General features: G+C 34.6%; 8 protein-coding genes, 2 long non-coding RNA genes, 1 other non-coding gene and 1 pseudogene across 14 annotated transcripts in view; 7 read left to right on the forward strand and 5 right to left on the reverse strand.

Moving 5' to 3' along the window:
* Positions 1 to 1,247, reverse strand: part of LOC146906853 (putative receptor protein kinase ZmPK1) — a 2,618-nt gene extending 1,371 nt beyond the window's left edge. The window contains exon 1 of the mRNA XM_085727548.1: positions 1 to 1,247. This exon is cut by the window's left edge and continues 1,371 nt beyond it. Within this exon, the coding sequence (XP_085583674.1) occupies positions 1 to 531 (531 nt within the window). The 5' untranslated portion in view covers positions 532 to 1,247.
* A 19,716-nt stretch (positions 1,248 to 20,963) lies between these two features.
* On the forward strand, positions 20,964 to 24,843 carry LOC146906854 (Sodium Bile acid symporter family). The gene is made up of 5 exons (XM_085730893.1): positions 20,964 to 21,449; positions 22,379 to 22,474; positions 22,573 to 22,879; positions 23,130 to 23,377; positions 24,317 to 24,843. Exons 1-5 carry the CDS (start codon positions 21,091 to 21,093, stop codon positions 24,555 to 24,557), a joined length of 1,251 nt encoding a protein of 416 aa, XP_085587019.1. The 5' UTR covers positions 20,964 to 21,090; the 3' UTR covers positions 24,558 to 24,843.
* A 6,372-nt stretch (positions 24,844 to 31,215) lies between these two features.
* Positions 31,216 to 39,842, forward strand: LOC146906855 (cell division cycle 20.2, cofactor of APC complex-like). Of its 2 annotated transcripts, none has more exons than XM_085730894.1 (6): positions 31,216 to 31,736; positions 32,429 to 32,698; positions 32,821 to 34,218; positions 35,078 to 36,106; positions 37,544 to 37,638; positions 39,385 to 39,842. In XM_085730894.1, exons 1-3 carry the CDS (start codon positions 31,413 to 31,415, stop codon positions 33,535 to 33,537), a joined length of 1,311 nt encoding a protein of 436 aa, XP_085587020.1. In that variant the 5' UTR covers positions 31,216 to 31,412; the 3' UTR covers positions 33,538 to 34,218; positions 35,078 to 36,106; positions 37,544 to 37,638; positions 39,385 to 39,842. The 2 variants fall into 2 exon arrangements, with proteins under 2 accessions (XP_085587020.1, XP_085587021.1); XM_085730895.1 differs by having other exon boundaries at positions 35,078 to 36,094.
* A 3,022-nt stretch (positions 39,843 to 42,864) lies between these two features.
* LOC146906856 (uncharacterized protein At5g01610-like) lies at positions 42,865 to 45,060 on the reverse strand. Its single transcript, XM_085729580.1, has 2 exons — positions 44,395 to 45,060; positions 42,865 to 43,398 (listed from the first exon to the last, which is right to left on the reverse strand). The coding sequence occupies exons 1-2, from the start codon at positions 44,866 to 44,868 to the stop codon at positions 43,336 to 43,338; spliced, it is 537 nt and encodes a 178-aa protein (XP_085585706.1). The 5' UTR covers positions 44,869 to 45,060; the 3' UTR covers positions 42,865 to 43,335.
* A 1,911-nt stretch (positions 45,061 to 46,971) lies between these two features.
* On the reverse strand, positions 46,972 to 48,022 carry LOC146906857 (uncharacterized). Its single transcript, XR_015020288.1, has 2 exons — positions 47,646 to 48,022; positions 46,972 to 47,472 (listed from the first exon to the last, which is right to left on the reverse strand). It is a non-coding gene; the product is annotated as an uncharacterized LOC146906857 (long non-coding RNA).
* A 727-nt stretch (positions 48,023 to 48,749) lies between these two features.
* On the forward strand, positions 48,750 to 52,334 carry LOC146906858 (small ribosomal subunit protein eS6). The gene is made up of 6 exons (XM_085729581.1): positions 48,750 to 48,836; positions 48,964 to 49,028; positions 49,543 to 49,600; positions 49,693 to 49,801; positions 50,077 to 50,349; positions 51,705 to 52,334. The coding sequence occupies exons 1-6, from the start codon at positions 48,831 to 48,833 to the stop codon at positions 51,938 to 51,940; spliced, it is 747 nt and encodes a 248-aa protein (XP_085585707.1). The 5' UTR covers positions 48,750 to 48,830; the 3' UTR covers positions 51,941 to 52,334.
* A 1,837-nt stretch (positions 52,335 to 54,171) lies between these two features.
* LOC146906859 (beta-glucosidase 24-like) lies at positions 54,172 to 61,542 on the forward strand. Of its 3 annotated transcripts, XM_085729583.1 has the most exons (15): positions 54,181 to 54,352; positions 54,782 to 54,849; positions 55,104 to 55,173; positions 55,584 to 55,642; positions 57,011 to 57,114; positions 57,197 to 57,272; positions 58,816 to 58,893; positions 58,993 to 59,080; positions 59,187 to 59,424; positions 59,895 to 60,010; positions 60,336 to 60,553; positions 60,662 to 60,696; positions 60,792 to 60,894; positions 60,992 to 61,085; positions 61,243 to 61,542. In XM_085729583.1, exons 5-15 carry the CDS (start codon positions 57,109 to 57,111, stop codon positions 61,421 to 61,423), a joined length of 1,233 nt encoding a protein of 410 aa, XP_085585709.1. In that variant the 5' UTR covers positions 54,181 to 54,352; positions 54,782 to 54,849; positions 55,104 to 55,173; positions 55,584 to 55,642; positions 57,011 to 57,108; the 3' UTR covers positions 61,424 to 61,542. The 3 variants fall into 3 exon arrangements, with proteins under 3 accessions (XP_085585708.1, XP_085585709.1, XP_085585710.1); XM_085729582.1 differs by lacking the exon at positions 57,011 to 57,114 and having other exon boundaries at positions 54,172 to 54,352; positions 55,556 to 55,642; XM_085729584.1 differs by lacking the exon at positions 57,011 to 57,114.
* Positions 61,543 to 64,010: 2,468 nt separating this feature from the next.
* Positions 64,011 to 66,226, forward strand: LOC146906860 (large ribosomal subunit protein eL32z). Its single transcript, XM_085729788.1, has 4 exons — positions 64,011 to 64,056; positions 64,929 to 65,025; positions 65,631 to 65,812; positions 65,900 to 66,226. The coding sequence occupies exons 2-4, from the start codon at positions 64,936 to 64,938 to the stop codon at positions 66,027 to 66,029; spliced, it is 402 nt and encodes a 133-aa protein (XP_085585914.1). The 5' UTR covers positions 64,011 to 64,056; positions 64,929 to 64,935; the 3' UTR covers positions 66,030 to 66,226.
* Positions 66,227 to 70,294: 4,068 nt separating this feature from the next.
* LOC146906861 (serine/threonine-protein kinase OXI1-like) lies at positions 70,295 to 72,283 on the reverse strand. Its single transcript, XM_085724684.1, has 2 exons — positions 71,859 to 72,283; positions 70,295 to 71,271 (listed from the first exon to the last, which is right to left on the reverse strand). Exons 1-2 carry the CDS (start codon positions 72,224 to 72,226, stop codon positions 70,350 to 70,352), a joined length of 1,290 nt encoding a protein of 429 aa, XP_085580810.1. The 5' UTR covers positions 72,227 to 72,283; the 3' UTR covers positions 70,295 to 70,349.
* A 2,046-nt stretch (positions 72,284 to 74,329) lies between these two features.
* Positions 74,330 to 74,828, reverse strand: LOC146906862 (agamous-like MADS-box protein AGL80 pseudogene; annotated as a pseudogene).
* Positions 74,829 to 92,157: 17,329 nt separating this feature from the next.
* Positions 92,158 to 92,264, forward strand: LOC146906863 (small nucleolar RNA R71). The gene has a single exon (XR_015020983.1). It is a non-coding gene; the product is annotated as a small nucleolar RNA R71 (small nucleolar RNA).
* A 21,838-nt stretch (positions 92,265 to 114,102) lies between these two features.
* LOC146906864 (uncharacterized) lies at positions 114,103 to 116,305 on the forward strand. Its single transcript, XR_015020290.1, has 3 exons — positions 114,103 to 115,984; positions 116,076 to 116,159; positions 116,245 to 116,305. It is a non-coding gene; the product is annotated as an uncharacterized LOC146906864 (long non-coding RNA).
* The last annotated feature ends 27,874 nt before the right edge of the window (positions 116,306 to 144,179 follow it).

Consider the following 144,179-nt stretch of genomic DNA (forward strand, 5'->3'; position numbering starts at 1 on the left):
ATACTCTTCTTTAGAGAAGTTATTACCTTTTGGAAGTCTCAAGTATGTTGTTCCTACAAAACTTGGTGAGTGCCTCCCGTTTAACAATTGTAGCTTTGTATAACATTTGAAGATATTTTGGCCCTCTTCATATGAGTATTGGAATGCCGTACAGTTACAATCTTGTAAACATAAACTCTCACAATTGTTGTAGGTACTATTTTGAACAAAATTACTATCATAGCCGTAGAGCTCGAAACCATTCAATTTTAAAAAGGTAGACTCACTTCTATTACAAGTAAAATCAAACATAGGTTCACAACCAGAAGAGAAATCACTATGGTTCTTCACTTTATACCCTGGCAAACAAGAACATTTCTTACCCTTTTTTGGATCATAGCTGCAAGTGCTATTTTCACCACAAACTCCATGAATGATGCAAGTGTCAGATATGACTTGCCATGAAACATACCAATTTGTTGATGAGTTTTTTCGACTGTAAACTCGAACATTACCATCAGAATCCATGGTTAATTTTCTTTGCATAACCATACCATAATCATAAGTGGAAAAAATGTAATTATCAGATGATATGAACTTTCCAAGAGAATCCAACAATGCAATTCTACTACTATTGTAATTGGATCTTCCAGCTTGCCAGCTTAACAACAAAGAAGGTGGCCAATATGTACTTGAAACATCAGGGCCATCATAATTGAGACGAATAACATTGTTATCATCAAAGAAAAACTTATAGAAGCCAGAAGAATGATTACTTTGGCTTCTTGAAGAAACAAGTTTTATGTATCATAGCTTTGCCACAAGATGGTAGTTCCTTGAAGCTCATGTAACACAAGATTACCATCTTCTTTGAGATACAACTCTAATGAAGCATTTGATGCTGTGTTTGAAGACCAAGTGTTGTGTTGACCCGCATCAAGCAAGAGGATGTTACCTGTGTTTAAGAGGAAAAGCTTTGAGTGCTTACCTGTTGGAAAATAGACATAGAAGATCAGGAAATCACATAGCTAGAATGATAACATTTTTATTATTGATAGCCCGATATTAAGTTTTTATATTAGGCATAACTCATCCTTACAAAATCAGTTTATAAGATGAAGTGTGTCATTCTTTATAAACTCTAGTTAGAACACGCAGGGACGGACCTAAAACTTTTGTGCAGTGAGAGCAATATTTACTTATAACTTTAGAATATTAATCAAAAGATGACCAATCATTTTTTAATAGTAGAAATATAAGTAAAATATACTATATATATATATATATATATATAGTGACTGGGCAATCGTTTTGTTAAGCAAAAAGCGCATAAATGCTTGCTTATTGTACATTATATCTTACAATGCAGAGGCGAATTGTTGTGCACGGGTAAAGAGACGAAATCATTTAGAGAAGGGTTATTCCGTCTCTAACACTAAAATTTTGTCTCCAAAACCGTCTCTATTTGAGACAAAGTATTTTTCATCTTCAATTTTCTAGTAGAATGAGGGGACTTATCTACACAATTAAGAATATGGGTCCACCCTTGAGAGTACGTGTATATAAGTGGTGGACGATCAAAAACGTTAAACTCAAGATTTTATTTTGGGTTAATATATTTTACAAAACTGATTTAAAAATTAAGGAGTGTAACTCTTTATAAACACTAACCAATTTTATCTTTGATCTATGTGAAACTTGATTTTTCTGATTATAGAAAGAAGATTTTTGGTATTAGGTCGTTCGTACTTCGTACCATAGTCATGCAATTCTTAAGTAATGCTTCCCTGCCTACAAAGTATGGGGTAAGTTGGGGCTAAACTTTGTTGGTACGTTTGAGTTTATTATTCATATTTTACTAATCAATTTATATCATTTTCCATGAAGAAAAAAAAAAACTAATCAATTTCCATGAAGAAAAAAAAACTAATCAATTTATATCATATTAACTGTTATTTTTCTTGTAAAAAAACTATTTTGTTTAGGAATCATCATATTAGCTGTTTTTGTGTGTGGCTATTTTAGTAAAGGGATCATATTAGCCGTATATCATATTAACTGTTTTTTTTTTCCTCTTAAGGAATCATATTAGTTTTTTTTTTTTTTGGCTTTTTTAGAAAAGGTTACCGATATGGTTTTAACTTGCACACATCACACATTTATAATTTTTTTAATAATAATACATAATAAATACTCAATCACTCCAACCTAGTTTCTAAAAAAAATTACTAAATGAGTCCCACCAAAGATTTATATTATTACAATTTAATATTAAAATATTTTGGGACCCACTATGAGGTACTATATTTTGTAAAATGAAGAATCTCTCATTGGTGATGGTCTAACATGCCCTGATGACAGAAAAGTTTGATTGTTTTTTTCAAAGACACTAACTATTTTTAACATAAATGATTTTGAACACATAAAACTGGACAAAAATACGACATGAGAATATTTTTGAAATTTCAAACTCAAAAGTAAGGGGAGTTTTGTAAAAATTCTCACCATCAAGTTGTCCTCATCAATCTGTTCAGATCCGACCTCACATTTACCCTCATCAATTTTTCAAGCCAATTACTTATATTTTTTTAAAAAAAAATTGTCTTAAATTTGTTTTTAGTCCCTTTCAAATTTATGGTTTTATTTTTTATGACCATAATACATTTTTAAATTATTAATCTCCGCAATATTTTTCATGAATAACTTAATTTAATTGCAATAGGGACTAAAACTGTAGACATAAAATATTCTAAGAACCAAAAGTCGATTTTTTTTTTCAGGGACTAAATCATAGACGTACATGTTATTTAGTCACTTACATGACGATGGAAATTTTATACTGACTAGCGAAAAGACGAGCACTATTGCGCTAACGTTTGAACATTTTGAATGGTGTTTTTTTTTTTAATATTGATTAAAACTAAAAATATAAATGTTTGTTGCTTTTAACTTATAACAAACCATGATTATCTATTTCAATGACACCAACAATAAAACAAAAAAATACAATCTTTATTAAAGAAAAAATTGTTTAAGGGTATAATTGGGATATTGAAAAAGTAAGTATAAATATACTCATCTAGTTTGTTACACTTTTTAAATGATAAACGGAAAAAAAAACTCAGATATATATTCATATCGTATTTGTTACATTTGTTTTAATATTTAAACTAGCAACAAACCCGTGTTCTGCACGGGTTGATTCGAAGTGTGTGTGTGTGTGTGTGGGGGGGGGGGGGGGGGGGGGGGGGGGGGCTATGCATCAAAGCGCATTGCAATACTATATGAATTGAGAAAAATAAAAACTAATGACGTTTAAATTGTCTCACACATATGTAAGAAGTGTAAGAGTATAGATCTGAAAATAAAAATATGGGGGAGTTGAAGCAAAAAACACAAAAAAATATAATTTTGACGACGTGTCAAAGAATTAAGAGGGGGTAAGATTGTTTTTTTTTTTTGTAGACATTAATTTCATAATTAGAGAATAGAAGATTATAATTTTTTTTTTAACTCTTTTGATATTTAGAAGTTGAATTATAAGAAAATTAATTTTGTTTGAGATTAAGATTAAGTTTGTTTGTTGTTTAAAAAAAGATTAAGTTAGTGTGTTTTATCAGGTAAGTTTGTTTTAATTTGTTTTTAGGAGAGAAAATATAGGGGGAAGTTGATGCAAAAAACACAAAAGGATATAATTTTGATGACGTGTCAAAAAATTAAGAAGGGATAAGATTGTATTTTTGGTAGACATTAAGTTTCATATATAGAGAATAGATAGATTTATTCTTATATATTTATTACATGTGTTATTTGTATTGAAAATTGAGGGTATTTTTAAAAAGGAAAAATTCAACCCAAAAATACTGAAATGGGTTGTTTTCTTTATATATAGTATAGATATGTGTCAACTGCACCGTATACACCAATTGGTGGTTGGTTAGAGTGAACTCTCCGATACACAATGACCTCTCAAAAAAGAAAAATAAAATTCTACAATACACAATATGAATAACATTCCCTAAAAAAACATATACTACCTCTGGCTCCAGCAATATTTTTTTTTTGTTAAGTAGCATAGCATAGTGGCAAGTGTGTCTAGGTTCTGTCAAGTGTCTACTTAACAGAATTTCGTAAGTGATGTTTTTTTTTCTTTCAAAAAAATATGGTAGAACCTAGACCCACTTGACAGAACTTCGTAATCAAACATCATGTCCTACCAATTGAGTTATACTCACCAGAGTTTTCGTTACATTACTTTAGGCGACAAATTACGGTAGAATTTACCTTATATTAAATTGTAAATTTGCATGAATTTTAACATTACGTACCGTTTACAGGTTGTTCACGGTTTGCCATCCAAACAATATTGGCTGGGTCGGGACTTTGATTCTGCATCTCAGTGAACCATATGGCGAATGAAAATGCGTTGTCGCCAATTTGATAGAAGCCAGCAGAGAATGTACCCTTTGAAGAGACAATTACATCTTCTGTATGTTTCTCTACTGAGAGAGAGGATCCTTTGATCAAAGATGATACAGAGGAGGAACATTGGAAGGGAAATAGCAACAAGACTACCAAAATATGTGAAATTGTGTAAGCCATTTTATTAGTTAATTATTGTTGTTGCAATTGCTATGTAAGTATATATAGTGTGTATGAGTGTATGCTTTATTTGTTGAAGGTGATGTCTATGTGTAAACATAGGAACAATATTCCAAGTGAGGACCATAGGACATTGCTTCGTGTAATGTCGTGTTTGAAACTTTCAATGCTTGACGTGAGTCTTTGCGGTGGGATTTGGAGGTCTAGCACTAAGGACTAATAAGGAGTATGCGGTCTATATTATTATTTTTTATATTTTTTGGTAGACAGAAGTAGTGTATTATTAGGGTCTTGCTAACGAGTGCCTTTAGGGCACTTGTTAAGGATACAAAAATGAAAATAATTGATAAATTTTAAGTAGAAAAAGTTAGTTTTTAAAGTTTTAATACATTGAATGTATCATTTTTAAGATAAAATTTCTTCTTTAAACTTCTTAATAAGTATCCTGATGATCGGATTAAGCAAGTGTACCAAATCGTTTACCAAGTAATAAAGTGATAAGTAGAGTATCGTATTCACAAGGATTGTCGTTTCGTCCAAACAATTCGCGTTACTTATTTGGTGAACAAAATATAAATAAAAGATTTGAGGGTTAGAGATTGCAATTTTTATCTGTTTGCAACAGAGCAAGTTACCTATTTTGGTTGCAAAAATGTAAGCAGTGGTTAGGATTCTTCGAATCCCCCTTATTCATTTGTTGGAATTAAATAACATTTCTGTTGCGTTTAGTTATTCTAAGTAGACTATCTAAGTGATGAGTCTGTCGGGATGTTCTAACCTAATTAGTTTGTCAAGTTGCACTTGTTGATCGCACGGTGATCCTTACGTGTGGGGCCTTACTCTCTCGGTTGATTTCGGTCTATCCCTCCCACGTTGAGTTGCATTTGTTGGTCACACGGTGATACTTGTGTGTGGGGTCTTACTCCCTCAAGGGTAATTGCAACATAAACTTAAGTTGGTGTTCCTAAATTTCCAAAGATATGATGGCCAGTGTTCCTAAAGGTTTTTCCATCTACGAATCTTAGGAGTACATATCACACTCTCCCTTTCAGTAGTTCTACAAACTGGCAGCCACATCAGCGTCTACCTTACCAAAGTTTGAGGAGAATGGAGTTACTAGGTTGATTTAAGTCATGAAGTCACTTGTTTCATTAACTAATAACTAGTTACACAATAGGTTCAACATATTTTACTCAATATTAGCATTGTCACCTCCTGAGTACTTATTACTAGGGTCAACTCGCTTTCGGTATCTTCAGCTAGTTACTAACTAATTACTTCCTAGATAGGCAGATATAAATATCAGTATTATTAGGCCTTGTCACTACCCAGGTGCCTAGACTAGGGTTGGGCTCCAGAGGAGACAAATCTTACGCACTACGGTAAAACTAAATAGCGAAAAGAAAATAACTGAATAAATGATATTAAATTAAATAATTATCCAACAAAATAAATAGAGGTTCATCTTAGAACCCTAGCCTAAAAAAGTTACTCATGGTAACTAAATAACAAATTACAAAAGAAATAAAACTTACCCTAAAAACGTGAAGAGAGGAGAGAGAAATTCCCTCCTGAAAGCTCTTAGAACCCGCCTTCCTTTTGAACTGCTCTAGTTATGAACAAGAAATTATGAATGAGGAATGCAGTATTTATATGGAAAGTTTCCACCTGAACTTGGGCTAAAGACGCGAGCTTTCTACCACAAAAATTCACAAAATTGTGACTTTTCCCGCAAGCAACTGGGCTTTGGGGGCCTACATGCATGTGTCAGGCGCATGTGCCTGGTGTAACACCATAAACCCTTAAAGTGATAAATCACACAAATAATATGATCATACAAAGGATTTAGATGTTATTTCTTCAATAAATCCAAAACATGCATAATTAATTTTTTTTCTCTCTCTTTCACAATGTTTTTTTATTTTTTATACACTTGTAACATTGTGGTTGACCAATGTCACCAACCACTATATCACCCAAAAAATGTTATCCCTAATATACATATTAGAAAAAATTACTTCTTAAAAAGTATACTTCTGCAATAACGAGGTGAAAACGATCCCCCTCTCATTTACCATTAAAGATTTGATTAGGCTCACGCATATTGTTTGTTGATCATAAATGTGTGATGTAGTTCAAAAAATGACGGGCTTCTTAAAATTGAGGACAAACTAATTTTGCAGTTGCGTGCAGTAGGAAGTTTAACGCAATTAAATGAAATGTACCTAATTTCTTTTTCTTTTTATTACAATTGCAAAATTAATAGAGTCATCAACCCTAGACATATTTAGTAAGTAAAGAATTATTAGGAAGAGTTGCACGATATAGCTCAACTAACATTATCGATACTATTAATACGAACATCTTCATTCGGGATCTCACAATTATGTATGTATGTAAGTTTTAGTTTGTGTTTGTCATTTTATTAAAAAAAAAAACAAATATTATAAAAAATAAGTGAAACAATTTAAATTTGATATCGGTCACAGAGATGTAAAATGGTGATGGATTGATTTTTATTTAGAAGTAATTAATAATAATTCAACCAATTTTTTTTTGGCCCGAATGAAAGTTCACTTTACCTAAAAGCAGGGCTTCAAATACCTTGCTGCATTCTTATTATAATTTTTTTATTTCATGTCTAGCGAAAAAAACAACAACTGGATTGTAGTCCTTATAAAACAATTATCAACTTTTAGTCCCTAACTTTTATAAAAATGGTTTTTTTTAATCTTTATCTTTTATAAATATGGATGCTTTTAGTTCCTCTGTAAAGACTATAAATATTCATTTTATAAAAAGTGTGGACTAAAAATGATCAAAAGACTTTGAATGCTTAAACAATGTCCTACTCCATACGCTCTTTTTTACCGTGTCATATTTGTGTTGTTCTTCACTTTGTTTTTATTTATAATTTATTTTGAGCTTCAATCAATTGTGATTTTTTATTTTTCAAAAGATGAGCTAATGTAAATTATATCTATTTAATGATGATGCTTAGATCCACTTGTGATCACTAATATTATGATCAGTTTGTCATAAGCTTGAAAACATTATTTTGGTCCAAGTGAATAACAGTGTAGAGAGAGCCATTATCGCCCATGATATATTTTTTTCTTTCTTTTTTTAACAAACCCATGACAGGGTTTGGAAACCTAATTATGGTCCACGTGGAAAATAGTGTAAATCAAAATTCCGTGAAATACAATTCTTTGCTCTTGGTTTGCTCATTAAATTGAGATCCTCCTAGAGCATGTGACAAGCAAGACAAATAATACAAATCAAGATGTTTTCAATTATTACCATATTTGATTCAATTATAAGATTTATTGGATCTAATAATAAAAACAAATTTGTATATAGTGCAAGACTTATCTCATTGATGCACTATAGATTTTTGTATTGGATCTAATAATAAAAACAAATTCGTATATAGTGCAAGACTTATCTCATTGATGCACTATAGATTTTTGTTTCGGGTGGTGCATCATCAAATTGGCCATTCAATAAATGTAAGTGTTGACAAGAGTTCTATATGTCTACAAACAAGTAAATGCTCTATTGGTGTCTAAATTCACATAGTTGATCTATTTTATTTTACTTACATTTAGTATAGAGCCAAGATTAATAATTTAGGAAATGATAATACACAAATTTGTTGGAATAAACCGGTAATATATATATATATATATATATATATATATATATATATATATATATATAAAGAAAAAAGAAACACAATTACAACACAAAAACATGACATGGAAACTCCAAAACTAGAAAAAAGAACTAACGTCATTGTTAAATGACAACCCGATAATAACACCATATGTAAATTTTACAAAACATATGTTATTCTCAAATACCCACCGACCTAGTAGACCCACACCCTTCAAAGAAAATACATAACTACATCTCACAACATTCTAAAATTGGAGTATAAGAGAAAAGAAAAGGGTTTGATATAAACTTAAAGAATTTCTGACAGATGCATCTTGTAATGAAAAAAAATATATAGTCTATATATAGTCATTGCTCTGTTTGTCTTACACTATTAGAAACTTGTCAAACCAAAAAGTAAACAAGTGAAGGAACCACCATCTTAATCTTGTCTTACACTTCAAGAAACAACCTTGTTTGTCTTACACTATATTTATAATTCTAACTTCCAACTAATGTAAGACCTTTTCAACATATATATTTTCAACCAACATCAACATTATTCTTTGATCCATCAATTTTCCATATTAATTTGTTTCATTATTATTTTGTCTTGCTATAAAAGTCCTTATTACCAACTTGGTTCAGAGGGATTTGAATCTCATTTCTGGGCCTACGGGTTCAATCCATTTTCTAAATCTCGTTTTTGAGGGGAATATGGTTTTGCTTTTGAAATTCAATATCCATTTAAATTGTTGATAATTAGATATTTAAAAACCTTACCATTTTTGTATATGATTTGGTTTGTATTCTATTATTTTATTTTTGTGTATGATTTTAGGGCATTATCCGTACACAATTAGAAAGTGTAATTGTTTTTAAAAATCTATAGCACATTTCCCACAAGTTATAGATCAATTGATAAAAATGTTAAAATTATTAAACCAAATGTTGTGAGTGGGGTTCAAATTGATGTTTATCTAATTGTCTACGTAAGTTTGATAGTCGTTGTTATTTCATCTATCTAAAAAAATCATAGTACATTTAAGTGTTGTCCCATAAAAAATTTGAATTTTGATACGCAACAACTAGAGGTTATTTAACCCTAACTAAATGCTTAAACACATTTTCATTTTTGAATATTGAACAAAGAAGACCGGTAATCCATTTTGCTTGGTTGATGTCTTATGTGGTGACAAGACAAACTTATAAATTTGTTGAAGTATTTCCAATTTTGTTATATATATGACAAAAAAATTGAATTGATTGACGATCCTTCATATTATTAATTAATTAAAAAAGATGTTAAAGAGATTGTTAAAAGTTCAAAATTTATAATTTCTAATGTGTATTTTTCATATTTTACTTGTTTAACTAGTGCTATTAGAACATTTGTTATCTTAACCCATTAATTAATCTGTCATTTTATAAATTTAGAAGATTAAATTGTTCAACTTGAATAATTAAATGACTATTCTCATGGAGATTGGGTGGGTTGCTCCCGTCAGGACTCACGGTGGCTGTGTCTCAATACAGGTGGATCCAAGAAGAATAATGGGATGTTAGTTGGTTGTGATGGTCTTCATGGGATAACCAAGGAAGTTGAATGTGTGGCTTTGAAGAAAAAAATAGGGTGTACAATATGGCTGAGCAGGCCGTCCCAATGAAACTGGAGGCTCGGCTCTCGTAGTAAAAATAGGTCCCTAATAAAAAAAAACGCACAATTTTTTTAAAAGATTAATCTTCTATTATTTAAATAAAAAAACTACATTCGTATAATGATTTTTTGAAGACATAAAAATGGAATATATTAACAACGGCAGTGAAACACCTAAGTGCAAGATGTACTAAAAGTGCCACCCCTAATAACAGTCAGACGTGTTTATTTTTACTAAAGTGTTTATTCGTATAATGATTATTAGCCACCGAAATCAAAATTAGTAATTATTTTTACTAAAGACGTGTTTTTAACTTAGAAATAGAAACATAGAACATGATTTTTTTTTTAGAAATTGAAACATGAAACATGTTTATTTTTCTTTTTTGAGTGGGGGTTGAGATATTGAGCAATAATTTTTTTCTTGAGGCCAATCACTTTGGAAGGTCCAGCTCGGTTGAGCTCTTTACACTTCCCAAAGAACGGTCCTGTGGCTGAGCTATGGAGTCTTTATTATGGTCTTTTCATGCAAGAAGGATGAGCATCACAAAGTTGATGCTGCTGATTTGTGCACGGTCTTGAAGGAAGGTGACAAGATTGTATGTACAGTTAAAACTCTATAAATTAATAATTTCAGGACCGAAAAAATTTATTAATTTACAGAGTTATTAATTTATCGATAAATTAATAATTATTAATTTAAAGAGTTTTTAAGTAATTATACTGTACATACCAAGCAAAAAGGCATATTAGTCTATGCCTCTTAGAATTACGTTGCAGCGAACCTTAAGACTCAACGTAAATTAGTAACTACTATGTTCATATGCATTGGAAATCAATAATGACTTTTGAAGTATAGTAAATGTATACAAGAGGAACAAATGTGTTCAATGTATTCTTAATATATTTTTTTTTCAGTTTCTATGAATTATTAATTTATGATTTTCTTGGGACCGAAAATTATAAAGGGACCTCCCGAAAAATTATTATATTATTATTTTATCGAGTTTTTCAATTTTTTACATTGGCCCAAGTCGGGACCGGACAAATTTATTATTTTAGAGAGTTTATTAATTTACTGAGTATTAAATTAAAGAGTTTCTACTGTATATGAGTGTAACAAGGCCTCAACATTAATTAGGGAAAAAATGTTTATTTAGAGATAAAATTTGTCGCTAAATTTGGTTTGGCCGCAAGTAAAATTTGAAAGACAATAAATTTGTTGTCAATTATGCATTGTCCGTAGATAAAATGTGTATGTGTCAGTAAGTAAAAGTCATATTTAAGCCGTGTTTAATTTATTTAACTACGATTTTTTTTAGAGAGAGAAGCTACGACTTATTTGTTAGTTTAAAAATTCAAAACTATCCATCAGCAGCATCAACTTTGTGATGCTCATCCTTCTTGCATGAAAAGACCATAATAAGCTACGACTTTTTAAATTATAATAGTAGATATGACTCAATTTATCTTATTATTATTATTGTTGTTGTTGTTGTCGTTGTCGTTGTCGTTGTCGTTGTTATTATTATTATTATTATTATTATTATTATTATTATTATTATTATTATTATTATTATTATTATTATTTTTGCACAAACCAAAATGATATATATTAACACAACGATGAGATTCCCCGCACAAGGTGTGCTAAGGAGAAACACCGCTAAAAGTTTACAGCATCAAGGTGCCATGAAAAGATAGGCACCACCAAAACAGAGAAAATAAATTACAAGCGAACACTCATTCAAGGGAGCGGGTGTTGCCACCAATCATGATAACAAAAATTAAAGGACGGTTGTTTGGCTTTCAACCACAAAAATGAATTCAGTTTGATTTTCTCAATGAGGGCGGAAGGATTTGATCCCGTATTTTAAAAGATACGGTTATTACGATCCTTCCATATCACCCAGACACAAACAAACCAAATTACTTTGAAAAAAGAGTGTGTACTTCGCGGCATTCCCGTCATAAAAGAGAACTGAGTGAAATGATCTCGCAGCTGACAAGGGAAAACCGTAGATAAGCCTACCCACTTCCGCACAAGTAACAACACAATGTTGGAAATCCCGTACTCCAAAAAGAGATGTGTTGCTGATTCCGATCCACCACACCCATAAGCGCAAGCAACATCATTAGCATGAATAATCCTCCATCGCATCAAATTGTCCTCAGTGGGGAGTCTATTACGAAGGAGACGCCACACAAACAAAGACACTTTTGCAGTGATGTACCTATTCCAGACATCATCAACGAGGCTCTTATCCACCTGATCACCAGAAATAATAATAAAGCAATAGGCTTTCCGCACTGAATAGCCATGAACATGGTCTAAAAGCCATCTCCATTTATCGGTGACATTATTATTATTATTATAGTTGTTGTTATTCATGCTAGCTCTAACACATGTAAGATATCAACAATATTTTTTATGAAATTTATATTATGATTAAAAGTAGTTAATTTTGATTAAAATTATATTTATTTATTTTTTTGAAATGGCAAAATATTATTAACCACAAGCCCGTGCGAGGTGCACTAATAAGCTAGGGTGGGAAAAAAAAGTACAAGGGGAAATCGGTTGCCACAAAAGACAGGCTCGAACAAAAACCCGTTAAAAACAACTCAAAAACGAACAAACCAACACACCAAAAAAAGATGCGGAGCTATACATGCTGAAAAGCCGCATGCATAACACAGCCTCACCACCTAGGCAACAAAACCAGCAGTGAAAACTGCTCACTACCAACCGAAAAAACCACCTGAACCCCCAGAAAACAGCATCCCAGCAATGAGAGAAACAACATACGCTGCAGTAGCTGCCAACGGAAACAACACAGACTGACCCCTGCCTCACCACCAGACCGCAGCTGTAGCCCCAAGGGATGGAAACCGATACAGCCAAGGCTGATAGCAGTAAAAACTGCAGACGAACCTTCATGACAGCAAGTCCAGCGAGAAAATATCAGAAAAGCAGCAGCAGCATAGATGCCAAAAAACAAAACAGTCAGCTAGGCACCCTCTCGAGACACCAACGTGGGTTCCAACACCACTCGAAAAATAAGCACACCGGCACGTTCAAATTGCTCAACATCCGCTTCCAAGCCAACACCTTGGCCTCCTCCACAATGTCGTCCACCATATAATTGACACCCTTAAAAATCTTATCATTTCTAGCCTTCCATAGAGACCAAAGAGTCGCTAACCAAATCAAACTCAACCCCTTTTTGACATTTTTATTTCTTTCCCCTCCGAGCCAACATTCCCAATGAACAAAGAAGTTGTTAGGAGTAGGGACGACTCGATCTAGCCACAACATCAACTTAAGCCACACCACACTAGCAATGTCGCAATGAAGAAAAAGATGTAGAGCGGATTCTTCACTTCTATTGCACAACACACAAGTCAACGGGTCTCCCGACTCTAAAACATTTCGCAAGGCAAGATTAACTTTGGTCGGAAGACGATTGAGAAGAGTCTTCCAAGCGAAAGACACCACCTTAGAGGGCGCCGGACTCTTCCACAACTTATCAAAAACCCGTTTCTCTTCCTCCCTCCACAACACCTCACCTAGAGTTAAAACCTCCAATTTCTTATACGTCGATTTCACCGTAAACTTACCTACCTCATCCAACTTCCAACTCCACTCATCAACAAAACTAGTCAACCTCACCCCCTCAAAATCCTCCCTAAGGCTAAGCAACACCTCCTTTTCCCACATAAATAGATGCCTTCTCCAACTAAAAATCCAATCCGTACCTATATCCGACACCACCCCCACCTCCCCCACCAAAGCCTCCTTTTGGGTTGAGATCAAGAAAAGGCGAGGATATTTAATCCGAAAACAAGTAGGCCCCCTCCAAGTATCATTCCAAAAGCTAGAGGTGAGGCCGTTACCTACTTTCTGCACCACTTCCGAGTTAAACCAATTCAGCTCACCAAAATCACCTAACTTAACAAGCTCCTTCCACCAACAAGAAGCAAATCTCACCCCTTCATTAGCACCTCCATACAATAATCTCCCCACACCAGTACCATACTTCGCCTTCAAGACATCAATCCAAAGTGCACTTTCCCCCTCTAACAACCTCCATCTCCACTTAGCCAAAAGGCTAACATTCATCACCCTTATATCCTTAACCCCCAACCCCCCATTTCTCTTTGGTTGGCACACCGCCTCCCACTTCAGCCAACTAATTTTCTTGCCCCCTCCCACACCTCCCCACAAAAATTCTCTTTGAATGCGAACTATCCTCCTCCAAGCTTGCACCAGAAGTTTCAAGAAAGACAAGTAAAACACGGGGATGACATTAAGCACCGAATTTAAGAGAACAATTCTACCACCGAAGCTAATATGTTTATGGCCCCAAGAATTCAACCTTCCGCTAAGATTATACACCAAAGGCTCCCAAGTAGACATACTCCGCGAGTTAGCCCCCACCCAAGTACTTGAAAGGGACACTCCCCACACAACAATTCAAAAAATTACTCGCCATATCCATGAACTCATTAGCAACGTTAATCCCTATCACGGAACTCTTAAAAAAATTGATCTTTAGGCCCGAGACCATCTCAAAGCCTCTAAGGATAGATTTCAATGCCCAAAGATTTTCCACCGTTGGTTTACCAATACAAAGGGTGTCATCGTCATATTGCAAATGAGAAACCACCATGCAATTATCACCAAAAGCGAAACCCTCAAACAAATTACGGTCCACCGCATTCCTCATCAACCCACTAAAGCCTTCCGCCACCAAGAGGAACAAAAACGGAGCGAGCGAATTCCCTTGTTTGAGGCCTCGTTGAATACAAATTTCTTCCGTTGGACTCCCGTTAACAAGAACAGACATGCTTCCTCCAAAAACACACGCCTTCATCCAAGCCACCCACTTCTCACACATACCCACCCTTCTCATCATGTACTCTAAAAATCCCCAATCAACCGAATCGTAGGCCTTCTCGAAATCCACCTTGAAAATAAGACACTCTTTCTTGGCCTTCTTCGCATAATCCACCACCTCATTCACTACCAACACCCCATCCACCAAATGCCTACCCTTAAGAAAAGCCGATTGAGATGGAGAAATAATGGAGTTCATCACACTCGCAAGCCTCCTAGCCAAAACATTCGCTAGTAATTTATAAAGGCTTCCTAACAAAGATATAGGCCTAAAATCCTTCAATTCCAACGGAGATGCCAACTTAGGAATTAAAGTCACAAAAAAGCCAACATACATTTAGGTAACACCTCATTTGCGTGAAATTGATCGAACATGATTCTCACCTCATCTTTGATCAAGTACCAACATTCTTTAACGAAGGCAAAATTATAACCATCCGGGCCCGGGCTTTTACCACCATCACTATCTTTAACCACCGCCTCAATTTCCATCAACGAAAAAGGTGCTTCTAAAACCCCATTCTCGGCATCACTTAAACTCCCAAAAACAACCCCATCCAACTTCGGCCTCTCCCACCTATCATCCGTAAAATGATTTGTAAAATAATTCACCACCTTCCTACGGACCTCAAAAGGGGACACCACCCAACCATCATTCTCCTTAAGCGCTTTTATGGAGTTCCTACTCTTTCTCAATTTAATGCATTTATGGAAAAACTTAGAGTTAGCATCTCCCTCTTTTAATCACCTTGAACGCGACCTTTGGGCTAGCAAAGCATCCTTAGCCTTAAGGATCCTCCAAAGATCTTCAAATTTCGTCTTCCGGATTCCAACTTCCCACTCGGCCAACACACCATCTTCCCCTTTAATATCAAGCGCTTTGATTTCCTCCACAAGATTCTTAACCCTCTCTTCCATACCACCATACTCCTTCTTACTCCACTCCTTAAGGATAAATTTGAGACCCTTCAATTTTTCTTTTAAGACAAAACTCATCCACCCGGAGACATTTTGATTCCTCCAAGCCTCCTCCACCACCCCTTTAAAGTCTCTATTTTGGAGCCAAAAATTATTAAAACGAAAAGGAGTTGGCCCCCAATTCCAACCTCTATATTTATGCACCAAAGGGCAATGATCGGAAACATCCCTTGGCAAAACCCAAAGAGCATTCTCACCCCACACTTGCCTCCACTCCTCTGAAATAAGCATCCTATCAATCCTACTCATCGACCTCCCGTTAGGATGGTACCAAGTAAAACGACTGCCCAACACATTTAAATCCTCCAAATCCATCTCACCTAGAAACTCATTAAAAAGAAACATCTCCAAAATTTGCGACGAAGAAGCTTCTACATTAACCCCTCTTCTCTCCTCTCTACTCCTCACCACATTGAAGTCTCCAAGAACACACCACCCTCCACCTCTTCTATTACGACGCTCACCTATAAGATTTTCCCATAAACGTCTCTTAGCCGGTAAATCACATTTGGAATAAACATTGATAACAACACTTCTAATTTTCTCCACCCCCCAATCCGACACAACCCCAACGAAGCCTTCCCCTTGGAAAGAAGAAACCAAAACCACGTTGGACTTCCGCCAAATAGAGAGGATTCCACCACTACTTCCTTCCGAAGGTTTAAACACCCACTTGCAATCTTCGCTCCCCCAAATAGAAAAGCATAGAGAAGGAGTTACCTCTTATAACTTTGTTTCTTGTATAGCCAAAAAGTCAAGATTGTTTTGTCTTACAAGCTCCCGGATCTTATTCTATTTAATTCTTCCGCCTAACCCCCGAACATTAAAGGAGGCAATAATCATTGAGACACCCTAACCATCTCCCTGCTTGCCATTATCTTCACGGCTTTATCTTCTAACACCACAAGTTTTTCAATGATCCATCCTTCCTTCATGGGAAAAGAAACCCCCACTTCCCTTTGAGTAGCAAGAACTTTTTTAGCGGCTAACACTTTGAGCTTCTTCCCTCTTCTGCAGTCCTTCCTCAAGAGAGACTCTTCCTCCATTACTTCCTTGTTGCCAAACATAAGACGGATGACGGACCCTTTGTGCGGTCGAGCCTCCGAAGAATGTGCTTGCCCACCAACACCACAAACTAAACCTTCCTCCTCACTCCACTCCTCCTCCCTACCTATCGGCTGAGACGCCGTTCTTCGATGAGTAGAACAAACTTGATACCTTCTTTTGTCACTCGTCCAAGACTTTGGACTATTCTCCACCAATTCATCAAAACCTGGCCCCTATGTTTTTTAGACAAAGACAACGCCTTTTTCTTCTGTCTATTCTTCTGTCTAAGTTTCAAAATATTCTGCTCATTCCCCTCAAAATCGTCAATGGAATCACTATAATCCGAGATTTCTGATTCTTCAGAGAGGAAACGAATGTGGTGATTAACCTGCTCTCCACCCTTTACCATAGTTGAACCATGCACTAGAGCCTCCTCCTCCATCACAGGGTAAGGCACTTACGAGCCCAGACCCAAATCTTCATTCTGGAAATTTGAAGAAAGCAAGTCTTCTGTTTGGATATGCACCCCCTTTTATTATTTCCTTGCTGCCTATTTCCAGTTGAGTGGGCTGAAAAAGCAACAGGCCCACTAGAAGCCTCCATCCTGTCAGCTGGATCCACCTGACCCACCAGAGAAGCATCTAGCCCCACACTTGGCCCCACGTGACAGTTGACACTTCCAGCCTCCAACATGTCTGGCGCGTAGGAGGTTGTTTCCCTCAAGCACTTCACGCGCTTCAACAACCCAGCCTCCCTGTCCCCCTCTGATCTGACACACCTTTCTACTTCCTCTCTTCTTCTGTCCACCCCCTCTCCCCTAAAAGCCACCTGTTCCAAAACAATTGGGTCATTCAAAATAAGATCCCCTTTTAAGGATCCTATAGACTGAGAATCCCTAAAAGTATTATCCTGCCCTTCCCGAAGTACATCTTCCCCTTGATTTGTCAACTTCACAGGTTGACCTTCATCATACTCTAGCTGCACGGATCCCATCTTCCTAGGGCTACCTTCTTCTTCAGAAAAACACCCTATATCCTCCCCCACCACCTCTCCCTCCCGTGAACCGACGGAGGTGACGTCATCACCTACCACCGTCCTCAACTCCGGTTGACTCCTCCACCCACCACCATCTTCCACCACCCACAATCGGAAAACCGCCCCCATAACCTTCAGAGACAACATTTCATCAACCAACCCTTTCCTCCAAGAAGAGACTTTAATCCTTGCCACGTCCAATCTCTTCCTTTCAATGGTGTCGGCATCAAAATCAATAAACACCCCAAACAAAGATCCAATCTGTTTGAAGAGGGGCTCATCCCAAACATGGAGAGGAATCCCATAGATGTTTAGCCACACCACCCTATTCTCTGTCACTAATTGAGGTGACCACCTTCTCACTCTTCTAAACATAGCATCCCACCAAGTAGAATGAGAGTTACGAACAGGCTCAATGTCTCTCACTCCTTCAATATGCAGTAACATCATATTGTTACCCATGCTAGTAACCTTCACACCATTGATACCTTCCATAACCAAAGCTTGTTGTACCTCCATGGGTTCCATCTGGTGATGGAGTTCCCCCACGAAAGCCCATTGTAAAAAGCTCAACATCTCCTCCGACGGCTGAATTTCTAAACACGGATCAGCCCCCTTCAACTCCGGGAAGTTACTTTTCTCCCACGACAGAGCATTTTTGAAGGATCTCCCCTGAGTAGTATGGTCACCGGCATCTACGACCACCTCCTTGAATCTCCTCTCCTCCACTGGCTTCTGCTCATCCCTACCAAACCGAGCTCTATTGACCTTCAGCCTACAATTCCACAACCAGACTTCCTTCAACCGCGATTCCAAATCCTCCAAATCGGTCACTTCAAGGAACTTCACAAAGTTAAACTTCCTCCCCCACTTATCCACCTTCTTGGGAAGAAAAACCTCAGCCACATGCCCAAAGTACGCAAAGAGCTTCCACAGATCTGAACACTTTGCCTCAGCTGGGAACTTGGTGAAAAAGAAGGAGGTTGTCGTGCTATCTAGGTGTTTGAAGCTCACCCGCCGCCCTGGCGCCACCATAGCAGTGGCCACCGGAGCCTTACCCTTGGAGACCACTCTCACATTTGTCCCTATGGACCCATTCCCCCCCACAGCTTCTCTCTCTAGATTCCCACTCATGCTTTTTTTTAAAGTCGTGGAAGTTGAAATGCCATGTTGATTAAAATTATATATAAGGTAAAATATTTCATATTGAAAAGTAGTTATATTTACACATCTTCATATATGAAGAAGTGACAAATTAAAAGTTTGAACCTCGATTACTACGTATTATTGTCTTTACAACTAACAACCGAATTACATATACCATCATTTTTATTTAATGGTTAAAACCTGGTGAGTGACTTGATTTATGTGATTTGTAATCGTTTTTGTTAGGGCATTATAACCATTTTGATTATTGTATAATATTTTTTTGGACGGTGGTAGTGTGCTCCATGTCGATTGTGATCGGATTTTTTTCAATAATTTAATTTGTTTCAAGTGCAAGTTTTTTAATGAAATATTTAGTCAACATATATTTCTTTGTTTGCTCTTGATGATGACATGTTGTAATTGCAACCAATGAATGTTATGTTCATTTAGCGGTCAGTTCTTTTCCTCGTTTCTCCTTTCAACATGGAGTACTACAGTTGTCGTTTAGTCAAGAAACATGTAGAAGCAATAACCAATCAAATGTTTTAAATTTTGTGAGTGGCGTCTAAATTTAATGTCCGACATTTACTCTATTTATTTATGGGAAATAAAAAAGGATAGAGTAATACTTTTTTTGGTGGTGTGCATATTTTTTTTTGGTGGTGAAAGGATAGAGTAATACATAAACATTGCTTAATTTTTGTAAAAGGTAACTAATTTAAATTTTTAGAAATTAAACAAATGTTATTTTAATTATCAATTAGTGTTTTTTTTGAAGAAAATTATCAATTAGTGTTCTACCCAAATAATATTTCAAACTATAAAGGCAATATTTTTTTGGGTGGTGCTATAAAGTTAATATATAATACGTATAATTTGTCAAAAAAAATAATATAATTACGTATAAATTTTGTCAAAACAAAAATATAATTACGTATAAATGCTTCCCCTAATTTTTTTTATTCATAAATGCTTTTTTGACAAATGTACACATGATTTTTATTTTTAAGAGACACGAATTCTATTTATTCGGTGAAAATTTTTAACATAAGTTCTAATTCTTAAAGTATTTAATTATAATTTTTTTATTAATATTTAATTACGATATAATAATCAGTATAAAAAGTATTTTATGTATACATTTCTTTTTGAGGAAAACATAGAAATATAAATGTTATTTTGGTATGTTATTCATCAACAAAGATTCAAAAGTGCAGATTCAAAAGTACAGATTTGATAGATTGAATTGTAAAAAAGTTTTTTTATTTTTAAAGAAAAATTGTAAAAATTTTGTATACCTCTACTTGCATATTATTAGGTCTCTGCCAAACAACTGAACTATGCTTACGCGGACATATTACTGATGAATTTAAACATCAATTGTTGGGATGCCTACTTTCCTTACTTGTTTCCATCAATTTATTGATAATCCAACATGTATCCAATCTTTAATTATGAATGAAATGATATAGACATCATTTGAATGTAATTGCTGAACAAATTTATATTCCCTCCCTTATATTAACCATTTTACAAAGAAAATTTGTTCAAAATTAATTGTCCTCTTCACTTTATAATTTTTTCGATTACACCTTATAATTAATATCATTTTCACCACTCTCCATTCAACATGTGTTTTACCTTGCATTTTGATAACAATAAATGCGTTAAAAATATTATTCTTTCTCTTTCATTCATACAATCTTCTTAATACAAATAAAATAACTAAATAAATCAGTTAATTTGAAATGGAGGGAATAGAAATTAACTACCCATCATTTTCTCAAACTTTTGTATATAGTTGCAAACAAAATTTAAAGTTAAATGATCATAGTATTTTGTAATTAACCCGTTCAACAAATTACATCTACAAATAATGCATGAATCTCTAAAACCAAACCAATCAATATCTAACACCCAACCATTTATCTATCATCACTCTCATCACAAGTCCCTACTTTCATTTGTTCTCATTCACACTCGTACATATATATGCGAATCTCATTTTTCATAATCCCCTCATCTTCTTCTTCAATCTTCACACCCCCCTCATTCCTCTTCACACCCCCTCTCTCCTTTTTCAATGGCTTCCATTCCTGTTTTCTCTCCATTCACTCCCATGAAACAAAAGCATAAACCTCTATCTTTCCAACCTCTCTTACGCACTCGCTCTTCCTTTTCCCATCAAAGAGTCTCAAAGGGTTGTTCAATATCGAGTTTTGCTTGCTCAACTTCTAAGTTTCATGGTGGAAGAGTTGGGTTTAACCATAGAGAAGGGAAATCTTCGTTTCTTAAATTTGGTGTTGATGAAACTGAAAGTGTTGTTGTTGGTGGTGGTGATGTTGGTGAAAGAGATTGGTCTCAGATTTTGTCTGCATTGCTTCCTTTTGTTGTTGCTGTTACTGCTGTTGCTGCCCTTTCTCAACCTTCCACTTTTACTTGGTGGGGTTCCTTAAAATTTGCATGTCTTTTGGTTTTGGTTTCTATTGTTACTATTGTTTATTAATTAACACTTGTTTTAAGGATATTGATTTGTTTTTAATCAAAAAAATCAATGTAACTGACAATTAGTGTTTTCTTATTATTATTCTATAACCCTTTTGTTTAGTTTATATGTATGTATTGGATTTATGCTTGAAAAGTTGTTTTTTATTGAGATTATTGGGGAGTGGTAATAAATTACTAAACCTTGAACACCTAACTATGAAGCACTGACGCGTCGACGCCATAAAATATTTTGAGAAAATGAAATAATTCAATATAATCACGTGTATCGGTGTCAATGTCAGAAGTGTTGGTGATAGAGGGATACCTAGGCTATCATGTGTTTGATTAAAGGCTTGTAAGATAGTACACTCTCCGGTCTCGCTTATAAGCAAAAAAAATCACTTTTTAGATGCATTGAATAACAAACGTGTTCAATATGTAATATATGAACCTAAAATAGTAAAATTTGCTTATAATTGAGAGGGGATGGAGTATTATATTAGGCCCATCTGCTATGGAAATGAATACTCTGCATTTGCATGGTTGGTACATCTGTAGCTGTGGGATCAAGATTAGACGTTCTAGATTTCAAGCTTGATTTTTCGAATTGTCTAGCCTTGATCAATGTGCTGACTATCTGAACGCAGGCAGGGTATTTTGTCTGCAGGAATCCATATCTGTATTCTGAATCCAATTTGTAATCAATATATCGTGTAACCAAAGTTATTCAACTTTTTTTATTTCTTTTGTTTACTTTTAAAGTTGTACATTTTGCTTGTTCGTTTTCGATTATGAATTTTTAATTCTATCAGTTAGTTGACACATATAGAAAGGAATGGTATAAAAATGAAAGAACTGAAATTTCAACTTGTTTTACTGATCAGGGTATCTAAAGAGTTATATGCTCCAGCACTTGGCGGGATTATGTTGTCCATTGGGATAGGACTATCCATGGAAGATTTTGCTCTTGCATTCAAAAGGTTTGACTCTCATTTCTACTTTAATTTTTGCCTGTTTTTCAATAAATGGAGTAATCCAACTTCTTTCAATACTCATTATTTTGATAATTCTGTTGCAGGCCTTTACCACTTTCCATTGGATTTATTGCGCAATATGTATTGAAACCTGTACTTGGTGTGTTGATTGCAAAGGCTTTTGGCTTGCCTAGAATGTTTTATGCAGGCTTTGTCCTCACAGCTTGTGTTTCAGGAGCTCAGTTATCTAGCTATGCAAGCTTTATAAGCAAAGGGGATGTAGCCTTATGCATTGTTCTTACAAGCTATACCACTATTGCGTCGGTTATTGTTACGCCTTTATTAACCGGTCTTCTAATTGGATCTGTTGTGCCTGTTGATGCAGTTGCCATGTCAAAGTCAATATTACAGGTAAGTTTTGGCTGCTTCTACATTATTATTCTAGTTGAATCAGTGTTGTCAAATAGAGGTGCTATAGCGCTACAAAGTCGCACAATTTGAACATGTCGCAGTTGTTCTGTGATTCGCTATTTAGAAAGTGTTTCAAAAAGTGGACACGCTATAGCATAGCAGAATTGGAACAAACTTCTATTTTCTGCGATCTGTGATTGACAACACTGACCTGAATTTGATCTCAGATTACTTTGTGAAAATTTTACAGGTTGTTCTTGCTCCGGTGACACTTGGTCTTCTTCTCAATACATATGCAAAGCCAGTTGTATCTATTCTTCGACCTGTGATGCCCTTTGTTGCTATGATTTGTACTTCATTGTGCATTGGCAGCCCTCTTGCTATAAACCGAAGTCAAATTTTGTCAGGCGAAGGTCTTCGATTGGTTGCTCCGGTATTAATATTTCATGCTGCTGCCTTCACCTTAGGATATTGGTTCTCAAACCTTCCATCCTTAAGGTATGCTCACTTTAGAAAGTATATTGAAAAATAAAATATTAAAGTATATTGCATATATGCAGATTCCAGTAATTTATGTTTGTTCATTTGGTGGCCTTGTTCGTAGCTAATTCAGCTTCAGGCTTTTAATTTGTGTCATCGCCTTGAGTTAGGATTGAAGTTGGTGAAATATATACAGATAAAGAGCTTTAGGGTTAAATTCTTTCCAACGACTTTTTCCTTCTCATTCTTGCTGGGCTGTTCTGTACTGATGCTGAATTGTTGACTGTATCAGCATCCATTTTAATATCAGAGATGTGAAATAAAATGATAATGATACTTATATATATCTTTCCTATAGGGAACAATTATATATATTCTTATTACTGAGATTGGTACCTCTGAACCAATTTTGGATTGCGGAAAATAGCAGAACACAACAAATACGCAATGTCAAATAGCAGATAGTGATGCTGGCAAAGAGCAAAAGCCACATAGCAGTTGAAATAGATCAATTATATTTAGAAAAGAAGGCACATTTAGGACATGCAGAAAAATGGAATGTAGGCAATGCATAGCTTACATATTGAAAGATCTACGTATTACAGTGAATATAGGAGCAGTATCATTGACTCTTTGGTTTTTCTATTTTTAAAATAGGTCCAATTTGGCACACAAGCGGTTTTTGTTATTTTCAAAAACCCTAAAATTTTGTTTTTTGCTATTGCCATAATAGCGAAACTAGGATAGCATCACTGTTTTTTGTAGTGGATTCATCATAATCCGTTATGTTATAGCATTGCTATCACTGATATTTGACAACACTGCATCGGATATAATAATATTTCCTGTACTAACTTTTGTTTGCAAGTTAGTTTAGTAAAAACATTAAAAACCGTATTTTATTTTCTACTATATTTCAAGATTTCTGACATCTATCAAATAAATACTTTGTCACAGGCAGGAAGAACAGGTGAGCAGGACAATTTCAGTATGCACCGGAATGCAGAGCTCCACACTTGCAGGCCTTCTTGCAACTCAATTTTTGGGAAGTAGTCAAGCAGTTCCTCCTGCATGTTCTGTTGTAGCCATGGCTATAATGGGTCTCTGTCTTGCCTCTTTTTGGGGAAAGGGTTTTGAAATTAAAAACCTGTTGTCATCATTACCTTCACTCAGAACCGATTCTGCTTTTGAGGCCTAACTTCTCGTTTCTTATTTGTTGGCATTCGTTGGACAATGAATTTAATATAGTGGTACTAATATCAGAGATGGCTAGGAAATGTAGGTATACAAAAAATTTCAAGTGTATAGGTTAGTTGGAAGAGTTTTTGTTAGTAACACTGTATACACGACCAAGGAAAATGTATTCATTGTAACGCGGTATAGAAACAGATGCACATATATTATTTATTCTTATGTAACTGCAAATTAATACACCTTGTACATAGACTTGCTACTATATTATTGATGATTGATTTACTGATTAACAGATCACTCTTGCCGGTTTCTGTGTGAATTCGTGCTGTGTTTATTTGTGCCATTTCTTGTTCCAGCCTGTATGAACCTATGATCTGCAAACCAAGCAAGGTTGTAAATAAGAAAGCTGCTGCTATCACCCCATCCCCTCATTCATACTAGACTCCCTTTATATTTCTTTTTCCTAAAAATATCTGTGTCTTGATTGGCACGGAACGCTTATTTACTCCTAGATATATAAAATTCAAATAGAGCCACCGTATAGTTCTTTCATTTTTTTCTTTTGAACGAAACAATTTTATTAAGCAATCAAATCAGTTGCAACAGAAGAAGCAATACATGGACATTCCTCAATTCAAACCGTATTCGAAGAAGATAAAACAAATTTAGCTAAAAAATAGCTGCCGAATTAACACTACGTTTAACATGATTTAGTGAAAAGGAATTAAAATGAGAGCTAAGACTAATTACAATCAGCAAGAACTATACCAAAGTAAGATTGATTATTTGAAAGGTTGTGAAAACTTAATACCACATGGGGTTTCCAAGAAATAGGGGAATTGAAAGGCTCAGAATTATCAAATCTTACATGTGTGTTCAACATTAAATTGTAGTCGTCCGCTACAGTCCAAGCCCTACGAACAATATCCTCTACAAGAAATTGTTTCCCAACGAAACATGATTTGTTACGAGCAAACCAAATACCATAGTAAAAAGAAAGAACATATGAGACGACATCTAATGATGAGTTAGAAATAACATGTTCAAGTCAAGGTATGAAAGGGGGAAGAATTCTTAAATAAAACACTCAAAGGAGAGTGAACCCACAACTTTTTCACCCAAGTTCACCCTTTATAGACATGATCCAAATCTTCGTCAACATTACCACAACAAGGACAAAAAGGATCAATCATCATTCCTTTATGGATCAACTTTTTTTAGTGGGGAGAGAAGCTATCATGAAAAATTCTCAATGCAAGATAAATATGCTTTGTGATGGTGCGGATGTTATAAAGCTTTGACCAAAGCTCAAAATGGACATTACGAGTAGAAATTTGAGAAAGATCATATTCCTCTCACTTCCTAATGGAGCGATACACACTTTTAACTAATAAAATGTCTTTCTTACGAGGGCCCCAAATGTGAGAATCCATATATGTTGGTGTTGGTAAAGAGAATTGAAATATTTGCATGGTTTGAAAAGGCAAGAAATTCACATTTATTGATTGTACATTCTAAATTCCAAGATCATGATAAATAAGTTGAGACACTTGAGAGCATTTTGTAGAGAAAGTCAATCATCTTCTCAAATGTTGATGAAATGGCATGTTCCCATTCTCAAAGTCCAAACACATCCACAATTCAGAACCCATAATGCTCCATGGATACTTCACCGAGTATAGCTTGGAACCCAAAAAATATACTTCCTCCGTCCCAAATTAAGTGAGTCATTTGCTCATTTCACACATATTAAGACAAATGTATAAGTGAAGGAGAGTGAAAAATGATTTTAAGTGCTCCTATCAAGTATTAGTGCATTCACTATTATCATAAATGCAAAATAGAATATATTTGAAAAGTTAAATATGTTTTTGGTCCCTATAAATATACCAACTTTACGTTTTAGTCCCTCCAAATTTTTCCTTCAACTTTTAGTCCCTATAAAATTTTCAACCACTACTTTTGCTCTCTATTTTTAAGTCAATTTTTGTAGTTTTTAAATAAAATTGTGCATAAACCCAGCTAACTCAGCTAACTAACCATAATAAGTGTAAAAATTATGAACTCTTTTAACTAAAAATATTCAACTAACCACTAAACTTTATCAACCATAAATAAGGTCACAAGCCTGTTACTATTGAAGCAGAACCATAAATTCCAAACAAAAATAATCAATACTTACAAATTCAATTGATCGGTTATAATCATATCATTATCACAATGTATTTGCAAATTCAACTAATCACTTGTCATCGTATCATTATCACAATTTATTCATATACATCACAATTACTACACTTTTTTAAATATTATCAGTACAAGAGATTCTTTCTTAATAAAATATCACTAATAATAAAAACTTACCAAAATACATAAATTTTCATACATAAATCACTTTCAGAGTACAAATTAAATTAATTTAAACTATAATTTCTATGCAATTCTACTTTTATTTCTTGAATCCCAAAATTAATAACAACTCATATTATTTCTACTTTTATTTACATTACCAAAAATATAAAATTAGTGTTTTTATATGCATGGTACAATTATCTAAATCAATTTTTTCAAATTTGAATTATAAAGTCTCTAATTCCTCTTTTCCTCTCATTAACCATAAACCAAGGACATGCTGCATGCATTCATTGATTAATAAGGAACTTAACTACACCCCATAGAGGTTTTGAGTTTGAGATAAGACTATGTTAGCTTTGAGTTTTTAAAAGAGTACAATAGAGATCATAGATTTAGAGTTGTTTCTTCTACCTTTAGCAAGAGATTTATTTCCTTCTTTCTTCCTCAACTCCATGGGTAACTTCCAACTCTCTCTTCCTTCTTCTGTCTCGTTCAAAGTAAATGAGTCGTGGGTTCTTAGTTAAAAGTAGTAATTTCACCTAATTCTTAATTATAGTTTTGGGTTTCTTATCAAATGAGCTTGACTCACTCTAACCTTGTATTCGGTCTAATTCTCCAACACTAACCGAAAATAAAAAACATATAAGATTTCGTAAATAGTGTGATATCATACATTGAAGGATAATAAGTAATAATTATATTAATAGATATGATAATAATGTTTTTTTTTAAGAGGTTAAAATGAATTATATTACCACTTCCAAAAAAGCGTTCCTAGCACAAGGTGTGTTAGAAAAAACAATGTCAATCCAAAGTATAAACAATAATTACAAGGGGTAGCACTTGAGTGACATAGAGTTGGGTGACATTGGTGACAAGGCAAAAGCCAACACCCAAAGGACCACAACAGACAACAACAGAAAATTAGCCTATGCCTAAAACGGTGAACGGTCTAAGCACCAGCCATGATAATTGAAAGGAAGAGTAACGAGTTTATCCTTCAACCACTTGTAAGTTAATGACTTTATTTTGTCCACCACCTGCATAATTGAGCTTTCTTTTGCATTAAAAATTTTGTTGTTTCTTTCTTTACATATTTCCCTCACTGTTGCAAACCAAATAACCTGTAATATTGAACGTCTTGACTTAGCAGCCCCACCAAAATAACTGAATTGGTGAAAAAAAGCCTGCTAAATCAAAAGGTAACACAGCAGAGACACCAAGCCACCGAAAGATGTGATAATAATGTTAATATTAATAAATAATAATAATAATAATAATAATAATAATAATAATAATAATAATAATAATAATATAATAACACAATAATTTGGTCATAAAAATTGGGGATTATCAGTAGTTTCTATCTTTTCGCTAGTATAATATATATATATATATATATATATATATATATATATATATATATATATATATATAGTTTTAGTATATTATTAACATTCATCCACAAAAAAAATTATTGGTATTAAAGTATATTTTTTATTTAATAAATTAAATAAAGAAAATAAAGGGGTTGAGTTCATTTTATAATGGATACTAACGAAAAGACGGGCACGTCTTTGCACTCTTTTTATTACGTTAACGTTTGAAAATTATGAATGGTGTTTTTTTTATGAAATTTTAATTTTGATTAAAAGTAAAAATATATATGTTTTTTTTCTTTCAAATTATAACAAATCAAACTAACCTTGATTATCTATTTCAATGAAACCAACAATATATATAACAAAAAAATAATCTAAATTCTTATTTTTTTTTTTAATGACACAAACAACAATTTTTTTTTTTAAGAAAACACAAACAACAATCTTTATTATAGAAAAAGTTGTTGTTTAAGGGTATAATGGGATAATGAAAAAGTAAGTATAGATACACTCATCTAGTTTGTTACACTTTTTAAATTATAAAGGAAAAAATTGGACATTTGTGTTAGTTACACTTTTATTTTAATATTTAAATTTATTCTTATCTATTTGTTTGTTACATGTGTTATTTGTATTAAAAATTGAGGGCATTTTCGAAAAGAGAAAAATTCAGCCCAAAATAGCTGAAAGAGATTGTTTTCTTTCTATATATAGTATAGATATAGAAACAGATTTTAATAATGTGTTGGATAATGCTATATATTGCTATTGAATTGAATATCGACCAAATATTTACTCAAGGACGTATAATTTAAAAATAAAAATAAAAATAGTTTGATGGGAATTTGAATGTCACATTTTTTAGGACATATGAATAAAAAATTGACATCATCTTAAACTTGTATTTTAATATTATTGGTTGGAACATGACTTTTTTTATGTTATTTATGTTATTTACAATTATTTACAATTTAAAAAAATTGTGCTTTTTGAGATTTTGGATTTTCTTTTTATTAGATTCCAATTTTTAAGATTAGAATAGAATAAAGCCTTCAAATTGTTTACGACGACCATGTGTGCAACATGAAGAAATAAAAAGAAGAAAATACAAAAGAATATATAATTAACGTTGTTTGTGTGTGCAACATAAATTAGAGACTAAATATATAATTAACGTTGTTTATGTTCATCTTCTAATCTCAATGTAGTAGATAATGTAATTTATAATTTTCCCTAAACAATAGAATGTTAAATAATTTTACGGGATTATTTATAAAAAATTAATACTTGATTTTTTTTAAGCATAATACATAAATGTAAGAGTGATTAAAATTTACAATCACTTTATATTTTTAGTATATATAATATTTATTCTCAAGTGAGATGCATGATTTAAAGAGTCATCTTTAATAGATGAAGAATGAAAGATATGTATTTTTTAAAGAGAGAGATATATGTATTCTTTACAAGATATATTAATGGTTAGTGCATTTAATTGATGGTGTTGTTTGTTATTGAAATGCATGAATCCAAGAATCATGTTTAATTCATGACAATGAGAGAAAATGAATTGTTTATGATTTATTTAAATATTTAAAATAGAAAATTTGAATTTAAAATTAATGACATAGGAGTATTAACTGTGTTTTTATCTTTTCTTTATTTAATAAAATATGGATACATTCATCAAGGTCCGATAGATTTCTAAAATGCTTCTCTTTGTTAATTGATTCAAGCTAGTTGTGAATCAATTAACAACAATATTAAATGTTATTATGACTAGTCTCTTAGCATTATTTAAGTTGTTTAATTTTGAGTCATTCCATGTCAACAATAAAAAGATTTAGTTGTTTATTGAGACTGAGAATTGGTCCGTTTTGAAAAAAATAGTCGGCGGTGTTATGGTGTATTGTGTTGTTTGTTATGATGTTTTTTCGATATATTCGTATGCTGCACAATGATGCGTCTTACTTATGTTCTTTAGTTTGATTGTTTTACACGTACATATTGCCTTTTAATGCTATTATAGATTAATAAATTTAGGCTTAAATACACTTTTGATCTCCCTATTTTAATTTATTTTTAAAAAAAATTAGGCTTAATTGCATTTTTCCCCCTATCTTTTGTTAATTGTGCGATTCTGCACCCCCTCTTTTTTTGAGCGATTTTGCACCCCATCTTTTGTCAATTGTGTTTTGTTCAAAATCATCATTAAAAGAGGGGAAATAGGGCAAAAGATTGGGATGCAAAATTGCTCAAAAAAAATAAGAGGGGGTGCAAAATCGCACAATTGGCAAAAAGATAGAGGGCAAAAGTGCAATAATTGGCAAAAAGATAGAGGGCAAAAGTGCAATAAAACACAAGAAGTTCCATCTAACCGGAAAGAGGGCAAAAAGATGGGTGCAAAATCGCTCAAAAAAAAAGAGGGGGTGTTAAATCGCACAATTAGCAAAATATGGGGGGAAAAGTGCAATTAAGCCAAAAATTTAATCATCTATTTCCAAAAATATGTTATTTGATCCCGATTTCAATTTAATTCAAGATGTTTATTTTTTTAATTAAAAAAGAAAATAAAATGAAAAGATAAATTATGTTAATGATTTTAATATTGTTAAACAAAAATTGTTTAAATCAATAAAAAGATTAATGACATGGAGGACTAATTTCTTGAGAAAATTCAAATAAGAGTACTAAAAATCTAATTTTAAAAAAAGAGGACCAAAACTTCAAAAATCTTAAAATAGGGGGTACCAAAATACAATTAAGCCAACTTTTTCTTCAACTATTATAATTTATTAAGTGACATATAGGTTTTATGGGTCGGGTCGGGCTAAAATTACAAAAAGCCCATTACCCGCGTTTGCGTAGGAACAACGTACCAAACAGAAACATATAAATACGATAGTTTAGGTCACAATCTTCTTTACTTTACTTTACTGAACTCAGTTCCCTTAATTTCTCTTCTCGCTCTCGCGCGCTATCTCTTTCTTTCTCTTATCGATCGGATTGCTGAATCTTACAACAATACTTTCATTCAATAATCTCTGTTTCTTTATTTTGTTTCCTAATCAAATCATCTGAATTTTCTTTCATTCCTTTTTTTTGCAGGTAGGTTAACATCGATGGCACCATTCCCTCTTCTCCAACGCTTCCTTCATCTCGACGATGATAACAACTCTCGCTGGCATCGAAACATCGATCGGTTCATACCGAATCGATCTGCTATCGATTGGGATCACGCCACCACCATCCTATCAACAACTACGACGAATGTTAGAAAGGAGAATTTGTGGCTCGCTTCAAACATTTACCAGAAGAAACTTGCTGAAGCCGCTGATCTGCCAACACGTATTTTAGCTTTCCGGAATAAGCCTCGAAAACGCAATGTTATTTCCCCTCCTTCTCCTCCTCCTCCTCACTCCAAACCTATGCGATATATTCCTAAGGTAATTAATCACTGTTAGTTACTATTTTCATCAAACATTCTTTTAATTATTCATCTTTCAGATAACATTATTTAATCTTGCAAAATTGATGAAGTGGCACGCTTACTTGATCCGTTTGTGTAAAATTGATGACGTGATATGCTGACTTGATTTGTTAATTCTAGGGGCGGGCATGGTTCGGTTTGGGATGAAAATTGAAACGAACAAAACTGAACTGTTTGCTAAATATAAAATAACTGAATTGAACCGAACTGTTTGCATTTTGAACTGAACTGAACTATTCCAAACCGAACTGAACTGAACCGATATGTTATTATTGATACCGTGGAAGAAGAAAAAAACAAACGAAATCGAATTTTAGTTACCAAACTGTTTCGAATCGAACTGAACTGTTTTGAAACCGAACTAACAGTTCAGTTTCAGAATTGTTAGTAATGGTTCAGTTCAGTTCGGTTTTTTGGTTTTTTTTGCTCACCTCATTCTGTTACACGTAAGCCATTTTATAGGTCCAAGATCAAAGAATCATCAAACGACAAGTTTGCAATATAATTTTTTTTTTTTATAAACCAAAACTAGCTCAAATGATGGTCAGAGGAAAACACTATTTAAGCCTTAATCTTTAGTTGTTTATAGTTAGTTATAGTTATATGCCGTTTTCTTCTAAGTTTAAGGTTATTTATGTGATTTTGCAGACTCCTGAGACTACTTTGGATGTTCCCGATCTCTCAGACGATTTCTCCTTGAACTTGTTAGATTGGGGTACACGTAATGTCCTTAGCATTGCACTTGATCAGACCTTTTATTATTGGCATGCATCAGATAGTTCCGGGTCTGAATTTGTCACTGTCGATGAAGAAGGGGGTCCGATCACAAGTGTGTGTTGGGCTCCAGATGGACGCCATTTAGCTGTTGGATTGACGAATTCACATGTTCAGCTCTGGGATACCGCTGCTAACAAACAGGTAATTACCGTCTGTGTTCTTTGTATTCACCATAGTGATCATCTTCTTCGTTGTATTGTTTTCAGAGTGGAAATGGTTTCTAATATTCTCATGTTTTTGTGGTTTTGTTTTGGTCACTGCAGCTAAGGACATTGAAGGGCGGACACAGAGCAAGAGTGGGCTCACTGGCTTGGAACGGTCATATTCTCACAACAGGAGGTATGGATGGTAGGATAGTAAGCAATGATGTTAGATTGAGATCTCAGATCATCAACACATACAGGGGACACCGACGTGAGGTTTGCGGGCTCAAATGGTCACTCGATGGAAAACAACTGGCAAGTGGGGGTAAAGATAATGTCGTTCACATATGGGATATGTCTGCTGTTTCTTCAAATTCACCTACCCGTTGGCTTTATAGATTTGATGAACACAAAGCTGCTGTGAAGGCACTGGCTTGGTGTCCTTTTCGGGGTAATCTATTGGCTTCTGGTGGGGGTGGAGGTGATTGTTGCGTAAAGCTATGGAACACGGGCATGGGTGAACGCGTGAATTCTGTTGATACGGGATCACAAGTATGTGCTTTGCTCTGGAGCAAAAATGAGCGCGAGCTTCTTAGCTCACATGGTTTGACTCAGAACCAGCTTACCCTTTGGACTTATCCTTCAATGTTGAAGATTGCCGAGCTTCATGGTCACACCTCGAGGGTGCTGCACATGACACACAGTCCAGATGGGTCTACTGTGGCATCTGCAGCCGCAGACCAGACCCTGAGATTTTGGGAAGTCTTTGGAACCCCCCCAGCAGCACCACCAAAGAGAAATAAGATGCCCTTTGCTGATTTCAACCGTATCCGTTGAAGTTGAATAGATCGTTCCATTATTCGTTTTCTCCACTGCCACCGCACGTTTGCGGGTGTTTCAACGTGAAAATAGAGAAGCTACTATTTGTAGCTTTACTGTAGATGCTCTTTTACTTTGTTCCCACCGCCAAAACAAACACTCACGAAGTTTCTTTTTGGTAGTCTTACCCTTAGAGTGTGTTCGGTACCCTTAGGTTTTTTGATAGTCCTACCATACCCTTAGTTTTTGTAGGTGCACAAATGTATAGATACATACCAATTTTTAAAGGGAAGATACATGCATTTATATGGTAAGCAAATGCTTATATAATTGTTTGGTCAGGTAACCTGAGTAAGTTAGCAGTTGGTGAGGTCTGGTTGTGCACTGTTGCTTGTTAAGTGTCGCGAGGTTTGTTGTTGGTTGTTTGGTTTTGCTTACTGAAGTGAGGGGTGGAAGGTGTGGCACCTTTGTGATTTGTGTTTTGTTTTACTCTGTGGCTCCTGTAAGGGTCATGGTTTACACTTGGTGTCTTCCTGCGTAAAGGTATGTATGGTGGGGGGATTGGTGGTAACTTGCTTGGTGTTGGATTGCGTCTTATTTTTGGTCCTATTCCGTCTTGGTTCTGCTATGCTTTTGTTGGCCTGGCCTGGTGGTAAACTCGGTCTCTTTTCAGAACCAGTTCCGCTTCAGGTGTTGGAGGTTAGTCCATATTTTTAGGGGCGCTCTGGTTGTGCTTTTGGATTTTTTCTGGGCCCTTAGCTTCAGTTTTGGTTACAGATGTGTTGTTATTGCTTTTGGTCGCAGGTTTGCAGTTTTGAAGGACATTTTCGTGGTTTTAGTTTTAACTTTGTATCTGTATAGTTAGAGTTGGGGGCTATTTGTTGTGGGAGCAGGTTTAGTGTGGTTTTGGCTTCATCTGTTTCTGTTTTTCTAGAGTATGTCGTTGCTGCTTTTAGCCTCTGAACGTTAACTAACGGGGTCTTAGGGTTTATCATGTTTGTGAACTTTATCCGCATCTTCAAGTCCAAGGTCATAGTCATGTCCGTAACCTCCTCAGTCGACTATATTTCAGGCATTAAGCCAACTACCTTGTTCGTCTCCGTCAAACGGTCAAATGATGCTCCTTCAAGGAGACAGTGCACGTAAAAACAAGCACTACTGCAAGAGTTCTCGTACACCATGATTATCTGGGCACTGAATTTTACTTTATAATTAACTTGGCACAGTAAAAAATGGAAATTTTGTAATCTGTGTGCAACTGCAACTCTTTTGTTAATTTGGTGTTTTGAATTGCCTTCGTTGTCGTATGTCCAAATTGTCTTTTGCTTACTCTGTTACTGGTTGTTTCTTTGTTCATTGTTTTGTTAAATTCAACCAAAAGCATGCCTTGTTGGATGTTCATTGAGCTTTAAAATTAGTCGTGTCATTGAAGGTTTTTGCAGTACTTTTAGCTAAGTATATTTATTTTAATACTTGTTTGCCACTCCCACATGATGTAGTAATTAGCGTCAAGCATGAAAGCATAAAAGCTGAGAGAGATTGATTGTTTTCTTTGTAGTTCTTGGACTTACTTTCTGGCTATGGTGGTGGGAGCTGTGGTGATGTGTGTTTCATCAGACCAATGATTAGTTCAGCAGGAAATTCGACCAACCATAGAGTTATTCCACTGAGAAGATGGGAACTGAACAATGTGATTTGTATGGAAAAACAGCTCAGGTTGGATCTGAGTGTTGTTTAGACAACAAACAAAGAATGCTTGGTAGTGTGTTGTTGACCAATTCTGTTATTGATGAAAATTCAAATCAAGTTTCTATGAATATGACAGAGAATTCTGTTATTCAAGTGCCAGAACTACCTCATCCGTAGAAAATTCTTGTCAGATTTTAGAAAGTGCATGTCTTCAACAAAGTACCTCTGAACAAGTCCCTATTTTTCTTATCTGATGATAAATCAGAAAACAGATGTCCTCAAAACGTTCAAAATGAACCTGGAGAAATGAGTGATGCAGTAACTGCTGTTGTTGTTGAAGAGCAGACACAATCTGTTCCTGCTCAAGTGCACTAGAATTTGGTGAGCGAGCTATTGGATCCACCTTCTGAAGTGGTCGCGAAAAGTATTAGTTTCTCAAAACATACCCGGTGAAATGTGTGATGCAGTAACTGGCCTTGTTGAAGACCAAACGCAATCTGTTCCTGCTCAAGTGAACACAGATTCTGTGAACTAGCCTTCTGGAGATGTTGCAAAAAATATTAGTTCTGATTGTTCAGAAAGGAAGTCTAAAATCTCAGCTCATTTACGAGTGAAACATGGGGATAAAAAAAAGATCGAAATTATAGAAGAAGTATATATTAAGGTTGCTGGGAAGCAGTGACAGAGCTCTGCGGTCAAGAGATAATAAACCTAAAGCTCCTGAACCAATTAATAATGTCGCCGAGACAATAGAAAAGAAGAAGAAAAAGACAAGAAATGAGGGAATCAATGCTCAATTTTCTAGAATCAGAGCTCAATTGAGATATTATTTGAACTGAATAAGCTACGACAAAAGCTTGATTGATGCTTATTCTGGTTAGGGCTGGTAAGGATCCAGGTGTGTTAATTGTACCGTTACCTTGTGATTTGGTTAGCATGTAATCTATATTTGGATTTGCATCCTGATATATGTTTGACCTTAGCTCATATACATGATGATGATAATAATAATAATATTAGTTCTATTGGTTAATTGCTGGACAACTGAAATGGAGCTACATCTGGCCTTTTACTAGTTGAATGGTTGCAAGTCTATAACTGCATGTGTTGGAATTGTGATTATTATTGTGTTTGGAGTCATACTATTATGCTTACCATGTTCTGAATAATGAGTTTCAGATAAAAAAATGTTTAATGTGAACAAGTGCATTTTTAGCATTGTCTCAGTATTTCTTCGCTACTGTTTGTACATACTTGAGATACTTATGATTATATTAAATTTTGATGTTTTATGTTTGCTTATGGGGAGTTTTTTTAGTTGTTTGTGGCATTTATGACTTTTACAAGAGTTTTGGGTGTAATTTGAAGTTTTTTTAATCTAATTATGCTGTTTTATATGCATACATATGAATCTATATACATATATTTATAAACTTGTGAAATTGGTAGGATCTTAAAATTCATGTTACAATCCCCCGATTATAAAAGGCTTCATTATAAAAGGCGCTTATAAAACAAATTGTGAAAGGCCTCATTATAAAATTTGTTTTAGGCCTCTTAACATGTTGGAATGGCCCTGTTGATGATAGAATTATGTTCTAATAACTCCCTTTCTTTCTTTGTTTTAAAATATTCTAAAAGTGACAATTATTCTGTTAAACCAATCTATACTTTGTTCACATGTTTATAATCTCCTACGGTGTACTTAATATAACAAAGGTTTAAAATATGGTCCATGTTTGACCAAAAGCGCCAAAAAACTCATACACACTAAGCTTTCATTGTTCTCTGCATATGAAGAAAATGGAATTTCACCATTTTTCTATTTAAAATCATAAATAGAAAAAGTGAGTTGAATGCAATTTTGGATTTTTCTTTTTGGGATGTGTATTAACTACAGTTACGAGCGGTGAATGAGAAAGTGTTAATAGTTGAAAACAGTGAGTTAGAAAGAAAAAAAAAAACAATCTCCAATTTTAAGAGGTGGAGAAAGAAGAGATAGAGAGCAGTTTAACTGGTGTTGTTATGGAAGAAAGCAATTTTGACCCCCCTTTGAGTTTCAGTGAATTTTATTTTTACATTTTCTATGAATCTACTATTGTGATTACACACTATCCAGTAAATTTGCAGTTTTCTTTAAAACTTTGTATATTTTTCATATTTCCTGAGTATTTCTTTTAATCAGTTGATCTGCTTAGCTCTCCCTAACCTTTTTTGGGTTCATGGGTTAGAGAGAGAAAAAAGTCGTGTTTTTAATTTTTTCAGATGAAAATAGGCATGAATTCAATGGTCATTTTATCTACAGACGTATTTAAATTTTGATCACTCATTGCAGAATAGAGTTGCATTGGATCAGTCCTAATGGTGGTTCATACAAGGGAAGCACAAAAACAGAGTTGATATTCCTAATGAGGACCAAAGAACAAGTGTGTAAGTTGATCAATTTTTTGAAATAAGTGACATATATCATGGAATTGTCTTTGCTAATTCTCTTTGAATGCTTAAAACTGAGAATGTAGCGGTATTGAAATCCTATATAATTGTAGGAATTCTAATCTCTGTTTAGTATAATAAGTAGTATCTATGATGTCTCAAGTGCGGGAAGATTTTGTGATACATGAAATCAATTAATATAGGATTTTGTTTTAATCAAGTAATTGTTCTATCCTCCATCATAGATACTCTCAAAGCTTAATTTGTTTTAAAAAAAAAATTGTTATATATAATGATGTTGTATCAATGTATGGATTGTAATGGAGTTAGAAGGATTTATTGCTTCATTTGTTTACAAATTTAAACCTTTATATATAGATAGAAAGAAAGATCGAAAAAAAAATGAGGCTGCAAATTTTTAAATGCTGTCATGTTGATAACTTTAGTTTTTATATTTATTTGCATATTATTCTTTAGAAACGATTAGTGGCTTGTTTGAAAAGTTGAACCAATACACTTTTGCTAAGCAATGGACTTGCTTAAATATATTTGTTTGTTTGTTTGTTCTACCAAAGCTGAATCAAGCTTTGCTGGATTTTTAATTTCAAAGTCAACTGAGTGTTGTAAAACTGGTATTGGTTAATTACTATTATTAGTATCTCTTGTTTCTCCCACTGGCCACTGCTCACATGGTTCACTGTTGTCACATTGCTGGTAAGGTATGATGACATCTTCTGTATTTCTGATCTCTTTGTTTTGAAACAAAAAAGTGTGTTTAGCTTGATAGAGCAATGTATCTTTTACCTTTCTATGTTTCCTTTCTTGACTTATAATATCTGAAGACTCTATTGGTCTTGGGGTTTCGTCTTTAGATGTGATTTATAATTTCTATGTTTCTATAATTTCTATGTTTCTATTTTGGTTTGGTGCTTAAACTTCGGTCTTTGTGGTTCATCAATGGGTATTGATGTTCAGACTTTTGTGTGGTTCTAGTTTATTTGTGCTCGTGTTTTAACAAATATTGTTTTATTCAATGTTTGGATTACTTTTTGGAGATGTCGTTTATCTTATTCCGAGTTGCGGGCATTTTTGCCTAAAAAATTGTTGTACTAAAAGGTATTTTTTCGAGCTATCTTAAGTTGTTTTCTTATGTTTTCGTGTTTTTTGTTAACTACTATTATTAGTTTCATTATAGCTGATTTTCTTTTTGTGATTTAGCTTTTTGTATTCTATATGCAAAGGCAGCTTTGTATACTTTTAATAAGATTACCATACTAATCTTCTTAACATGTGATGCTGCCCGACTAAAATTGCAGGTTTGAGTTCAAAGGATGGTAACTAAGAAGAGGAAGATGATGGAGTAGTCAAAACATGGCTTATTGTTGTTATTACTATTGTTTAAAGTGTTCATGTTTGATTTTTAAGTATTCTAGTTTGGTTTGTTTACTTGGGTTGATAGGCTTAGTTTGTTATCATTTCTTTGATACGTTGGTTCAAATCTTACATACTTGCATTTGTGGCAGTTTGTGTAATCTTTAGTTGCCTCTTAATCTTGCTTTGGCACTATTACTATTATAGTTTTTGAGGACTGTAGAATCTTATACATATAGGCTATTAGTAGTTTTTGGTGGATTGAGTATGTATGCATCTGTGAATTCTGAAACTGAATTTTTACATATCAAAATCCATGACTATTAAAAGATGTAATAATGTCAGTATATCCTGATGACACAATTTCTGCAGATGTTTATGGATTTTGTGGTAGTGGATTCAGACAAGGGCAATGAGGCAGATGATAGCTGTCTAGAAGAGAGCACAGGTATATTTGATGGAGTTTGATTTGTTTCAAGAGCCATACGTGAGTGAAGCTGCCAGGAAATTTTATGTTGAATATGCTAGATGGGTTGGATTTGTTTTACGCCGTTATGCAACGTCGATGTTCTGGAATTGATGTCAGGACTCTTTCTCGTCGACTTGGACGTAACAAACAAGGATTCTCACCAAATAGCTTTCCACTTAGTTAAGTAGATCTTGGTTGTTTCTTAGGCATGATGTTTGGCATATTTTTACAGAGTCTACTTTGCTTTGCAAGGGAGTCTGCATGCAATACATTCATATTTTCTTGATCCAGTATTCTTGTGTTGTAAATCCTTATTATAAGAAAATCTTTGAAGATTATTTTGGCCCTATTCATTACAAAATCTCTAATGTCACAATTTTTATGGTCTATTTAGTGCTTAATAGACTTTTCTACTCCTCATTTATTATGTCACTCCGTATTTTGTTATAAGTCATTTTATATGAGAGGTTTGTTTCTAAAATATCTCTACAAATATCCATCTGTCATGATTTAATTGGATGCATGTGTAAAATTTACATCATAAAAAAATTAATACATCATTGTGGATTAGTGTAAATTGCGACACTTTTTATCCAACACTGATAGATGAGTTTTATTTAGTATTTAATTGTTCAACTTATTTTTATTTTAGTATTTTTTGAAAAAATACTTAAAAACTTGTAGACTCAACTCCTCCACTTAAAAATATAAAATGAGTAATATCAACCATTAATTAACAAAATCAAAGGTAGACATTGCTCAAAAAAGAAAGAAAAAAAATCACAGGTAGACATTTCACATACTTCATAACAAATCATACATTTGGTAAAATAGCAATTTTAGTTTTTTTTTTTTTTTACTTTAGTCACTTTAAAGAATCTAAATCCTTAATCCTTAATTTACCTTGAGTAACAATTTTTTTATTTTGACGTAAGCATTTTTTTTTCTCATATAGTGTATATTCACAGTTTACATCATAGGAATACGAAAGTTGGTATCCTGTATCATTTTTTCCTGTCAACAATGTATTGGTTAAAAGCTTCCATCAAGTGGGGTATAAATTACAATGTTATCAACGATTGGATGTTCACTTCCATATTAAACCGTTGTTTAAGGGGGAAAAATGTGATGTGATGAAATTGAAATGGACTTGGAACAAAATAGAGTCATTGATGCTTGGTAGTGCTAGAATTGGGGAATGAAGTGAATGTTTGGTTTTACGGCGAGAATAATTAATTTTGAGTCAATTTATTCTCTAAAATTTATTCTGAGTAAAAGTGAATCGAATGTGGAGTGATTTATGTTTAAGTATATTAATATTAATATAAAAATGAGTTGAACTTCAAATTTATGTGTAAAAATAAATTCTAGAATCAATATTTACAAATTTTAGCGTCAAATAAAATTAATTCTATAAACAAAACCAATTATACTTGAAAGCAACAAAATATGTCAAAATCAATTCTATACATCCACAATCAATTCTAACTCTTCCAAAATTGAAACCAAACATATGCAAAACTTGATAATTATTTTTTTTGGTTACAAAAGCTTTATAATGATTCAGATAATATATTTTTTTTGATAAAACGATTTAGATAATATTAATGGGTAGGTGGATTATAGATTAAATAAAGACCGGCCAAAATTCACAACTTTAACACCTAAGGAAACCAAATATTGTTGGGGTTTTTAAATTGCACAACCAATATTTAACATTACCACCCTATTGTTTGTCCATTCTCTCTCTCTCTCTCTCTCTCTCTCTCTCTCTCTCTCTTATCTCAATCTTTTTCATTTCTTCCTCTTCAACTCCTTGTTTTTCACTTTGTAGAAATTTGTCATATTTTCCTTTGTATATTAACTTTAAAGTATTCTATATGTAATGTTAAATTAGGTAAAAAAAAAACAAACTCTAGTAAATTGTAGGCTTTCTAAACGACGTCAATAATTGATTCGAGGTGTATGATATCACATACAAATGATGCTTATCCAAGCTGCATAGCAACAAGGCCTAGTGGAAGAGGATTGCGTTATGTGTACTTCTGATATTGGATTTTGCATTTCTATTTTTCTATTGGAAATTATTTAATTTATTGTATGTCCAAAAAATACAATTTAAAATAAAATAAAAATGTAGGAGGGACTAATTTGACCAGATTTTTTTTTTTGTCAGCAATTTCTTCCAACTAAATATGGGGTCACAATTAACATAGAAATTAATTTGTCCTTTGTACAAAATTGTAAAAGAGAAAGGGACTAATTTTTTTTTTTTTGTGAGGGACTAAATTTAATCACGGAAAAATTATGAAGGACCAAGATAGATCTTGAAATAATATAAGTTATCAATTTGAAGAATAGTGTTTCTTTTTGATTTTATTTTGTCTCAATCAATGATTTCAACGTGGTTATCCTCTTGAATGCAATTGGATAAGCATCAACAATAAAATGATGCTGTACTTCCACTGTTAGAGAACATGACAGCTTTAGAAATTGTATTTTCTTACAACCTTTTTCTTTTTGTCCACGTAAGTACAAAATAAGGCTGTAATAAGAATCATATTTGGAGACTTTAAGGCCTTTTTTGACATTATAGCTCACTACTTCATGTTTGGGAAAGTCAAAATCCAGCCTACGTAGAAAGGTATGTTTTTCCACTCCATTCATTTCAGATTGATAGCTAGGTGGAAACAACTGGCCATGTTACTCAAAATACTTGTTCAAACTTCATAAATTTCACTATAGGTTAGCCGATAAATGTTTTAAAAACCGAACCACACAGTTGAACCAATTGGCCGATGAATCGGCATCGTCTATGGTTCGATTATTGAGTAGCTGTATCATAATTTCATCCTGGTTAAAGTGTTTCAAAACAGTTGAATCATGATCTAAAAGTTTCGCCGGTTCAATGTCTGATTTAGTTTTGTAAACATTGAAAACAACTATAGAAAACCACAAGTTATCAAGTTAATTTTTCGCAGACAAACAAAAAGAAAACAATAAGTTATGATCTTGAACATGAACAATGAAAAGTACAAAGCATGCCATACTATACTAGTGCATCAGGAATCAAGTAGCAGAAAATCATAACAATTTTGGACTCAAATTGTCTGCCACACAATACCATGTATTCGATTAGTTATAACTGTTCGATGAAGATCAGACGGTTTATATGTTAAACATTGCAAACCAGAGTATAAAAAACCATTCCAATCATATGAGTCTTTCAATCTTCATTAACTGTATTAATTGGTATTTTGACTACAGAAAATCCATCATAAAAATATGAAATGAACAACTTTATTCAAAACCAGACAAAATATCAATCCATGGTTATACCAGAGCATATAGAGTTGCATATCAAGGACAAAAGACAGTGGTAGTAACAAGTAATCCTGAAGGAGTTGCATAAATTTTATTCAGCAAAAGAAAACATATAAATAATAATCATGAATTTTCATATCAAAAGTGCATATGATTCTTTCTATTTTAAACTGATATAACAACTTCGATTCAACTGAACAACACCCCCGAATACATTCTTATGATACAACATACGACAAAATCTTTGCAAACTTGTCACCTGAATCCATTTCAACAAAATGCTCTATTCTTGCTCCATCTTTCCAATGCGAAACAGATTCTGGAAATTCATCTCGTTGCTTCCCTTTCCAATACAACAGTGGCTGCCTCTACTACACTAAATTCTGCACTATACGCTGAGATAACACAAACGACAACAATAGGACCGAATCATTGGACCTATTAATTTATACTCCTCGAATGAATACAATCTGATTGGAGAATCCATGGCGATTTTGCTACACAAAAACTTCACCCTTTCCTGCTTTGATCTATAGAACATCTCTTCCAGAAGTTTCTTGATCTAGTTTATAGCGGAGCCTTCCCGATAGACCCTGCGTACAAAAAAAAATACAAAATACTTGCTTAATCTCAATTTTTAAATAAGAACAGCGAGGCTTAAGACGTTTGCGATTTTAAGGTAAACTATTTACATTATGCTACACCATAGAGATCATCATCAACCATTAAGATACATGAAAAAGCAAGAGGCACAAAAAAAAAAAAAAAAAAAAAAAAAAAAACTCAATCCATCATACAAGAAACTGTTGAAGGAACCTCATCACAACCAACAACCATGAATTATAACAGAACAAAACAGGATTCAAATTGAAGCCACAAATTCATTCCATTCAATCATTGTATCAGAAGTCAAAAGGATAACCATCAAAGCATGACAATAAATACAGTCTACAGATGTAAAAAATATAAAACATGATTAAAAAAACATTTGAATCCATCATTCCATTCTCCATGTGCATAGGTTATTAGTCAATAAGAGAATGATTGTTACTAGAAACAACAAAGCCTACATGACCATACACCAAACTAAAGCAAAACCGTTAAAGTTATCCAATAAAAAAACCAAAGCAGAAACAAAAAAGTTTTCCTATGCATCAAAAAGCTTATAATTCAATGAGACCATGACAATTGACAACACAAGTAAAGTATAATTACTTTTATTTTTTCTTAAAAAAATCAAAACTTTTCAAATTTCAACCCACCAAACAACATATGATAAAAGTGATCAATAAGAACAAGACCCTCCACCAAACAAAATCACAATCACAACAACACAACAATTGAAATTGACCATGACAAATATCTCAATCAACCCTTTTCCCAATTCTTCCTATACAACATTGACAACACAACATAACATAAAACAAACCAATCATAAATCAAACACAAGACCAGAAACAAAACAACTAGGTCCTTCACAATTTCCTAACGACCCAATTCAGGTACTAACTTAAAAAATGTCAGAATTGGGCCGTCAGGAAATTGTGAGGGACCAAAATGGATCTTTATTCGAAAGAAAAAAGGCGAACCTTGGAATCATCATCGGTACGAACAGCGACACATTCAGGAGGAGTTTCAAAAAGGGACAAAGAGAATTGTTTATAAGCAGCACCAACATCAAAGTAAATCAAACCAGAGCTAGGAACATCGACACGAATACTCATAACAGGGAACCAAAGGAAAAGATCTTGAGCTTCTAAACCAGTCAAAGCATCGATCTTTCCATAACTCAATGACCCAGAAACGTTTCGATCATAATGCAATTCATTCTCAAATTTAGCGTTACATGCTTGATCTAAATGTACCCAGAATTTACCATCTTCATCAACGTTGAACTCGTTTACACCCTTTGGGAAAATTCCCATTGGAAGACCATGGTTGAATAGAACCTCGTAGATTGATGTTGCATTTGAACTTGTTGAAGAAGAAAGGGTTGAAAATGAAAGAATAAGGAAGAATTGAATGGTTGTTATGTAAGAGAAGGAAAACATGTTTTTTCTCATGTTTTTTTGTTTTTGTTTTTGGTTTTGGTTTAGTTTATGTTTGAGAGTTTTAAGGTTTTGGTTGTGATGGTTGAAGATTGAGGAATAGAGAGAGAGATTGAGGAGTGAAGAGATGGGTTTTGGGATTGGTGAAGAGAAGGAGAGAGAGAGAGAGAGAGAGAGAGGGTTGACAGCTTGAATACAGAAGGGATTAGGCAAAGAATGATCAATTATTGGTATTTGGTGGTGACTAGTGATTGGTGTGTGGGCCTCTTTTTGTGTTTTTTTATAGTAAATTTTAGATATTTTTTGGTTTTTATGTGTTTTTAAATCTTTGTGTGTTTTAAGGAGAAATCATTTTGTACACATTTTGTTGTACAAAATGTCAAAATTTAGTAAAATATTTTATTCACATTTTCAATTATCGAGGATGAAAATAGAGGAATTTTTTAACCGAAGATGCTCCGACTAATCCTTCAAGTCTACTAGAATGATAACGAGTACAAGTTTTTTTAAAGAGATTTAACATTATTGTATTTTCAATTAGTAATATATTTTATTCACAATTTCAATTATAGATGGTGAATATTCCTTGAAAAAAATTATAGATGGTGAATATAGAAGATTTTTTTTTAGCTCCGAAGCATTCGAGTCTACTAGAATCATAACGAGTGAGAGTTTTCTTTAAAGAGATTTAACATTATTGTATTTTCAGGGTTGAATTTGAATTTGTGACATTTAGTTAAGCTCAATTTTTTTTTATACCATTTCATACAAATGTTCTTGGGCAGTACTTCCTCCGTCCCAAATTGTAAGTAAAAAAAAATCAAATTATACTCATTAAGAATTTAGAGTATAGTTTTTTGCGTTTTTATTGGAATAAGTTTTATAAAGATGTAAAAACAATTTCATTGACTATTGGTTATGGAGAAAAGGGAAGATAGAGAAAATTGAATGTAATTTGCGTTTAATTTCACAAGAATAAACAAAAGTTTTTCTTGGAAAATATGGTTTTTTTTTAAAAATACAGGATTAAATAGGATAAAAGTTTATTTTTTTTCTTACTTTTTAGGATAAAGAAAGTGAATTTTTTTCTTACATTTTGGAACGGAAGGAGTACAGAGGATGAGTATAATGGTCAATCTAATTATTACTAACTAGTAACTACAGACAAAAGGACGAGCACTAACATGTTTGTTTCTCTGATTTTCTTTTGCACTTAATTGTATATTTAAATTATTGTATTTGGTTATATTCTTTTAGCATATAGCATAAATTTGAATAATTTTTATTTTCATATCTTATTTTTAACTTATAAAACCCTCTTTGATTGTCTTAGTACTCCTAAAAAAAAGCTTTATTTGATTATAATAGTTGTATATCCGTAAGATTTTATACAATTTTATCAACAACAAAACAATGTTTTCATCAATTAAGCTATTAGTCCAAGTACTAATTAAGTACTACAAGGCTTTTTTACTTAAGTTATTTGATTAAGTCTTTTAAATATAAAAATTTCTAATATGACCTGCAATCCAATTGATCGATTTATAAACTTGTTAAAGAAGAAATTCAAGTTATAAACTAAATAAATATCTTAATTGAAAAGTTCCAACAAAATCAAACTACCCAAACAACAGTGGTAGATTGATAGTAGAAAAATTAATATGGATTTTGGTCCTGTAAGTCTCAACTCCATCCATCTAAGAACGTCTAAAAATTCTGGAGTAGGAGGAGCTCCTGGCCTGAGAGATAACCAATATTAAGAAGACCAAGTTGGAGATGATCACAGAATCTAAAGTTTATACTTCTAAGCTCTGTTCTAAGTCTAACATGTCTTACTATCCTTTCATATGTCGTCGTTAGTTAGATTGGAAAATATATGGAATAATTTCGACGGTTTAGCCACACAATTCATTCAAGTTGATCCTGCAAACCGGCACGACATTCCTCACCGTGAAGTTAGGAGGGTCGGCACCTAGCACTAGCAACTATATTAAGAACTAAAAATTTCCCTATAATAATCATTTATGGTATGCACATTGATAGTTTTTAATAGTTTTGTATTCATGATAAGGATTATGTATGGTATTTATTTATGTAAATATTTTGCAGATTGAAATATAGACAAATGTACAAGGTAATATTTTGAATCATTTCCACTATTTGATTTTATACAATGTAATTTTTTAAGGTAAGAGGTGAATATACATAAACAATAGTTGTTTCAGCTCCTATCTGTTCCTTGTGTAACGGTTCCTCCTAGTGGTTTCAGCTCCTTTTAAGCCGGAATTTTGGAACGTATTTCCCTGGAGCTGGGCTGCGAAAGCTGCAGCAGGAGCAGACTCCAACGAACGGGCCAAGGCTCATAAGGCCTCACAGCTCGTTCAGTGGGTTTGCCAACCAATGCTGCTTCTCTCTTTTGACTAATATGATGAAAAATAACATGATTTGTTCGTCATATGATTTGTTAACAGGTCGTCATTACAGACGATGACCAAGACAGAGTGATAGAAGAGTGGCACATGAGTTTATGATGCTGACTTTATTCCCCACCATACGACTAAGCCGCTTCTTCTCATTGAGATCTCGAGTATGGCGCGGTTTGCTCAGTTCAACCTCTTGCTGCATCAAACAATGGTCTAACACAGTTAGTACAAAACAAAAACTGCTTAAATAGATAGTTACAACTGAAGTTCCAGATACAAAATGAGATGAAAAATATGGAAAAATTCAACTATTTCCAATAGAAAAAAGAATAGCGAAATCCAACAACAGAAGTACACATATAGACATACTTGTTGCTCACGGTCGTGAAGAATCCTCTCTTCCGTTAGGCGTTGTTGATATGCTGCTTCGATAAGCGGAGCAGACTTTCCTCTCTTTGCTCTTTCAAAAAAAAATCAATGGTTTTAACAATTGGCAAGACGAGGAGTACTCCAATAGAATTAAAATTTCACATTCGGAGTTAATGTAAACAAGTAACAACTATAAAATGTACCTACCTAAACAACAACAAAAGCTTATGTAAACAACTTATCCTAGGTATTTCATAATGGTGCAAACAAAACAACTAAATTATTTCCATGTTGGGAATAATAATTCTGCAGAACCAAGATTGATCAACAAACCTGTGTATTCCTCAAATAACATGCTCAAACAACCTAAATTCAGAATTAACCATCTTTCCAAATGTGCTACCCCAACTGTCTCTATTGTTATATTTCAAGAAAATTATGGAAAGGATGATCATCAATTCCATTGAAATAATGTTGTTCATTTCTAGCTCGTTTCAAAAATCTTTACATGAGTTTTCCAGAACTTCTAGTTGACGTGGAATATATTTGATGAGTCCACTTTGATCAGTTTAATTATTTCCAAACAATCTCTAAAAAAAAAAAAATTATTTCTGAAACTCTTAAAAATTTGAATAATTTTTACCGATAAACTTATCAAGAGATTTCCGAAGAACATAAAATTTGAGTGTTTTCAAACACATTTTTGTTATAAAAAATGTAAACTGAGTTTACCAATGTGTTCTTGTATTTTTTTAGGTCAAATAACCTAGTGATTAGAATTTCACATTAACCCCGATTTATGTATATATAATGCAATATCCATATTAGCTTTAGCTATGTTCACCGAGACACTGTATTTAAATATAGCGTTTTGCAATATTTAAAACTTGTATATTTAAATATAGCGTTTTGCAATATTTAAATTATGTGGGGTATGAAGAAAATTTAAACTTTAGGGGTGAAAGTACATGTGTCGGGGTACATGGTAAAATTTCCTCGGCTTGGACGTTAACCAGATTGAGCCCATATAGACAAGCCCAGGCCCAAGAATCACACCAAGAACAATATAAACTTCGCTGTTACCGTAACCCTAGTTTTCTTCTTACCGTGTGCATGTCTTCAGCATTCTGATCACTCTCCGTTACACTCCGACGCGGCGGTTGTTGAGTTGAAGAAGATTGCAATATGAAGGTTCGCTTCCACTGTAACCATAATTCTCGTTGTTTTTTTTTTATACTCGCTTATTTGCGATTTCTTTTTCTTTTTTTCTGTGTTCGTTTCTGAATTTTTGTTTACAACTATTTTGTGATTTTTTCAGTTCAATGTTGCGAATCCCACCACTGGATGCCAGAAAAAGCTTGAGATCGACGACGATCAGAAACTGTAATTTCTTCACCCATTTTACTTGTTTATTTTAAATCATTGTTCATTTTCACTGCATTTTCGTCGAATTTTGTTGAACCTAAATAATTTTAATATTTTGTCCCAAAAAGATTTTAAATTTGTACTTTAACATCATAATTGATTAGTATAAGAGTTAAGGGTGTGCTTGTTTTGAGAAAGTGAAATGTGGAAATGTAAACAACTTAGATTGTTTGGATTTACTAAGCACCTACACTGACATCAAACATTATACCGACACTAACACGTTAAGTTGATATCGATAATAATTCTAGAAAATGAATTAATTGATTGTAATCACATGTGCTGGTGATGGACGGTGACAAATATTGGATAGTGCTAGACAGTGACACATTACAAAATTGAATCTTACAAACACATTACAAAATTGTTTTTTGTGATATATATTGGTTATTGTGTGATGATATATTAATATTGGTTGGATTGCACCATGTTCAGATTCATAGAAATAATATTCCTGACTTGAATTTTGCAGACGAGCATTTTGGGACAAGAGGATTTCACAAGAGGTCAATGGGGATGCTCTTGGTGAGGTATGCTCGTTAGCTCGAAACTTCAAATGTCTGCTTTGAATTTCTGCAGAATATATGATTGACATTTGCCATTATATGGTTGGTGCTAACAGGAATTTAAAGGATACGTTTTTAAAATCACCGGAGGTTGTGACAAACAAGGATTTCCAATGAAGCAGGGAGTCCTGACCCCTGGCCGTGTTCGTCTGTTGCTTCACAGGGGTAAGCCTTTTGTGTAGCCTGTCAGTGTAATTTTTAGGATTGCTTAAATTTTTAACAGTATATTGTTGACTGTAGGTGGTGTAAATTATTATGTACGTAGATTGCCTATTTGATGATAAATTATTATTATTATTACTACTACTACTACTACTACTACTATTATATCTTTTGAGTCGGTTTCAATTTTATAACCTACCTATTTCTATTAAAAATAAATTCAGTGTTATTTATATGTTGTCTTTGTCTTGTGTGTTTTTCATTGTTCACATGAACAGGAACTCCTTGCTTTCGTGGGCATGGAAGGCGTAATGGAGAGCGCAGGAGGAAGTCCGTTCGTGGGTGCATTGTCAGCCCAGACCTTTCTGTTCTGAACTTGGTAATTGTGAAGAAGGGTGAGAATGATTTACCCGGCCTGACCGATGTTGAGAAGCCAAGGATGAGAGGTCCTAAGAGAGCGTCCAAGATCCGTAAGCTTTTCAACCTGTCTAAGGATGATGATGTGAGGAAGTATGTCAACACCTACCGTAGGACATTTACAACAAAAGCTGGTAAAATCTCCCATCCTTGTAATTTTTCTATTAGTTGTGTCATTTGGCTCCTTGTTTATTAAAATATCAATCTGTGGATGTGATATAATTCAGGGGTAACCCTAATATGGACCTCTTTTTAAAGGGTCCAAACATGGGCCTCTTCAACTTAACCGGCTATTGCCTGTATCAAATTGTTAAACTTTTTTTTTGTTATTCTGCTCAACTTGTCGGCTTCTTGTTCACTTAGTATGTCATCTTCGATGTAATCCCCAGTCCAATATCCTTCTTGATTTTGATAAACCTATTTCTATGCTAACAACTATTAATTAATAATATACAATACATTACAATACATTTCCATCAAGCTTTAAAACTTGGAAAGAGTGAAGTAAATGAATAAAGCGGAAACAGTGCTACTTGGTAAGGAGTGTTGTATAGTCTATGTATCTTTGTAAAATCTGGTTTCTCATATAACCGTGAATAATACAGCTTTAAGATCTCTAACTTAACAAACGTGTGTTGGAGGAATGACAAAGGGGTAGTGACCATGGAATTGGACTTGGAGATAGAGGCAGCAATAAAGGGGTATACTCTTGCATCAAACAATATTTTGTGTTTTAACCTTATTATATCAATCGGTTACATTACCTGGTGCAGCAGGTTGAACTAAGAGGTCCATGGTTGGACCATTTTTTAAAGGGTGCATATTAGGGGCACCCTATAATTCAGTTACAGTTTGCACAGTTCTTTTTATTATTTTTTTGTTAAGCTAGTGACAATATTTATTACATGATTTTTTCCCCTTCTGTTATGAGTTATGTGAACAATTTGTTTTTTACTTTATTGATTCATTTATTCATTAGAAGGCCTTATTTATATTTAATAGAATGTCTTTTCCTAGAGTAGTGTCATTTGGTTCATGTGGCTTACCAAGGTGCCATCAGAAATCATTTATTCATTAGAAGGCCTTATTTATATTTAATAGAATGTCTTTTCCTAGAGTAGTGTCATTTGGTTCATGTGGCTTACCAAGGTGCCATCAGAAAGTTTGTGTAGTTTTGTTGATTGGTTTTAGTACTTCGAAAGTACTTATAGACTCTTTTGAAATGGTGCACCCTTAATGTTAGACAGACACCAAACTGAAGCATGCCTGTTAATATACTATATCCTGTATGCTGCTTAGTCATCATAATGAAAACCACGAGTAGTGTATAATTTAAGATATATATGCTATCGTAATCTGAAAGATCCTGTGTAACAAATTGATTTTAGTCAATACTCTGGTTTTGGTTATTCATGCCATTGAAATAATTTGGACTGATACAGTCATATTTTGATATATATTCTAAATGGTACTGGTTATTTGGTTGCAGGGAAAAAGGTGAGCAAAGCTCCCAAGATACAAAGACTAGTTACTCCTCTTACACTCCAAAGAAAGAGAGCAAGGATTGCCGATAAGAAGAAGAGAATCGCCAAGGCAAAATCAGAGGCAGCTGAGTACCAGAAGCTTCTTGCTTCCAGGTTGAAGGAGCAGCGAGAGCGTCGCAGTGAAAGTTTAGCAAAAAAGAGATCCAGGATTTCCAGTGCTAAGGCAGCTGTCACCGCCTAGGTTGCTGTCATACCATCACCACAGTTTTGGTCTTGTTATATTACAATGGTTCTGTCATGACAAATACAAATGGTTTTTGCTAGTTTCGATGCATCGAGATATTGAAGTGTTCTCTTATGTAGTCACTTTTGTATTTCTTTTTTTGCATTATGAGCAATAGCTCAGTGACTTTTTATGCATTATATCCTCCCACAATTAGGATTCTTATGATTTTTTCCCGCCGAAAAAACTGAATCATGACTTGGGATTTTAGAAACTCCTTACAACTTTCATAGAACAGAATTTTGGACAATATGATGCCTACCTTGTTCTCGAAATTGAGATTAGACTTGTAAAATGGTGCGAGTATAGGTGTGGAAATTATGTCATGACCAATGATCTTTACTATTTTTAATTTTTTATTGTCCTCCGGATTCAATAAAATATGCTCTTGTTAATCTTCGTCTCACAAATAAATTAGATTTCATAAAAATTTGGTGGAAGCAATATTAGTTATAATAAAGTGTTTTTTAAGGACAACCATTTGTTAGAGAATGTGTTGTTAGTTATAATAAAGTGTTTTTATTTTCTTTTCGTCTGTTTTTTATACACGATTTCATTGTTTCTCAGTGCAATATAAAACTGTGCGTACATTTGTTTTTTTAAAAGAAAAACTGTGTTTTCGTAGTTATTCCAACAAAAAAGATAATTATATTGTGATATAATTTTTTTTTCTAAAATATATTCTCGTAAAGCTAATAAACGTGTTTTTTTGTTGACATATAAAAAGCCTTGACATTGCCTTATAGGTTCTTTTTTACCGTTGAAAAAGACGATCACAAAGGTTAAAGGAGCGGTTGATGGCATCACCTATTTTGGTTTTACCGCAACATGTGAAATCTTACTTTATTTCTATTGCATTCAATTTCAAGATAACTGAAGATTCTGAAGAGGAACTTTTTTCGGTTACATGAGAGAAGAAAAAAAAAACAAAGAAAAACTATGTCCTGGACACTTCTATATCATCAACTAGTAAGGCTCGGTATAGATATGGTATTGGTTGATTAACACATAGTTTTGCAAGTATATCGGCGCAAGAGTTTACTTCTCGAAAAATATGGTCAATGGAAATATCCCACCCCTTACCCAAATACATCCGATTGAGCTCCAAGAGGTTCGCATAGTGATGAAGCCTCTTGACACTTCTTTTGACACTAAATGCACCACATGAAGAGAGTCAGAAAAACAAATCAGTTTCTTACAACCAGCCTCCCTCCCAAAAAGCTTAATCCCAATCATAAGGGCATGAATTTCTGCATGCAAAATATTGGACAATCCCACACTATCATAGAAGGTAAATTGAAATTTTTCCTCAAAATTCCTAACCAATCCACCATATCCTGCTTTACTTGGATTAGTTAAAGTGCTGCCATCTACATTAACCATTGTATCATTATCACCATATTTGTAAATACCACTTGTAAATATGATTTTTAATTGTAATTCATATCTTCTTTACTTTTTCTAGAATTGTAGTTTTTTCAAACATCCATCGTGTCACTTAAAGCTATTTAGAGTCTCTAAGAAACCCATAACCGAATTCTCGACTGACTTTTAAATTCAAAAACATTTTTTTTACTAACAACATATCTAAAAATGAATAAAATCTATTTGTTTTAGATGAAAAAAATTTAGATTTTATTTTTTTAGAGGAAAATAAAATAAAATATATTATTTGATTAGTTAAAGAAATATACAATTATAGAAAAGATTTTAAATAAATGATAAAATTGGAAGAAAAAAGATGCACCAAAAGCATAACAACCCAATTATCATTATTCCTTCAAAAAAAAAAACCCCAATTATCATTATTATGGGAAAATGATTAATTAGAATCATCTCAATCCAAATTCAAGAAAATGTGTACTAGATGAGTATTATGAGAAAGCAGGGTAAATAAATCAAATCATTTATACTAATGACAAACTAGTAATTAATTCGGTGAAGGATGACAAAATGCTAAAAATGTATAGGACAAGAATGCTTAAGATTGTAGCTTTGTCTCGGGTTTTGATCATGGATAGGGTTATTAACCGAAAATTGGGCAGGAAACAACTGTGATGATGGCCTTACAAATTTTGGCATGGAAACCAATTGATATTTCTTCTGTATTTGTCAAGAATAAGTTAGGTATGTCTAATTTTAGGTTTATTAATCCCTATTTAATTAAAAAAAAAGTTTATTAATCCTTCAAGAAGGTTTGGGTTGATACCCCCTTCTTCTCTTTGTATTTGTTTTTCTTTCAATTAATTCTGGTTGATGCTTCTTGCATCAACCAGATGCTTAAAAAAATGAAGATGTTATCATCTTTGAGATTTATTTTGACAATCTTGTATGTTGTTGTTTTGCTTCCCAATTTGTCTGAGGCACAAGGTTTGATATTTGTTTTTCCTTTATTTTCCCTTAGTCTTCTCTCTTTTTTTCTTTCTTTTTTTTTTTTATAGAATTTTTCAGATAGTTTTCATCATCATGAAATACTTAAAGAAGTATATTTATATCTGTCTTCACATACATATAGATTTTATTTCAAACTTATAAAAATGTTAAATTTTGAGAATAAAAAAGAATTGAATTAGCGTAAAAAATGAAATGCAATAAAATTTAAAATCAATATTTGATTAGAGACAAACTTCATTTTATATAGAGAATTTAGATTTGGAAGTATTAAAAACAAAATGATATAAATTTATTAAAAAAAATGATATAAACAATTGTTAACTTTCTAACTAACTCAATATATGTATCTTTTTTAGATTAATTCATTAAATTACATTTCCATTATTCCTTTTTAAAAAATTGCAGATGTAGATCCTAAACGTGCTTCATTTCCATCTGATTTTATCTTTGGTGCCGGATCTTCTGCCATGCAGGTATATGTTCATAATTTGTAGGCTAATACCTTCAAATATTTTAAGCTGATTTATTTATTTCACTGCTAAAATAATGAAATTAATAACAAAATCCAATGACAAAAAAATTCTCTTTAATTGTCTTATCAATAGATTTGGTTATGAATTTAGAGAGGTGTTCCACAATTTTCCTCTCAAAATTTCTTTCACTAATATAATTTTTAATGGATTAAATTTTAATATTATTTATAACAAGTTGTAGTTGCTGAATTTAGATTGAAGGAGCTGCTCATGAAGGAGGAAGAGGACCAGGATTTTGGGATGATAGAGTTGAACGACACAAAGGTTGATTATTTGATTTAGTTTGCAATATATATTCAACTGGCATCTTGAAACATATATTACTTTAAGTTCTTTTAAAGTGCATTTTAAGAATTTTGTATACACACAAATGATATTAATGATCTTTTTTAAATATTTTTCTTTTTGTACTATTTATTACTCCATTATATATTAACATCTCTATTGAATTAATGATCAAGAATATTATTTACAAAAAAAGTATTTAATATAAGATTGAGCTTTAAAAATGAGAAAAAGTAATAGGAAATATTTTTGAGAAAAACAGTTACTCAGACAGAAACAAATAAAGAATTTCCTCATATGGTTATCAATTTTTTATGACTCCCATTACTTATTTATTTATTTTACTTTTTTTTTTGTCAAGTATTTTACTTTCTTTTAACAACCTACAGCAACATTTAAGGATGGTGATAAATTTCCTACAATGATCGAACATTACAAGCGATACAAGGTAAATAGGAACTAGTTACTATCTCATATGTCTTTTAATATATTTTTTATTGATCATAGCCTCATATATCTATGAATGGTGTATTTTAAATTTTGGATTAATAGATGTTTACCCTCTGCCATTTGAGAAAATTTTAGTTTACCCTCCTATAATTTTTGTTGTTGGAGATTCTCCCCTTTAAAATCTAGATTATTTGGTTTTACACAATTCAAGGCAGTTGATTAGGCGAAATGGATGAGGTGGCACGCTGATTTAGATATGTCGGTGTAAAATTGCATACATGGCGCACTGACTTGACAAATTATTATTTTATTTTATTTTCATTTTTTGTCCACTTGGATAAAGAACAATTAGCTCATTATCACAAAACATAATCATTGTCATCATCATCCAAATTCATCTTTCAAACTTCAAATTCATCCCCATCATCACAAAATTCATAATCATACCTATAAATCCTAAATCCTCGAATTTATCAAACTTTTTCAATTATAAAACCAACTCCAACCTAAAACCCCATCGAGATATCTCCTTCCACCTCCTTCTCCTCACGCTTGTTACCAATACCAAAGAGAGAAATCCAAGAGAGAGAGGGGGAGATAAATATGAGATAGAGAGGTTAAATATGAAACTATTCATTTTCTTCTTCGAAGCTAAACCCGATTGAGCTTGATTTATCATCGTTTTGAACCCTCCCGCTTCCATGTTCACACCAAGAAATTGGGTTCCAAAATTATGAACACAATTTTGTATCCGAAAAATGTTGTATTATTGCTTGCTTGATGTTTTTAGGTTATGTTTTTGCCTAAATTTGAGTTGTTTGGCAGATTTTATGTGAAAATGATGAACACAATTTGTTGGGTTACAAACAAGGGTTGATTAAGTAAATGGTCCCTATAAATATCCAGAATTTCTTTTTTTTCGTCCCTAAAAAATAAAATCATAGGAACTAAAAAGTAAGATTTTATTTTGTAGGGACTAAAAATGAATTCTAAATATTTATAAGGGTCATTTACTTAATTAACCATATAAAAAATGGTGATAAAAAAAATTTGGGGGAGAGAGAGAGAGAGAGGTGAATGGCGTATAGGACCAAGATTACGGGTTTTTATGGGTTCTTTAAAAGAAATTTTAATGTTAATTAAATTTAAAGAGCTTGTTTGGATAAAAAATTCTGGATTTATAAGTTCAAGTTGATGAAAATGGCGTTGAAGGGATGAATGTGATGTTGAAGATTAAGAAAATGGGAGAAATGAAAAGTGTAAATGATTTTTTAATTTATTTTTTTAAAATTATATTATGACATGTACACTAATTAATACATGTGGAATTGGAAAGAAAAAATAAAAAATATAATTATTTATACAGGTAGCTTGTCACATCAGCTAAGTGACCTATTCAGATGGGTTTAAGGAAGAAAAATCAAAGAATCTACATTTTACTAGGGGAAATCTCCAAAATTCGGGATGAATGTAAACTAAATTCATTTTTAGTGATGACAGTGATTACGTAAACTCACCTTTAATTTTGAATTTGTTTTGTATAATTTTGTAGGAGGACGTGCGACATTTGAAGTATCTTGGAGTTAATTCTTATCGATTGTCTATCTCATGGAGTAGAGTTTTGCCTGGTAATTTTTTTTGAAATAAAGTAATGCAGTTACAATAATTTAAAACGAGTACTTGTATCCTCCCTTTCTTAATATATTGATTTTGTTTGTCCTTAAAAAAAAAACACAATCAAGACTTATCCCACTAAGTGGGATCGGATACATAGATCAAATTACAACATAAAGTTATTATAAGTTAAATACATGTAAATGGGGCAATAATTGTTAATAAAGATGCCATTTCCAAAATAATTGTCACAACTCTTGATCAAACTTCACTTATCTCCCAGCGAAACTTCAGATTACCATGACCTTTGTTCCCTAGGTTAAAAAAAAGACTAGTTCCAAAATAAATGACACTTAATTTATTCCCTAGTTGTTCCTTGATTTATGTACAATTTTTATTTTAAGGAAAATAAAATTTGAGTAGTCCACAAGTCTTAGCTCAACTAACAAAAATACTGAAATCACTATTGTCATTTCAACTGTCTATCAAACAAATTACAACTTGGGGCAAAACAAAATGAGTGAAATACAATTTTTTTTATTGAAGTTAAATATTATTAAATACTTAAAATGTATTTAGCACCAAACTAGTATTTTCTTTTCGTTTATATTTTTCATTATGACCTTCAATAATAAATGCATTCATTTTTGCAATTAAATAATAAATAAAACATTAATTTTTTATGAAAATAATATATATATATATATATATATATATATATATATATATAAATGATTTACACCTTTGAATAAATGAAAGTTGCTCTTTTTGCATAAAAAATCAACCTCACACACGAAAATACCTCAGAGGCGGCTTGCTAAAAACTCCACGGCACTTAAGTATCGTTGGTTTCATTCTTTCTAATTTTTGTTGCATTCAACAATATATAATATTTAGTAGATGATGGGTAGAGTATGATAGTAATAATATGATGTTATAGTAGAATTGACCTTGATATATTGTGAGGTTATCATCATCTTGAAATTGGTGGAAATCCAAGTCATATTCAAATGTGTTTGTCCACAATCGTCTTTCCAAATATCATATTCATTCATGCGCAATTTTTTTATAGTCATATCTTATCCAACTATAAATTAATTCATCATTCATTCTCATATGATGTGTTATGACTTTCCATATGTCATTGATATAACACACACATGTTGCTAGCTTATATCAGTCATGAATGCTTATATAGGTTATTGATCATCAAAGTCTTTCAAAGTTTTAAATGGTGGAGGAATCCCTTACTAAAGTAGCCCTTCATAATATTGATACCATGTCGTCTATTACCCTAACATAATGTTGAATGCAGCAAAAATTATAATGAATCATACCAACCCTTATTTTAGTATTTTTGGGGTGTTAGGGAGCATTTTCTAATGTGAAAAGAGCAATTTTCATAATATATATGCAAGGGAAGAAGTTAAATTGAAAAATAATTTTGAACATGATACATTCTAGATGATTTATAGCTAGCACATTTTTTAGTACACACACACACCATATTTAACATTAATACTTATTTTTCTCTTTATTTTCAACAACCAAACATAGATGGGACATTGAAAGGTGGTATAAACAAAGAAGGTGTCAACTTCTACAGCAATTTGATCGATGAATTACTTGCAAATGGTATTGACTAAAGTAACCATACTCCTTTGTGTTATTTGTTGAAAGCTTTACTTAAAATACATGTACATAATAATTTTATTGTTTTAATTTACTTTATAGGTATCGAGCCTTTTGTGACTATCCTGCATTTTGACTACCCGCTAGCCCTTCATCAAAAGCTTGGAGGCTTCTTGAATAGAACTATTGTGTAATTAACCAACATTCAATATCATCTCTTTAATTTATTCTAATTTAAAAACATTATAGAATTTGATCATGCACATTTTGTTCGTATAAAATCAAATAAATTACAGGCATCATTTTAAGGATTATAGTGAACTACTTTTCAAAACATATGGAAATAGAGTGAAACATTGGACAACACTCAATGAACCAGAAATCACAGCTCTCTTCACTTACATGCGTGGCTATAATAATGATGATCCTGAACCTTGCCAAGATACAAGAATATGTTCACAAGCATATACAGTCCTTCACAACTTTCTCATTTGTCATGCTACAGTAGTACAATTATACAGAAAAAAATTCCAAGTATGTTTTATATATTGTGTTAAAAATATAGTGTAATGATAGAATAGCACAAAATGTAGGCAAAGTTTAATTTTGTAAGTTCGTGCAATATATCAATAGCGTCATGTTCAAGTCATAAGTAGTGTGAGTTGGAACATTTAAAGAGCATTGTGAAGAATTAAAATTTGATTTATGTTGTTTATAAATTCTCTTTCTCCCTTAAAATAAATATCATTTTCCTATAAATAAAAAGTCTTCAGCAGATGCAATAGAACTTTCCCCATAATGTTCGGCTCACACAACTCACTAGCATGACTTTGAAAATGTTTAGGATTTAGATAAAATAAATGAATGTTTGCACCTTTTTAAGTGTGATTAGTAAATTAATTTGAGATTGAATTCGATTAGAATTAAACTAGTTTGTTTATATAAAATTAGTTTAATCATGTTATGTTATGATATATTTATATTTCATCAAACATTTGACACAGGAAAAACAAGGTGGAGAAATAGGATTTGTTTTATCAATAAAAAGTTATGTTCCCTATAGTTCAATAGCAAAGGACGTGGATGCTGCTCAAAGAATAATGGATTTCAACTCTGGATGGTTAGTGAAATTAACTTACCATGTGAACATCACCTTTCTTTTGTGATTACTTTTTAAAAAATATCAGTGATGGATGAATTTATCATTAATTGACGTGTCACTAATGATCATTTTACAATTGTTGATTCATATTCCTTCCTTGATCTTATAATATCAAACGCTTACCACTAAGATTATATCTCAGAGGCCATTGTGTTTTGTTGGTTACTAGTTAGATATTCTATATACAACTTTGTGTGTGTGTGTGTGTGTGTGTGCACATGCGCGCGTGCGCGTATATAAACATAGATAACAACATTGAGTTTTAATATTTTTAATCAAACAGGGTTTTAGAGCCTTTATACTATGGAGATTATCCACAAAGCATGAGGAAGTTATTGGGGAATAGGTTGCCCAAATTTACTAAAAAGGAGAAAAGTATGATCAAAGGAAGTTTTGACTTTATCGGAATCAATTATTATAATTCTATCTTTGCTAGATACGAATCGAATAGAACCAATGTTTTCTTTCTTGATAATTTTGATGCCTTAGCTAGAACAGAAGGTAAGCTTATTTTAACCAAACTATATTTTCATCATTTGGATATGCAAAATAAAAAGGAAGGTATACAATCATATTCATTAATTCTTGCTGATCTTTTCAAAATTGTAGAATTTAATGCAGAAGGAAACACCCTTGGTTACAAGGTGAGGTATAAAAATTAATAGAAACATGATAGTAAGGAAATATGACCATGATATTTTTTTATATTATTATTTTGTTCAATGTTGATAATTTTTAGGATCAAAATGGTGGAGGCTATGTCTATCCCAAAGGATTATATGACATTTTAATGTACTTAAAGGAAAAGTACCAAAATCCCAACATCTACATCACTGAAAATGGTTAAGTTTATTTTTATATTTCTAACATTGTAATATATATATAATTTTCCATAAAAAATATTAATCAATCTATTTTATTGTAATCATCTTTGTGCAGGTATTCCTTCTCACAATATTTCAAATCCATTGAAGGATGAAACTCGTATTACTTACATTGCAACACATTTAAACGCTACTAGAGCAGCAATCGAGTATGAAATTTATCCTTTCCTTTTGCATTCAACTAATACATACTTATATGATAAATTCTCGATTATATGAAACATCACATAATTTTTATAATTGAAATCTCTCCTCTAATATGTAATTGTGGTGTTAGAAACTAATCTTTAATGTTTTCATTAACAGGAATGGTGTAAACGTTCGTGGTTACTTTGTATGGGCCGCATTTGATACCTTTGAAATTTACTCGGGATATTCTGAACATTGGGGACTTTATCATGTTGATTTTAATGATAATCTCAAGCGTGTACCAAAGGCTAGTGCTAAATGGTATAGAAATTTTTTGACATCAAATTGTGGAGACTAAAACTCTGTTGAGCTTGGATTATACTCAAAAAGAGAAGCAAATCGATCAAACATAAATAAATGTAAAATAAATTCCATTCAAAATTTAATTGAACTATTTGAATCATTTCTCATTCAAAATTGTCAAATGCTTGCACTACTCAATTGGATTTTTGTAAGCCAAATCGTGATAAATGGATAAATATTTCAGTTCTTATTTTTTCAAGATGTATGTTTAAACAAAGTATCCTTGGAAAAAGCACTAATATTACAAACAAAAATCATAACTAAACATATGTTTTGACACAATACCCCACATCATTCCCCATCGTCCTCACCATATTATGCAACTTTCACTCTCTCTATTTAGCACACGCTTATGCTTGTTTGGAACATGCCACCATGCACACTCCATTGGTTGATGCATGCCAACTCAATTTCACGTCCCTTTCAAGACCATGACAAGTATTTCACTAACCTATCTTACTCCAAAAAGGAAAATTAAACAGATGTAAACAATTTTGTTCAAAACTTGTGACATGTTTCAAAGTCACAAAAAAGCAACCAAGAAAAAAATTAATGCATGGAGGCTCAAAGTGGTTTCGCAAAGGATAAACAATAATATTCAGTGTGGCTTGAAAAAGGCTCTAGGTACCAAAAATAAATGCCTCGTGTGTATGACAATAAAACTGATAGTCCATAGAGAATAACATAAATTTCGAGCAAAAATAGTAATCAAACATGGAACACTCACAATGGAAGAAAAAGTAGAAACAAATTGGAATATATATTATATATATATATATATATATATATATATATATATATATATATATATATATATGGCCCAAAATCTCACCAGTTATGTTGTACATAATTGTGGTGGTGATTATTTCTGAGTATCTTCTGCAGGAAGCTCCAATAATTATCGTGCTCTTGAACTTTAGAAGTAAGCTAGCCCTCTTCTGACAATGTTTGGAACAAGTCTCCAAGACTAAAGCAGAATTTTGAGCCTAGTCGCGAGTTAGCAACAAGTAAAAGAAAGAAAATTGTGAGAAAGAGTGGCTATGTAAAATAAATGACTGAAAATAAAAATTACTTGAAAAATAAAGAAAATGGGTTGCCTCCCGTTCAACGCTTGTTTAACGTCTTGAGCTTGACACATGTGTCTAAGCTGATCTTGGGAACCCAAATCCTCCAAGTTCCATGTCTTCTCATTTCTTTTCATAATCCGACCAGCCATAATCCTTTCCTGGATCAGACCATTCATAAGCTTCTTTTGACCATGATTCTTCTTCCTCTTTAGCTTCTGACCCACTGAAATGTTCGATTACTTCTTTGAACTTTTTCCAATTGTTAGCAACCTTTATACCTTCATTGTAAGCATCATATGACGATGGATTTACCTTGTAGCATTGATAGTATCCGTTCGACATGATAAACACCTCCTTTTGTTTCAAATCAATCAAAGCCTTAACAGTTGCTAAGAATGATCGTCCTAGAATCAATGGGAACTCCTGTTCCTTTTTATTCTTGGAAACAATGATGTTGATTTTGAATTTGAAACCCTCAATGTCAATCATCATATCTCTGACCATCCCAACTAGTTTTGTTTTAATGTCATCTACAAGACCAATGTCCATAAAGCACAGACGTATAGTGAGTCCTCCAATCTTGTTAAAGGTGGACAATGACATAAGATTACCATTTGCCCCTAGATCATATAAGGCTTCACCCACAAAGACTTTTCCCACAGAAACATGAACATTAAAGCATCCAGGGTCTCGTTCTTCTTTAGGTATATGAAAATATTGCACAACATTTATTTTTTAGAGAAATGAATCCTTCATTAGAAGGCTCCTCATCTAACTTTAAGATTTCCTGCAAGAATTTCATGCAACAAGGACTTTTTTCCACCATTTCTCTCACAAGCATATTGACTTTAAACCTTTCTAGCGCTTTGATAAGGTCCCAAAAATTTTCTCCTTCCGGACGCTCATCATCTCCTATCTTCCCCTCTAAAGGCTTGTTGACGCACAATTTCCTGATAGTTAAACTTCGCAGACAAAACCTTCATTACAGAAAAAGAAAAGTGTGTGTGTGTAGTTAATCCCTCTACGACCCCGACACCAACACAATATATATTCCTTATATTGATCAGATGCCTAATGTTATGAAACATTATATTAAAAGGGTTGTGACTGTGGATGGTGACGGTTACTGTGGTTATCAAGTTGTAGCAGAAAGTCTTGGTCTTGGTTCTGACAGTTACGGTAGTTATATACCGGAGTAACAAAATCGAAATTTTAAAGTTAACATCCTGTAGTTATCTACCGGATATACAAAATTTAAATTTTAAGAATGAATCTTCGGTAGTTAACTACCAAATGTGTTAGTAAGGACAATTTTGTAATTTTGGGGGCCTACAAAGATATAAGGGAGGCCTAAAAAGAAACCTTCTCAGAATAATAGAGAATGTAGTCCATACATCTGGGCCAGGTAAGATTAAGCCCATTATTTTCAGTAACCATATTATTTTTACGGTGGATGATACAACAGAGAATCACTACCTAATTGATATATATACCCAATACAAAACCCTAGCTTCTGCTGCCTCATTTGCTTCTTACATCTCTGAAGCAGCGATTCAAGCAGGTATATACAAAACCCTAATTAATATTCTCTCATTATTTGATTTGACGTTGATGTTGATTTTGTTGCAGTGCCACAATTTTTCCTTTATACGATGCTTCTGATTGAAACCATTTTTGTTTATTAATTGTGTTCTTCTTCTCTCGATTCTCTCGATCTGGTTTCATATAAGGTGAAGCTTTGAACTGAATTATGGACCTAAAGATTTGATTTTTTTTGGGATTCAGCGTTTTTTTGAGTGAAATTCTAACATGGGTCGAACTGTTTTTTGGAAATGAAGCTTGTTTTGTGATGGGTTTTGTAATCGAAATTAGGGTTAAGCCTTGTGTGTTCTGGTTTAGCTTAAACTGATATCTTATTTGAGTAATTTATTTTGTTTATTTGTTGAATTTCAATTTTATTTGATTTTCTGAAATCTTATGGTGTAGGATTTAGATTATTTTTTTGTTAGTTTTTATCATGCTCCCAATAATGTGGTGTAGGATTTAGATTTTATTTTTATTTATTTAGTTTTTATCATGCTCCTAAGGAGTAAGGACCCTTGAATGTTTTGTCGAATTAAGGGCTGTTTTAGGTTGCCTTGTTTTTGAGCCTATGAAAAATAGCTTATGCAAATAAGTAAGCTTTGTTAATTCATATTTTCTCACTAACGAAAATTGTATTTTCATAATTTCTTAACGGTTTTATGAATAATACATTTATTTGCATAAGCCATTTTGCATATGCTCAAAATAAGCCTAAAAGTGTTTTCTGTTTAGATCTCTGTTGTTTATTTTTTATTTTTTGTATATATTCTTATAATTTTTTGTATCTGTCTCCCTTTGTTTTATGTGATTGATTAGTATTCTTATATAATTTTTTCTTGTGTCTTGTAGAGACAAGATGGCCGTTCCATTGCTCACCAAGAAGATTGTGAAGAAGCGTGTCAAGAGGTTCATCAGGCCACAAAGTGACAGGAAAATATGTGTGAAGGTATGTGAGAATAGATTAGCTTTCAAAAATGGTAGAGATTTTCACTGTATGTATTGTTTATCTGCAAACTATATTTTATCAAATGATTTAGTGTGTTTGGAAAACTGTTGGATAGGCCGTCGTGATATGTTTGAGCTTTTATCAAAAAGATTCATGTATGTCTGAGCTTTCTTAAACTAACTCTTTAATACACTATGAACACTTGTAGATTGGATGTTATAATTTCAGGGTAAATCGAAATGCTTTCCATTTATTACGCTCATGTACCTAATTATTCTTGCTGAAAATGTGATGTACAATTTACAGACTAAATCTAAATGCTTTTCATTTATTACAATCATTTACCTAATTATTTTTGCTGTATTTGTAATGTACAAATTACAGACTAAAGTTATTGCGTCATTTCCATATTTTGTCAGTGTAGCAATTTTCTAGTGCATTTTATGATAGAAAAACATCGCTGATGTTCCTACCTACTCCTACTGATACCTGTTATTTTTTGCTTCCATTTTATTTGTTGTTCTGTATATGCTGGTTGAATATTTTGTGCACATTGATTCTGTGTGTTTATAATATTCTGACCTTATTACTGTTGTGGTATGCAGCAAAGCTGGCGCAGGCCAAAGGGTATTGATTCACGAGTTAGGAGAAAATTCAAAGGAGTTACTTTGATGCCTAACATTGGATACGGCTCAGACAAGAAGACCCGCCACTATTTGCCTAATGGATTCAAGAAGTTCGTCGTGCACAATGTCCAGGACCTGGAGCTTTTGATGATGCACAACAGGTAACTGGTTTTAGTTTGCATCTTGATTCTTAACCTCTCATTGTCTCTTTGTAACTATATTCTGACATTTACATGAACAATCCACAGGACATACTGTGCTGAGATTGCACACAATGTGTCAACCCGAAAAAGAAAGGAGATCGTTGAACGTGCAGCACAATTGGATGTTGTTGTCACCAACAAGCTGGCCAGGTTGCGCAGTCAAGAAGACGAGTGATTGCTTTTGCAATGTCAAATCATTTTTGCTTTTGTTGTTTATGGTATGAACATGGCAGACAATTGTTCTCAGGATTGTTGTCTCATGGATTTCTGTGTTTGAATCCCAGAGTTTTTTGTGTTGAATACTTGAGTTATAATTTGTTTAGAGTATTTTGGCACATTCATATTAATAGTCATCTTAATTCTCTCTTATTATATTCTAGCTTATGAAATATCGTAGTTTTGATTGCTTTTTGTTCGGCTTGTTTTTGATTTCTGACTGCTTGACTGGTATAATGCTATCTATTTCAAAGTAGTCTGGCATTCATACTAATGAATTTTTTGGCAGAACCTGGCCCTTAAATCATTTATTACTTAATATGCCTACAAAAAAAAAACATTTTCGGGGTTGCAGTTGGTGATAATCGACTCTGTAGTTTAAGAAGTTGATTGATTATTGACTATGTGCCCTTGAAGGATAAAAATGTATTTTTTCACTGAAGAATGATTTGCAATGGTAATATGGTTGATGCTTCTTTGCGATGGCCATGCTTAAGGTCGGTCATGGACCAGGACATGGTTATAGTTGTGTCTTGGTTTTCTGCATTAGTTTGGCTATGAAAATGAATATGTTTTCACTGTCATCTGTGGGTATGACATTCTTGTAATACCGTTCTCTGCATCAGTTTGGCAAATGTTTTTGTCTCTGCTCTAACTTCTCTGCATATAGTTCATAAGAAGTATGAAATGCATCTTAATTTGAGTGCACGGATGGTTCTTGTATACAATGTTCCAATTATTCCTATGATGCACATATAAAGAATGTTTGAATCCTAAAATTCCATGTTTGATTAATATTGTAAGAATCTGTTGTGTGCCATCGTTGCACACAAAAGAATGTGTTGAGTATGTCAAATGGTGCCCGAATGGTTCTTATATACAAGGTTAACAGATGATGGCTGGACTTGAATAGTTGGATTGTATAGTATCTTTTGTTGTGTGCAACTTTGGTACACAACACATTCTTACAATACACATCAAACATGGAATTTTTGGATTGATCAAATCAGTCTTGGAAAATATCAAGCAATTGAGACAGAAATGTGCAGGCCTATATGCAGGGAAAACTTAATTGTGCATTCATCGATTGTGTTGGGGCATTAAAGAAGAAGAATCCGATACTTACTGTACAAACAAGAAATTTCTTTAGCAGTATATTTGTTCAAAAAAGTATATTTGTTTTCCAAACAAAATACTATTTGTCAAGACTTGATGCTTGTCCCTTCACATAATTAAAAAAGACTTCATGCTTGCGGTTTTAAATAATATATAATTATCTTTGAACTTAACAGTACTACCCTGGAACCTTTCATAAACTAAATAATATAAAACTAGACAATATATATGTTTCTTCTGTATCTTTGAACTCCTATACCTTGAAAAGGTAACAAAGATGCAGTGCCACGGGGTGGAATTTAGTATGGGAAAGTGGAGTTTTTTCCCACCATGGGAAAGTTATTTTTGACCATTAGATTAAGTAAGGAACATATTTTTATCATAGACATTCAACACAAGATTTTTTTCACTCTCCTCCATCTCTCTCCCACCACTTCACTTGCAGCAATCTCACCCTTATTTGTTTTACCACAGTCTTCACCCTCATTCAACCTTCGTGAGTAGTGACTGTCAACACTAAATATTATTTGTTTTACACTATCTTTAACCACCCTTATTCACCTCTGCTTATGTGATTATTTTCCACCATGGCACCACACCAAATAATTCAGATTAACAAACTCAATTTCTGACCCAAATGAGTTGAGTGTGCATCATATCACACATACAGCAGAGGCAATACAACTTCATTGTTTTGGATTGAGAATTTCATTTAGAACTAGAAACACACAAGTAATATAGTTTAGATTTTGTTTGATGTTCAATTTATAAAACATTTTTTGAGTACCTGGTACCGTACTGAACAAAGAGGTAGTGGGTATGAGTATTGCCATGATTTGTATTGTAAATTTGTTAAACACTTGAATCTTTTTAAGTTTAAAAACCATCGTATAAGTGACCATAAGATTCCAGATCTGAAAACTCCATTGTTGTATTAATTTTTTTGCAACTTGCAAGCAAAAGAAATCTATAAATTCCTGCTATCTCACTAAATGAGCTTCCAATGACGGTTCAACCGGAAACGAATTTCAAATTTAAAAGAAATGAAGAAGAAAAAAATTACAACAAATTCAGCAACTGAACCAATGACGGGTGGTGGAAAATAATCATGGTGGTGTGTGGTGGTGGTCAAATAGTTGCTGATTTTGAGATTTAGCTGTGGTGGTGTGGGGACATGAAAGAGAGGAGGAAGATTATGTAACCGAAGATTTAGTTACAAATAATCTTGTAACCAAAAAAAAAACAAATAATCTAGTGCTGAAAGAGTAGAATAAGAATGTGTTTCTCATCTAATCTAATGGACATAATCAACTTTCCCATGGTGGGAAAAAACTCCACTTTCCCATACTAAATTCCACCGTGCCACGGTGCCGTAAAGAGCTTTCTGAGTAGGAATCTTTAATGTGTAATTTTTTCAAGATGGACCTCCATCATTTAAAATGAGAAAAATATATCAGAAGTTTAAGTTTAAATATAGTGAACTTGCATAGTGAGAATCACACTTTACTCGTGTAATTTTAGTTAATCAAACGAGACAAAGTAATACCTAATAGAATTAAAGCAAGAGAAGGACACCCTACATCAACTACTGTTCCCTCAAAAGAAGAGTAACCCTTATCGTTGTGAAAATTTCATATTGATTAGCATCTATCTCTGTTGTCAATGCGGTGCGTAGCGGCTGCTATTTCGGTGGTGCGGCCACTAATAAATTTAATACAAGATACCATATTATTAAAAAAGAAATACTAAAATACGTTAAACATTACTCAAAATTTCATGAAGTATTCATAATACGAAATAAAAGGGATAACAAAATCGAAAATGGCTAATACCAATTATATACAACTAGTACAAGTTATTGTTTTACTATGGCTTAATTGCATGTTTGGTCCCTTATGTTTATTTTAGTTTTCAAGTTGGTCCCTTATGTTTTGAAAGTTTCAAGTTGGTCCCATACGTTTATTTTAGTTTTCAAGTTGGTCCCTTACATTTTGAAAGTTTCAAGTTAGTTCCTTATGTTTATTTTAGTTTTCAAGTTAGTCCCTTATGTTTATTTTAGTTTTCAAGTTGGTCCCTTATGTTTATTTTAGTTTTCAAGTTGGTCCCTTATGTTTTGGACCGACTTGAAAACTAAAATAAACATAAGGGACCAACTTGAAACTTTCAAAACGTAAGGGACCAACTTGAAAACTTTTAAAACGTAAGGGACCAACTTGAAACTTTCAAAACGTAAGGGACCAATTTGAAAACTAAAATAAACATAAGGGACCAAACATGCAATTAAGCCTTTTACTATTTATAGGTCCGCTTTGGCCGCTTTCCACTTCTGACACACGCTGACGTGGCCTAACAGGCTAACACGCGCCGAATCGAACGGTGCAGTGGTCTTGATTTTTCCGCTACGCTCCGCTATAGTGGCCAGAGCAGCCGCTATTGACAACAAAGGCCTCTATATACATGAACACTTGAAGTTCTCCAAATCTAGAGAATTTAAATGACTTACAGGAGGAAAGAATTGGTAGTGGTACCCAAATGGATCATATCAACAATAATTTTGGATTTCATTCAAAAAAATTACCAAATCCAAATGCATAGATTGAGCATTTAGAATGCACCTTAATTGATTCATGTATACTGACATTCTTGAGATAGAGATAATGCACCTTAATTGATTCATGTATACTGACATTCTTGAGATAGAGATCACTATGATATTCTTTCTATTGAAAACTATAGGGCCTCCTATCCTTCCATAATTCTTGAGTGGCACAACCAAAAAAAGAAATCCAATTATCAATTTCCTACTGTCAAAAAAAATTATTAACTACAGTTGCAGATGATAAGTTCCAGTCTAGCCAGCTGTGGAAGCCAATACATGTTCGTGTAAAAATTACATAAGATATTTTTTGCAATATTTACACATTGACAATTACCCAAATTTTGGAAGATTTTACTTTGCCAATTCCATCTACAGAGTCTTTTCCTTTTATGAATATAAATGTATTGATTTGTTAATCACTATGTCAATAAAAATTTGAGCATGGCAGCAAAATTTTAACTAGACCAGAAACTTGCATAAAAAAACTAGACTATAAACTGGAAATGACATTTAAAATGGAGAATAAACTAAATATATTCAACAAAAGTGATCAAATACACCAAATCAAAAAATCAAAAAATTTTCATCCTTAGTTTGAGTCTGACTCAACTTCTCAACCCACACATTCTTATTATTATTATTATCATTCTCTTCCTTCTTCTCATTCCCCTCTTCTTTTTTTACCTCATTATTTTTCTCTTTCTCACTCTTATTTTTATTCTTTGGAAAAAATATTCCATGTACAAAGGACTCGACATCTTTTCTCGAAAACCCAGCTTTGTCCTCAACTTCATTCTGTGGAATATACGGTGGACGCACAATATGCAACACCGTATTCCACTTCACACCTTTAAAGAAATCATGACCCTTTATTTCATCAACTTCAATCCTACGATCGGGATCTTTCTCAAGCAACTTTGCAATCAAATCCTTCAACGGTGTTGATTCACCCTTTTGTTCAACCTCCATTGTTAAAATCTTGTGAAACGTTTCTTTCCTATTTGGACTACTAAACGGTGTCGTTCCATAAAACAATTCATACAAAACGACGCCAAATGACCACCAATCAACACCAAAATTATGTCCATTCCCTAATATAACTTCAGGTGCCACGTAATCCTCAGTTCCCACGAACGAGTTTGACTTTTCAACTGAGTCTGACTCACTCCTTTTACAAACCGAGTTGATATCGATTTGACTCAATGATTCGAATTTCGGTTTCCCAACATAGGTATTACAAGAATAGAACTTTGATAACCATCTCTTCCTTCTGTTTTTCGTATTTGGTGGTGAGTTGGAACCTGGTGACGAGTTGGAACTCAACGAGTTTGGTGATTTTGGATTTAATTTCTTTGATAGGTCGAAATCTACGATCATTATGTGACCCGTTTGTTGAATCATGATATTCTCTGGCTTCAAATCTCTATAAACTACTCCTAAATTGTGTAGATACTCCAATGCTAACACCAATTCCACGGCATAAAACCTTCACAAAAAAAAAATTAACAATCACATTAAATTAAACACAAAATTCTTCATTTTTACCAAGAAAAAGACTGAAAATTTTGAAATTTCTTATCAAATAAATAATCAAAATTTAAACTTAACCCATCTCTCAAATCGTGATTGTTATATATTGCAAAAATCTACGGAATAACTAAACCACAAAAATCCAAAAAATTGTTTTTCACATTTGCAATGCATGACAAAATTAAATTAAAAATTTCCCGAATATATGAGTTTTTTTCTTCTAAAAACTTGATATGCGGATCTAGAAACAGACAAATCAATGAGTCTAATGCCACCGTGCACATAAGGGTGGTCCACACAACAAAATTTTGTATAGACTAACCCTCGTGAATTGAATTGACATCAGAGAATCTATCTGGGATTAAATCTAGAAGATGGGTATGAACAATTAGGCAATACCCATTTTCAAGTGGATCGGCTACGTGATCAAATTACATCATAATATTCTATCATACATCATATCTAAAATTTACAACAGTGGGCAAAAAAAAGAAACACAATGTTGTTTTTTCATTATGAAATTTTCAAACAATAATATTTTACCTGATGGTTTCTTCAGATAATTTTTTCTCAGGTTGTTTCTTTCTAAGAGAATGCAAATTCCCACCATGACAATAATCAATAGCAAACCCAATAAGCTTTTCAGTTTGAAAAGCTCCTTTAAACCTAGGCAAGAGAGGATGATCAAAACGACGTAGTATTTGTTGTTCAAATTTCACCCTTTTGCATTCACAATTCTTTCCATTATTTTTCCTCAAAAGAAGCTCTTTAGATATCACTTTCAATGCCAACCATTCTTCTTTCGATGATCCGTAGGTTCTTGAAAGAAACACGACACCCTTTGCGCCACGACCGACGGCGGATAAAATTTTAAGGTTTCGGAAGTCCAATGTTTCGCCGCCGTGATTCATGGCAGAGGTAAGGTAACCTCGTACCTCCGAAACCGTGTTTTTGCTTTATTTGCACTTGTTTAGAAAAATATTTCAAGAGGCTTTTTATAAGAAATGTTAAGAAACGTGATTGTATGTGTGATTTGTTCTATAACAATATTGTGGACCATGTTTGTTTATTTGACACGTAGAGAGATTTAGGTTTATGACAACTCATTGAAAGATGGAATATTACGTGTGAATTTAATGTTACGTTCAAACAAGAAATTCTTAAAAGGAAAACGCTATAATGAGCTAATAATTTGCTCAATACACGGGATTGGCAGAAGAAAATTCATCATGTATAACTGAAAACAATCTCAATTCTGATTTGCTTATATCAAACGTGTGTGTGTATGTCGACTCAATCACGTTGCAATATATAGAAATAAATAAAATATTCTCTTTATCTCCAAATAATAATGTTCAAAAAAAAAGTTTGTCCATGATTTGTAAAAAAATTATTAATTTTGTTGATTTTAATGGTAAATCAGTATTATTTATTAATTTTTTTTTATTAATTATAGTTAATGGAGTAATTAATTTGGATGAAATATTGAATATTGTATTGGTATTTTGAAGTGACAATTAGTTTGAGACAGAGAAATGCTTATATCAAACGTGTGTGTGTATGTCGACTCAATCACGTTGCAATATATAGAAATAAATAAAATATTCTCTTTATCTCCAAATAATAATGTTCAAAAAAAAAGTTTGTCCATGATTTGTAAAAAAATTATTAATTTTGTTGATTTTAATGGTAAATCAGTATTATTTATTAATTTTTTTTATTAATTATAGTTAATGGAGTAATTAATTTGGATGAAATATTGAATATTGTATTGGTATTTTGAAGTGACAATTAGTTTGAGACAGAGAAAAAAACTAAAGAGACATTTATTTTCAAACAGAAGGGTATAAAATTTGGATTCCTCAATTCTTATCATTATTACTAGCGAAAAGATGGGTACACGCCAACGTTTGAAAATTATGAAGGTGTTTTTTTTTTATAAAATTTTGATCTTGATTAAAAGTAAAAATATAAATGTTTTTTGCTTTCAAATTATAACAAATCAAACTAACCATGATTATCTATTTTCAATGACATCAACAATATAAAACAAAGATAATATAAATTCTTATTTTCTAATGACATTAATAACAATCTATATTATGGAAAAAGTTGTTTAAGTGTATAATTGAGATAACGAAAAAGTAAATATAAGTATACCCACTTAGTTTGTTACACTCTTTAAAGGATAAAGGAAAAAAATTGGACACACACACACACACACTCATATTGTGTTTGTTACACTTTTATTTGAATATTTGATTTTACTCTTATCTATTTGTTATTAATTTGTATTGAAAGTTGAGGGTAATTTTAGAAAGAGAAAAAGTCAGTACAAAAGAGGCAAAAACATGTTATTTTCTTTATATATAGTATAAATTATTATTTTGACGGATTTACTTATTCATTTAAGATATGAATAGCGATTAAACTACTAAACCAATAAAAAAATGAGAGGTATTTTTTCTTGTAATGATTTTGGGACCACGTGCTTTAATATTTATAAAATTATTTTTGATGTTTTAATTGCATCCCATTTCTTTCTTTAAAGAAATATGAATTACACTCTCCTCCATTCTTATGTTAAAATATACAATCTTCTCAATTGAGAATTAAATATAGGGAAATACTAACAAGTGTCTATAAAACATCAAGGAGTTAAGAGAAGTAATTTTTGCATGGAAAACCGTGTATATGTGACTCTGAGAAGCGACTTGTATTTCCAAAACACAATTTCCTCTAATGGATTCCTTAAAAAGTTATTACCTAGGGTCAAAATGTTGACTTCAAAGTGATAATTTAATTCTATGGTTATGCTCACTTAAACTAACTTTAGAGTACCCAATTGTTCTTATATATATTGTTATCAACAAGAAAAATTGACGATGTCAGATTAAGCAACAAGCACACAAAATAGAACAAGCTAAAAACTAGTGATATATAATAAATTTTATTTTGACAATTTTATTTTTTATTAGAATTTTCCAATAAAAATAACATCAATAAAAATCACAACATAAATTTTAGAAAACATCAGTTTGATAAACTAAGTGAAGCCATCTTGTCATCAATTTCCTTCATATTTTTTTCAATTAACTTATCCAAGTCTTTCAAATCAGAAACAGTCACATCATCTGGAAGCTTGTTGTTTTGCATGTACCAAAACATAAGAATGTTCAGCTCATTCTCATGATTGTCGTGTCTTTGCATTCTCAGTTGTTCCCTAGCTTTAGTAATCATTTGCAAAAGGAAACTTTCTTGGTTCACATTTTTTCTCTCATTTTTCATATATGAGTTTTGATACCTCTCAATCACCTGTTTGGCTTCCTTTAGATTTGGCCACACCTCTGTTTCAGAATCAAAAGGATCAGAAATTATAGCACATGCTGAAATACCACAAAGAATAGTGAGTTCTCTCACCTTCTTGATGATACCTTTCCTCCTCCTCTTGTAGGTCTCCTTTCTTGTTGAATCATTGGAAATAAAGGCGAGTTTCACCTTCTTCCTAGTCATGGCTTTGCAATGTAATTGCACGGAAAAAGATGAGGAATCAACTTTTTTGATTTGCTGTGTTTGAAAATGCATTCCAGCTTTTATAGAGAGCAATATTTGTTTTCACCGCTAGTCTCTTGAAAAAAAAGAGCAATACCTATATTATTTTATTAACTTTAGTATTTAATAAAAAATTAAAGATGATCCCATTAATGATTTTTAATAAATACTATATTTTAAAACAATATTAATATTACATGGTCTAACTATTTCCTTAAAACAAAATTCTACAATATTTAATGATAGTTACAAAATAAAATAAAAAAAGGAGATTAATTTTGTAGAATAAAAAATAATACAGGGTATTATATGGTCAAAGTGTTTTTTTTTTTACTAAAGTATGGTAAAATTTATTATTAAAAACAATAAGATTGAAAAAAAACCATGGTTAATTAAGGTCAATATTAACCCACTTGAGTTGGGATAGTGGTATTAACTTGGAACTTTGGAGTTCGCTCCTCCTCAATATCTCAGGTTCAATACTCCTCGTGTCAAATTTGAGTGGGCTACTTTAACTTATTCAAAAAAATTAAAGTCAATACTGATTATTATGGTCAATATTTTGAAATTTACTTTTATACGAGTCTAATATTCTTTTATCATTAATGTTATTTTTTTATATGAGTCAATTAAAGTCTATAATATTTAATTAATTTGTAAAGTATCCAATAAATTAATTCAAATTTAATTATATTTTTATAATTTATTTTTTATATTGAAAATAACATCTTTTTACAATTATAAAATTGCTTAAAACAATTCTTAGTCAACTAATTTTTTAATTTAAAATATAAATTCAATAAAATAATGTTTAAACAAATTCCTAGTCAAAATTTTAAATTTAAAATATAAAATCAATAAAATAATGTTTTCTTCAATATAAATTATAATTTATTTCATTGTTGACAGACTCTCTACAGTTTCATGAGAGCCAATGTTATTCAAGGTACAATTGATTAATAATTTTGGGCACCTGTCTACATGGACTCAAATCTTAATATTTCATGTTGTAGAAGATTAGTCCCTTCTGCCAGATCTGCTCCAAATTATATACTCCTTCTAGTCTCAGTTATAAATAATTTTTCACTTTTTATATTCATTGAATAAAAGATGTATGCCATCTCAATTATAGACCACATACATCATTTATTTAATGAATCTAAAAATTGAAATGTTGCTTATAATTGAGACCAAGGAAGTATTATTTAAGATTAGATTATATATAATTGCATTGTTAAATATGGAAACAAACCTTTTTAAGGTAAATGAATATCAATTTTACTTTCAATTATTATTAATGAGGTTTTAATCGTTTTTAGTCATGGAAAAACTCTAAGAAAGTTTTTTAAAAATATATTATTGCCATAGAATATTTTTAAAATAATATACATATTTGTCGTTTATTTTATAATTAATAATATATTTGATTCTTTTCCCTAAAAAAAAAATAATATATTTAGTCTTTGAAGCTTCCATTTATTATATATGATTACTAGCATCAAGACGAACACTAAAGTTTACAAAAAAAACATGTCTGTCTTTCCGCTTTTATTGACAAGAAATGATAAAACAGTCAATAAATAAGTAATTTATTGGAGGGTAAAATTAAGAAGTAATATTACATTGAAACACAATATATTTTTATATAAGGCAAAAATAAGTTTTTTTTTATTTTTTTATTTTTATAGTGTCCAAGGATGTAGTCTTGGGGACCGTAAAGAAATTGTCGAGGTTGGATCAACGTCTAACGTGCCCTAGACGAATTTAGATGCCCTCTTTGGTGGTTCCTATTGCTTTCTCATGGTCTCCGCCAACCCTTCTACAACGGTAGCTGTTCCATAAGACCCTTTCCATCAGGCCATTCCTTAACCCATTTTCACAACCTATAGACATCGTCTCGACGATCGGTCCATACAGTAGTATGTGGACCTCTGATTAGATATTGGATCCACTTTTGGGGTTTAAAATGTTTGTAATTCCTGTTTGGATTGACCTACACTTTTATATGGATTTACTTGGTTAGTGATGACAATTCATCTTACGTTAATCCTAGCATGTTTTTCAGTCATTTTCTGTAGGTTTTACCAGCAAAACAGAGGAGTATTAGAGCAATTTCCTATGATTTAGGGACATTTGTAATGTTTTATATATTTGATTATGTAATTATGTTCTTCCTGAATCATAGCAATTTTAGGGTGTTTTTGATGTAATTCACGAAGAAATCATGTAAATTGGCAAAGCAAAGACATCCGAAGATTTATGCGGTCATTGGGAAGATGAAGAATGAAGATTCAAGAGGCCTCAAAAGACTTTACAGAGAGAGGAATTCTGTTCCCAAGTTCCAAGACAACTTACATAGAAGCAAACACCTTAAAAGGCGAAGAAACAAACATTTCGGCATCCAGAACACAGGCACATGCACCCAGGGGATGGATGTAGGTGCCTAGAGCATGTGCCTTGCAGCTTCATGCTCCAGGCGCATGAAATGGTTCTTGAGGCGCTTGGAGGTGGTTTAGTTCCAAGGCACATGTGCCCCAAGCATGGCCTAGGTGCCTTGAGCATGGCGACTTATTGAAAAAGTCACAATTTTGTGACGATTTTACCCTTTAAGCTGGCAGTTTATCCCAAGTTCAGGTGGAAACTTTCCCTATAAATACCGCCTTCCTCATTCATAATTTCTCGTTCAGAACTGGAGAAGTTCAAGAGGAAGGCAAATTCTAGGAGCTTTCAGGAGGAGTTTCTTTCTTCTCTCCAAGTTTTTTGGGTAAGTTTTATTTCTTTTGTAATTATGCATTTAGTTACCATGAGTAACTAAATCTTTTTAGGCTAGGGTTCTAAGATGAACCTCTATTTATTTTGTTGGATAATTATTTAATTTTAAGTCGTTTATTTAGTTATTTTTTGTTCGCTATTTAGTTTTATTATGTTAGATTTATTTCCTTAGGAGCGCAACCCTAGTTTAGACACTTAGGTAGTGACAAGACCTAATATTGATATTTATATCTGTCTATCTAGGAAGTAATTAGTTAATAACTGGACGAAAGATACCGCGAAAGCGAGTTGAGCCTAGTAGTAAGTACTTAGGAGGTGACATTACTAATATTGATTAGTAATGTCAATAGTTATTAATTAGGGTCACCTCCTAAGTACTTACTACTAGGGTCAACCAGCTGTGTGCCATATCAACAAAAAAAAACCTTTTAACCATTTCCTTTTTCTTCCCAAACCTGCCAAAGTTTGATGCAAAATTTTAGATTTATCCGGAAGCACCAATATCACACCTATCCACTTGAACACTCCATACCAAATTTCACTAGCAAGGTCCCATATTTTTAAAAGAATTTTGCTCTCCACCCAGCACATTTTGCTCGCACCCTGCATTGCTTCCAAATATACCCTTGCGTTAGTTAAGTCCGCAGCGTGACTTAACTAACGCACGTTGTAAGCAATGCGTGACTTAAGTCACTGATAAGTGCTCAAAAGTAATATATTTCATGTGTTAAAAGAGGCATTTTTAGTGACTTGTTATGCAAGTTATCTACGGAAAAGCAACCAATTGTTATAATTATACCATTTATGCTTTATATGCCTAATTCTACCCAATTTATGCAGGAAATGACAAGCAAGGACCAAAACTCAAGTTGTGTGAACCAAGCAAATCTCGCTTACGCGAGGTCATCTCGCTTAAGCGAGATTCCTCCAGGGAGAAGCTCAACCTTCGCTTGCATCTCGCTTCCAGGGTCGCTTGTGAATTTTAGAATCTCGCTTACGCGAGATCATCTCGCTTACGCGAGATTTCTCCAGGGAACAGATGAGCATCTCGCTTTCTATCTCGCTTCCATGTCGCTCAAGCAGGATTCTAAGGCGGTTTATGTTTCAAGCAACTTCGCTTGCGCGAGGTCTCACTCGCTTACGCGAGATGCAACTTCATCAAGGAGCAGGGCTACGTGGCAAGACTTCATTGGCCATTGTTAGATATTTAGGCTTCTCGCTTAAGCGAGATGAATCTCGCTTAAGCGGGATTACACGTTTTCAGCCCATTTAAATACAAGTTTTCCCTCTCTCTAGCACTATTCACTATTCCATTGAAACATTTTATACATTTCTAGAGAGAGGTTAGAGCTATTTCATAGAGAGAAACACAAAGCAAGTGATTAAGGAGTAGATTCAACCCTAGATTCATTGAGACATCAAGGATCTTGGCATGGAATCTTCATCTTTCCTTCCTTCCTTGCATTAGTTTACATGTCTATATGTAACTATCACCTTCTATGTAGTATTGAGGTAACAATCAAGCTATTATGTAATCTTTTGATCTTTTAATATATAAGGTTCTAGCTTAATGATTCAATATTGTTGTTATTCTTGCTTTTAATGCTTTCAAAGAGATTCAAGATGATTTGGACACAAACCCTTGAATCTAGAACTAGAATAACAATCTATCTTATGTTATATCACTCTTGACAAGTTTGTAAACCTTTGATAATTACTTTTAATCAAGATTTTAATGCTTTCGGATACTTAATCAGGCTGGACACGGTCGATTAAGTTATCCGATCGACTTTGTTATCGTTTAAGGAATTTGGACACGAATGTTTAAACGCTAACTTGGAAATAACGATGTCGCTTTGGACACGAAGGATATTGTAGAAATGATTGTAATAATATTGGTTATAAAGCTAGAGTCTGTTAATCGATCGAGAGATTGCTGCTGTTATGCTTGCTCGTTATCTTATACCGCAAGCGAAATAGTTCGATCCCCTCTCGTTTTTACTTAAATGTCAAATATGGATATAGTGTTACAAACAAACAAATTATATCCAAACCCTTAATGTGAACGATTGTGTAAATGCTTATGATTAAACGTAACTCCCTGTGGAAACGATCCTATATATACTCATGTGTACATAGTTATATGACATGTAGGAAAAATCTTACATCAAAATGGCGCCGTTGCCGGGGAGTAACGGAAATTTTTGGTCATAAGTATTGAAACAATTTTGTCATGTTAAGTCAATTTTGCACAAAATTCTTTCATGCATATACACATACACATATATCATTCATTTTTTTTATATGCTAACCACCTGGTATAGTCTTGGTGAACTTTGTTTATGCGAGGTACCGTTGCTCACGAAGACCTACAATTTGATCCAGAGATTGAGAAAACTGCTAGGTTACTTAGAAAGCAAGCAAAGGAAGCTAGGAGATTAGCCAGGCTGGCTCAGCCGGAATCTTTACTTTTTATTCCTTCTCCGTCAGGTTCGGTGCATACTATTTCACTTGGTGATTCTTCACATTCTTCACCACATTCATCTCCGAAGAGTGAACCAGAAGTAGTCATGGCTCAAGAAAATGATAATGATGCCCTACCTATGTGGATTAGTCCGAGGAGGCTAGCTAATCTTGGCAATCGTAATGCCAAATCAATTGAGCTGAAGTCGGGGTTGATAAACTTGATAACTCATAATCAGTTTACCGGTATGGATCATGAGGATCCATATAAACATCTTACCAACTTCTATGTTACCGCCGGTACACTTGGTATGAAGGAAGATGAGGAAGAGGGTGTGTTTGTGCAATTGTTTCCTCATTCTTTGATCGGGAAGGCTAAGGAGTGGTATCTTGATCAACCAACTTCTTTGATGGAAAATTGGGGTGAGCTAGAGAAAGCATTTCAAGAAAGGTTCTTTCCGGAGGATAGGCATCTTGAGGCTAAAACTTCAATTACAACTTTTGCTCAAGGCCAAAGTGAGACTCTTTGTGAAGCTTGGGAGCGTTATAAATCATTGCTAAGGAATTGTCCAAAGCATGGTTTTGATAGCCAAATGCAACTATATCTTTTTCGTCAAGGGCTACAAGACATGTCCAAGACGATGCTTGATGCAAGTGCTGGAGGTTCTATTGCTTTGAAAAACCCAGCTGAAGCTGTCAAAATCATTAATCAAATGGCTCTCAACACAAGAAAATCCTCTCACAACCGGAATCCTAATCAAAGGAAAGTCGGTATTCTGGAACTAGAAGCAAATGATGCGGTCTTAGCTCAAAATAAGCTCCTCACTCAACAAATAGAAGCTATGCAAAAGGAGATGAGAGCTATGCCTAAACAAATTCTTGAATCTCTCAAGCAAGAAGGAGGAACCGCTCAAGTCAATACTTGTGGACTTTGTACGGGGGATCATCCAACCGGCTATTGTCCCGAACCCGGTTCTTTTGAAGAGGAAGAGGTCAACTATGTGGGAAACCAACAAAGGCCTAACCAACCACAACAAGCTGGAACCTCACAACAAAATCCGGGTACTTCCAACTTCCAAGGAAGGTATCCGGCCAACCAAAACCAACAAAGACCTTGGAGAACACCGTACAACAATAACTACCAATATCCTCAATCAAATTTCTACCAACAACCTTTCCCCCAATTTCAACAACCCTTCAATAATCAATAGCAATTCCCACCACCAAATAACCCCCAACAACCTAACAATTCCCAAAGCACCGAGGAGGTCTTGAAACAATTCATGCAAGTGTCCATGGCTAACCAGAAAAACACCGACGCGTCGATCAAAGGCCTTGAGACACAAGTTGGTCAGTTAGCACAACAAATGGCTCAAGGTCCTCCGCAATTGGGAGCTTTCACCGCTAACACTCAACCAAATCCTAAGGAGCACCACAAGGCATAGCAGTCAAAAGCTATAGCTACAAGGAGTGGGAGAGTAGTAGGTAAAGGGGTAGGTGATGATATTGTTGTTGAAGAGAAGGAAGATGAAGTTGTTAACGAGGAGGATATAGAGAAGTTCGAGGAGGATAGTGTAGAGATAGAGGAGGAAGTGTATATAAAGAATAAAGAAGCATTAGTTGAAAAAGAAAAAAATCAAAAAAGAGATCTTGAGGTACAAGTGGAGATGGAGAGGAAGAATAAAGATGTGGGGAAAGATAAAGGGAAGAAACAAGTGGTTGAGAAGCAAGTGGTGGCTCAACACTTACCATACCCACATGCTCCATCGAAGAAAGACAAAGAGCGGCAATACGCAAGGTTTCTTGAACTCTTCAAGAAGTTGCAAATTGATATACCATTCTCAGAAGCCTTGGAGCAAATGCCGGTCTATGCGAAGTTCATGAAAGATATCCTTTCCAAGAAAAGAAGAATCAATGATGAAGAGACGATCCAAATCGATGCCAATTGTAGTGCTATTATTCAAAGAACAATGCCAAAGAAAGAGCAAGATCCGGGAAGAGTCACTCTACCGGTAGCTATTGGCACAACACATGTAGGTAAAGCACTACTTGATCTTGGATCAAGCATCAATCTCATGCCTTTGTCCGTTGCCAAAAGAGTTGGTGACCTTTGTATAAAGCGGACTAGGATGATGTTGCAATTGGCCGACAAATCCTTTGCAAAACCATTAGGTATGGCCGAAGATGTTCTTGTAAAAGTGGACAAATTTATTTTTCCGGCTGATTTTGTGGTTATGGATGTCGAAGAAGATGAGGATGTGCCTATCTTAATGGGAAGGAATTTCATGCAAACGGCTCGGATGATGATTGATCTTGATGATAATATCATGAAGGTCAAGGTAAATGATGAAGAGGTTACCTTCAACATCCGAGAAGCTTTGAAGTACTCGAAAGACAAGGGTGCATGTTTCAAAATGGATGCAACCGAAGAAGTCATCTTGACTACTCGGAAGCAAATGCACAATAGAACACCCCTTGAGAGTGCTTTGGTGGACGCACTCAATGCTATTGATGAAGACGAAGCAAGTGCCATTGAAGAGTGTTTGAAGGAGCTAGATTCCTTGAAGGAAGTTCTTCCTAATCAAGCCATACTTGAAGATTTGAAAGAAGAATCCAAGGAAGAAGCGAAAGTTGATGACACCAAGGTAGAATTAAATGTTTTACCATCTAATTTGAAGTATGTTTTTCTTGAGAAAGATGGTACAAAACCGGTGATCATTAGCAGCTCCTTGTCCATCGATGATGAAACCAAGTTGGTAGAGGTTCTCAAGGACAACAAAGAAGCAATAGGGTGGAAGTTATCCGACTTGAAAGGGATAAGTCCATCTTATTGTATGCACAAGATTATGATGGAAGAAAACTTCAAGCCGGTAGCACAACCGCAACGCCGCTTAAATCCAAATATGAAAGAGGTGGTGCGAAAGGAAGTAGTGAAGTTGCTTGAAGCCGGCATGATCTATCCTATCTCGGATAGTGCTTGGGTAAGCCCGGTTCAAGTAGTTCCTAAGAAAGGAGGAATGACGGTGATCACTAATGATAAAGATGAGTTGATCCCAACTAGAACCGTCACCGGATGGAGGATGTGTATAGATTATAGAAGACTCAATCAAGCAACAAGGAAGGATCACTTTCCCTTGCCCTTCATGGATCAAATGCTTGAAAGACTCTCCGGTCAATCCTTTTATTGCTTCCTAGATGGTTACTCCGGTTACAATCAAATCGCCATGAATCCAGATGATCACGAGAAGACGGCTTTCACTTGCCCCTTTGGTATTTTTGCTTATCGAAGAATGCCATTTGGCTTGTGTAATGCACCCGCAACTTTTCAACGGTGTGTTCAAGCAATCTTCTCCAAACTTATTGGAAAATGCATGGAGGTGTTCATGGATGATTTCTCGGTTTTCGGTTCATCATTTGATACGTGTTTGAATAGCTTGGATACCGTGCTGAAGCGGTGTATTGAAACTAGCTTGGTGCTCAATTGGGAGAAATGTCACTTCATGGTTACCGAGGGTATTGTCCTTGGTCATAAGATTTCTGCTAAGGGTATCGAGGTAGACCAAGCAAAGGTCGATGTCATAGGAAAGCTTCCTCCACCAGTAAATGTCAAAGGTGTGCGGAGTTTTCTTGGTCATGCCGGTTTTTACCGGAGGTTCATCAAAGACTTCTCAAAGATTGCAAAGCCTATGAGCAACTTGCTCAACAAAGATAAGTCTTTTGTTTTTGATAATGAATGTCTTGATGCATTTGAATCTTTAAAAGAAAAGTTGACCACCGCACCAATAATCATTGCTCCTAATTGGGATTTAAATTTTGAATAAATGTGTGATGCAAGTGATTATGCTGTTGGTGCGGTCTTGGGTCAACGTAAGGATAAAATTTTTCATGCTATTCACTATGCAAGTAAGGTTTTGAATGAGGCACAAATTAATTATGCCACAACTGAAAAAGAGTTACTTGCAATAGTTTATGCAATGGAGAAATTTCGTTCTTACTTTGTAGGTTCCAAAATTGTTGTTTACACTGACCATGCAGCTATCAAGTATCTCCTTACTAAGTCCGACTCAAAGCCAAGGCTCATCCGTTGGATGTTGTTGCTTCAAGAGTTTGACTTAGAGATCAAGGATAAGAAAGGCACGGAGAATCTTGTAGCTGATCACCTTTCAAGGTTGACAAACAATGAGGTAACCAAGAATGAACCGGAGGTTCGTGAAGAATTTCCAGATGAACGGTTGCTAGCAATCAATGTGAGACCGTGGTTTGCCGACATGGTGAACTACAAAGCAACCGGGTTCATTCCGAAAGATTTTGAATGGCAACAACGCAAGAAGTTCCTTCATGATGCTAACCACTTTGTGTGGGATGAGCCTTATTTGTTCAAAATTGGAGCGGACAATCTCTTGCGTAGGTGTGTGGATGATGAAGAGGCAAAGAAGATCCTATGGCAATGTCACAATTCGCCCTATGGAGGTCACTTCAACGGGGAGAGAACAGCCGCAAAGGTACTTCAATCCGGGTTCTATTGGCCAACTTTATTCAAAGATGCCAATTTACATTGCAAGTATTGTGATGAATGCCAAAGAACCGGATCAATGTCAAAAAGAAATGAGATGCCTCTACAACTCATCCTTGAAGTGGAAGTGTTTGATTGTTGGGGTATGGATTTTGTTGGCCCTTTTCCTTCATCATATTCAAATGAGTACATCTTGGTAGCTGTTGATTATGTTTCAAAGTGGGTGGAAGCCGTAGCATCGCCTAAAGCCGATAGCAAGACGGTAGTGAAGTTCCTAAAAAAGAATATTTTCACTCGGTTTGGTACACCAAGAGTTCTCATTAGTGACGGAGGGTCACACTTTTGCAACACACAACTTGCCAAGGCCCTAGATCATTATGGAGTCAAGCACAAAGTAGCATCACCGTATCATCCGCAAACGAATGGACAAGCCGAAGTTTCTAACCGGGAGGTCAAACGCATACTTGAGAAGACGGTCTCTACATCTCGGAAGGATTGGTCGGCTAAACTTGATGAAGCTTTGTGGGCATATAGGACTGCATACAAGTCTCCTATAGGCCTCACTCCTTTCCAAATGGTCTATGGCAAATCTTGTCATTTACCGGTCGAGCTCGAACATAAAGCCTTTTGGGCGTTGAAGTTCCTAAACTTTGATCAAGAGAAGGCCGGTGAAAGAAGAAAAGTTCAAATGCATGAGCTTGAAGAATTGCGAAATCAAGCTTATGAATCTTCAAAGCTCTACAAAGAAAGGACCAAGAAGTATCATGACAAGAAGATCATTCTGAGACAATTCATGCCGGGACAAATGGTGTTACTTTTCAATTCAAGACTGAGGTTGTTTCCGGGCAAATTGAAGTCTAAGTGGTCCGGACCTTTCATGGTTAAAGAGGTCAAACCGTATGGAGCTGTTGAACTTGAGGACCCAGTCACCAAAGCCAACTGGACTGTTAATGGGCAAAGGCTTAAGCCCTACTTCGGTGGTGAAATTGATCGGTGTTTGACGACGATTTCACTAATCGAGCCATGATTTCTTCAAAATGCGTCAAGCTAAGGACGTAAAACAAGCTCTTGCTGGGAGTCACACCCAGTTTTGTAAGTATTTTCATGTTTTAATGCATTTAGGAATAATTTCATGAGCAAAGCAAAGTAAGAAGCATATCTGGAGAAATCTCGCTCAAGCGAAGTTAATCTCGCTTAAGCGAGATAGTTGCCTTTTCGAATTGTTGGTTCTGGAGAAATCTCGCTTAAGCGAGTTAATCTCGCGCAAGCGAGATGAGTTTTTAATTCAAAAAAGGGTAACGGTTTCCAAGGGGATTAACTCCCCTTAACCACTCCCCCATCCACTCATTTCCACTCATTTACGTTTTCTAACTTTCCTTTTCTCCATTTTCTCTAAACTTTTCTTTTCCTCACAAACTTTAACCCTAAAATCAAAACCAATTCAACCATAGTCAAGCACTTGCATACTTCTTCATTCATCATCATTTGCTTGCTTCATTAATCATCATTTCAACAGGTTTGATTTCTATTTCTGTGCCATGCTTTTCAATTTCAAATTCATGCTTTATGCAAATTTAGAATGGCTAGGGTTAGATTTAAGTGTTTGTGACTAGAGACTGTTTCCTTAGGTTCATAACAATGAAAATGAATCAAAATCATCACTGTTTTTCTTCAACATTCAATCGTGTAAATTTTGACCCATTTTGGAATTTTTGAAAAATTAGGGTTTTGAGTGGTTCTTGGAAAAATGTTGTGATTTTGGTTCCTTTTTGGACTTTGGTACGGTATAGAAACCTAGGGAGATGAATGTTGTGATTAGAAATGCTGAATGTGTTGAATATGCTGGAAAAGTTCTGAAATTTCGCAGGTACAGACAAATTTCGCGCAAGCGAGGTTCTTGAGCAAAAAACTCGCGCAAGCGAATATTCAGAGGAAATTCTGGAAATATCTCGCTTGCAACTCGCTTAAGCGAGACACAAGCGAGATTGTTCTGTACTTCTGTTTTTAAAGTCTATCTGCCTTAACCTTTTTGATTCCATACATGTGCTGATTATTGTTCTATACTGTATATGGTTTTGCTGGTTGTTTTGCAGATGGCACCTAAAAATCAACCAACCAAAAAACGAAAAACCACTGCTTCCTCATCAGGTGTGGTAAATCGTCCTGCACCCTTACCTAGAAACCCGGACCGTACCATTTACACGTCCAACAAAACCTATGCCAGGTTTCTCGAGCTGAAAAAAGAGAAAACTTGGCATGATAAAATTTTCCGGATTAACCCTGAGGGTGACTATGCTGACATTGCAGCTGTTTTCACTGAGAGAAAATGGGAGAAACTCCTTAACCCATACCCCAAAATCAACCTGGACCTTCTGTGTGAGTTTTATGCAAATGCCTTACCAGATTGTGATGCTAAGGAAATGCAAGCTGCATTTTCCTATACCACCATGGTGAGAGGAAAAACCATCCGCTTCGATAGGGATGCTATTAATGATTACCTAGGCAAACCTTACACTTTACCCGAGTCCGATGACCCTGACACACCTGCCTTGTGTCCTTATGGGGAAAGAGAAGAGGCTGCTGATTGGAACCTTGGTAAAATAGAGAGGGAAATTTTGCTACCAGGAAGGACTTACACTGAGTCCAAAGCGGGTAACCGAAATTTGGCAGCTTTCTCTGATATGAGGCCAAAAGCTGGTATTATTTTTAAGTTCTTGGTTCATAATGTCTGGCCAAAAAGCCATGTCACCACAACTCCAAAGAAAGTGATGCCTCCTCTGATTTGGCATATTTGCAAAGGAAGGGCAGTGGATGTGGCTGCAATTATTTCAAGAGAGCTGAAGCATGTAGCTCTCGGTGGTGTAGCAGGACCAGAGACCAGACTCGCTTTTCCGGGCTTTATTATGGGCTTACTTAGGCACCATCAGGTACCCGTCACCGAGCCTTTTTCAGAAGAGCTGGTATCTCCCATTGATGACAAGTACATTCGGGGTTACATTTCTAGAGCACTATCTAAGGGTGCTGCTTCTTCTTCTCAAGTATCCCAACCTGAGGATGTACCCCAACCTGAGGACTATCCAGAGCATGAAGATCCTCACCAGAGTATGCCACCACCTCAGCAGCCCGGCACTTTTGATTTTTCATCTTTTCAGGCATATATGGCTCAGTATGAGTAGCGAGCAGTTGAGAGAGCTCAGGCACAGCAGCAGCAAGCCTTTCAGTTAGCTCAAGCATAGGAGCTGAGAGAGAATCACATAATGGATCAGCAGGCTGCTATCTTCCGCAGCAACCAGGGCATCTACTCGCATCTTTACGATGCTCACATGGATCCCCGGTGTTTTATGTTCACTCCTGCACAGTACTATGATTCTTGCATGTGGCCTGGGGACAGGCCAATCTACCCAGGAGGGGGCAGTGGTGCAGCATTTGGTGGAGCAGCTGATGACTTTACTAGGACAGCCAGTGTCCACATTGGTGGTGATGCGGTGAGGACAGCTAGTGTGCATGGGACAGCTAGTGTGCATGGTGTCGATGATGATCCAGAGAGGACAGCCAGTGTACATTTATCTCAGCAGGATGATATGGATGATGATGCGGCACACTGACCGCATTCTTTTGATGCTTAGTTTATTTTGACTTCTGCTTTGACTTTTTAGTTTATGTTTTATTTTTATGCTGAAACAATTTTATCGCTTTTGAACTTATACTTTTTGAGCACGGTTTTGGGTGTTCATTACTTTGGTTTAATTTTAATTTCGTTTTGGGTTAAATAGCTTAGCTTGTTGTTTGGTTTTTAACTTATTGCTTTGGATGAAATTTTTGATTAATCTTGCTTGTGTTTAGTCAAAAGAAAAAAATTGCTCATAAACATCAAAGTTTAAAGTGCTCTATGGAGCCAATTATTGAGCAAAAGCAGGTGAGTGATAATGATATGAATTGTGAGAAAGCGCATTGCCAAGGTATTGGTTTCCTGTTATTCTAGGTGTTACTATGAATTTGAAATTTGTACTGTGCACAAAATATATATCATTTAAGTCTTTTCATAAACATGAATATCTTTGAACCACTTAGTACTTAACCTAAATGTGAGGTAGCTTCAATCTTTTGTATATATGCTGGAGACCGATAATCATCGTCTAACTTGTTTTAGTTATGTTAAATCTGATAATTATTTTGAATTGTTTGAAAGCATGGAAAGGATCAAGGCACTTTTTGAATTGAGAGTAACCTACTTGACCACATAAAGCCTACCTGTGAGAAGAGCGAGTATCTGATACCCCAATCTGAGCCAAATGAATCAAGTCCTCAAACATGAACTGTCAATATTCATAAGCACAATGCTTGTTGAATTTGCCTGAAATTTTTCAAAAATCCAGTTCATGGTTGAATCTTATAGGACTTTGATAATCTTACTTTGTTGAACCCTTAACCTTTTTGTACTTTGTCCCTTGCCTTAGGATAGGGGAACATTTAATTAGAGTTTTTGTTGTATTCAAGTTGGGGAGGAAAAGGAGGCATTATATGTTAAGTTATAGTGAAGTTGTAAAATAACCTGACAACATTGAATCAAAGAAAAAAATTGTACATTTGAAAAAGAAAAGAAAAGAAAAGAAAAAGAAAGAGAAAAATCAAAAATAGAATAAGTTGTCAAGGTTATAAGTTTGATTGTTAATCACCAGAGGTTTTAATTCTTGGTAAGGAAGTATTTGGATTTCAAGTTGTGATACAAAAAAATGTTCCTCTTTGATAGGCTTTCTGATCAATTGCCCCACATATGACATTTCTTTTGTAGCCCGGCCAAGTTATAACCCTTGCAAGACCTTTTGATCCATGCTTTTATGCTTTTTGAGACGATATTTGGATGGACACCTAACTTAAATAGGATGTTAGCATGATTGTTGGATGTGTGTTCATTACCTCATTCATTGTTATCATTATATTGCATTTACTTTCAAAGAAGTGTGTTAGGTGTGGTTCATAGATAGATATGTTTATACTTTGAAGTTTATGATGTGTATTTTGTGCTTAGGACTTGTTTCACATTTATAGCTGTGTTAGGAATAATGGAGAACTTCATGCTTGCCGGTGCTTTCACATTTGAATCACCACTTGAAAATTTTTATTTAATTTGAATTGTTTGGTATTGTGCTAGAAAGCTTGTCCAAAGCCTTGTGAGTTTCCTTTTGATTCTTTTGTTTGAGGACAAACAAAAAGCTAAGTTGGGGAGAGTTTGATAAGTGCTCAAAAGTAATATATTTCATGTGTTAAAAGAGGCATTTTTAGTGACTTGTTATGCAAGTTATCTACGGAAAAGCAACCAATTGTTATAATTATACCATTTATGCTTTATATGCCTAATTCTACCCAATTTATGCAGGAAATGACAAGCAAGGACCAAAACTCAAGTTGTGTGAACCAAGCAAATCTCGCTTACGCGAGGTCATCTCGCTTAAGCGAGATTCCTCCAGGGAGAAGCTCAACCTTCGCTTGCATCTCGCTTCCAGGGTCGCTTGTGAATTTTAGAATCTCGCTTACGCGAGATCATCTCGCTTACGCGAGATTTCTCCAGGGAACAGATGAGCATCTCGCTTTCTATCTCGCTTCCATGTCGCTCAAGCAGGATTCTAAGGCGGTTTATGTTTCAAGCAACTTCGCTTGCGCGAGGTCTCACTCGCTTACGCGAGATGCAACTTCATCAAGGAGCAGGGCTACGTGGCAAGACTTCATTGGCCATTGTTAGATATTTAGGCTTCTCGCTTAAGCGAGATGAATCTCGCTTAAGCGAGATTACACGTTTTCAGCCCATTTAAATACAAGTTTTCCCTCTCTCTAGCACTATTCACTATTCCATTGAAACATTTTATACATTTCTAGAGAGAGGTTAGAGCTATTTCATAGAGAGAAACACAAAGCAAGTGATTAAGGAGTAGATTCAACCCTAGATTCATTGAGACATCAAGGATCTTGGCATGGAATCTTCATCTTTCCTTCCTTCCTTGCATTAGTTTACATGTCTATATGTAACTATCACCTTCTATGTAGTATTGAGGTAACAATCAAGCTATTATGTAATCTTTTGATCTTTTAATATATAAGGTTCTAGCTTAATGATTCAATATTGTTGTTATTCTTGCTTTTAATGCTTTCAAAGAGATTCAAGATGATTTGGACACAAACCCTTGAATCTAGAACTAGAATAACAATCTATCTTATGTTATATCACTCTTGACAAGTTTGTAAACCTTTGATAATTACTTTTAATCAAGATTTTAATGCTTTCGGATACTTAATCAGGCTGGACACGGTCGATTAAGTTATCCGATCGACTTTGTTATCGTTTAAGGAATTTGGACACGAATGTTTAAACGCTAACTTGGAAATAACGATGTCGCTTTGGACACGAAGGATATTGTAGAAATGATTGTAATAATATTGGTTATAAAGCTAGAGTCTGTTAATCGATCGAGAGATTGCTGCTGTTATGCTTGCTCGTTATCTTATACCGCAAGCGAAATAGTTCGATCCCCTCTCGTTTTTACTTAAATGTCAAATATGGATATAGTGTTACAAACAAACAAATTATATCCAAACCCTTAATGTGAACGATTGTGTAAATGCTTATGATTAAACGTAACTCCCTGTGGAAACGATCCTATATATACTCACGTGTACATAGTTATATGACATGTAGGAAAAATCTTACATCAGTCACGCACCACTGGCCTATGCTCCACCTCAACTACATCATCAACCTTCTTTGGAGCTTTTGGAACTAAAGGTGTCAAAACCTTTTTGCTCCTCAATTCAATAGCATTACAAGACTCATTCTTAGGGTTGTCTTTAGTGTTACCTGAGAATCCGCCTTTACTTTGTTCAGCCAATTGCTTAGCTAATTGCCCCAGTTGAGTTTCAAGCATTTTCCTAGAAGCTTCATTGTTCTTTCTTTCAGCTTCTTGACTCTTTTTCATCTCTTCAAAGTTGCCTTGAGTCATCTTAATGAAGTTCATCATAGTTTCCTCAAGAGCTGATGGCTTCCTTTGTTGTTGTTGAGGAGGAGTGAGTATCTGAGAGTTCAAATCATTGTTGTTTGAGTAGCTTAGATTTGGATGCTTATTGATGCCTGAATTGTAGTATTGATTCTGCCTTTGATAACCTCCCATGAAGTTAGCTTCTTCACTTGATCCTTCTGGAACACATTCACCGTTGGGATGTTCTTCACCACATAAGTCACACTTGATTGCAGCCACTTGTTGTTGCTTATTAGCCAAGGTGAAGCCTTGAAACTCCTTAGTTAAAGCTTCAATTTGTTTGTTCATAGCTGCTTGGTTAGCAAGGATAGCAGTTTGTTCAGTCACCCCAAACACTCCTCTTTCTTTCTTCTTAGCTTCAGCACGATACTCATTTCCAGCCATGTTCTCAATTAAAGCTTGGACTTCATGATCAGTTTTGCTCTTGAGACTACCTCCCGCGGAAGCATCTAAGAACATTCTAGTGTTTGGTGTTACCCCCTCAGTGAAGATTTGGAGGTATTGTTTCTCGGTGAACTCATGATTCGGGCATCTCTTAAGAAGTAAGTTAAATCGCTCCCAAGCATCATACAATGATTCACCTTCTCCTTGCTTGAAGTTAGAGATCTCCATCTTCTTGTCCCAATACTTAGACATAGGGAAATATTTCTCCAAGAAATTCAGCTCTAACTCTTCCCATGTTTGGACAGTCCCGTTTGGTATTGTTAGCAACCAATCTTTCGCTCTTCCCGTCAAAGTGAAAGGAAATAGCCTTAGCTTCTTTTGTGCTTCAGTCACGGTGGCTGGTTGCACACAAAACTCACAAGTTTCAGCAAAGCGGCTCAAGTGTTCATGAGGACTCATAGCTTCAGTCCCATCGAATTGCTTGTCCCTCAAACCGTTGAGGACAGTTGTCTTGATGTCGAAAGCTACGGGGTTAGCTGGTTGAAAAGTGTGGGTCAGTTGACCGCGATGAGTGGCTAACCCGTAGTCTCCTAGCTTAGGTCTTGGTGCAGGTTCTCCCATGATAACAGATTTAGGAGAAGCAGATGTTTCAGATTCAGTTGAGAGTGACTCCGGTATTTGTTCTCGAACACCCGGTGGAACAGACTGAGCTAACCTTTGCGACCGGACAGCTTTCCGAAGTGCTCTAGCAGTCCTTTCAATTTCCGGATCGTACTCTAAGTCGTCTGAGCTCTGTTTACCTCGCATAAACAGCAAAATACCTTAGTAGCACTGCACAACGCAAAGTAATCAAGTGAATATGAAAACAGAAAAATAAAAATAAAAATAAAAAAACAGAAATTTAAATTGCAAAAACCCTAAATTATAACGTAATTGCCTTGTTAAAATAAATCAACAGTCCCCGGCAACGGCGCCAAAAACTTGATAGATCTCTGGCAAGTGCACCAAATACTATCGAAGTAGTAAAAATATCGATCCCACGAGGACTGTTTTTAACTTCAATAATTCAATTGCGTTATAAAAATAGGATATATAAAAGTTTATTTTGTTTTGCCACTAGGCAGTAGATTTGGTTTGATTTTAAGAAATCAATTAAAAGAATAAGATTTGATTAAGAAAATATAGAGAGAGATGAGATCAGGTCTTCGAATCTTCTATGTTTCCCCTAATTGGTTACTGCACCTATTATTACTAATGATTTTCTAGTTTCACGATAGTTAACAAATTAGCCCTAATCAATCCCTTGAGTTAGGACCCTCTTCTTAAACTACAGCCCCTAATTCCTTAGGTGGTCTAATAATCCTTGAAGGTTTTATGAACGTTAACCTAATATCACTAACAAACGATTATCTATTCCTAGACTAACCATGTTTATCAGAACAATTCAATTAGGTCTAAGTCGAAAGCTATGATCAGTAGTCATTCGATCTCACAAAATAATGTTTATATTTGATCAGGATATAAAAAGCATTAAGAACAATTGAATTGAATAAAGACTAGAAATTCATTAATAAACAATAGAGTTTCACAGCAACATATGATCAATTAGGGTTACATAGGTTCATCTCCGACCTAATCTCTAAGAGATTTAGCTACTCATAATTGAGTTTACAAATAGCATAATCAATGGAAGAATTAAAACATACATAAACTGGGTTAGAGATGATGAAATCCTCTCCGCTGCAGCCTTCTGGGTGTTAAAATCGCACTTTAGCTCTCCAAAATCGTAATCCCCTTTGTTTGAGACTGACTTCAGCTTAAATAGGCAAGTTCTGATCGCCCAAAATCGTACCACGATGGCACAAATCGTACCACGATTGGTACTTTAAACCCTAATTTCCTTTAAAGCCCTTCTTGAAATCGTATTACGATTGGCTGGATCGTATTACGATCCAACTTCTTGAAAAACATGCTCTCTGACTTCAAGAAATCGCATTGCGATTAGAGAATCGCAGTACGATTGGCTTCAATCCAGTTCTTCCAACTTTGTTGCTTTTAACTGCTCCTGGACACTTAATGTTGCTTAGAACTCTATCAAAATGTCAAAACAAGTCCTAAAAATTACGTAATGACAGCATGTCATCAATATACTTGAAGTGTTTATAATTTGATTAGAAAGTTGAAGGCACAGATCTATTTGCATTGCATTTAGAATCTGCACTTGACATTGTCTTCATTTTAATTATTTGAATATTAATATTTTGTTATCTTCTCTCATTTACTGCTAACTTTTTAAAGATTTATATTTAAACAGAGTCATTTTAGCGCAATTTTTCTGATAAAATGATGAGATCAATGTTTTTTTTTTTTTGAAATAGTAAACAAATTGGTGTATGAAGTTTGATCATAATGGTTTGTTGGGGATTATGTAGTTTGATTAATATCTTAAACTTTTAATCATTTTGAACAAGAGAGGCATACTTTTATCTTTATTGTAATATTGCATGCTTTCAATCACAATTTCGATAACTCTTTTGACCTTTTGTTTAGGGATAGGAACAAGTATAATTTCATAAAACTTGCTTTTCATGGATGGGATAAATAAATGGTGGATGTACGAAATCCACGATCTTATATAGTGATTATTCTTCTATTGATAAACAAGCCTTTTTAATACACGCAGAAAATAGTATAAGTTGTTGAGTAGTCAGTTCTATTACTCTAGATGATAATTTCTAAAGCAACTGTGTGTGTGCGCGCGCTTGTGAAATTGATAATATGTATTTATGTCTCATGGTGGTTTAGGCTATAAATGCTAAGATATCAATCCAAATTCAACGGGAATAGACCAGTATATGGGAATATAGAACAGAAATGCAAGATAATTGAAGAAATTGTTAATGTTGCTTTTTTCATGCCGAACTTGGATTTTATAGAGTTAACCATTTGGTTTTAAATTTTAGGGTTAATTATGTTTCTAGTCCCTATAAAATAGCGACCTTGTAAGTTTAGTCCTTACTTAATTTTAATAGCATTTTTAGTCCCTATAAAAAAAATTACTTATAATTTTAGTCCCTGCTAAAACAAAGTTTGATTAATTATCCTTAAACTCTTAAATTTTTAAACGATTTTTTTGAGACAAGATTAGAACACTATGAAAGGTTCGTTTACTAAAATTTAGAATTTTCTGACATGAAATGAATTAAATAAGAATTTTTTAAAACGACAAAAGTTAAAGATAAAAAGTAATAAAATCTGGATGTAGAAATCAAATTTTGCGATAATTTTTTGCGGAGGAACTTTTAGTAATGTTCTAAACATGTCTGCAAAAAATTGTTCAAAAATTTAAGAGTTTAAGCATAAATTAAACAAATTTGAATTGAGTAGGGACTAATACTCAGTGCAGAAAAACAAAATTAGGGACTAAAAATGCTATTAAAATTAAGTAAGGACTAAACTTACAAGGTCGCTATTTTATAGGGACTAGAAACATAATTAACCCTAAATTTTATTTGTATTTATGTGGCATTCAGCTACCCAGCTTTTGCAACATAAGATGATAGATTTGTATCGAAAATATTGATAGTAAAACCGAGACTTCAAAGCTAAATGGTGTGGTCTTCAGGTGAAAATTAATTTATTACACTAACAGAGGTGTTATTAAATATAAATAAGAGTGGAGGAAGTTGGTGATTTAATGTTCTAGATTGATTTATGTAATTTAAGGTTGTTCATATTAAGTTGGTGAACAAGGTACCAAATGCACAAAACAAACTTATTTTATTTGTTTCCCTTTCATTGTTATAGTAATTTACTGGTTTTTATTTTGTTTGTTAAGAGAACAAATATCCATCACATGATATATTTGGAAAATCACTTTATATTTTATACACTGGCCAGTCAGATTTCACTTCCAACGTAGCAGCCATTGGCATAGGTAGAGTTCATGAGTATCTGCTTCCAATTATTTCACAGATTGTTACCGTTAATGATGTGTCCTGGATCTAGAAAATTAATTTCTAATAAGTCACTCCTAACTCATTTTAATGTGCTACCATTCACAAATAAGCTGGTGCATGTGCATCACAGTGCATTATAATTTCTCTTCTTTTTCTTCTATTTTTTTTTTTGAGGTAGTTTTTACCTTCTTTCTCTTTCATTTTTATTCTCCTATTTTTTGAGATATTTGTTCTACATTTGTGTGACATAACCAAATTTGTCTCTGTATTTTGTGATGAAGACTGATTGAATTGAGAAGTGGAAATGGCTTTTTCATTTTTCCAATTGGATTAAGACTTGCAAATCTTAACACCTCACACAACAACAACTTAGACTCATGTTCGCTATGATCCGATGACACTTTGTATTTATTCTCTTTATAAGTTCCTTCTTTTGGCAATCTGAATGTCTCACTGCTTCTGAATTTGTTTCTCTTCATAGAGTTTGTCCTTTTGGCAGCTTATATTCTTTTGGCAATTGTGGCATAATAATTTGTCATGACCATCAAACTTATGATTATAAATACATTGCAATTATGGGATTTGATATTGAGTGATATGATTCCTATCTATTCCGCTCTTTCCTTTAATTTGCTAAAATGTAAAAAAGGTAGCTATTTATTTGAAAAATGCAGTTATTTCCCTTAATTCGCTAATTTTTCGTGTATAACAAAATATTTCAAAAACGCGATATTCAACCCGTGCGAAGCACGGGTTTTTAACTAGTTAGAAAATTATATTGGATCCTCTCCTTTGGCAAAATTCGTAATTAAAGGATTTTTTGAAGGATGTATATTTACTTTTGATGATTTTTTTCAATGATTTAAAGATTAATTGATTAATTAAGTTAATGAATTTGAATTTTTTATATTATCTGGGTTTTTCTATGAAGATGATGAATAAAGATGAAGATGATGAAATGATGATTAGAGTGTTGGTGGTACATCGTAAGATAAAATAGACCTGCCTAATTCAATGGTTCTCTTTTTTAAAAAAATCAAACGGTTGAAATTAAAATAATTAATAGGCTCTATGGTGGACCACTGTTAAGGTTGGTCCACCATAGACATTATTTGGGGTTAAACTTAACCGTTGGGATTTATTTGGCAAACGGAGGAAAATGTGAGGGACTAAAACGCCATTTTTATTAATTGTGGGACCAAAATGAAAACAAAAAATTAAATAAGGGACCAAACGATCTAATAAGTCTTGTTTCTTTTAGGCTTCTTACATGCAAGTCTTGTGTAGGGGGCCAGCTTGTTAATTCATATGCTATTTCAAAAAAAAAAAAAAAGGTGTTCAAACATTACGCAAATGTTTTGGTTGATATGGATTTGTCCAATTACCTTTTCGATGAAATAATGATGGAAGGTGACGGTTATGCATTCAAGGTTGTGGTAATTTATGATAAGCTTCTAAATTTTTGCTTTCATTGTCATTCTATTGGTCACAACGTATGAAATTGACGTTGGCTGAAGTCGAAGCAACACGTCGTGAAACTTGATCACGACAAAAAAAAACCTTTGATTTCAATGAAGAAAGTGCACGAATTGGATACTACATCTGATCATGCTCCTATTGCACCAAAAATTATATAACAAAAAGAAAGCAAGAATGGATTCCAACTGTTGTCCCAAAGGCATTGGCGTCGTGCCTACACAGGTTCCTATTTCAAATAATGTTGCTCATGTATGCTTTGAGGCAAATGCATCCATCCTTTCTATACTCATAAGGGTTCGACAATGATGCAAGAGAAAGAATCTGAACATGATAACAATGAAACAAGATCTAAATGTAGGATGTTCTGACTTGTTGAAAGAAATAGATGTTGAACTTACGGCAAAGCTACCTATAGATGAAAACATGGTTGAAAAAATAAATGATAAATAGACGATGATAGTAACAAGGAATCTTGGGATTATACAACAAGCATTCCTCTAACACTTCACCGCACTGATGAAAAAGCAGAAGAAACTACTACTACTAAACAAACTGAATTCCTCTAACACTTGATTCAAAGATGAACCCAAAGGTGGTTGAGTAGCACCTTTTCTTCTAGCAGCTTTTCCTTTTTCATTACTTTTGCTTATATGTTAAAAATTAGAGAAAGGACCAAAACACTTTTTTAATAAAAGATAAAGGACAAAAAAAATATTTAAGTTTTTTCTTTTTATTAATTTGTACATCAATGCATGCTTTTCGATATAACAAGAAATATAAAAGTTGAATAAAATATATTATTCAATAATTGATTGAATTCAAGTGATTAATGAATTCCATCAAATGATATATAAATCTTTCGGGAGAACCCAAATTCAATTCTCAAATAAAATAATTTTTTGTTAGATTTTACTTTACTCGAGAAAAAACTTCAATGTTTCCTTCAAATTTCTTTTTTTCTTTTAATGTTTACTAAAACTGGCTAATCTTTTCATACATGAACTAGAGATAGACTAAATTTTCCTTATACATTCAGATATGTTGGACAGACCTAAGAAAAACGGACATAAAAGGGTGATAATTTAGAGGAAATACTTGCTCAAATTTTTTTTTTTTAGAGGAAATACATAGAATCTATTATGTGGCAAATTATTTTTTTTTTATTTTTTTTTGGTAGTGAAATTATTTTTCTTTAATTTTATGAATGAATTCTCTCTCCCTTCAAAAAATAAAAATGAAATCTCTTTTCCAAAAATATACTAACTGAATTTAAAATAGATTAACACAATTTTAATTATTTCAATTCAATTAATTACATTAATATTTACTATTTCAAAAATGTCATTGCTTAAGAATTGAGGGAAACCTTTTAAGTATGAAGATTAATATGCTATTAAGATTTTTTTTATATATATAAAACACTAACGGAAAGACGGACATTAATGTAATATTTTATCCATATTTTTTACTAAATCTTGTATCCATTTTTCTATTGCACTTAAATCATATATCTATATTATCACATCTTGTTATAAATTTTTAGTATATGCATAATTGAGCTATTTAAATCTGGGGATTGAACAAAAAAGCCACATTTATATCGACAAAATCATTTTAATATATTTTTTGACAAAATCATTTTAATATTTTTTTTTTGTGGTGGCCGGGATTCGAACCCCAAACCTTGCATATTTTATACATTGTCCATACCAACTGATCTTTTTATACATTGTCCATACCAACTGATCTAAGCTCATGAGGACAAATCATTTTAATATATTTATGAGTACAATAGTTTAAGGGTAATTAACAAAAAAAACCTCTCTCACTAGTAACTTAGTAAGAATAATTATTGATACATAATTATCAAGTGTACTAATCAATATCGGAGTAATAAATAATTCGTATCCTCAGGGACTGTTTTGATTTCTACTAAACAAGAACGTCTATGTTAAGATGTGATTAAATAAGGGGGTTGCCCTAGGCAGTTGGATTTTTAAGTGCAATTTGTAATTTAAAACGAAAGAATATAAAATTGGTTCTTAAAATGTTTAAAGAGATGACTAGGTCAATCGAATCATCTATACATCACCCATTAAGTAACCTGTAATCTTTACTTTACAAATTTCACAAAGTCAACGACAAATTAACAATTTAACTTAGGTCAATCCCTTGATCCTAAGTCCTCTTATCTAATTATAATTCCCTAATCCCTTAGGTGAACCTATAATCATCAAAGGCTAATTGATTCGTTAATTTCAATGATCACGATCTAACAACGCTCTATCCCTAGATTGTCCGTTAGAAAGAACAACATAAATATTTCCGAGATAAACGCTATTGTCAGTAGTCATAAAATCTCTTAAATCAATTATATCTGGTCAGGATCATAAAAGCAAGGAGAACAACATATGCTGAATAAACTAGATTGAAATTCATAAATGTAAAAGTTTCAGGTTACATCAAATGAGCTAGTACAGAGTCATCTCATGACCTAATCACAATAGATCTAGCTACTCATAGCTAAAGCACAAATCACAAATGAAAAAGAAGAATTCATTACATTCAATTGATGACTGACTATGAGTTTTGATGGTTTCCCACCGTCGGCTCAATGCTTCAGACTCCAATTCAAGCTTTTCTCCGTAAAAATTCCGAACCCTTTGCAAAGAGAACATTCTGGCTTTTATAGAAAAAATTGTAACATGCCAAAATCGTACTACGATGCTGGTAGATCGTAGTACGATGCCTCATTAAACCCAGATCATCAATCAACGCTCCTTGATATCGTAGTACGATGAAAACACATCGCACTACGATTTTTCCAGTAACTTCAGCCTTCCAAAACGCCTTCAAATCGTAGTACGATGCTACAGATCGTAGTACGATGGTTTATGTACTTGTGCACTTAAATTTTCACCTCTCTGTGGCTCATAACTCATGCAAATCACCTGAACTTAACTGAAAGTACATAGAAATCAAAGCAAAAGTGCTATATGACCTAGTGTCATCACAACCCCAAACTTGCATCGTTACTTGTCCTCAAGGAACTTACTTTATAAATGGATTTTAACAGTAAAATAACACCTACCTCATCAATGGTAAATCAAAAGTTCATCTTCCAGTCAGCAATAGTGGGCTAACTTGCTTGCCAAATCCTTCACTCCACAACTTCACGCAACATCATTGAAAGGGTTCACACAGTCGACAAACTAATAACTATATTACCGAAACTTGGAAACCTTCTGAACATCAATCAAAGTCACATTGCCATACACACATTTAAGGACTTTTAGGGTGTAACGGGGCTAAGGTCAAAGGTGGGATAATTTGGGAAGTAGGCTTAAACATGACGCTTTGGAGTTAGACACTTCCTACTTATTTTGACAGTGATCACCCCCACTTCAACACCATATGCACAAATTTAAGGGTTAGAGAACACCATATGATTCAAATCACTACATTTACAAGAAACGTCTCAATTTATTTTACAAAAGAACTTCTCTTTTTTTTGAGTTGATTTTTTGTATCAACTTGATTGACATATTTTTTTTTTTTTGAATATATATGAGAGACATTAAATTTGAAACATTTGTGATCATAAACTCATGTTCTCTGTAACCCTCACCCCAAACTTAAATTGTTGCTATCCCATGAGCAACCCCAAACTTAGAATCAAAACCACATCACAATTTGCCTAACTCCAACATAACATTGGGATAAAATCCTATGGTCTCTAGGCTTAAAAACATGGTTCGTCACCGAAACAACGGGGTCTAACCTACTGGCTCAAAATTGGCTTAAAAATGGGAAAAATTACATTCAACAGGTAGGCTTGAAAGGCTCAAGGTACAAACACTTTGCCTTAGTGTGTAAGCAACATTAACCAATCGACATAAAGAAAATCCGCAAGTCTCAGAAATAGCATCAGTATGGAACACTCATATTTGGTGAAAATTGAAAAATAAAAGTTTTGGCTGTGGAACTTACTGGTTGAGGTTTATGGAAGTTGTTTCACATTGCCGTACACTTCAACCGAGACCTTCGTGCAAGCTCTTCCTCCTTGAACTTTTGATATACCATGGATGAATAAATGCTACTAAACTGGTAAAATTCAAAAACAAAGCAAATTCGTTAATAACAAACAAACGCAGATGCAATTACAAAAGAGGGTATACAGAATTAATACACTAGCAGTAGTCACAACACACAGTTTTTTATTGTGCAAAAACAACGAAAACAAAAATGTAAAGCTAATAAACTACTGCTTTGTGAGTCTGGAGTCAACCCTCCTTCTCATCCATCTGGTCTTGCTGATCGTCTCCAGACAAGTCGGGAGGGTCGGTACTTAACATGTTTGCAATCTCCACATTCTCTCCGTACTCAAAGTCTTCTCTAATATCCTTCTCTAGCTGAACTGCCCTGTTTCTAGTAGCCTCAAAATAACCCTCCATGCGATCTTTAGAGCCACCAAACCTCTTATAAGAACCCGTCGGTTTCCTCTTGTACTGAAGTGCCATCGCAGCAAATTGTTCCGAGAACCGGGGAGGCTCAAGTAGCAGCTGAGATGATGCTTCCTCCTGCCAATTTGCTGATGTGTAGATATACTCCGCCAATGCAGGGTGCATAGGTGGGTACTCAGCCTCAGGTGCGCCCTGCACTTCTGGTTGCTCTCCTTGTTCATTCTGGATACCTCCGCCTTCTCGCATCTTCTTCTCATACCCCTCCAATGTGGTGTCCGTAATAGGGTTCTGAGATTTAACAAACACATCCAATGGCTCAGTTTGGACCCCAGCCTTTTCACATAAAAGATTTATCAAACAGCTGTGACCCAATGTCGAACTCTTCGTTCTCACCATTTCCTTAATACTGCGAGAAATCAGCTTTCCAACATTCATCTGCTCATGTTCTGAGAGGAGAACTAACAATATAAATACTCGATTCAATATCATTTGAGCAGCAGCAGAAGTACCTTCAATTGTAGAATTGATGAAAGATGCCCACGCTCTATAGGTTGGCAACAAGTGTGCTGTGTTAATCCTTTGAGGATTGCTGGATGGGGTCTTCCTCCTCCACCCTTGTCCTTCTTTCATTATCCCGACCAGTAGTTCATCCCATTCTTCCTGGGTCTTGGGCCAGTTTGCAGTGGAAATTCGCCGTACCACATCACAGCTTACCGGAACAGGCAACCCCAAGGCAGCGTTGATGTTACCTGCGTCATACACTACCTTCTTCCCCCTCACAATTGCAAAATTTCTATTCTCCTCTTCCGCATAAGCATTTGCGAAAAATTCTAAAGCAATGGACTTATTGCTTGTCTTTGTCACCATGCCATTCAAGCCTTCCCAACCTTTTTCCCTCAGTGTTGCTTCAAAAGTGGGATGTCCGGTGAGATTGATAACATCAAATGCTCGTTCTCCAACAAACTCCCTCTCCTTAATCTCTTGGTATCTTTCCTCTGCCTTTTCCGTTTTAAAACGTTGGTAAGTGGTTGATTGTGTTGGTGGTGTTTGAGTTGGGGGTTGATTTTGTGGTGGAGGGTTTGATGAGGATGCTTTGGATTGGTTTCGGGTACGTTTTCGTGGTTGAATTTCGGTGTTTTCTGAAGTTCTAGCCATTTGTGTGGGTTGGGGGAAAGAAATTGACTTGTACGGAAGGTGTTTGATGAAATGTGTGAGAGAAGTGTTGAGATTGTTGTGGGTTGTTGATGGTTTGTTTGATGAAGATGATGATTTGTTGGTGGATTAGTGAGAAGAGATGAGAATTTGGTGTAGATTGGGTTTGGTTTAAGGTATTAAGAGCATTTGGGAAAAAATGTGACAGAGCTTCGCTAGGTTGGGGCGAAAATGGAATGACAAGGTGCGGCTTCAGGTTTTATAGGAGAGTAGAATCGTAGTACGATGGTTAATATCGTAGTACGATGTGTTTTGTAACCGTTAGGAACACAGAAATTTTTTTGGATTGTAGTACGATGTCCCTGTATCGTACTGCGATATTTCCAGAGACGAGCAGTTTTCTAAAGTTTAAATATCGTAGTACGATATATGATATCGTAGTACGATTTTTATTGCTCGTTTGACTTTTCTTGACTTCACTATCGTAGTACGATTTTTGGATATCGTACTACGATTTTTCCAGAAGGAACCACTTTTGTTGGCTTCTCACATCGTAGTACGATGTGAAATATCGTAGTACGATTCTTTGCTCTGAAAATTTTTCTAAAGCCTCTTTGAAAATATTTGCAGTTGTTCCTTCTGTATCACATTGAAAACATTTTTTTTTTTATCATGTATATCTACACAGAAAATGAAAAATTACCTGAAACATAATTCAGTGGGTTGCCTCCCACTCAGCGCTCGTTTTCCGTCATTAGCTTGACTTCTGACGACCTTTTAAAGGTCGGTGAGTACCAGGCCCACTCTTTCCTTGGGCAAGTCACCTCCATGATAGGGCTTCAGCCTTTGCGCGTTCACCTTAAAGCTTCTTTCACCATCCGGTGTCATCACCTCCACAGCTCCATTTTGGGACACGTTCTTCACAATAAACGGTCCGGACCACTTGGACTTCAACTTTCCTGGAAACAACTTTAACCTGGAATTGAACAACAACACTGGTTGCCCAGCATAAAACTCCCTAGAAACAAGGTTGCGATCATGATAGTTTTTTGTTCTTTCTTTATAAATCGACGCATTCTCATACGCCTGCAACCTCATTTCTTCCAATGCATTTAGTTTAAGAAGTCTTTCCTTACCAGCCAATGTGTGATCAAAGTTTAAAAATTTAATCGCCCAATAGGCCTTGTGTTCCAATTCAACTGGTAAATGACAAGACTTCCCATAAACTAACTGAAATGGTGAGAAACCAATGGAAGTTTTAAACGCAGTTCTGTAAGCCCACAATGCATCATCAAGTTTCTTAGACCAATCTTTTCTAGATGATGCAACCGTTTTCTCTAGGATTTGTTTCAATTGTCTATTAGACACTTCTACCTGCCCACTAGTTTGAGGATGATAGGGAGTAGCAACTTTATGCTTCACATTATATTTCGCAAGAACACTTTCTAAGTATTTATTGCAAAAGTGCTTCCCCCCATCACTGATCAAAACTCTAGGGGTCCCAAACCTAGGAAAAATGTTTTTCTTAAGAAAATTAACGACCGTATGGGCATCATTAGCTATGCATGCTACAGCTTCTACCCACTTGGTCACATAATCCACACAAACAAGGATATAGAGATTAGAGTATGAGGACGGGAATGGACCCATGAAATCGATGCCCCAACAGTCAAATGGTTCAATCTCAAGGATTCCCTTGAGGGGCATCTCATTCCTCCTAGAAATGTTACCTGTTCTCTGACACTTATCGCATTGTTTGACAAACTCGTGGCAATCCTTAAATAAGGTTGGCCACCAAAACCCGCTTTGCAATATCTTGGCTGCGGTCCTTTCACCACTGTGGTGGCCTCCATAAGCTGAGCTATGGCAGTGCCACATGATACTGTTCACCTCATCACCTGCAACACATCTACGCAACAAACCATCAGCATTAGTTCTAACTAAGTATGGGTCATCCCACACATAAAAATTTACCTCCTTGAAGAATTTCTTCTTCTGCTGATATGTAAAATCCTCGGGGATCAAGTTCCCTGCTTTGAAATTCGCCATGTCTGCAAACCATGGCCTTTCAGCTACCACAAATAACTGTTCGTCAGGAAACTCGGCCTGAATGGCCTTCTCTTTCTTAGTAACCGCCTCATTTTCCAAACGGGAGAGGTGGTCAGCCACCACATTCTCCACTCCCTTCTTATCACGGATTTCCAAATCAAACTCTTGTAATAAGAGTATCCATCTCAGCAACCGGGGTTTAGAGTCCCCCTTTGTAAGCAAAAATTTCAGGGCTGCATGATCTGTGAAAATAACAACTTTGGATCCAATGAGATACGAGCGAAATTTTTCCAAAGCAAAAATTATAGCAAGCAGTTCTTTTTCAGTAGTTGCATAATTGACTTGATTTTCATTCAGAACTTTACTTGCATAATAGATGGCATGGAAAAATTTCTCATGGCGTTGGCCAAGCACTGCTCCAACCGCGTAATCACTTGCATCACACATGAGTTCAAATGGGAGGTCCCAATTTGGTGCAATGATTACCGGCGCAGTGACCAACTTTTTCTTAATTAATGAAAATGACTCCAAACATTCAGCATCAAAAACAAAATCATTTTCTTTAACAAGGAGGTTACAGAGGGGCTTAGCAATTTTTGAAAAATCTTTTATAAATCGCCTATAAAATCCAGCATGCCCCAAAAAACTCCTCACCCCCTTCACATTGATGGGAGGAGGAAGTTTCTCTATAACCTCAATTTTTGCTTGATCAACTTGGATGCCTTTCCCAGAGATTTTATGGCCCAAAACTATACCTTCCGTCACCATAAAGTGACATTTTTCCCAGTTTAAAACAAGGTTAGTTTCAATGCATCTCTTAAGAACAACATCTAAGTGATGTAAACAATCATCAAAAGACTTACCGAAAACAGAAAAATCATCCATAAATACCTCTATGTTCTTCTCCAGCAAGTCTGCAAAGATGGCCAGCATGCACCTTTGGAAAGTGGCTGGTGCATTGCACAATCCAAAGGGCATTCTTCGATAGGCGAACACACCAAATGGGCATGTGAACGCTGTCTTCTCCTGATCTTCCGGCGACACCGCAATCTGGTTGTACCCCGAATATCCATCCAAGAAACAATAGAAGGCCTGTCCAGCCAACCTCTCCAACATCTGGTCCATGAAAGGTAACGGAAAATGGTCCTTCCTAGTAGCCTGATTCAGCCTTCTGTAGTCGATGCACATCCTCCAACCTGTCACCGTCCGAGTGGGAATCAACTCATTCTTTTCGTTTGCCACCACGGTCATCCCTCCTTTCTTGGGTACCACATGCACCGGACTCACCCATGCACTATCTGAAATTGGGTAAATCATGCCTGCATCCAACAACTTAAGGACTTCTTTCTTGACCACCTCTTTCATTGTGGGGTTAAGGCGCCTTTGGGGTTGGACCACCGGTTTATATTCAGCCTCCAAATGAATTTTATGCATACAATAGGCTGGACTGATTCCCTTTAAATCTGATATGTGCCACCCAAGAGCTGCCTTGTTTTCTTTAAGAACTCTCATCAACTTTTCTTCTTCAAGAGAGGATAAGGTGCTACTTATGATAGCTGGATGGCTGGCATCTTCACTTAAAAACACATACTTCAAATGGGATGGGAGTTCCTTCAATTCTGGTGCAGTTGTTTTCTCCTCACTTTTTGCTGCTAAAACTTCAAATTTTCTGCTTGAGGATTCAACTTTCAATGCCTTCAATTGCTGCACACACTCATCAACTTCATCATTAGTGTTCCTCTCATCAACTTCAATCGAATTTGCCATCACTCTTTCTAATGGTTGCACAGGAGTTTCTTCTTGATTTGTTTCATCAACTAGGCTATCAATCACATCAACCCTATAGCACTGAGGATGATCATTCCTATGCTTCATGGCCTCAAAGATATTAAATACAACTTGTTCATTCTGAAACCGTAGTATCAACTCACCCATTTCAACATCAATCAAGGCTCTTCCCGTTGCTAAGAAGGGTCTTCCCAACAACAAAGGTGTCTCCTCATCTTCCTCCATGTCTAGAATAACAAAATCAGCAGGAAACATCAGCTCATTTACCTTCACCAACACGTCTTCCAACACTCCATAAGGATGAGAAATAGAACGATCGGCTAGTGTGAGGGTCATCTTTGTTGGTTTGGGTTCCCCGCATCCTAACTTTTTCATCATAGAGAGCGGCATCAGATTAATGCTAGCCCCCAAGTCACATAATGCTCTTCCGACATTCACCTTCCCAATAGTGCAAGGAATGGTGAAAGCGCCTGGGTCTTTCAATTTAGGAGGTAGTTTCTTCTGAAGGATGGCACTGCAATTTTCTGATAGGGCGATATTTTCACCATCTCTAGGTTTCCTTCTTCCGGTTAGCAAGTCTTTCATAAACTTGGCATACAACGGCATCTGTTCAATGGCCTCACTAAAAGGGATGTTAACTTGGAGTTGAGATAGTAGCTCCATAAACTTTTTGAATTGACCAGCCTCCTTCTCTTTCTTCTTTGATAGATGCGGATAAGGCAATTTCACATACGGAGGGACAACTTGTTTCTTCTCACCATCTTCAAGGAGCTGGCTCTTCGTCTTCCTCAACATAGACTCCTCATCAATCAACTTCTCACTTTTTTCTCCCTCTTTATTTTTTTCTCCCTCTGAATTTTTCTCTTCATGTTCATTTTCAACTACGCCCTTATCATTTTCAACTACTTCTTGTTCATACTCCTCCACCTCAACTGTTTCATTCTTTTTAGTCACCTTTGGGGGTAAAGGTGTCAACACCTTCTTACTTCTCAACTCAATAGCCTTGCAACTCTCATTGTTCTTTGGATTGTCTTGAGTGTTGCCTGAAAATCCTCCCTTAGTGTGCTCAGCCATCTGTTTTGCCATCTGCCCAATTTGAGTTTCAAACATTTTTCGGGCTGCCTCATTATTTTTCCTTTCAGCTTCCTGGCTTGCTTTCATCTCCTCCAAATTGGTTTGAATCATTTGCATGAATTTAGTCATGGCCTCTTCCCAAGCTGCTGGGGGTCTTTGTTGTTGCTGCGGTTGTTGGCGTTGAGGGTTAGGAAGAAGAGGGTTAAGGGTATTTGTGTTGGAGTAACTCAGGTTAGGATGTTTGGCATATCCAGGATTGTAAGTGTTAGAGTTGGGATTATTTTTTTGATAATTTCCCATGAAATTTGCTTCCTCACTGGATCCCTCTAAGGTACACTCACCATTTGGATGATCTCCTTGGCAAAAATCACACCTTTGTTGCACTTGTTGTACTTGGGCATGTTGGGCTTGTGTTTGTCCCAAGGTTATGGCTTGGACTTGTTTAGACAAGGTTTCCAGGTGTTTGTTCATGGCTGCTTGATTGGCCAAGATAGCAGTGTTGTCACTCACCTCAAACATTCCCCTCTTCTTTTTCTCAGCATTAGCTCGATGCTCATTTTGGGTCATGTTCTCTATCAGGTCTCGGACTTCATGATCAGTTTTGGTTCTCATACTCCCACCTGAAGATGCATCTAAGAACATTCTATGGTTAGCGGTTAACCCTTCGGTAAAGACTTGGAGATAAGATTTTTCATCTAACTCAGCGAGAGAGGAAGAAGATAGCCTTGGAACTAAAAGTGCTCATATTCGTATGGTCGGTCTCTCTTACATGCATTTCTCGCACTCGAGCATGAAATAGTTATTTGATTAACATGTGTACCGTACTATTCCAATCTCATTGATTACTTATATGATGCTACATGAAGTTTGTTACTCTTTGGGCGTGGAGATGTGGGACCAAAGTGAAAACAAAAAATTAAATAAGGGACCAAACAATCTAATAAGTCTTGTTTCTTTTAGGCTTCTTACATGCAAGTCTTGTGTCGGGGGCCAGCTTGTTAATTCATATGCTATTTCAAAAAAAAAAAAAAAGGTGTTCAAACATTACGCAAATGTTTTGGTTGATATGGATTTGTCCAATTGCCTCTTCGATGAAATAATGATGGAAGGTGACGGTTATGCATTAAAGGTTGTGGTAATTTATGATAAGCTTCTTAAATTTTGCTTTCATTGTCATTAATTCTATTGGTCACAACGTATGAAATTGTCGTTGGCTGAAGTCGAAGCAACACGTCGTGAAACTTGATCACGACAAAAAAAAACCTTTGATTTCAATGAAGAAAGTGCACGAATTGGATACTACATCTGATCATGCTCCTATTGCACCAAAAATTATATAACAAAAAGAAAGCAAGAATGGATTCCAACTGTTGTCCCAAAGGCATTGGCGTCGTGCCTACACAGGTTCCTATTTCAAATAATGTTGCTCATGTATGCTTTGAGGCAAATGCATCCATCCTTTCTATACTCATAAGGGTTCGACAATGATGCAAGAGAAAGAATCTGAACATGATAACAATGAAACAAGATCTAAATGTAGGATGTTCTGACTTGTTGAAAGAAATAGATGTTGAACCTGTGGCAAAGCTACTACCTATAGATGAAAACATGGTTGAAAAAATAAATGATAAATAGCCGATGATAGCTAGTAACAAGGAATCTTGGGATTGTACAACAAGCATTCCTCTAACACTTCACCGCACTGATGAAAAAGCAGAAGAAACTACTAAACAAACTGAATTCCTCTAACACTTGATTCAAAGATGAACCCAAAGGTGGTTGAGTAGCACCTTTTCTTCTAGCATCTTTTCCTTTTTCATTACTTTTGCTTATATGTTAAAAATAAGAGAAAGGACCAAAACACTTTTTTAATAAAAGATAAAGGACAAAAAAAAATATTTAAGTTTTTTCTTTTTATTAATTTGTACATCAATGCATGCTTTTCGATATAATAAGAAATATAAAAATTGAATAAAATATATTATTCAATAATTGATTGAATTCAAGTGATTAATGAATTCCATCAAATGATATATAAATCTTTCGGGAGAACCCAAATTCAATTCTCAAATAAAATAATTTTTTGTTAGATTTTACTTTACTCGTGAAAAAACTTCAATGTTTCCTTCAAATTTCTTTTTTTCTTTTAATGTTTACTGACACTGGCTAATCTTTTCATACATGAACTAGAGATAGACTAAATTTTCCTTATACATTCAGATATGTTGGACAGACCTAAGAAAAACGGACATAAAAGGGTGATAATTTGGAGGAAATACTTGCTCAATTTTTTTTTTATAGAGGAAATACATAGAATCTATTATGTGGCAAATTATTTTTTTATTTTTTTTTGGTGGTGAAATTATTTTTCTTTAATTTTATGAATGAATTCTCTCTCCCTTCAAAAAATAAAAATGAAATCTCTTTTCCAAAAATATACCAACTGAATTTAAAATAGATTAACACAATTTTAATTATTTCAATTCAATTAATTACATTAATATTTACTATTTCAAAAATGTCATTGCTTAAGAATTGAGGAAAACCTTTTAAGTATGAAGATTAATATGTTATTAAGATTTTTTTTTATATATAAAACACTAACGGAAAGACGAACATTAATGTAATATTTTATCCATATTTTTTACTAAATCTTGTATCCATTTTTCTATTGCACTTAAATCATATATCTATATTATCACATCTTGTTATAAATTTTTAGTATATGCATAATTGAGCTATTTAAATCTGGGGATTGAACAAAAAAGCCACATTTATATCGACAAAATCATTTTAATATATTTATATCGACAAAATCATTTTAATATATTTTTTGACAAAATCATTTTAATATTTTTTTTGGTGGTGGCCGGGATTCGAACCCCAGACCTTGCATATTTTATACATTGTCCATACCAACTTAGTACAATATATTTATGAGGACAAATCATTTTAATATATTTATGAGTACAATAGTTTAAGGGTAATTAACAAAAAAAACGTCTCTCACTAGTAACTTAGTAAGAATAATTATTCCTACTTAAAACATAAAAAATAACCCTGTTAATAAAATGACTAATTTACTCTTGCTCACTAAATGATCAAAATACCCTTGAGTCTAAAATGACTTAAATACCCTTAATAAGCCAAAATTCACTATTCTCGAATAAAATACACAGAGACAATTAATCACATACAAGCACATATAAACACACATAATAAATAATTAAAACAATTCTAGCGAAAAACGGGTTGTTACATCGAACAACAACACTAAAAAGAAATTTGTAGGGGTTGACAAGTAAGAATCAGAACTGTCCTGTGAATAAAAATTTCAATCAGTATAAGAATGGGAACCCCCAAAAGGCCCAAAATCAGCAACCACCAAAGAATGACTCGACTCAACCGTTCAATTGCTACAATTGCGGACAACCAGGTCATATGGCACGCAAGTGTAGGAACAGATCTAACAGACCGGCTCAGACTTACTTGACAAGTGAAGAGCAGTCGTACACCGCCATGATGACTGAAATCAATATGGTTGGCGGATATTATGGATGGTGGATGGACATTGGCACCTCTCGCCATGTCTGCTTTGATCGTGCTATGTTCAAGACATACACCACTATTGAAGATCAGAAGGTGTTGCTGGTATATTCTCACACCACTGAAGTTGTTGGAATCGGAGACGTGGAGCTGAAGTTTACCTCCGGAAAGACTCTGATATTGAAGGATGTGATGAACACTTCAAAAATTAGGAAGAATCTTGTTTTTGGGTTTCTTTTAAATAAGGTTGTGTTTGAACAAATTATAGAGGCTGATATGTACACCATTACAAAAGTTTGTATCTTTATTGGGAAAGGGTACGCCACTGTTGACATGTTTATGTTAAACATTGATATGAATAAAAAAACTGCTTCTACTTATATGTTGTGTGATTTTAATATTTGGCATGCACGACTCTGTCACGTAAACAAACGAATTATTTCTAATATGAGCAGTTTAGGATTAATTCTGAAATTATATTCTAATGATTTTAAAAAAATATCAATTTTATAGTCAAGCTAAAATAACAAAAGACTCTCATAAATCAGTAACTAGAGAAACTAAACATTTTGATTTAATTCACTATGATATATGTGAACTCAATGGAACTTGACTAGAAACGGACAAAGATATTTTATCACCTTTATTGATGACTGCTCCAACTACACTTATGGGTATCTAATGAAAAATAAAAGTGATGCGTTGATATGTTTAAAATATTTGTTAAACAAATTGAAACACAATTGAATCAAACATTTTCGTAGTGACAGAGGCACTGAATATTTATCACACACATCCAATGAGTATTATAAAGAGCTCGGAATAATTCATGAAACAACTGCGCATTATTCTCCTGAAATGAACGGTAAAGCAGAAAGAAAAGATAGAACCTTTACTGAATCAGTAGTTTCTATCATGCTTAATTCCGGTGCAACACCTCATTGGTGGGGGAAAATTTTATTGACTGTTTGCTACGTGCTAATGCAAACTTCTGCACAGAAATAAAATGATGCACTCTTAATTGCGAGGTCCACATTACTAGTGTCAAAAATGATTTTCGTCAAACTCATAAATGTGCCCTAAATTGTTCCACAAGTACCATCGTCAATAATGCATTGCATTGCATGCTATTCAAGCATACCATTTCAATAAATTTCATGCTAGCTAGCCATAGCTAGATCATGCTGCCTATATTACAGCCAAACGATGTGGGCTTTTTATAGGATAAGAAGATGAGGTACTAACAGGGCTGGCGCCAAGCCACCCAAGTAAGGGCTTTTTTTTCTTTTTTTTGGTACAAACCCAAGAAAGGGCTTTAGGCCTCAAGATTTTTGGGTTAAAAAATGCATCAAAAATAAGTCAATTTAACTATAAATATATAATATGACATACTAATAATCATTATTTATCTAGCTTGGTTGGTCAATTTTAAGGCCTCAAATCCTTTTGGTCATAAGTTCAAATCTTTGATTCAACAAAACTTGATTTATTATGCTTTTAATAAGCATATTGTTATTATTTTTTTTAATTCCAATTGGCCTCATTATAAAATTTGTTTTAGGCCTCTTGACATGTTGGGCCGACCCTGGGTACTAAACTTCGTACATATAATTCAAGATTCTTAAGTAAAAATGATGTAAACATGATGATGGAGTGAATCTGACAAAGGGAAAAGTAATAGTTCAATGAACTTAATTTGGCAAAGAAGATGCAACACTTTTATATTTGTCAATAGAGATGTAACACTTGGAAGCGCAAAAGAGGGTTCAAAAGGGGATACCACAAAATTCTTGTTTTCTAAACATGGGTTGGCAATGGAAGTACATGAGTGAAATGTTATTGGGTCTTGTTAACCAATGTCCGGAAATCTTTAAATAGAAATTTTATTTTAAAAATGTAAATTTTTACCTTTGATAAAGTAATAAGGGTTAAATATGTTTTTGGAGGGACTAAAATTTAAAGAAAAATTTTAGAGGAACTAAAACGAAAAATTGATATATTTATAGGGAGCAAAAACATATTTAACCCAAGTAATAATTACACTACATTTTTATAAGAATTTACATACTTTTGTTGTTTAACCAATGCTCTTGGAACACTGGTTAACATTATCCAATCTTATTTGATGCACCGAATAAAAATAGAGGGAAGAATAATTTCATTTCTTTTTACCGTATAAAAGGATAAGCATAAATCATACTTATTTCTAATATGAATAACATTGCTAACAAATTGTGCCAACCCTAACCCTACTTATTTTGGCGCCAATGAATAATGGCCATTGATTTAGGCACCAAATGCATCTCAACCATTGATTTCTATGCTATTTAACTATTCCCTCTAATTATGTACTACTTCTTTCAAGTGCACTGTTCCAATGAAAAAAACGGCACCCTATACTTTTAGCATTTTCCCATGACATTTTTTTTATTGGCTTATGAAATATTAATTTTCCTACAATTCCAAGATTGACATTGCACTTATCGATCGCCCAACCACTTTCACTACTCTTCTCTCTTCTTTCATTTGCACTTGAATATGGACGTTGCATCAGTTTTATTTTAGGTGGTCTCTCTCAAATGGTTTACAAATCTCTATCACAACTTTGCCTTTACAAAAAAAAAAAAAATCTGCATATGTTTCTCTCAGTTTCATCTTGAACTCCTCTTCTGTTATGTAATTAAATTTCATACAAAGTGGTTCTATCAAATTGAATTTAAAACCAGAGTTTTCTTTGCGAAGAAATGGAGCTATTTGAAAAAGACCAGAATAGAGCAATTGGGGTTTCCAGTTAGTGGAGTTTTTTAATTCAGTTGTGTTCTTTTTAACCTAAAAATTTGCAAGAAATATGTTAATTTTTTTTCTAGAGGATAGGAATGAACTTTTTCAAATCAAAACCGTTGGTTTTTCTATTCATTTGTGACATATTGAACCAACCCATTTGCTAGATTGGTTAAAATTAGTTGAATAACTAACTGGGGTTTTGATTTCCTTATAAACAGGTTAGATATATTGTGCAATCTGAACTGGAAGCTACCGTCTTGCTCTCTCCCTCCACCGTCTGTGAATTAGTTTTTGTTCTTACTTTTGCCCACCAACTGTTTGATATTTGTTTCAGCCTAGGCAAATTTAGTTTTAAAGTGTTGGGTTATGTAACTGAGTTATATTTGCAGTTAAAAAAAATATATAGACTAAAAAAATGACATTTTTAATCAAGCATGTTGTCAATCAAATTATGATGATACTTTGAAGTGTGTTTTTTAAATGACATTGGTTACTTGGTTTTGAGCTGCAACATTAAGATGTCTCCTAACATGACAAACATTTAACCACAGTGGCTGCAGGTTAAGATTCACAGCATTTTGGAGGCAACATCTTGCATCTAGAGCTTCAGCCAGCAGAGAATCTACTTCAATATATGCTCCAGCTTGCAAGAAGAAAATTCAGCAGTACCAGTTCTGTCATAAGTGGCCATTCCCCGCCCTTTCGACCCTCTGTAAATTGCCAGCATCCACAGAAATATTTTAAATTGATGCACTTTCATGCTCAATGGTGGGAGTTGCTTAAGCATTTGGTGAGAATGTCGTCTCTTGATATTTTGCTTTCTTTAATCTTCAGAAATTTAGTTATACATAGATGAATAAGTACGGAGGAATTTTGGATAAAGATTTTATTTAAGCATTGGCTTATAAAAATTCTACATGCTTTATATCATACATGACCTATGTTGTTCAATTCTACATGCTTTAAAGTAGAATGGCTTATAGATCAGTATTTAACCCTGCATAGTCCATTTGTTGTAATGATTTCAAAGATCATGTATTTATAAAAATTACATTGTCCATGTTTTAGCATTGTCTTTTTAAGTTACTGTGGACTGTTACAAATTGTATTCTGCACTCTGAAATATATGATACTGTCAATAATTGAGCAGAGCCTTGATGATGTAGGAGATGAGTTTTTATCACGAGTCTTCTTCAGTAGCATATATAGCAGTAGCATATATACCATACTCCTATGATTTTTTTAATGCCAATGTACTATGTAATGATTGATGGATTAAAATGTTATCTTATCCTATGATTAAGATAGTAGCATATATAGCAGTAGCACACTTCTCTGTTCTCTAAAGAATCTCAAATATAATAATCTTGCTCTTATTCTACTTAGCTTTCTATCATTTGCAGAATGGTCAACCAAGAAAATCTTCCTCTATGATTTTTTTTTGGATAAAACGTACCTTTCAAAGAGCAATAGGCATCTTGATTTTACTCCTTTTATTTTCTCTTCTTTGTTACCGTATTTTCTTCTCCATCAACAATAACACCTTCACACTTCCATGGTTTCTTGCTTTCTCATGTGAATCTTGGTTTACCTATACTTGGATTGTTAATATCAAATGGAGTCCTGCTGTTACCAAAACATATCCAAATCGTCTACTTCAACGGTAAGTAAGCTTTGCGATATTTGATATTTATGATAAATTACTGTCATATATGATTGATTACCATCACTAAGTTGTGCGTCATCATCATCAGAATCCTCACCATCTTTGGTTTGTTCCTGACTACAACAAACCCAAAGAAGAGAGCTTCATTCATATGTTGCTACTTGATGAGAAGGTAACTTTATAATATTGTTCAAAATCCTACTTTGTTGGGTAAAAGGTTGTTACAGATGTCTTATATTTTCATATTATTATTACAGCAATGGAAGATACAAGTGACGGAAAAAGCATCTGGTGCCAAAGATTAAGTTGTTATTTGTTATACCCTAATTTTGGACCTAAAAATACTAACTCATTTCTTCTTATCTTGCATTTTAAGTCATTTGATATGTCTCTGATCAATTGCATCTTTCTCTGCATTTTATTTCAATATTACCTGCAAAATTCACATAAAAGGGTATTTTAGTCATTTCCTGCATTCAACTCATTTTAATCCTTGAAAGTTGCTTGAGTCTTCTAATTTGGTTTGTATAAGTCCTTGTTTCAATCTCAGGTCAAAATTCATTCCAAAAAATATTAGTTGAGTCATTTTCTAGTCAGTTTAGCCCCTAGGGGCATTTTAGTCATTTCCTATGTCAAAATTTCTTTCGGTCTTTTAAAAATTTGTTTGAGTCCTTTTAAGTAGTTTGAATAAGTCTCTGTTTCATTCTATGTCAAAATCCATTTCAAAAATTGCATTTTAAGTCATTTTGAGTCAGTTTTGCCCCTAGGGGCGTTTTAGTCTTTTCATGTGTTAAAACCCTGTTTAAATTCTAAAAATTGTCTCTGAGTCTTTTAATTCGCTTGTATGAACTCTTGCTTTAATCCCTTGTTAAAAAAATCATTTTTAAATTGCATTTGGGTCGTTTCGAGTCATTTTAGTCCCTAGGGGCGTTTTGGTCATTTCACATAAAATCTCTGGTTCATTTTAATCTGCTTTGTCGCATTTAATCGTCTCGCTTTACGTTAATTTTCAATTTACTTTTTCAGTTCAATTTTAGTTTAATTTTCATTTTAGTCCTCGCACTTTTGTTATTTACATTTTAATCCCTTTTTAAGTTTGTTAGAGTCCAAATGCCATGTGTCCAAATGCTATTGGTCCATAAGAGTTTGTTACAAGTCCAATGCCACATGTCTCTATCCTATTGGTCCAAGCTTACCACATCACCTATATAAGTCAAAGTCATGGTCAATTTTTCAACACCAATCATTTTTTCACAAAATTCCACAAAAAAATCATAAAAAATTCAATTTCTCCTCTCCCTCTTTTCTTCCTCACGTGACCCTTTTCTTCTCCTCCATAACCAACTTTCTCATCCTCCATAACCACCACTTTTTTCCCTCTAACAACTTCCCTCCACCACTCTAACCACCCTAACAACTTCTCTCCACCATAACTAACCACTCAACCACCACAATCCACCATAAAACCACCACAACAACAACCACTAGCCGCCACTTCCACCACCCCAACCCATTCAATTCTTCACAAATTCAATCCAAAAATTCAGTTTCACCATCATTAACACAGAATCAGTTCTATTTTGCTTCATCTCATCGATTCTTCCTCTGTTCTTCGATTCAAACATCTCTCAACATCGCAACTTTTCGGAACCGATCAACAACTCACGCAAGCAACACTTCAAGCACAATTTGTTTCGAATCAAAGAAAAAGGAACGGATTCAAAGGAAGAAAAAGGAACGGATTCAAAGGAAGAAGAAGGAACGGTTTGAAGCAAAGAAGAAGAATTGTACCGAATACGAACCTAAGGTATCGTTTCCTCAATCAATTCGTTTCGTATGCAGTGAATTTTGTGCGTTTTTGCTTGTCCACTCTCGTTTCTTGACATGAACAAAGGATACGTGAAACTTGTTGAAATCTGAAGAGTAGATCCAAGCTTCAGTGTTAGTTCTTTTGAAAATTTAGGGATGGATTTAAGAAGAGGAGAAAAAAGGATTTCTAAATATCTAATTACTTTTGAAAACGGTGGAGGTTTGAGGTTTCGACGTGGTGGTGCCACCACCGGCCACCACGTCGGAATGTTCATCTCGCCGGAGAAGACAACATGTAGGGGGCGGTGGTTCTTTGTTGTTTTACGTGAAAGAAGAGAGGGAGGAAAGCAATTGATTTGTTCTTCTTTGACACACAGCAAGCTTTTATGTTAAACCATGCCATTAACCCATAGTCTTGCTCCATAACCCATACTCCCTCTTAAGCCCAACGAATTTTTGCTCTTTTTTTTTTCAGTATGCTTTTCACACCCCCCCTTTCCTGCGTGTGTGTGTTATATTTTGCTAATTGCACCCCTGCGTGTTCAAAAAGTCCTTTAAAAATTCCTAAAAATTTCCTATAATTTTCTTTGTACTTTTTGATCAATTTTGACATATTACATGTCAAGATTGATCAAGAAATACTGGAGAATTATTTTTACTTTGGTATATTGTTTTTTCTTTAATTTTTGTTGAAAATCTTGATGAAAAACTTGTAAAAACCTTGTGATTTCTTTTACATTTGTTTTGGGTGATTAAGACTTGTTTCTTGTGACCTTTTGCATGTTGAAAATTGTTAAAAAGAATACATGTGAAATTGTGAGTGATTTGTGTTGTTTTTTTATCATATTTTGTTAAGTCTTTTTGCACATTTTAATTCCAATATTTTGGCTCATGATAATGGGTGCTTGAAGAGTAATTTTGGGGCATCATTTGTTATTGATCTGGAATATTTGGTGCTGTTTGTAGTGAGAAGGATCATGGCTAACTTTGAAGAAGAAAATGCTCAGCTCCGTGCCGTTTTGGCTGCTATGAAAGAAGACTTGGCTAAGGCTCATGACGTTATGTCCTCTATGATGGCTGCACAAGAACACCCAGCCACATCTGTTCCAGCTGCTACTGAAACAGTTCCGTCTATCCCACTATCTACTGTGGCTACTGATGCTCGTTTTGTTATGCCCAATGGGCGTCCTTATGGTCTCTCAGCTTACTATTCTCCTAATACTGCTGCTGGTGTCTCTGGTTTTGCTGGTCAAGGACAGATTCCTGTATCCACTGCTATGCCTCAAGTAACCACTGTTATTACCGACCCTATTGTACACACTGTGCAACAGGTGATTGATGTCGATACTCCGCGTGGACCAGACCCTGTAATGGAAGCTATGAAACGATAGTTAAAAGAGTTGGCTGGAGAACTCTGTGAGGTCAAGGCTAGCCGTGGAAACAATGGTGCTCTTGCTAAAGCTCGTGATCTATGCTTGGTATCCCGATTCGAGGTTCCTAAGAAATTCAAAGAGCCAGAATTTGACAAATACAATGGAACTTCTTGTCCACACAACCATGTTATCCGGTACGTCCGAAAGATGGCTAACTACGCAGATAATGATGCACTGATGATCCACTGCTTCCAGAGTAGCTTGACAGATGATGCAGCAGACTGGTACACCGGATTGAGCAAAGACAATATTCATACTTTTGAGGAACTTGCTGCTGCTTTTGAGAGCCATTATGAGTTCAATACCCGCTTGAAGCCAAATAGGGACTCTCTTAAGTCTTTGTCTCAGAAATCAGATGAAACTTTCCGTGAATATGCCCAGAGATGGAGAGGGGCAGCTGCCCGAGTTTCTCCTCGGCTTGATGAGGAAGAATTAACACAGACGTTTCTGAAGACCTTGAAGAAGGAATATGTTGAAAGAATGATAGTCTCTGCTCCAAATAATTTCTCCGACATGGTTACTATGGGAACTCGTCTAGAGGAGGCTGTCAGAGAGGGTATTATTGTTTTTGAGAAGGGTGAATCTTCAACTAGCGCACCTAAGAAGTATGGTAATGGCCACCATAAGAAGAAAGAATCCGAAGTAGGGATGGTATCTGGTAACCCATCTACAGCTGCTACGCAGTTACCTTTACCCTATCAATACATGCAGTACTCTCAACATCCCTTCTTCGCACCATTCTACCAGCAATATCCTCTGCCACCGGGTCAACCACCAGCACCCGTTAATGCCATTGCTCAACAAGTACAACAACAGCCTCCTGCTCAACAGCAGCAGCAACAACAGGGTCCTCGGCCCAGGACTTATTTTCCACCAATACCAATGCGGTATGCTGATCTGCTCCCAACTCTACTTGCTAAGGGACATTGTACCATGAGACCAGGCAGACCTCCGCCTAATCCTTTGCCCCCTAGGTTCCGACATGATCTTACATGTGAATTCCATCAGGGTGCTCAAGGCCATGATGTTGAAGGTTGTTATGCTTTGAAATATGTTGTGAAGGATCTGATAGACAGAGGGAGGTTGACTTTTGAGAATAATGCTCCTCATGTCCTCGACAATCCACTTCCAAACCATGCTGCTGTTAATATGATTGAGGCTTTCGAAAAAATTCCTGTTCCCCAAGAGGATCCCATATTGGATGTCCGCAACGTCGCTACTCCCTTAGTACCGCTACATATCAAACTCTGCCAGGCTTCTTTGTTCAATCACGATCATGCTTCCTGTTCAGAATGTCTCCAAAATCCTATGGGATGTTGTGTGGTGAAAGATGATATCCAGAGTCTGATGGATGACATACACTTGATTGCCAGTGATGTATGTGTGATTGTGCCAGTGTTCCATGACTCTCCTGTTGAAAGTGTATCTCAGACAAGGAATGTTGAGCCTTTGGTGATCAGGTTACCTGGTCCGGTATCATATACCTCTACCAAAGCAATTCCTTACAAATACAATGCAACCATGGTCGAGAATGGAGTGGAAGTGCCTCTGGTATCCCCAGCTACAGTTGATAATGTTGCTAGTGAAATTACAGCTCTGAGAAGCGGGAAAGTCCGTCCGCCCTTGTTTCAAAAGAAGGTGGTCACACCTATTGCCACGATAACTCCACCAGTTGCTCCTCCTGTTGATAAGAACCCCGGCCCAACAGGCCAATCCATTGAAGAGTCCAATCTGGATGAGATTCTGAGACTTATCAAAAAGAGTGACTATAAAATTGTTGACCAGCTGCTGCAAACCCCGTCAAAGATATCCATCCTGTCTCTACTCATGAGCTCAGAGGCTCACAGGAAGGTGTTGATGAAGATACTGGAGCAAGCTTATGTTGACCATGAAGTCTCTGTGGATCAGTTCGATGGAATAGTGGGTAACATCACTGCCTGCAACAACTTGGGGTTTGGTGACGATGAACTCCCCGAATCAGGGAAACACCACAACTTGGCTCTGCACATCTCAGTACATTGTAGATCTGACATGATATCCAACGTGCTGGTGGACACTGGATCCTCTTTGAAAGTAATGCCCGAGTCTACACTAAGACAATTGAGCCATCATGGAATTTCTCTGAGGGGAAGCAGCTATCTGGTGAAGGCTTTCGACGGATCTCGCAAAGATGTTCTTGGAGAGGTAGACTTGCCAATTACCATTGGTCCGGAGACATTTCAGATTACTTTCCAAGTCATGGACATCAATGCTTCTTACAGCTGTCTCCTCGGAAGGCCGTGGATTCATGACGCTGGGGCAGTCACTTCTACTTTGCATCAAAAGCTCAAGTTCATGAGGAACAGTAAGATTGTCACTGTGCATGGTGAAGAAGCATATCTGGTTAGCCAAGTGTCATCTTTCTCTTGTGTTGAAGCAGGGTCCGCTGAAGGGACGTCATTTCAAGGCTTGACTGTTGAGGGTGCAGAGCCCCGAAGGGCTGGTACTAGCATGGCTTTGCTGAAGGACGCCCAGAAGGCTGTTCAAGCAGGGCAAGCTGCTGGCTGGGGCAAAGTGATTCAGATTCTGGAAAACAAGCGTAAAGAGGGCCTTGGATTCTCCCCAACCTCTGGTGTTTCAAAAGGAACTTTCTACAGTGCTGGGTTCATCAATGCTATTACTGAAGATGCTGCTGAGAGTAGTTATGTGCCTACATTTGTTGTACCAGGAGGCACTGTGAGAAATTGGGAGGCCATTGATGTTCCTTTAGTCATGCATGCTTCCATGTAATGTGTCTTGTTGCTCATGTTTTTTGTTTTCAAAATAACAATCCTTTCGCTCTGCCCAAGGCGAAAGTGATATCATTGTAAGGGCGTGTTTGTTTCGGCATTGCCGTTATCAATTAAAGTTGTCGTTTTTCTCACGACTCTTTGTTTTTTTACTTTTTAGTGCCTTTTTCTTGGAAATAATGGTAATGCCAGAAAAAACCAAAACATCTGTATTTTCTTATTAATTTCAAAAATCTGCATAGAAAACATTTTTCTAAAAATCATCCCAATTATATTATGCAGATTGAACCACAATAAACCCGTTGAACACAGTGACCCTATGGTTCCTCCAAATTTTGAATTCCCTGTATATGAAGCTGAAGATGAAGATGATGATGAAGAGATACCGTATGAGATAACTCGACTGCTTGAGCAAGAAAGAAGAGCCATTCAGCCTCACAAGGAAGAAATTGAGCTTATCAACCTGGGTACTGAAGAGAACAAGCGAGAGATCAAGATTGGTGTTGCACTTGAGTCAGAAGTGAAAAAGAAGATCACTCAGCTTCTCCATGATTATCCAGATGTCTTTGCATGGTCCTATGAGGATATGCCGGGTCTAGATCCCAAGATTGTGGAACATCGAATACCGACAAGACCTGAATGTCCTCCTGTCAAGCAGAAATTGAGAAGGTCTCGTCCAGACATGGCTCTTAAGATCAAAGCGGAAGTGCAGAAGCAAATTGATGCAGGTTTCCTCATGACAGCTGAATACCCTGAGTCGATTGCCAATATCGTACCAGTACCAAAGAAAGATGGGAAAGTTCGAATGTGTGTTGATTACAGAGATCTGAATAAAGCCAGTCCAAAGGATAACTTCCCATTGCCTCATATTGATGTGCTTGTTGACAGTACTGCTCAATCCAAAGTGTTCTCCTTTATGGATGGTTTTTCTGGTTATAATCAGATACGAATGTCACCTGAAGATAGAGAAAAGACGTCCTTCATTACTCCGTGGGGAACGTTCTGTTATAAAGTGATGCCGTTTGGCTTGATAAATACTGGTGCTACCTATCAAAGGGGTATGACTACTCTGTTTCATGACATGATTCACAAGGAGATTGAAGTATATGTTGATGACATGATTGTGAAATCAAGTGATGAAGAGCAGCATGTTGTGTATTTGAAAAAGATGTTTGAAAGACTGAGAAAGTACAAGCTGCGGTTGAATCCTAACAAGTGCACATTTGGTGTAAGATCTGGAAAGTTGCTAGGCTTCATTGTCAGTCAAAGAGGCATTGAAGTTGATCCTGACAAAGTCCGAGCCATCAGAGAGATGCCGGCCCCTCAAACTGAAAAGCAAGTTAGAGGTTTCCTCGGACGTCTGAACTATATTTCAAGATTCATATCTCACATGACCACTACCTGTGGACCAATTTTTAAATTGCTCAGAAAGAATCAGCCTGTTGTATGGAATGATGAATGCCAGGAAGCTTTTGATAGCATTAAAGAATACCTGTTGGAACCACCTATCCTTGTCCCGCCAGTGGAAGGAAGGCCTTTGATTATGTATCTGTCAGTGTTAGATGATTCAGTGGGTTGTGTTCTCGGTCAACAAGACGAGACTGGTAAGAAAGAGCATGCTATCTACTATTTGAGCAAGAAGTTCACCGACTGTGAGACTCGGTATACGATGCTTGAAAAGACTTGTTGTGCATTAGCCTGGGCTGCCAAACGCCTGCGTCATTATATGGTGAATCATACAACTTGGTTGATATCCCGAATGGATCCAATCAAGTACATCTTTGAAAAGCCTGCTGTTATTGGAAAGATTGCACGTTGGCAAATGTTGTCTGAATATGATATTGTGTACAAAGCTCAGAAAGCAATCAAAGGAAGTATCCTTGCTGAGCATCTTGCTTGTCAACCTCTTGATGATTACCAGCCAATTAAGTTTGATTTCCCTGATGAAGAGATTATGTATCTGATAGCAAAAGACTGTGAAGAACCACTGATCAATGAAGGGCCGGACCCCAATAGCAAATGGGGATTGGTGTTTGATGGTGCTGTTAATGCTTACGGTAAAGGAATTGGAGCCATCATTGTAACTCCGCAGGGGCACCACATTCCTTTCACTGCACGAATAACTTTTGAATGCACGAACAACATAGCCGAATACGAAGCATGCATCTTGGGCATTGAAGAAGCCCTTGACCTGAGGATTAAGCACCTTGATATCTATGGAGATTCTGCACTTGTTATTAATCAGATAAGGGTGAATGGGAGACTCATCATGAGAAGCTGATCCCTTATCATGACTATGCAAGACGTCTGTTGACATACTTTACAAAGGTTGAGCTGCACCACATCCCTCGGGATGAAAATCAGATGGCTGATGCTCTTGCTACTCTGTCTTCCATGTATCGTGTCAATCACTGGAATGATGTGCCCGTAATCAAAGTGCAGCATCTTGATAGGCCTGCTCATGTGTTTACTATTGAAAATATGCCAGATCAAGCTGATGAAGATGTGAATGATAAAAAGCCTTGGTATTACAACATCAAACAATTCTTGCAGAATCGTGAATATCCACCTGGTGCTTCCAACAGGGATAAAAAGACCTTGAGACGATGGGCCAGTAAATTCCTTCTGGACGGAGAAATCCTATACAAGAGGAACTATGACATGGTCTTGTTGAGATGTGTTGACAAACAAGAAGCTGAGAAATTGATGCATGATGTACATGACGGTACTTTCGGGACCCATGCTTCGGGCCACACCATGTCAAGGAAACTGTTAAGAGCCGGCTATTACTGGATAACTATAGAGCGTGATTGCCACAAACATGCCAAGAGATGCCACAAGTGTCAAATTTATGCTGACAAGATTCATGTGCCTCCACACGCTCTCAATGTTATCTCTTCCCCATGGCCTTTCTCCATGTGGGGCATTGACATGATCGGAAGAATTGAACCAAAAGCTTCCAACGGACATCGTTTCATTCTAGTGGCAATTGACTACTTCACCAAGTGGGTTGAAGCTGCCTCCTATGCAAATGTGACCAAGCAAGTGGTTGTCAAGTTTATCATGAATAACATCATCTGTCGATACGGTGTTCCCAACAAGATCATCACTGACAATGGTTCCAATCTGAACAATAGCATGATGCAAGCTTTATGTGAAGAATTCAAAATTGAACATCACAACTCTTCTCCTTATAGACCTCAGATGAATGGTGCAGTTGAGGCCGCTAACAAGAACATCAAGAAGATTGTTCAGAAGATGGTCACTACTTACAAAGACTGGCATGAGATGCTACCTTTTGCCTTGCATGGTTACCGTACTACAGTGCGCAGTTCAACCGGGGCAACTCCTTTCTCTCTTGTGTATGGCATGGAAGCAGTTCTCCCTCTGGAAGTGGAGATTCCATCTCTTCGAGTAATCATGGAAGCAAAATTAACTGAGGCTGAATGGTGTCAAAGTCGGTATGATCAATTGAATCTGATTGAAGAGAAACGTATGAACGCTATGGCTCATGGACAGTTGTATCAAGTGCGAATGAAGAATGCTTTTGACAAGAAAGTCCGACCTCGAGAATTCAAGGAAGGCGAACTTGTATTGAAAAGAAGGATAAGCCAGCAACCCGACCCAAGGGGCAAGTGGACACCTAACTACGAAGGTCCTTATGTTGTCAAGAAGGCTTTCTCTGGTGGTGCTTTGATTCTTACACACATGGATGGTGTTGAGCTTCCAAATCCTGTTAATGCCGATATAGTCAAGAAATACTTTGTCTAAAAAAGAAAAGAACAGCGTGGTAGGTCGAAAACCCGAAAGGGCGGCCTAGGCAAAAATGCACTTCCCGGTGGATCGAAAACCCGAAAGGGCGATCCAGGCAAAAGTTAGGGACAAAAAAATGAATATGAAAAAGCTCGCTGAGATTGTGCGCAACTCAGGCAAGAATGAGCGCCTCGATGAGCCGAAAACCCGAAAGGGCGGTTCATGCAAAAATGAGGTTGACAATAAAAGACAAGTAACTATATCTGGCAAATCACCATCACCCCTTGGGGCATCTGCAACTGTCAATAATCGTCTTCATCAGAGGCTTCTGTACTTGTGAATTCAAAATTTCTATGAAATGTAGCGGTCATCGTGTTCAATGTATCACCAACCCATAAAATTACCATTTTCCAAGCTTTGTAAATCTGTGAAGTCATGCCTTTGGCTGACTTTCACTCTTCTACATCAATTTGAGCCTGTGCTATTGTTTGAAACTCTATTCTTCTTTCTACTTTCAATGCTATATACAAAACATTTTCTTTCTATTTTGATAATGTCGATATCTGAAACAAACATCTTTGAAAATTGAAAAATCTTTTTCTGTTTATTTTGAAAGCAAACCTGAGCAATAGGGTACATTTCAATGAAACATGCATGAATAAATGAGTGTCAATGTCTATTTCAATACATGTTATAAGCAGGTTACTCCCTAGGATAATCTGTAGTCAATGGCAAGAATGAAAAAACAGAATGAAAATGAAAAAATGAAAAATGAAAATAAAAAGCTCGCTAAGTTGAAAACCCGAAAGGGCGGCTTAGGCAAAAATGAGCACCCCGCTGATTGACAACCTATGAAGGCAATTCAGGCAAAAATGGGGCAATAAAAGAACTTTACTCCCCGGTGAATCGAAAACCCGAAAGGGCGGTTCAGGCAAAAGTGGGGTTTGAAAATGAAAAATGAAAGAATATAAAAGCATTGACCACAGATGCGAACATCCAATGTTTACCCAGCACTGACACGCCTAGCAACGGCGACCTGTATCCAAGAACCTTCCAAGGCTACTTCCTTTACAAGTTTTATTGCCCTCAGCCATGGTTTCGATACGTCTCTCATCGACGGTCTATCCAAAAAGGTTTTCCCCTGTGAATAGGTCGCAGCACGAGCCACTACGTGCCCAATCTTCCAATGTCTTGTCTGCCTTTGTGAAACTTCCCTGTCAAAACTGCAAACCAATCATGCATTTCAAGCATTCATACATGCATAATCATACATTTTATGTGCTCATACATTCAATAATCTTGTTATACCATACATACATGCTGCATTTCCAATTTCAACTTTCAGTTCAGCTCAACTTCCAATTTCAATTCAATCCAAATTTCAACTGTCAAATTCAAATCCAACTGTCAAATTCGATGCAATCTCCAATCTCAATTTCAAATCATTTCAACTGTCAAATTCGATGCAATCTCAACTCTCAAATTCCAATCTCAATTTCAATTCAATGACAAATTCGAAGCAATCTCAATTTCAATTCAATGTCAAATTCGAAGCAATCTCAATTTCAATTCAATGTCAAATTCGAAGCAATCTCAATTTCAATTCAATGTCAATGTCAATTTTCAATTCAATTCCAATTCAATCTCAATGTCAATTTCAACCCTCAATCCAATGTCTATGTCTCTGCTTAATCTCAACTTTCAATCTCTCTTTCAATGTCAACTTTCAATTCAATTCAAATCAATGTCAATTCACTCTCAATTTGCTTTTTGGGCCAACAAAAATGGTCATGTCTATTTTCAAATCAAGTCAATAACAATTTACCCTCAATTGGTGTCTTGTCAAATCAGGCTTCCAATTTGTATCTTGTTATCGGTCAAGTGGCAAGTTCGATCCAAAGAACAGCTTGTACCTGTTTATATGTCTATATTTCCGGTCAAACGGCAAGTTCGATCCAAAGAACAGTTTGTACCCTTTGTTTATGTTTTGTTATCAGTCAAACGGCAAGTTCGATCCAAAGAACAGTTTGCACCTACCCACATGATGTGGTGATGATCCAGCGGCAAGTTCAATCCAAAGAACAGTTTGTATCAACCCTTTTGTCTATATCTCCGGCCAAACAGCCAGTTCGATCAAAAGAACAGTTTGTGTCTGCCTATCTGTTTGTGTTTTCAATCAAGTGTCAAGTTCGATCCAAAGAACAGCTTGTATCTGCCTATATGTCTATGTTTCCGGTCAAGTGCCAAGTTCGATCCCAAGAACAGCTTGCACCTATCTCTTGTTTTGTATTCCCTGGTCAAGTGTCAAGTTCGATCCAAAGGACAGCTTGTACCCTTTTTTCTATCCCCTGGTTTGTCTACCCTGTCAATGTCCACCTGAATCCCCAGTGACATGACATGTTCCATAGACTCCAGTTGCGTGTCTTGATTCATAATCAAAGTATTGCATGGCATTCACATTTTTGAAAAATCTGAAAGCGTATTTTTATGTCCAAAAGCAGTGCAAATGTTAATATTTAAGTATCTTCGTCCCGTCAACTCTAAGACTTCGTCTCTTGACTTTCCGGACAAAGAAACTTAAATAGGGGCAGCTGTTATACCCTAATTTTGGACCTAAAAATACTAACTCATTTCTTCTTATCTTGCATTTTAAGTCATTTGATATGTCTCTGATCAATTGCATCTTTCTCTGCATTTTATTTCAATATTACCTGCAAAATTCACATAAAAGGGTATTTTAGTCATTTCCTGCATTCAACTCATTTTAATCCTTGAAAGTTGCTTGAGTCTTCTAATTTGGTTTGTATAAGTCCTTGTTTCAATCTCAGGTCAAAATTCATTCCAAAAAATATTAGTTGAGTCATTTTCTAGTCAGTTTAGCCCCTAGGGGCATTTTAGTCATTTCCTATGTCAAAATTTCTTTCGGTCTTTTAAAAATTTGTTTGAGTCCTTTTAAGTAGTTTGAATAAGTCTCTGTTTCATTCTATGTCAAAATCCATTTCAAAAATTGCATTTTAAGTCATTTTGAGTCAGTTTTGCCCCTAGGGGCGTTTTAGTCTTTTCATGTGTTAAAACCCTGTTTAAATTCTAAAAATTGTCTCTGAGTCTTTTAATTCGCTTGTATGAACTCTTGCTTTAATCCCTTGTTAAAAAAATCATTTTTAAATTGCATTTGGGTCGTTTCGAGTCATTTTAGTCCCTAGGGGCGTTTTGGTCATTTCACATAAAATCTCTGGTTCATTTTAATCTGCTTTGTCGCATTTAATCGTCTCGCTTTACGTTAATTTTCAATTTACTTTTTCAGTTCAATTTTAGTTTAATTTTCATTTTAGTCCTCGCACTTTTGTTATTTACATTTTAATCCCTTTTTAAGTTTGTTAGAGTCCAAATGTCATGTGTCCAAATGCTATTGGTCCATAAGAGTTTGTTACAAGTCCAATGCCACATGTCTCTATCCTATTGGTCCAAGCTTACCACATCACCTATATAAGTCAAAGTCATGGTCAATTTTTCAACACCAATCATTTTTTCACAAAATTCCACAAAAAAATCATAAAAAATTCAATTTCTCCTCTCCCTCTTTTCTTCCTCACGTGACCCTTTTCTTCTCCTCCATAACCAACTTTCTCATCCTCCATAACCACCACTTTTTTCCCTCTAACAACTTCCCTCCACCACTCTAACCACCCTAACAACTTCTCTCCACCATAACTAACCACTCAACCACCACAATCCACCATAAAACCACCACAACAACAACCACTAGCCGCCACTTCCACCACCCCAACCCATTCAATTCTTCACAAATTCAATCCAAAAATTCAGTTTCACCATCATTAACACAGAATCAGTTCTATTTTGCTTCATCTCATCGATTCTTCCTCTGTTCTTCGATTCAAACATCTCTCAACATCGCAACTTTTCGGAACCGATCAACAACTCACGCAAGCAACACTTCAAGCACAATTTGTTTCGAATCAAAGAAAAAGGAACGGATTCAAAGGAAGAAAAAGGAACGGATTCAAAGGAAGAAGAAGGAACGGTTTGAAGCAAAGAAGAAGAATTGTACCGAATACGAACCTAAGGTATCGTTTCCTCAATCAATTCGTTTCGTATGCAGTGAATTTTGTGCGTTTTTGCTTGTCCACTCTCGTTTCTTGACATGAACAAAGGATACGTGAAACTTGTTGAAATCTGAAGAGTAGATCCAAGCTTCAGTGTTAGTTCTTTTGAAAATTTAGGGATGGATTTAAGAAGAGGAGAAAAAAGGATTTCTAAATATCTAATTACTTTTGAAAACGGTGGAGGTTTGAGGTTTCGACGTGGTGGTGCCACCACCGGCCACCACGTCGGAATGTTCATCTCGCCGGAGAAGACAACATGTAGGGGGCGGTGGTTCTTTGTTGTTTTACGTGAAAGAAGAGAGGGAGGAAAGCAATTGATTTGTTCTTCTTTGACACAGCAAGCTTTTATGTTAAACCATGCCATTAACCCATAGTCTTGCTCCATAACCCATACTCCCTCTTAAGCCCAACGAATTTTTGCTCTTTTTTTTTTCAGTATGCTTTTCACACCCCCCCCCCCTTTCCTGCGTGTGTGTGTTATATTTTGCTAATTGCACCCCTGCGTGTTCAAAAAGTCCTTTAAAAATTCCTAAAAATTTCCTATAATTTTCATTGTACTTTTTTATCAATTTTGACATATTACATGTCAAGATTGATCAAGAAATACTGGAGAATTATTTTTACTTTGGTATATTGTTTTTTCTTTAATTTTTGTTGAAAATCTTGATGAAAAACTTGTAAAAACCTTGTGATTTCTTTTACATTTGTTTTGGGTGATTAAGACTTGTTTCTTGTGACCTTTTGCATGTTGAAAATTGTTAAAAAGAATACATGTGAAATTGTGAGTGATTTGTGTTGTTTTTTATCATATTTTGTTAAGTCTTTTTGCACATTTTAATTCCAATATTTTGGCTCATGATAATGGGTGCTTGAAGAGTAATTTTGGGGCATCATTTGTTATTGATCTGGAATATTTGGTGCTGTTTGTAGTGTATGATATTACTTTCTTGTATTGTGATGTGTTTGAATATTACTATGTGCAAAATTGGTGTAAAAATAGGTCTAAAGTATGCCAAAATTTTGGAAGCTTGATGTGGCCTTGTGATTTTCATGTCATATGCTGAAATAAAACCCTTTGGAAATTTGCAAGGACATGAAAATTATAGGTCATGATTTTGCTTTCATATCATGGTAAATTTTAGGCATGTCTTTGCCACTTTTTAGTGCTAATTTTCATTGATTTGCTTAATATTTTCTTGCCTATCTTTTCTATCATTTTGTGCCTATCATCACTAACCATTTGTTCATTGTTTCATAAGCATACTTCATTCTTCCATCTTAGTTTCATTTCTTGCACTTTAATTCATACAAGACTTAGTATGTAAAAACCTAGGAATTCTTGTATTTTACTTTTATGCAATTTTAATTTCTTGCAAGACCATAGAATGTATCTAGGCCAATGATGTAAAGGACAATGGACTCTAATGATGTACACCGACACAAGCACCGACACATGCACAAAATTCACTTTAGATATGTAGCTAGGATATGCATGTTTAGATGTATGTTCAGGATTGTATGTTTAGATGAATGTTTAGGCTTTATGCTTAGAAAAATCAATTTTCCAAAAAAATGTGAACAACATCACTCAAACTATTTTCTTAATAAACCTTGGGGTCCAAAACCCCATTGAATTTTCCTTTTATTTTCTTAATCAAATTCCAATGAACTTTAATCAAACTTTGACTTCCTTTCTCAAAATAACTAATCCAAACCTCACAATTTCATAACCTCATGCCCTTGAGGCCTCTCTCTTATTCTTCAAAGCTTCATTTTCAAACTTAAAATCAACCAACAAAAACAAAAACATTTTTGGAAGAGAACTACGGTGGATTTGATCCCTTAATCGGGTACGTAGGCAAGGAACAAAATTCCTTCAATTCAACTAAAATAAAAAATCCAAAAACATTCTTCTCCCTCCAATTCTTCACTTAGAACATTCTTAGGTTTAATAAACACTTTCAAAATAGCATTTAAAAATAAAGCGCGCGCGTAGAAAATAAAGACGGTTCCTATAGGATACTATAGTCGTTATGGGTGCCTAACACCTTCCCGTAGCGAAAACAACTCCCGGACCTCGATTCTCAAGGGTTTTGCTTACTTTTTCCCTTCCCAAGAAAAAATAAGATATCACCGGTTTAAAAGGTTCAAACGTAATCAATGTTTGACACCCGAAAACCAAGATAAAACATTATTAGTTCAAGAAGGTTCCAATTATGTTGTGGAAAATACACGCTTACTGGACCTTAGAGCAAGCTGCTTGACATTACATTGGAAGATTCTGAGGGAGTGCTTTTGGACCTAAGAGCAAGCTGCTTGACATTACATTGGAAGATTCTGAGTGAGTGCTCTTCGAAATATACATTATTTGGTTCCTGCAGATTATTTTTTATGCTAATCTTGAACTATTTATGCTAATGTTGCTAGACCAAAGAGATTTACCCAAAAAAAAGAATCAGTAAGAGATTTACCCAAAAAATAATCAGTGTCATTTATATATGTTGTGTCTATAGGGATCGTGAAAAACTATGTAGGACAAAGACATTGCAGGCTACCTCTTTTTTCAATTAGATATTGGATTATTTTGGAGCTTTGTATACCAGACTTTTTTACAAGATCCTTTGGACTAAGTCTTCAACATTGTGTTTTCGAAGTATTGTTTGTTTTGGGTTTCGTTTTGTGTGAGGGGTTGTTATAAACTACCTTTGGTCTTGATTTTGAAACAATATAGAACTTTTTGGTGCACTGGAACAGTTATAGTTTCTTATAAAATATGGTTTTGTTTTTGTAGTTATTTAATTTGATTCATAGATAGTCACGGATTATGATTTATTTTTCAACTGCAAATCATTTCAAATTCTCAATTCCTTCAAATATGTGTCAGGAGCTTGCAATATGTTTTTGATGCGTTTTAATCTCGATAAAAAACTTATTTTTATATATATATTTTGTCTTTTTGAAGACATTTTGTTTGTTTTCATCCAAAATCGTAATAGTGTTTACAATGGAGCAAGTAATTATACAGTTTGCACACTTTTTGGAGATGCAAATTTTATAGAAAATTATGTTTTTGTTTCAGGTAAAACTTATTTAGAAGACAATGGAATAGAAACCAAGAGCTTTCCAACAATAAAGGAAAATTAAGTATTGTGAAGAGTTTGTCAAGTCACCACAAGTTTTGGTAGATTTTAGAGATGGCCATCGACCCATCGTATGTTTAACATTTGTCATTGTTAGCTTTTATTACCATTATATGTCTGTAATATATCTGAAATGAAATGTATTTACTATTCAATTGGGTGAAAGGTTTATAAGCATACATTTGTGTGTATTGAACCTTGGTTGTTTGCAGTTTATTAAACATTGAATATCACATTGCAGCTATGGCATGCTTTTATAATTGAATATGTTTTATGTTTTCTTCTATGTAAATAGTGCGTGAAAGGACTTCTGCTTTGTTGCCATACGATTGCAGAAATATATAGCAGCTGAAATGCAGCTAGAATACATGTTTGTGTCTGAGTATGTGGGTACGTTTAACATGAATTGGCAGCTTATTAATTAAGAACAATGTTGCCAGAATTCATGGTACTATGACTGTGATTCCTGCTGCCATATTTCATGCTTAATTTGCTGCTGTATATAATTCCTAATGAACATCAACATTTTGTATCCGATGTCATTGCGCTTACATTTCAATAGATATCCATTTCGGAAATATACAATATTCTTTATGTTTTGAATTGCAATAAAAAATACAGATTGAGATACGCTCATTTTGAGAAAACTCACGGACAAGGAAAATATTATTTAATAAAACAGATTAATACAAAGACACATCTAAAGAGTTTTTTACACAATCTTCATAATATATCACAACCACTATTTTTAATCTATTGCAAGTGATATTGTGAACTATATATGACCCGTGCGGCAGCACGGGGGGGAGATCTAGTTATACTAAAATAAAAAGATAAGCATCAAAACCTACTTAGACTAGACTAATAAACCTAGGAGAAATTGTATTCTAAAACCCTTCCAAGGTTCAAGAAGGAATAATAAACCATCTTTGGCCTCTCTTTGAAAATTGGTACATCCAAATAATTAAAAGGAAGGGTTCCATGGGAAAAGGGAACCAATAACAGCATAAATAGGACATAAGAAAATCATACATCGATAATGATTAGTGACATGAATTAACTTCGTATTCTTGCAAGAGGGAAGCACTAACATGAGCATTGTTCTTAGTTACTACCTCTGTCTCTAATTATAAGATCCTTTTGAGTTTTTTATTTGAGAATTGATATTTGCACAACATTTGTTTGACAACTTTTTTTTATACTCACATTATATTTTTACTTTCACTCTCTATTGTTTTGGCTTTTGTGTCAATACATCATTTTCTTTGTAAATTATGGTTGTTTCATAAGTTATCATTGAAATCGTTGTTCAAGTAACATACCACTTTTTATTTATATATTTTATCCCTTTTTATAAGACCATTTTCAAATTTCTAAGTATATTGAATTTTTCTTCACCTTTTATACCCATATTTATATTACATATTTTTCTTCAATATGTGATAAATACTCTTGAAAACATTAACGAACCCTTTCTTCTAAAGAGTAAATTTGTAAAATAATAGCAATTGTCAACAAAATTAATACAATAATCAACTTTCTAAATTCCTATGTTTTTTTACAAAAGGGTCATGTATTTAGGGACGGTGGTAGTACATTGCATGAAATTATTAGGTTTAAATGTGTAATTGGTCCCTGCACTTTCAACAGATTTTGGCATTGGTCCCTGCACTTTTTTTTGTTTGGCATTGGTCCCTGCACTTTGTAAAAATATTGGCATTGGTCCCTGTACTTTTTTTTGTTTGGCATTGGTCCCTGCACTTTGTAAAAATATTGGTATTGGTCCCTGCACTTTGGAAAAATATTGGTATTGGTCCCAATCATTTCATGCCACGTGGCACCAATACCAATATTTTTTCAAAGTGCAGGGACCAATACCAATATTTTTACAAAGTGCAGGGACCAATGCCAAACAAAAAAAAGTGCAGGGACCAATGCCAATATTTTTACAAAGTGCAGGGACCAATGCCAAACAAAAAAAAGTGCAGGGACCAATGCCAAAATCTGTTAAAAGTGCAGGGACCAATTACATATTTAAACCAAAAAAGTGAAGGGACCAATGCCAAAATCTGTTAAAAGTGCAGGGACCAATTACACATTTAAACCAAATTATTATATCAACATAGAAAGCATGATTCGTGATCTTGATACATCTTGAGTCGACCATACAATCCAGTCTTCTATTATCAATCAACAAAGAGACACTTCTACCCAAAACTTCATCAGCAATGAAAAATAAAAAAGGACGCAAGGGATCGCATTACACGCTCCCCTAGTGCAATTGAAGAAATATATGTAGCTATTCTATTAAATATCAAGGGACAATTTAACAAAATTAAAGATGGACTTGATCAAGTTGCAAAACATGTGATTGAGATGAAAAATTCTATAGAACATTGAGAAGAAATTCTCAATCAAGAGTGTCAAATTTTCTCCAAAGGTTTTCTTATTAAACAAGGTAATTGCCTCTCATATGAGTTTGGAATTTGTAATTTTTATTTCAATATATTTATTTGTGGAATTTAATTAAAATCATCTTCTATTTTGGTATAAATGATTTCTTCTTCGGTTTCAAATGTGTCCCCCCAAGTTTTAAAATTGGTTTTTAGGGGTTTTGTAAGTTTTGAAATTGTTTGTTAGTCATGAATTTGGTATTTGTACTTTTTTCTACCTTACACAACACTCTTTTTTCATTCACCATATGGTATTATCCAGTAGCGGAGCTAGAAATATTGAAAAGTGGGGGCACAATATATGTATAATTTGTAGCATTAAATAAATATTAGGTAAAATTACACAATTCGTCCTTTAACATAATTTTAGGTAACACTTTTGTCCTTTATTTTTTTTTGTCTTGACTTAGACGTTTATGTTATAAAATGTCAAGATAGTTATCATTTTTTTTTATCAAAAAATAGTCCTTTAACATAATTTTAGGTAACACTTTTGTCCTTTATTTTTTTTTTGGTCTCGACTTAGACGTTTATGTTATAAAATGTCAAGATAGTTATCCTTTTTTTTATCAAAAAATAATAATAAAAAACACTAAAAAATCATCAAACTCTAAACAAACTCAAATCTTCATCATACAAACCTAAAAAATCATATTCCATTGAAAAAATCACATAAAAAATGATAAGATAGTCATTTTATAACATAAAGGACTAAACCGGGACAAAAAAAGATAAAGGATGAAAGTGTTGTCTGAAATTAAGTTATGAGACAAATTATGTAATTTTACCTATATATTACATTTCATTTTTGAAAGCATTAATATACAAATATAATTGTTCTCTACGATTTATCATATTTTAGAAATATTGAATGGTGTCTCATTTTCAATCTCAATAAAAACATCTCTATACATAAGTAACTAGAATTTTTTGCATTTTTGACCCCATAAATTTGTTAATTGTGTAACTTTAACCAACCAAAATTTTTTTTGAACAATTTTAGCCATGCATCTTCATAGAGATTAAATCACTGCATAAACAGTACTCATATTTTATATGGATGATAAGCCACCAGTTAAATTTAGCAATGGTATTAAAAAAAAAATGAAAGTTTTGTGCAGGCAGGAGCCCACACAACCTTGTGTGTGGCTCGGCCCCTGGTATTATCTCATTGGATTTTCTTGATAGCGTTTTTTTTTACCAAAGCAAAATTAACTATTATCATTAATCAACCAATGTTCAATATGAGAAGGATATGAATTAAAAATACGGTAACTAGCCCAAGAACAGGCCGCCCTAACTAAAGTGTGAGCTTTTTGATAACGTTTTTAAATAAACAATTGTTGTTTGCTCACATGATTGTTTCCTTGAGTTATGGCCTAGTTCCCCCAAGTACTCTTATTTTTAATTTTATTTTAATACTTTTATTGGAGTGCCTGCAAATGATAGGTGGTGGTCTTGGGATGTCTTTTCTTCCATGTAATCCCCTTTTAGTCTAATTTTTGCAATAAAAAAATCTGTGAGTTTTCCTTTCCTATCACGAAGGGTTATAAACTTATAGAAATTTATTTTAAAAAAAAAAGAATTATTATTATAGGTAAGTTTTTTATTTGACCTATTTACTAAGTTTGCTAATGGGACAAATTAGAAAATAAATTGATTTACTTAAAAGATATTTAAGGACAATTCTGTTTTAGAAAGAGTTTTTCGCGACTCCAAAAACACTTAAAGCTACTTAATTTTTAAAAAAAAAGAATTAAAGCTATTTTTTTTTAAGCAAAAAGGTTGGATGCAAAGGAGCAAACCAACCAAAATTCATTCAAGAAGAGAACAGAAGAAACAAAAGGGAGGAGACTAGGCCAAAACTCTCAAACTTAAAAGGAAAATCTAAAATTAGACAAGCCATCTCTATTTCTAAAGTAGCTAGTCTTAAATTAAAGCTATTTAATTGGTGTAAGGAGAGTGTTAGTTTCGTAAAATATAAAGTGATAAAGCACTTTGTTACATGCAAAGGGCAGAGGTGTAGGAATATGGCTCAAATTTTCAAGTTTGTTTATGTTATGACTATATTTATTTAGAGAAATGATATTTTGACAACCATTTGCCAACAACTTTTTGACAACTTTCTCTCTCATACTCACAATATGTTTTTATTCTCTCTCTTACTTTTTCTCTCTCTTTTATTTTCAACCAATAGAAATAGAGGAAAATGAAGTTGTCATGAAAGTTGTCTATTAATGGTTGTTCATATATCATTGCTCATTTATTTACTTGTTTATGGTTTTAACGAAGCAAAGGGCAGAGGTGTAGGAATATGGCTCAAATTTTCAAGTTTGTTTATGTTATGACTATATTTATTTACCTGTTTATGGTTTTAACGAATGTTGATGGTAAGCCACTTCTCAATCTTCCCAAATTTCGTTCTTTACTTTGTAAACAATATTTCATCCTATTTAGTTATATTTTTTTATTCTATTTTTTTCATTACCGGGTCTGAAATGTCATGATGTCTCTGAATGTCCAAAAGGTTTGTATTCCAAGGTTGGTTCTCATATGGAATGTGTAAAGCACCAATGCAAATGCATTAAAAACTTTGAGCCAATGGATCCTGCATGATTGTTTTAGTGTCTGACCTATGAGAGTACACAAACATCTTGATACAATATTTCATTGGTTGCTATTTAGTTATTGTGTTGGCACTCAATAATTTGATTTTTTTTTTTTTTAATAATTTCAAGTTCATGTAGTTACTTTGTACTCAAAAATGTCACTCATGAAATGAAATAAGGCAACTAGGGGTGTTCGTGGGTGGGTTTTGGTTGAGTTTGGCCAAACCCAAAACCAAACCAAATATGATACTCCGGTTTGGGTGAGGTAAAATAACCACCCGTTATACTATTGGGTGGGTATGGGCAAACCCACTAATTTTTGGGTTGGAGAATGGGTTACCTAACATATTTTTCTATTTTTTTAATATTAAATGACTAAATGACAAGTCCTCGTAATTTTGTTTTAAAATAGTACTCTACTTTTTAATTTTCTTAAAAAAAATGTTTAACTTATTTTACTATAATTTTATGCATCATAGAATATCAAATAATAAACTCAATCATAAAATACTTGCAATAAACTAAAGTTGCATGACATAAAATTGCATTAGTATTAAAATAACCAAAAAGTGCAACATATTAATTTGTAACTCTATTATGTTTTGATTTTCAATATATAGGGTACAATATGTATGTTTTGGAAATATAACTTTCTTCTACCTATGAAAATAAAGATAAAAAATATTAACATTAGAGGGTAAGTGGGTTTCTTGGGTTTGAGTCTGCTTTTACCCAAACCCATTTATTTTTATGGGTTTTCCATTTTTAAAAATCATACTCACCCAATTACCCAACCCAACCCATTTTTTGGGTTTTTTGGGTGGGTTTAACCAGATTTTCTGGGTTGACCCAACTCATGAACACCCCTAAAGGCAACAAATAATAATAATGTGTAAATTGTCCTCTTCTCTCTTAATTTTAGAGATATCATCATATGGCCTTTAATTTGGTTGTATCACTTTTTTTTCATCTAACCATATCAGCTCTGTTTGGTAAAAATAGCGGATAGCTGATAAGCTAGCTGATAGCTTATAGCTTAAAGCTGATGACTGATAGCTGATAGCTTATAGCTGTTAGCTGATGACTGATAGCTGATGTTATACCCTAATTTTGGACCTAAAAATACTAATTCAATTCTTCTTTTCTTGTATTTCAAGTCATTTGATATGTCTCTGATCAATTGCATCTTTCTCTGCATTTTATTTCAATGTTATTTGCAAAATTCACATGCAAGGGTATTTTAGTCATTTCCTATGTCAAAATTACTTTCAGTCTTTTAAAAATTTGTTTGAGTCTTTCCATTTGGTTAGAATAAGTATCTGTTTCATTCTATGTCAAAATCCATTTCAAAAATTACATTTGAAGTCATTTTGGGTCAGTTTTGCCCCTAGGGGCATTTTAGTCTTTTCATGTGTTAAAGCTCTGTTCAAATCTTAAAAATTGCCTCTGAGTCTTTCAAAGTTGGTTCAAATAAACTTTTGTTTCAATTCTCTGTTAAAAATCATTTTAAAGTTGCATCTGAGTCATTTTCAGTCGTTTTAAGCCCCTAGGGGCATTTTGGTCATTTCACATAAAATTGCTGATTCGTTTTAATCTGCTTTATTGTTTTTAATCGTCTTGTTTTACGTTAATTTTCAATTTACTTTTTCAATTCAATTTTAGTTTTAATTTTCATTTTAGTCCTCGTATTTTTGTTATTTACATTTTAGTCCCTTTTAAGTTTGTTAGAGTCCAAGCGTCATGTGTCCAAATGCTATTGGTCCTTAAGAGTTTGTTACAAGTCCAATGCCATGTGGCAGCCCATCATTGGTCCAAGCTTACCATGTCATCTATAAATAGGTCAAAGTCATTGGTCAAGAAAAATCACACTAATCATTTTTACACACTAATTATTTTCAATCATTTTCACAAAAGTCACAAAAAATTTTCTTTCTTCCCTCTTTCTTCTTTTCTCTCACGTGACAAAAAAAACACCACCACAACTAACTTTTCTCATCCTCCATAACCACCACTTTTCTCACCTCTAACTAATTCCCTCCACCTTCAACCACCACTCAACAAACTCTAACAACCTTCAACCACTACCATAACTTCCTTCTTCCACCATCATCATCAACAACATCCACCACCAAAACCACCACAATTATCATCTTTTCTCCATTCTTTTGTCCTTTTCTTTCTTCTTGTTCATAATAGAAAGGTGTTAGTGCTCAAAATCCATAAACGCCGCAATTTCACGCACAAAGAAAGAAGAAACAATTAAAACCGTAAAAGAACAGCTTGGAAACTGTTACCTTCTCGCCGGAATCAACTACAAAGGCTTCACCGTTAAACAATTTCAAGAACTTAGAAAAACTCTTCCAGAAACAACGAAACTCGTTGTTGCGAAGAACACATTGGTGTATAAAGCACTTGAAGGAACACAATGGGAGACGCTGAACCAGTTCGTGAAAGAGGAAGAAGCTTGAACACGGGAACAACAACAACGTAGCAGTAGTGGATTCAAGCTCCAAGTGTTTAGGAATGCAAGTTTGAACCGAGTTGAACACAAGAATACCTCGGATCTTCAAGCTTTTCGGCATCTTCCTTTGATTTCTCCAATATAAATTAGAGGTAACACAATATCTTCTTTTTCGCTGCCAATCTACACCGATGCCATGTTTATATTTGTGTTGAAAGAATTTCTGTTTGGTGCATAAACTTGTAGATCTAGGCTGTTTTGGTTGTTTTCTTCGAAAAATTAATGGTGGATTTGAATAGAGGAGAGAAAAGTGGTTATAAACATGCGAAAATTTTTGAATTCGGAGAGTTTTAGAACTCCGGCACGGCGGCGCCACCACCGGCCACCATGCCGGAAAGTGCAGCTTTGTCGGGGAAGAAGGCTGAGGCCGGTGCTGTGTTGTTGTAGTGAGGGAAAGTCTGAAGCAATGTTTGTTAAGAGGGAGGTTCTTGAATTAAAATGTGTTTTAAAACAAGCCAAACCCCTTTTTGTACTACATGAACCGAACCGGGTTTTAACCCATGTCCATGTCCATTTCCCTTGGGTCCAACCCGCTCCAGTGGCCTCTTTAGGCCCAGTAACCAACTGCCATGCCTGTTGCTATACACACCCCTGTTTCCTGCGTTTTTTGCTGTAAAATTGCTATATGCACCCGTGCTTTGCCTAAAAACCCCTTTAAAAATTCCAAATAATTTTCCGTTAATTTTCTCGTGCTTTTTGATGCATCTTGATGCTGTTTCCATGTTGAAAATTGATTAGAGTGTAGGGAAAATATTTTTGGTGGTCTTGTTAATTCAATGCTTTGATTTTTGTTAGATTTATGTTAAAAACTTTTAAGTGTTGGTGCTTTTTTTTTTCTTGTAGTGATTTTGGCACTTGAAACCTATCATTTAAGATGTGGTTCCGTGCCAAAGTCCACTATAAGAGCATGTGTAACCTTTTCTTACTTTTAGTCCACTTTTTGTTGAGTTCTTGTGACATTATGGTGCGATTCGGAACTTGGTCTTTGGTGCATGAAAATGGCTTTGAACATGTAACTATTTGAGTGAATTTGCCTATTAAATGTGATGTATGATTGCTGTTTTGAGTTAGATTTTTGTGGACCTTGTGTTTGATAAATAATGCGGAAAAAAGTGCATAAAGAACTTGAAAATCTTGTAAATTTTGGCATAGTTAAATCCCTAGATTCTCATGTTGGTTCTCTTGAAATAAGTCATCTAAAACTCCTCCAATATTATGAGAACCTAGGCTTTGATTTTGTTTTAGTTTTACATTGAATTCCAAGCTCTCTTAGCACTTTTTATTAAGTTTAATTGGTTTACTTCTCTTGCAAGTTACAATAGCTTTACTATGCTTTTTAATACTAGTTTCCATGTCATTTGTGCTACTAACCCTTTCATTTCATGTTTCATTCATCCATGAGCATTTCATCTCCTTCTTATATTTTTCTCTTTATTTTCTTGCAATTTAATTTGTACAAAGATTTAGAATGTAAAGACTTAGGAATTTTGTAATATTTTCCTTTATGCACTTTTAATTCCTTGGCAAAGAGGCCATAGAATGTATCTAGGGTATGATGTAAAGGACAATGGACTCTAATAATGTACACCGACACAAGCACCGACACATGCACACACATCACTTTAGGTATATGGCTAGAATATGCATGTTTAGATGTATGTTTAGGATTGTATGTTTAGATGAATGATTAGGCTTTATACTTAGAAAAAATCAATTTTCCAAAAATATGAACAAACTTCACTCAAATCATTTTCAAAATAAACCTTGGGATCAAAATCCCATTGTAATTTTCCCTTTTATTTTCTTAATCAAACTTCAATGAAAAATAATCAAACTTTGACTTCTTTTGCAAAATGACTAATCCAACCTCACAATTTCATAAGTCTCATGCCCTTGAGGCCTCTTTCTCTCATTCTTCAAATTCCATTTTCAAACTTAAAATCAACCAACAAAAACAAAAATATTTTTGGAAGAGAACTACGGTGGATTTGATCCCTTAAGCGGGTACGTAGGCAAGGAACAAAATTCCTTCAATTCAAATAAAATAAAAATCCAAACACATTCTTCTCCCTCCAATTCTTCATTTAGTAACTTTTAGGTGTAAATAACATTTTCAAATAGCATTTAAAAAATAAAGCGCGCGCGTAGAAATTAAAGACGGTTCCTATAGGATACTATAGTCGTTATGGGTGCCTAACACCTTCCCGTAGCGAAAACAACTCCCGGACCTCGATTCTCAAGGGTTTTGCTTACTTTTTCCCTTCCCAAGAAAAAATAAGATATCACCGGTTAGAAAGGTTCAAACGTAATCAATGTTTGACACCCAAAAACCAAGATAAAACAGCTGGCGACTTCACTGGGGAGATTCGAGAGTTACGCCTAGTCTTTATTTCCACGCTTGCACTTGTCTTTTTACTTGCTTCTTTTACTTGCTTTTCTATGTGAATAAATGTTTAATTTCTTGCAAACGTGTGGGGTGAGAATATCAAAAGTCCTGCACCCGGGCTGAGTGAACTTAGGATTTAGGAGGGATATAATCGACAATTCATTCCGGGGGTTGCCTCGTGTTTTGGATTATGCGATCAATCCCACATAGCTGAGACATTTTGGGGGTGATGTTGTCGGCGCGTGTTGTCGCGTTTAGGCACTTTACTTCTAATTGTTCTATGACGCTATGAACCGTAGATAACCAAACCCATCCATGGCCATTTTCTAGGACGTAGTGCGGAGGCTAAACCGAGTGTTGTCTCGAATTTTAGTCGTCACGCGATACTACACTCAAGTTAGACCTTCCACGGATAATCATGGAGCGAGTGTTGTCTCGTGACACCATGGGATACGGCGGAGAGGTTGCAACTTGGGAACCTTTTTAGAACCCGGTTACTATATCCTAAAGCCCTAGATTCACCGGACACCGTGTCCACCCTTGACCCCTTGACTTTGAACTTCAACCCACCATGTTTTCTCCGTACTTGAATGTGATCATGCATACATGCATACATGCATAAACCTTTTTCCATGCATTTATCGGAGGACTTAGACAAGTCATCTTTTGGACATCACGGATGTGAACACCAAGTGATACCATCTCAACTAAACTTCTAGTTTTGCTCAAGATCTTCAAATAAAACCGTGTTTCTCCGTGATGTTCACAACCACTTTGACAAAGTCCTCTGACAAAAAAGTGTCTTTTCGCATTTGCATATCATGCATCATATGCATCATTCATCGGTCACAAATGGCTTCCCATGCTCATTGTCTCCTGGTTCTTCTGCCGCAGTCTGAAAAGTGGCTCGTGCTCACAAGATTCACCAACCAGATAGAGTTTATCAGACAAGATTGTACAAGAGAAGAAACATGGCTAGCCTTGAGGAAGAGAATGCCAGCCCCTCAGGCCAGCCCATTGAAGAGTCTAATTTGGATGGAATTCTGAGGCTTTTCAAAAAGAGCGACTATAAGATTGTTGACCAGCTGCTGCAGACTCCGTCAAAGATATCCATCTTATCCCTGCTCTTGAGCTCAGAAGCTCACAGGAAAGTGTTAATGAAGGTACTTGAACAAGCTTACGTTGATCACGAAGTC

Source organism: Medicago sativa, chromosome 7, assembly GCF_051527215.1.
Source record: "Medicago sativa cultivar Bolivia chromosome 7, Bolivia_mono, whole genome shotgun sequence".
Lineage (NCBI taxonomy): Eukaryota > Viridiplantae > Streptophyta > Magnoliopsida > Fabales > Fabaceae > Medicago > Medicago sativa.

Excerpts from the sequence above, each read along its gene's own strand:
- LOC146906856 (XM_085729580.1), bottom strand. The coding sequence starts at position 44,868 with ATGAGAAAAAACATGTTTTCCTTCTCTTACATAACAACCATTCAATTC. Across the intron at positions 43,399-44,394 it reads GTACCGATGATGATTCCAAG|GGTCTATCGGGAAGGCTCCG; the intron begins GTTCGCCTTTTT and ends TTTTGTACGCAG.
- LOC146906859 (XM_085729584.1), top strand. The coding sequence starts at position 54,259 with ATGCTTAAAAAAATGAAGATGTTATCATCTTTGAGATTTATTTTGACA. Across the intron at positions 54,850-55,103 it reads CCGGATCTTCTGCCATGCAG|ATTGAAGGAGCTGCTCATGA; the intron begins GTATATGTTCAT and ends TGCTGAATTTAG. Across the intron at positions 61,086-61,242 it reads GCTACTAGAGCAGCAATCGA|GAATGGTGTAAACGTTCGTG; the intron begins GTATGAAATTTA and ends TTTCATTAACAG.
- LOC146906860 (XM_085729788.1), top strand. The coding sequence starts at position 64,936 with ATGGCCGTTCCATTGCTCACCAAGAAGATTGTGAAGAAGCGTGTCAAG. Across the intron at positions 65,026-65,630 it reads ACAGGAAAATATGTGTGAAG|CAAAGCTGGCGCAGGCCAAA; the intron begins GTATGTGAGAAT and ends TGTGGTATGCAG. Across the intron at positions 65,813-65,899 it reads CTTTTGATGATGCACAACAG|GACATACTGTGCTGAGATTG; the intron begins GTAACTGGTTTT and ends AACAATCCACAG.
- LOC146906861 (XM_085724684.1), bottom strand. The coding sequence starts at position 72,226 with ATGAATCACGGCGGCGAAACATTGGACTTCCGAAACCTTAAAATTTTA. Across the intron at positions 71,272-71,858 it reads TTATCTGAAGAAACCATCAG|GTTTTATGCCGTGGAATTGG; the intron begins GTAAAATATTAT and ends TTTTTTGTGAAG.
- LOC146906855 (XM_085730894.1), top strand. The coding sequence starts at position 31,413 with ATGGCACCATTCCCTCTTCTCCAACGCTTCCTTCATCTCGACGATGAT. Across the intron at positions 31,737-32,428 it reads CTATGCGATATATTCCTAAG|ACTCCTGAGACTACTTTGGA; the intron begins GTAATTAATCAC and ends GTGATTTTGCAG. Across the intron at positions 32,699-32,820 it reads ATACCGCTGCTAACAAACAG|CTAAGGACATTGAAGGGCGG; the intron begins GTAATTACCGTC and ends TGGTCACTGCAG.
- LOC146906854 (XM_085730893.1), top strand. The coding sequence starts at position 21,091 with ATGGCTTCCATTCCTGTTTTCTCTCCATTCACTCCCATGAAACAAAAG. Across the intron at positions 21,450-22,378 it reads CAACCTTCCACTTTTACTTG|GGTATCTAAAGAGTTATATG; the intron begins GTGGGGTTCCTT and ends TTTACTGATCAG. Across the intron at positions 22,475-22,572 it reads TTTGCTCTTGCATTCAAAAG|GCCTTTACCACTTTCCATTG; the intron begins GTTTGACTCTCA and ends ATTCTGTTGCAG.
- LOC146906858 (XM_085729581.1), top strand. Across the intron at positions 49,802-50,076 it reads TCGTCTGTTGCTTCACAGGG|GAACTCCTTGCTTTCGTGGG; the intron begins GTAAGCCTTTTG and ends TCACATGAACAG. Across the intron at positions 50,350-51,704 it reads GACATTTACAACAAAAGCTG|GGAAAAAGGTGAGCAAAGCT; the intron begins GTAAAATCTCCC and ends ATTTGGTTGCAG.